This window comes from Trachypithecus francoisi, unplaced genomic scaffold (assembly GCF_009764315.1).
Source record: "Trachypithecus francoisi isolate TF-2019V2 unplaced genomic scaffold, Tfra_2.0 Lachesis_group14, whole genome shotgun sequence".
NCBI lineage: Eukaryota > Metazoa > Chordata > Mammalia > Primates > Cercopithecidae > Trachypithecus > Trachypithecus francoisi.
The window spans coordinates 37,834,365-37,974,911 of record NW_022681459.1 but is presented as its reverse complement, the minus strand read 5'-3'; the positions used below and the strand labels follow the sequence as shown (position 1 = coordinate 37,974,911).

Here is a 140,547-nt window from a genome sequence, read left to right as displayed (position 1 = left end):
TCTGTATTTTTAGTAGAGACAGGGTTTCACCCTGTTGGCCAGGATGGTCTTGATCTCCTGGCCAACACTGAGGTGTGATCTGACCACCTCAGCCTCTCAAAGTGCTGGGATTACAGCTGTGAGCAACTGTGCCCAGCCTTTTATTACTTATTATGTTGTAAATAATGTATTATATTTAAATTTAAATTTAATATCTCGCCGGGTGCGGTGGCTCAAGCCTGTAATCCCAGCACTTTGGGAGGCCGAGACGGGCGGATCACGAGGTCAGGAGATCGAGACCATCTTGGCTAACACCGTGAAACCCCGTCTCTACTAAAAAATACAAAAAACTAGCCAGGCGACGTGGCGGGCGCCTATAGTCCCAGCTACTCAGGAGGCTGAGGCAGGAGAATGGCGTCAACCCGGGAGGCGGAGCTTGCAGTGAGCTGAGATCTGGCCACTGCACTCCAGCCTGGGCGGCAGAGCGAGACTCCGTCTCAAAAAAATAAAATAAAATAAAATAAAAAATAAATAAATAAATAAATTTAATATCTCTAAAAAGAATATATATGTATGTATATATGTGATGTGTGTGTGTATACATATATATGTATTTTGAGACAAGGTCTCACTCTCACTCAGACTGGTGTGCAGGGGTGTGATTATAGCTCACTGCAGCCTCCAACTCCCGGGCTCAAGTGATCCTCCCACCTCAGCCTCCCGAGTACCTGGGAGTACAGGTGCATGTCACCATGCCCAGCTAATTTTTAAAAAATTTTTTGGTAGAGACAAAGTCTTGCTTTGTTGCTCAGGCTAGGTAAAAAAGAATATATTCTCATGATAAAAATTCAGCAGGTGAAATCATCCGTCCAAGGTCACACAGTAAATAAAAGGCCCAGCCAGGGCCAAGCTCATGCTTTTTCCAGTGTGCTGGCTGCCTCACCATACCACTAACTAACATTGGTATAATATTTTTCTGTTTATAAACGTGTCATAAGTCATTTACGACTCATGACAATCCTATGTGGCAGGCAGGGCAAACATTATCGTATCCAGAAGACAGCTGATGAGATTAAACCAGGTTCCAGGAGGTGCCACGGTTCTGCCACCACCCGTGGCCTGGCTCTGTGCCAAGTGCCTTGAAACTCGGGCTGGGCACAGTGACTCACACTTGTAATCCCAGTACTTTGTGGGGCTCAGGTGGGAGGATTGCTTCAACCCAGGAGTTCAAGACCAGTCTGGGCAACACAGTAAGACCCCATTTCTACAAAAATAAGAAAAAAATTAACCAGGTGTGGTGGTGCATGCCTGTAGTTCCAGCTTCTTGGGAGGCTGAGGCAGGAGGATCGCTTGAGCTTGGGAGGTTGGGGCTGCAGTGAACTGTGTTTGTGCCACTGCACTCCAGCCTGGGTGACAGAGATCGTATCTCAATCAATAAACCTTAACTCATTTAATCCTAACAACAGCCCATGGAATTCTTTACAGTTGAAGAAAGTGAGAATCAGAGGATAAAGTCAGTGATTTGCCTAAGGTTGGAACACATGTAACTGGGAAAAGCAGGATTTGAATTCAAATCTGTCTAACCCAAGTGATACTCTTAACCACCAAGCACAACGGCTGGCAAAGACCGTCTTGCTTTCCATTTGACTAGCCATATAGTAGCTGGGAGGCAGTGTTATTATTCCCATTTTCCAGATAAGGAAAATGAGGCTTAGAAAGGTGACGCGGATTGCCCAAAGTCGCATAGCTAACAAGTGGTGGAGACAGAACTTGAATTTGCCTGTTGTTCTCTGAGAGGCTCTGACCCCCAGCAGCGAAGCCTTGGCTCTCCTGCGGACGCCGCGTCCTTAACTCAGAGTAGCGTGGCTACATCTGCAGTGATTTCCGTGTTCACGGAGACTATGTGGGCACCGGGCACCTGGCGCTTGGCAGGAATTACGCGGAGGGAGGGAAGGGGTCAGCCGGGGATCAGGCGACATGGCCTCCAGTTTCCGTGAAGCCTAAGCCTGTGTGACTACAGGGCCTCAGGCCTCGCTTCAGCAGTCTTGATGGCTGCTTGTTTCTAGGGCTCCTGCAATTTCGGTTCTTCCTGCCGCATTAGAAACGTAGCAGACCACCCCGAGCATCTTGAGAACTGGAACCTGGGCGACCTGCGGCGCCTCCGCAACCATTGGTTGTCGTGAGTTGCGTGAACGTGTGTCAATTTGCATAACGTATTCGATAGGCTAATGAGACGGAAGTGGGCGTGCCCTGGCGAACCCACCTGTCCTTGGGTGGAGCGAGCAGGACTTCCGGGCAGGAAGGGTGGAGGGGCTACTTGGCTGCCGCGAGTGGGGCTGGGCAGGGTCCTGAAACTACTTCGCCGCTGCGCTCTCCGCCGCACGGCCCGTGTAACCTGAAACGGCGGATGTGAGGGACTCGCTGTAAACATGAATCGGCTGGAGCAGGACACAAAACATAACGACGTTGGTTACTTCTCTGGGTGGGCAAATTTCCCTGGCGGGGGCCGTGGGAATACAAGTGAAAAGGAGATTTTCATTGTAAAACCTTTTATGCCCAAACTGAGTCTTGGGAGCCTATTAAAAGGGTATTATACATTAAAAGGCCGGGCGCAGGCTGGGCGCGGTGGCTCAAGCCTGTAATCCCAGCACTTTGGGAGGCCGAGATGGGCGGATCACGAGGTCAGGAGATCGAGACCATCCTGGCTAACACGGTGAAACCCCGTCTCCACTAAAAAATCCAAAAAAAAAAATTGCCGCGCGAAGTAGCGGGGAGTAGCCTCCCAGCTACTTGGGAGGCTGAGGCAGGAGAATGGCGTAAACCCAGGAGGCGGAGCTTGCAGTGAGCCGAAATCCGGCCACTGCACACCAGCCTGGGCGACAGCACGACATTCCCTCTCAAAATAAATAAATAAATAAATAAATAAATAAATAAATAAATAAAAAAGGCCGGGCGCGGTGGCTCACGCCTGTAATCCCAGCACTCTGGGAGGCCGAGGCTGGCGGATCACTTGAGGCCAGGAGTTCGAGACCAGCCTGGCCAACATGGCGAACCCCCGTCTCTACTAAAAAAAATTAGCCAGGTGTGGTGGCGCGCGCCTCTGATCCCAGCTGCTTGGGCGGCTGAGGCAAGAGAATCGCTTGAACTTGGGAGGCAGAGGTTGCACTGAGCTGAGATTGCACCACTGCACTCCAGCCTGGGCAATAGAGTGAGACCCTATCTCAAATAAATAGATAAATAAACACACGTGTGCATATATTCATATGTGTCTATGGATAGCTAGAGATATTAATGATATAGATACAGATTGCTCTTCTTAGGACACTATCAGAGACTTGTAAACTCCCAACAGCCTAGCATTCAAAGCCCTCTGCAACCTGCCCTAGCCTCCTTCTCACCTGCTCATCAACCCTAAACCCAAAGCCACATGGATTTGTCTCCCTAACCCGGTTTCCTGCCCCTGGAAACAGCTTTGCCCTTGACTGCCCCTGCATTCCTTCCACATGAGATTCTCTCTCTCATTACAGTGCCACCTTTGAAGTTTCACCCAGCCTAAAGGGATCACTCAGAGGCCTCCTCATCCCTGCCTGGAGGTCAGAAGTGATCTCTGCCTTCCCTGTACTTCCACAGGACAATTAATTTGTTCTTGTGTAAGAGTACTTCTTAGAATGTCACCAACACAGTCCCCTATGGTCCCAGATGGTTCATCAGCACAACTTCATAGCCTTGGCTCAGTGTCATTTATTGATTCAACAAACATTTTTAAATTCAAAAAAAATTTTTTTTTTTTTTAATTTTTAGTAGAGATGGGGTTTCACTATGTTAGCCAAGATGGTCTCGATCTCCTGACTTCGTGATCCACCCGCCTCGGCCTCCCAAAGTGCTGGGATTACAGGCATGAGCCACCACGCCCAGCCCATTAACAAACATTTATTAAATGCAGGGCTGTTCTAGGCACTGGAGATAGGGCAGGGGACTAACCCTAAAAGTTCCTGCCCTCCTGGAGTTTATGTTTTAGTGAAGACAAAGAGTAAATGGATAAAGCAACACAGTGTGCAATTTGTCAGGCCGTGGCAAGGACATGAAGAAAACTAAAGCAGGGGAAGGGGCTGGGTGCATTGGCTCACACATGTAATCCCAGCACTTTGGGACACTGAGGAGGCAGATCACCTGAGGTCAGGAATTTGAGACCAGCCTGGCCAACATGGTGAAACTTTGTCTTTACTAAAAATACAAAAATTAGCCAGGCCTGGTGGCAGGCGCCTGTAATCCCAGCTACTCAGGTTGAGGCAGGAGAATTGCCTGGACCCGGGAGGCAGAGGTTGTAGTGAGCCAAGATCTCGCCACTGCACTCTAGCCTGGGCAACAAGAGTGAGACTCCAACTGAAAAAAACAAAACAAAACAAACAACAACAACCAAAAAAAAAAAAAAGAAGAAGAAGAAGAAAAACAGTGGAAGGGGACAGCTCTAGAGAGTGACATTGGTTTTCGTTTGGAATAGGGCTTTAGCGATGGCGTCTTTGTGGAGGTGGCTTTTTTTTTTTTGAGACGGAGTCTCGCTCTGTCGCCCGGGCTGGAGTGCAGTGGCCGGATCTCAGCTCACTGCAAGCTCCGCCTCCCAGGTTTACGCCATTCTCCTGCCTCAGCCTCCTGAGTAGCTGGGACCACAGGCGCCCGCCACCAGGCTAGTTTTTTGTATTTTTTAATAGAGACGGGGTTTCACCGTGTTAGCCAGGATGGTCTTGATCTCCTGACCTCGTGATCCGCCTGTCTCGGCCTCCCAAAGTGCTGGGATTACAGGCTTGAGCCACCGCGCCCAGCCGGAGGTGGCATTTTAAGAGTGTCCTCAGTGAAATAAGGGAGGGTGCCATGTAGTATCTGGGACAACTGTGCTCCTGCTTGAGGGAGAGCAGAAGGAATAGCCATGTGCCTACTCAGTGTCCAGAAAATGGACATGAAATTAAATTGGACAGTGGAGGAGGGGAGAGGAGATGGACACTGGTCCAGACGTCTTAGATTCTCTTAGAGTGGCCAGCCTGGCCTCTACCCAGGTGACTGAACTGTAACCAGTTAGCAAAAGGTTTACAAGCCACATCCAGTGAGCTAGAGTTCTCTAGGGAGGCAGCGGGGGATTGCAGGGAAGAGAACCTGGCTGTGGGTTCTGATCCCAGTTTTGGTCCCTGTCATTGTGACTTTAGGAACCACTTCATTTCTGTGAATCTCAGTTTCTACCCTTTTAGTAGGGTTATAAAGCCCAGCTTGCTGGTGTGTTGTAGGGACAATGATATTAAGAGCCACCCTTTCTTTCTCTTCCCTCCTTCCTTCCTTCCTTCCTTCCTTCCTTCCTTCCCTCCCTTTCTCTCTCTCTCTTTTTCTTTCTTTTTTGAGACAGAGTTTCACTCTTGTTGCCCAGGCTAGAGTACAGTGGCACGATCCCAGCTCACTGCAACCTCCACCTCTCAGGTTCAAGCAATTTTCCTGCCTCAGCCTCCCAAGTAACTGCAATTACAGGCATGCGCCACCATGCCTGGCTAATTTTTGTATTTTTAGTAGAGATGGGGTTTCACCATGTTTGTCAGGCTGGTCGTCTCGAACTCCTGACCTCAGATGATCTGCCCGCCTCTGCCTCCCGAACTGCTGGGATTATAGGCATGAGCCACTATGCCCAGCCCATTATTATTATTATTATTATTATTATTATTATTATTTGAGGCAGAGTCTCACTCTGTCACCCAGGCTGGAGTGCAGTGGCATGATCTTGGCTCACTGCAGCCTCTGCCTCCTCTAGGTTCAAGTGATTCTTGTGCCTCAACCTCCTGAGTAGCTGGGATTAGAGGCACAGACTACCATGCCCAGCTAATTTTTGTACTTTTAGTAAAGACAGGGTTTCACCATGTTGGCCAGGCTGGTCTCAAATTCCTGACCTCAGGTGATCTGACTGCCTCAGCCTCTCAAAGTGTTGGGATTACAGGTGTGCACCACCACGCCCGGCTAATTTTTGTACTTTTGGTAGAGATGGGTTTTACCACATTTGCCAGGCTGGTCTTGAACTCCTGACCTCAAGTAATCTGCCAGCCTCAGCCTCCTAAAGTGCTGGGATCACAGGCATGAGCTACCATGCCCAGCCAAAATGCTGTTTTTGACACTGCTATGGGTAAAGCACCCACTACAGAGTCTGGCATGAGTGGTTTGCCCTCAGGGTTGCTATTGGAATGTAACTAATTAGTCTGCACACAGGGAATAGCTGGTGGCCCTGAGCCCTCAGACCTCCAGTGCCCATGCTGGACTGATGCCATCAACAAGGACAGCTGGATTAGTAGTTCTTATGTCTATGACTATTATTATTATTATTAAGGTCCTAAAAACCACACCTAGCCCTAATCCCTTTGCTACTTGGCTGTCAGGCCAGTCATCCCCATCTCAAGGCTAAAAAGCAGAGGAGTTGCTAAGAAAGTGGGCCCTGGGAACTGGGTGCAGTGGCTCAGGCCTATAATTCCAGCACTTTGGGAAGCCGAGGTGGGTAGATTACCGCAGGTCAGGAGTTCAGAACCAGCCTGGCCAACATAGTGAAACCTTGTCTCTACTAAAAAAACAAAAATTGGCCGGGCGTGGTGGCTCATGCCTGTAATCCCAGCACTTCGGGAGGCCGAGGCGGGTGGATCGTGAGGTCAGGAGATCGAGACCATCCTGGTTAGCACGGTGAAACCCCGTCTCTACTAAAAATACAAAAAAATTAGCCGGGCGTGGTGGCAGGCGCCTGTAGTCCCAGCTACTTGGGAGGCTGAGGCAGGAGAATGGCCTGAACCCAGGAGGCGGCGCTTGCAGTGAGCCGAGTTCGCGCCACTGCACTCCAGCCTGGGCGATAGAGCAAGACTCTGTCTCAAAAAAACAAAAAACAAAAAAACAAAAATTAGCCAGGTGTGGCAGTGGGCGCTTGTAATCTCAACTACTTGGGAGGCTGAGGTGGGAGAATTGCTGGAGCCCAGGAGGTGGAGGTTGCAGTGAGCTGAGATCATGCACTGCAGCCTGGGCAACAGAATGAGATTCTATCTCAAAAAATAAAAAAGTGCATCCTGGAGCCAGATGGCCTTGGCTTGAAGCCTGGGTCTACCACTTACAAGCTCTGTGATCTTGTGCAAGTCACTCAGCCTCTCTGTGTGTCAGTGACCTCATTTGTAGCGTGGAGAATCTAAGTCCTACCTCATAGGGTTGTTGCAAGGATTACAGGAGTGAATAGATGGAATTGTTTTCAGAAAGTGCCTGGGACATCCTAGGTGCTATATAAATGTTAGCTGCTATTGTCCTTGAAGACCATGGGAAGCCACTGAAGGAGGAAGGGACTGTAAGCACAGTAGGAACCCCCAGCCCCCTGGGAGCCACCTTAAACCTGGGCATCATCAATGACAGTAGGGTTACCTCTATCCCCTGCATCTTACCTCCAGCAGCATGACCCCTTTGCAGCCTGTTTACCAGGAGGCACTCAGCTGTGAGCCTCTTGCCCCACTTGCTGGCACCTCCCTGTCTTGCCCAACGGTGCTTTGCGGTTTTGTCTCCATTTCCTTTGGTTGAATGACTTCGAGGTGGAGGGGTTTCTCTTGGGCAAGAGCAGTGCTTCCTCAATCACTCTGCCTCTGGGGTCTTCGCCCCTCTGTCGGGAACCTCAGCATTGCTCAGAGCCTTCTCTCATCTCCAGAATCTTGCAAGTCACTCTCTTTCCACGTTGCCCAACATAACCGTGTAGGCCTCTTGAGTTTCTCTAGTGTTTTCCCCACACATTTTGCCAGATAAGCCTCATCAAACCAACCTTGTTAGTTAGATGGCGCCTATCACATTATTGTCTTTTGACTGATAAGGAAACAGGCCCAGAGATGAGAAATGACTAGTTTAAGATCACACAGCAAGGAAACAGCAAAGCTGTGACCCCAGTCCAGCCCTCTTTTCTACCCAACAATAAAACACGACCCAGCCTGAGCAACACAGGGAGACCCTGTCACTATAACAATAAAATAAAGTAAGCTGGGCGTGGTGACATGCACCTGTTGTCCCAGCTACTCAAGAAGATGAGGTGGGAAGATTGCTTGAGCCCAGGAGGTTGAGGCTGCAGGGAGCTGTGATCACACCACTGCACTCCAGCCTGGGTGACAGAGGGAGACCCCGTTGCAAAACCAAAAAAACCAACCAAACAACGCCCCCCCACCCCACCCCAATAATATCTGTATGTATGGCCCTGATTTTGTGCTAGGGGTTTTGTTTTGTTTTGTTTTTTTGAGATGGAGTTTTGCCTTTGTAGCCCAGGCTAGAGTGCAGTGGTGCAACCTTGGCTCACTGCAACCTCTGCCTCCCAGGTTCACGCCATTCTCCTGCCTCAACCTCCCGAGTAGCTGGGACTACAGGTGCATGCCACTACACCCGACTAATTTTTGTATTTTTAGTACAGATGAGGTTTCATCATGTTGGCCAAGATGTTCTTGATCTCCTGACCTTATGATCCACGCACCTCAGCCTCCCAAAGTGCTGGGATTACAGGCGTGAGCCACTGTGCCCGGCCACTGTGCTAAGTTTTAAAAGATGTAATCTTTAATTTTCACTCAGCTAGTAGGTAGTGGAACTAAGATTCAAACCCAGGTATTTGGGTACCAGACCCAGGATGCATACCCTTCTATACCAACTGCTTTGTACTGGGGGGTCAAATTGCATTTGCTCTAAATTGCTGAAATCCTGTGATGTCACCCTGATTCCATTAGCACCCAGCTGGGCTGGGCTGCTGAAACAGCTTTGGATGTTGGCTTCCCTATCTTGGAATGAATTTAACACCACATGGCCTGACCTCCCAGCAAGGGCTATATTATGATCGTAAAATCCTTTGCCACACAGAAGTAATATGAGGCCAAATGTTAAAAGTGCCACCTTGAAGAAAAGAGTCTGAGAGACACTCCCACACCAAGTCAAACATGCCAAGCTTGGCTGTGGGTGCTGTGCTGGGCCACACTGAGATGAGGCTGTGCTCAGGCCGGGCACGGTGGCTCACGCCTGTAGTCCCAGCGCTTTGGGAGGCTGAGGCAGATGGATCACCTGAAGTCAGGAGTTTGAGACTAGCCTGGCCAACAACCCTGTCTCTACTAAAATTACAAAAATTAGCTGTACATGGTGGTGAGTGCCTGTAATCCCAGCTACTCATGAGGCTGAAGCAGGAGAATGGCTTGGACCCGGGAGGTGGAGGTTGCAGTGAGCTGAGATTGCACCATTGCACTCCAGCCTGGGCAACAGAGGGAGACTCCTCCATCTCAAAAATAAATAAGTAAATAAATAAATAAATAAATAGAATTATACAATACATGGCGTTTTGCGGCTGACTTCTTCCACTTTTTTTTTTTTTTTTTTTTGAGGCAGTGTCTCACTGTGTTGCCCAGGCTGGAGTGCAGTGGTACAATCTCAGCTCACTGCAATCTCTGCCTCCCCAGTTCAAGCACTGCTCGTACCTCAGCCTCCCGAGTAGTTGGAACTACAGGCACGCACCACCACGCCTGGCTAATTTTTGTATTTATGGTAGAGATGGATTTCACCATGTTGGCCAGGGTGGTCTTGAACTCCTGACCTCAGGTGATCTGCCCGCCTCAGCTTCCCAAAGTGCTAGAATTACAGGCCTGAGCCATCGCACCCAGCCTGACTTCTTCCCCTTACTATGATGTTTTCAAGGTTCATGTATGTATTACCATGTATAATCACTTCATTCTTTTTTTTTTTTTTTTTTTTTGAGACAGAGTCTTGCTCTGTCGCCCAGGCTGGAGTGCAGTGGTGCGATCTCCGCTCACTGCAAGCTCCGCCTCCCGGGTTCCCGCCATTCTCCTGCCTCAGCCTCCTGAGTAGCTGGGACTACAGGCGCCCGCCACCATGCCTGGCTAATTTTTTTTCTTGTTTTTAGTAGAGACGGGGTTTCACTGTGTTAGCCAGGATGGTCTTGATCTCCTGACCTCGTGATCCGCCCGCCTCGGCCTCCCAAAGTGCTGGGATTACAGGCATGAGCCACTGCGCCCGGCCCACTTCATTCTTTTTTATTGTCAAATAATACTCCATTGTATGGATATGACACATTTTGTTTATCCATTCTTCAGTTCATGAACATTGTTTTACTTGTTTTCACTATTATGAAGAACACTGCTGTGAACATTCATTCATATACATTTATATACAAGTTTTTGTGGGCATATGGTTTCATCTCTCTTTGGTAGATTCTTCTACCTAGGAGTAGGAATTTCTAGGTGATAAGGCCAAGTGCGGGTGGTTCACACCTGTACTCCCAGCACTTTGGGAGGGCGAAGAGTTTGAGACCAGCCTGGCTAACATGGAGAAACCTCGTCTCTATGAAAAACTCAGAAAAAGTTAGGTAGGCACTGCCGGGTGTGGTGGCTCACGCCTGTAATCCCACCACTTTGGGAGGCCATGGTGGGAGGATCACAAGGTCAGGAGTTTGAGACCAGCCTGGCCAATATGGGGAAACCCCATCTCTACTAAAAATACAAAAATTAGCCAGGCATGAACAGACGTGGTGGCGGGCACCTGTAGTCCCAACTACTCCGGAGGCTGAGGCAGGAGAATGGCGTGAACCTTGGAGGCGGAGGTTGCAGTGAACCAAGATTGCACCACTGCACTCCAGCCTGAGCGACAGAGCCCACTCTGTCTCAAAAAAAGAAGTCAGCAGGGCACGGTGGCTCACACCTGTAATCCCAGCCTTTTGAGGCCAAGGTGGGTGGATCACCCGAGATTAGTAGTTCGAGACCAGTCTGGCCAACATAGTGAAACCTTATCTCCACTAAAAATATAAAAAATTAGCTGGGCATGATGGCGGGCGCCTGTAATCCCAGCTACTCGGGAGGCTGAGGCAAGAGAATCGCTTGAACTCAGGAGGCAGCAGTTGCAGTGAGCCGAGATCAGGCCATTGCACTGCAGCCTGGGCAACAAGAGCAAAACTCCGTCTCAAAAAAAAAAAAAAAAAGAACTTCTAGGTGATAAGGTAACTCTATGTTAAGTTTTTGTTGTTGTTGTTGTTGTTGTTTCTAGAGAGAGTCTCGCTCTGTTGCCCAGGCTGGAGTGAAGCAGCAGGATCGCAGCTCACTGCAACCTCCACATCCGGCGTTCAGGTGATCCTCCCACCTCAGCCTCTCGAGTAGCACCACCAAGGTTGCACCACCAAGCCTGGCTAATTTTTCTATTTTTAGTAGCGACAGCATTTCACAATGTTGGCCAGGCTAGTCTTGAACTCCTGACCTCAAGTGATCCACCCACCTCGGCCTCCCCAAGTGCTGGGATTACAGGCATGAGCCACCACGCCCAACTGACCTCTATGTTTAATATTTTCAGGAACTGCCACAGTGTTTTCCAAAGTGGCTGCACTTTTTTACAATCCCACCAGCAATATATGACTGTTCCAATATCTCCACCATTTTGATTTACCCATTTCCTGTTAAAGCTTCCCAGTGGAAACTGAAACTCCCACTTGAGCAATGCAAGGTGAACAAAATATGCAATGATTGGCCAGGTGTGGTGGCTTATGCCTGTAATCCCAGCAGTTTGGGAGGCCAAGGCGGGAGGATCATGAGGTCAGGAGTTTGAGACCAGCCTGACCAACATGGTGAAACCCCGTCTCTACTAAACATATAAAAATTGGCTGGGTGTGGCTGGGCGCCGTGGCTCATGCCTGTAATCCCAGCACTTTGGGAGGCTGAGGTGGGCAGATCATGAGGTCAGGAGATCGAGACCATCCTGGTTAACACGGTGAAACCCCGTCTCTACTAAAAATACAAAAAATTAGCCAGGCGTGGTGGCGGGCACCTGTAGTCCCAGCTACTCAGGAGGCTGAGGCAGAAGAATGGCGTGAACCCAGGAGGTGGATCTTGCAGTGAGCCAAGATGGTACCACTGCACTCCAACCTGGGTGACAGAGCCAGACTCCGTCTCAAAAAAAAAAAATAGCAGGGTGTGGTGGCATGCGTCTGTAATCCCAGCTACTCAGGAGGCTGAGGCAGGAGAATCACTTGAACCCGGCAGGCAGAGGTTGCAGTGAGCCAAGAACATGCCATTGCACTCCAGCCTGGGCAACAGAGTGAGACTCCATCTCAAAAAAAAAAAAAAAATGCGATGATGGTGATGTGTTCAAGCAAGTCTCTCCTTGGACCCTTGGAAACAGAGGCTGGCCCATCCCAAGTGTCCTTGGGAATCACTTAACCTCTCTGAGCCAGTTTTCTCTCGAGACCTAAAGTGAGATCTAATAATAGAGATCACAGGACAGTAAAGTTTGAAAAGTTTTGGGCTCTTGGCCTTCTTTTCCGTTTTCTTCTTGTTTTCACTTCTAATGATACTTTGGGCATTCCCTTTTTTTTTTTTTTGAGACGGAGTCTCACTCTGTTGCCCAGGCTGGAGTGCAGTGGCGTGATCTTGGTTCACTGCAACCTCCGCCTCCCGGGTTCAAGTGATTCTCCTGCCTCAGCCTCCTCAGTAGCTGGGATTGCAGGTGTGCATCACCACGCCCGGCTAATTTTTGTATTTTTTGTAGAGATGAGGTTTCACCATGTTGGCCAGGCTAGTCCCAAACTCCTGACCTCAGGTGATCCAGCCGCCTCAGCCACCCAACTTTCTGGGATCACAGGTGTGAGCCACAGCACCCGGCTCTATTTATTTATTTTTTTTAGTCATCTACTCCATCTCTTATTGTCTGATATGGCTTAGGCTTGTAAACTTTGCCTTTCTGTGTCTTTGATTCTTCTTCTATATGAAGGAGATTAGACATCACATCACGGGGTTATTGTCACCATAGGATGGCAAACATGCAATAAATGGTAGATGTTATTATTGTGTATTTATTTATTTATTTTTGAGGCAGAGTCTTGCTCTGTCGCCCAGGCTGGAATGCAGTGGCGCGATCTCGCCTCACTGCAAGCTCTGCCTCCCGGGTTCACACCATTCTCCTGCCTCAGCCTCCCATGTAGCTGGGACTACAGGTGCCCGCCACCATGCCTGGCTCATTTTTGGTATTTTTTTTTTAGTAGAGACGGGGTTTCACGGTGTTGGCCAGGATGGTCTCAATCTCCTGACCTCGTGATCTGCCCCCTCGGCCTTTCAAAGTGCTGAGATTACAGGCGTGAGCCACTGCGCCTGGCCTATTTTTTTTTTTTTTTTGAGACGGAGTCTCGCTGTATTGCCCAGGCTGGAGTTCAGTGGCATGATTCAGCTCACTGCAACCTCTGCCTCCCAGGCTCAAGCAATTCTCTTCATCAGCCTCCCGAGTAGCTGGGATTACAGGCACCTGCCAGCACACCTGGCTAATTTTTGTATTTTTAGTAGAGACGGGGTTCCACCATCTTGGCCAGGCTGCTCCTGAACTCCTGACCTCGTAATCCACCTGCCTTGGACTACCAAAGTGCTGGTATTACAGGCGTGAGTCACCGCGCCTGGCCGTTATTATTATTATTATTATTTTATTTATTTATTTATTTCGAGATGGAGTCTCACTCTGTCACCCAGACTGGAGTACAATGGCGTGATCTGGGCTCACTGCAACCTCCTCCTGGGTTCAAGTGATTCTCTTGCCTCAACCTCCCGAGTAGCCGGGATTACAGGCACCTGCCGCTACGCCCAGCTAATTTTTGTATTTTTAGTAGAGATGGGGTTTCACCAGGTTGACCGGGCTGGTCTCGAACTCCTGACCTCAGGTGATCCACCCGCCTCGGCCTCCCGCAGTGCTGGGATTACAGGTGTGAGCCACTGTGCCTGGCCAGTAGATGTGATTATTAAAATACAGGAAGATCTATTCATTCCACCACTACTGACCAAGTTCCTATTACGTGCCAGTTCCTGTGATACAAAGATGATTGGGACTCCTGAGGTTTGCAGCTCACAGGTTGGGGGATCAGATATACAAAAAAAAAATTGTGCCCCAGTGTGGCAAGTGCCATAAAAGAAGTGTGTTTAAAGTTCTTTGTGGTTGGAGAGGAAAGGGTGTGGCAAGAAGGGTCAAGCAGAAGGAAGTGGCGATGGGAAGAGGTGGGTGGCGCTCGGGCAGGTGGGAGAGGTCCCTTTTCTGCAGAGTAGATGGTGAGGTCTGATGGATTCATGAGCTGTGGGGTTCCTCTTGGCTATACCCCACCTACCCATATCTGGGACCCAGAAGTGGCCTGTACGCACTCAGGCTGGAAGGAAGGCTGACCTTTGGCCTAGAAATCCAGATCCGATAAGGGATTGGCACCCTCCCAGAGCACACACCCAAACCTCTGTGTATCCAAGTCTAGGTGGCCAGAGGGCACTGTGGACACTGTAAAGAGTGGGTGTATGTGGGGAATAGAGACATGTGGCATGAGTTGGATTGGGGAGGGAAGCAGAACGGCACAGAGAAAAGGGCTTCGAGTTATGACTCTGCCATTTAATAGCCTGTGATCTCTGTGGCAAGTCACAACGGCTCACTCTGGCCTCGGTTCACTCATCGGCAAAATGGGGCTAAACACAAGCCTCCACAAACAGTAAACATCAGGATGAAGCAAGGTGGCATGAAAATGCTATTGCAAAAGCCAAATGCTGTCCACCTGTGGGAATTTTAGTTATTATCTGATGAATGAATCAATGAAATGTGGTTCATTCATACAGTGAAATAGCATTCAGCAATAGAAAGGAATGAAATACTGATAGATGCCAGGACATGGACGAACCCTGAAATCATCATGCTAAGTCAAAGAAGCCAGACACAAAAGACAACATATTGTATGATTCCATTTATATGGAATGTCCACAATAGGCAAATCTATAGAGTCAGAAGGTAGATTAGTGGTTGCCTAGGGCTGGGGGAGGATGTTGGGGGAAAACAGGAAGTGACTGTTCATGGAGTTTCTTTAGGGTGATGAAAATGTTCAGGAATTACTGGTCATGGTTGCACAGCTCTGTAAATATACTAAAACAACTGAGTTGCAAGGTATGCGAATTTTATCCTGACAATGCTGTTTAAAAAACAGAAGCAGGGGCCGGGCGTGGTGGCTCCCGCCTGTAATCCCGGCACTTTGGGAGGCCGAGGCAAGCGGATCATGAGGTCAGGAGATCGAGACCATCCTGGCTAACATGGTGAAAGCCCGTCTCTACTAAAAAATACAAAAAACTAGGCCCTGGTGGCGGGCGCCTGTAGTCCCAGCTACTCGGGAGCAAGTGATCCGCCTGCCTCGGCCTCCCAAAGTGCTGGGATTACAGGCGTGAGCCACTGCACCTGGGCCACATATATTCTTTTTTTTTTTTTGAGGCTGAGTCTTGCTCTGTCGCCCAGGCTGGAGTGCAGTGGCCAGATCTCAGCTCACGGCAAGCTCCGCCTCCGGGTTCCCGCCATTCTCCTGCCTCAGCCTCCCGAGTAGCTGGGACTACAGGCGCCCGCCACCTCGCCCGGCTAGTTTTTTGTATTTTTAGTAGAGACGGGGTTTCACTGTGTTCGCCAGGATGGTCTCGATCTCCTGACCTTGTGATCCGCCCGTCTCGGCCTCCCAAAGTGCTGGGATTACAGGCTTGAGCCACCGCGCCCGGCCCTTACCACATATATTCTTATTTCAATTCATTAGCCTATTTGTTTATTCACGCTATGGACATTTATTGAGGGTCTTGCAGAGTGCTAGATTCCATGCCATGTACTTGGGAAATAGCATAAAGTACTCGTCTGTCTTTAGGAAGCTCATGGCCGGGTGCGGTGGCTCAAGCCTGTAATCCCAGCACTTTGGGAGGCCGAGATGGGCGAATCACGAGGTCAGGAGATCGAGACCATCCTGGCTAATACGGTGAAACCCTGTCTCTACTTAAAAATACAAAAAACTAGCCGGGCGACGAGGCGGGCGCCTGTAGTCCCAGCTACTCGGGAGGCTGAGGCAGGAGAATGGCATAAGCCCGGGAGGCGGAGCTTGCAGTGAGCTGAGATCCGGCCACTGCACTCCAGCCTGGGTGGCAGAGCAAGACTCCGTCTCAAAAAAAAAAAAAAAAAAGGAAGCTCATGACCTCCTTGTCCAGAGGTAGGCAAGCTGACAGCACGAGAATGCTATAACAGAAGCAACCTAAGGCCAGGTGGGGTGGCTCTTGACTCTAATCCAGGCACTTTAGGAGGCTGAGGTGGGAAGATTGTTTGAGGCTAAGAGTTTGAGATCAGCCTGGGCAATATAGAAAGACTCCATCTCTACGAAAAATAAATTAGCTGGGTGTAGTAGCACATAGTCCCGGCTACCTGGGAAGCTGAGGCAAGAGGATCACTTGAACCTGGGAGATTAAGGCTGACCCAAGATCACGTCACTACACTCCAGCTTGGGCAAGAGAGTGAGACCCTGTCTCAAAAAAAAAACATAAGGCCGGGCGCGGTGGCTCAAGCCTGTAATCCCAGCACTTTGGGAGGCCGAGACGGGCGGATCACGAGGTCAGGAGATTGAGACCATCCTGGCTAACACGGTGAAACCCCGTCTCTACTAAAAAATACAAAAAACTAGCCGGGCGAGGTGGCGGGCGCCTGTAGTCCCAGCTACTTGGGAGGCTGAGGCAGGAGAATGGCGTGAACCCGGGAGGCGGAGCTTGCAGTGAGCTGAGATCCGGCCACTGCACTCCAGCCTGGGGGACGGAGCGAGACTCTGTCTCAAAAAAAAAAAAAAAACATAAAACAGAAGCAACCCCAAATACAATGGGAGCAGAGAGGAGAACATCCATGCCAGGCAGGAGGATTCAGAGAGGCCTCTGGAAGGAGTTACCACACTCAAAGACTCAAGGGGCAGTGGGGAAGTGTTAATGGTATGCAGACCAGGGTGAGCCCTAGATGGACAGTGTTGCGAATCTGACACAGGAACCATTGCATCAGATTCCCGGAATGTTTGTTGAGTGCACGCTAGAGAGGGGGCCCTGAGCGCGGATCCAGGGAAGGAGGAGGTGTGGTCCTTCAGATGGAGGTCCCAGAGCTGGTGCTCAGTGATCATTTGCTGAATGAATGGTATAAAATGTGAGTGTTCAGGACTCACCACCTGAGATACTGGTTTAATTAAAATCTCCTTAGGTGGTTGGGCACGGTGGCTCGTGTGTAATCCCAGCAATTTAGGAGGTTGAGGGAGAGGGATTGCTTGAGCCCAGGGGTTTGAGACCAGACCAGGCCACAAAGAAAGACTCATTCTCTACAAAAAAGATAAAACAATGAGCTGGGTATGATGGCATGTGCCTGTAGTCCTAGCTTCCTGGGAGGCTGAGGTGGGAGGCCCCCTTGAGCTCAGGAATTTAAGCTTGCAGTGCACTATGATTGTGTCACTGCATTCCAACCTGGGCGATGGAGTGGGACCCTGTCTCTTAAAATAAAACCAAAACCAAAAAAACAAAAAACAAAAAACTCCCTAGAGATTCTGATGTCTGATGGATTCAAAACTCCCCAGCACAACCACAAGACACTTCCTGATTAAGCCAGTGCTTTGCGCACTTTAATATGATGCCAGCCCCTTGGGGGCTTGTTAACATGCAGATTCGGCCGGGCGCGGTGGCTCAAGCCTGTAATCCCAGCACTTTGGGAGGCCGAGACGGGCGGATCACGAGGTCAGGAGATCGAGACCATCCTGGCTAACACAGTGAAACCCCGTCTCTACTAAAAATACAAAAAAAAAAAAAAAAAAACTAGCCGGGCGAGGTGGCGGGCGCCTGTAGTCCCAGCTACTCGGGAGGCTGAGGCAGGAGAATGGCGTAAACCCGGGAGGCGGAGCTTGCAGTGAGCTGAGATCCGCCACTGCACTCCAGTCCGGGCGACAGAGCGAGACTCCGCCTCAAAAAAAAAAAAAAAAAAAAAACATGCAGATTCAGATTCAGGGGTCTGGGCTGGATCCTCAGACTCTGCATTTGTTTTCTGTTCTTTTACTCTTTCTCTCTGTCTCTCTTTCTTCTTCTTCTTTTTTTTTTTTTTGACAGTGCAATGGCCTGATCTGGCTTACTGCAGCCTCAATCTCTCAGGCTCAGGTGATCCTTCCACCTCAGCTTTCTGAGTAGCTGGGACTATAGGCATGTGCCACCACCATGCCTGGATAATTTTTATTTTTATTTTTTTTGAGACAGAGTCTTGCTCTGTCGCCCAGGCTGGAGTGCAGTGGCGCGATCTCAGCTCACTGCAAGCTCCGCCTCCCTGGTTCACGCCATTCTCCTGCCTCAGCCTCCTCAGTAGCTGGGACTACAGGCGCCTGCCACACATCCCTCTATTTTTTTTTTTTTGTATTTTTAGTAGAGACAGGGTTTCACCATGTTAGCCAGGATGGTCTTGATTTCCTGACCTGGTGATCCGCCTGCCTTGGCCTCCCAAAGAGCTGGGATTACAGTCGTGAGCCACCGCGCCCTGCCTTTTTTTTTTTTTCTTTTTTCTTGAGACAGAGTTTTGCTCTTGTTGCCCAGGCTGGAATGCAATGGCGCAATCTCGGCTCACCGCAACCTCCACCTCCCAGGTTCAAGCGATTCTCCTACCGCAGCCTCCCAAGTAGCTGGGATTACAGGCATGCACCACCACGCCTGGCTAATTTTGTATTTTTAGTAGAGACAGGGTTTCTCCAAGTTGGTCAGGCTGGTCTCAAACTTCTGACCTCAAGTGATCTGCCAACCTCAGCCTCCCAAAGTGCTGGGATTACAGGTGTGAACCATTGTTCCTGGCCTAAAACTCTGCATTTCTTCTCTCTTTCTTTCTTTCTTTTTTTTTTTTTTTCTGAGACGGAGTCTCGCTGTGTCGCCCAGGCTGGAGTGCAGTGGCCAGATCTCAGCTCACTGCAAGCTCCGCCTCCTGGGTTCGCACCATTCTCCTGCCTCAGCCTCCCGAGTAGCTGGGACTACAGGCGCCTGCCACCTCGCCCGGCTAATTTTTTGTATTTTTAGTAGAGATGGGGTTTCACCGTGTTAGCCAGGATGGTCTCGATCTCCTGACCTCGTGATCCGCCCGTCTCGGCCTCCCAAAGTGCTGGGATTACAGGCTTGAGCCACCGCACCCGGCCTCTCTTTCTTTCTCTCTCTCTCTCTTTCTCTATTTCTCTCTTTCTCTCTTCCTCTCTTTCTTTCTCTCTTTCTTTCTTTCTTTCTCTCTCTCTCTTTCTTTCCTTCTTTCTTTCTTTCCTTCCTTTTTCTTTCTCTCTCTCTCTTTCTTTCCTTTCCCTCTTTCTTTCTCTTTCTTTCTTTTCTCTCTCTCTCTCTCTCTCTCTTTCTTTTGAGATGGAGTCTCCCTCTAACGCCTAGGCTGGAGTGCAGTGGCACAATCTCGGCTCACTGCAACCTCTGCCTCCTGGGTTCAAGCAATTTGCCTACCTCAGCCTCCTGAGTAGCTGGGACTACAAGTGCACGCCACCACACCCAGCTAATTTTTTTGTATTTTTAGTAGAGTCAGGGTTTCACCATATTGGCCAGGCTGGTCTTGAGCTCCTGACTTCGTGATCCACCCGCCTTGGCCTCCCAAAGTGCTGGAATTATAGGCGTGAGCCACCACACCCAGCTGAGACTGCATTTCTAAAGGCTCCAGGTGAGGTTGATGCTGTTATGCTGAGGGTCCCAAGACTGCATACCTGCTGCAGGGCCTTGCTCTTCCAACCCCTGCTGCCTTCTTGACATTCCCTCCCTTTACACTGAGCTTGGCACAGACTGTCTTCTCCCCTCTGGGCTACGCACCCAGTTTTTCCTGTCTAGAATGAGCTGCTATTTCCCTTTACCCTACACACCCCACCTCCTCTTTCCCCAACAGCACCCTGTGTTGAAGCCTTCGCAGGACTTACCAGGCTGACCTGTTACTAATAGGTACCCGCGTGGATGTCTTGAGAGCAGAGACTGTGGATTGTCTGATACCGAGTTCCAGCACCTGGTACAGGATCTGGCAAATCACAAGCCCTCAGGAAATATTTGGAGAATGAAAAATGAACCTCTGAGAGGAGATAAGATATGAAGATGCATTGAAGATGCATAATCATCATGACATCATCATAGCAAATACCACTTGGCACTTACTCTGTGCTGGCCCTGTTGTTGGTGCTTGATATTTAGTTAAGTCATTTAATTTTCACAACAACCCAGTTTTGTAGGGATTATCATCAACCTTATTCTATTTTAATTAATTAATTAATTGTTTGAGATGGAGTCTCACTCTGTTGCCCAGGCTCGAGTGCAGTGGCATGATCTTGGCTCATTGCAACCCCCGACTCCTGAGGTCAGGAGTTCAAGACCAGCCTGGCCAACATGGCAAAACTCTGTCTGTACTAAAAATACAAAAATTAGCCAGGTGTGGTGGCACGTGCTTGTAATCCCAGCTGCTAGGTAGGAGAATCCCAGCTGAGGTAGAAGAATCGCTTGAACCCAGGAGGCAGAGGTTGCAGTGAGTTGAGATTGCGTCACCGCACTCCAGCCTGGGCCACAGATCAAGACTCCGTCTCAAATAATAATAATAATAATACAAATTTAAAAACTTCTGATTATGGTTAAAAAAATGCCAAAACATTTTAATAACTACCTAGCATTTACATTCTACAGCGTATTAGGGATTATAAGTAATCTAGAGATGATTTAAAGTATATGGAAGGATAGTTACGTAGGTTATTTAGCAAATACTGTCATTTTATACAAGGAACTTGAGCATCTGTGAATTCTGGTATCCTCAGTGGGGGGCAGGGGCATCATGAAACCAACACCTTGTGGATATTGAGGAAGGGCTTTAATAAACTAATGTGTATGCCAAACCCTTAGCACCATGCCTGGGATATAAGAACTCCGAGGTAGGGCGTGGTGGCTCACACCTGTAATCCCAGCACTTTGGGAAGCCGAGGTGGGTGGATCACCTGAGGGCAGGAGTTGGAGACCAGCATCACCAACATGGAGAAATCCCATCTCTACTAAATATACAAAAATTAGCCGGATGTGGTGGCTCATGCCCGTAATCCCAGCTACTTGGGAGGCTGAGACAGGAGAATTCTTTGAATTCAGGAGGCAGACGTTGCAGTGAGCTGAGATCACACCACTGGACTCCAGCCTGGGAGACAAAAGCGAAACTCTGTCTCAAAAAATAAAAATAAAAAAAGAAAAGAACTCCGTAAGTCTGTGCCGAGCTGATGCTTACAGCTGGACTTCAGGACCATTAACTGAGGATGCAGAAGATACAGGTGGCAGTTGGAAGAGACAATGGGGGAGGGCCATGTTGGGAAGCTAAGGTCATGGTGTGGAGGGGAGGAAAGGAGGGCCATTATCAGAGTGGGACAAGAGTGCTGGGGAGGAGAGGACGGCTGGGTAAGATGGTCGGGAGGAATGATGGGTCTTGGGAGCCAGGGGAGGGGGAGGAGAAGGACTGCGCATGAGTGTGGTTGACAGAGAGAGGCTGGAAACCTGAGCAGAGCAGGAAGTCAGGCATGCAGACAGGTTTGGCAAGAACCAGGATGGTGGGAGCCCGGCTAGACACTGTGTGCTGGATTTAAGGAGAAAGCAGTTAAACAATAGGGAAACACGCCAAGAATCTTGGACTTGAGAGTAGAACTACAGGTAACAAAGGTGTTTTCTTATTCTTTTTTATGTTTTCTAACTTTTAAAATGAGCCTGTATTCTTTTGTATCTATATTTGAATTTATAGCATAGTTTATCACATTAAAAATGGATTTACTTTAATAGGCAATCCAGCCAGGTGTAGTGGCTTATGCCTGTAATCCCCAGCACTTTGGAGGGCTGAGGTGGACGGATGGCTTAAGCCCAGGAGTTCAAGATCAGCCTGGGCAAAAAAGTGAGACCTCCCATCTCTACAATAAAATACAAAAATTGGCCAGGTGCTACTCTGGGCACACTGCCTATAGGGTAGCCTGCTCTGCAAGGCCAGTAGTGGGGGGGGGGGGGGGGAAGAAAAAGAAAACAAAAGAACAAACAAAACAAGAAAAAAAAATTAGTCGGGCATGGTGGTGAGTGCCTGTAGTCCCAGCTACTCGAGATGCTGAGGTGGGAGATTGCTAGAGTCCAGGAGGTTGAGGCTACAGTAAGAGTGAGCCATGATCAGGCCACTGCAACTCCAGCCTGGACAACACAGAGCTCACTGCAGCCTTGACCTCCTGGGCTCAAGTGATCCTTCCACCTCAGCCTCCGGAGTAGCTGGAACTACAGTTGTGCCCCACTCTGCCTGGATAATTTTTGTATTTTTTTGTAGAGACAGGATTTCGCCATGTTGCCTGGGCTGGTCTCCTGGACTCAAGTGATACCCCCACCCCTGGCCTCCCAAAATGCTGGGATTACAGGCATGAGCCACTGCACTCTGTCCTTTTTTCTTTTTCTTTTTCTTTTTTTTTTTTGAGACGGAGTCTCACTCTGTGGCCCCGGCTGGAGTGCAATGGTGAGATCGTGGCTCACTGCAGCCTCTGTCTCCTGGATTTAAGTGATTTTCCTGCCTCAGCCTCCTGAGTAGCTGGGATTACAGGCGCCTGCCGCCACCCCGGCTAATTTTTTGTATTGTAGTAGAGACGGGGTTTCACCATGTTGCTCAGACTGGTCTCAAACTCCTGAGCTCAGGCAATCTGCCCGCCTCGGCCTCCCAAAGTGCTGGGATTACAGGCATGAGCCACCGAGACCGGCCCCTTTTTTCTTAACGTAGATGTTCTTCGTAACTTCTGGGTACATATTCTTTGTTAGAGATACGTATTATAAATATTTTCTACCAGTCTATGATTTTTCACTCTTTTAAATATGTCTTTTGATGAACAGAAGTTATTAATAACAATGAGGTTCAATGTAATAATCATCCATCTCTTATGGCTTATACTTTTTTGTGTGTCTTAAGAAAGTTTGGTCTACTGGAAGGTCATGAAGATATTCTCCTATGCTTTTTTTTTTGAGTGGAATTTTGCTCTTGTTGCCTAGGCTGGAGTGCAATGGCATGATCTCGTCTCACTGCAAGCTCTGCCTCCTAGGTTCAAGCAATTCTCCTGCCTCAGCCTCCAGAGTAGCTGGGATTACAGGCGCCTGCCACCACACCCGGCTAATTTTTGTGTTTTGGTAGAGACGCGGTTTCATCATATTGGTCAGGCTGGTCTCGAATTCCTGACCTCAGGTGATCTGCCCGCCTCTGCCTCTCAAAGTGCTGGCATTACAGGCGTCAGCCACTGCGTCCGGCCTAGGAGACTTGTTAATAGTAGTTGTGTTGGGGTTTTAAGGTTGTGGGTGATTTTTCTTTTCTTTTTTTTTTTTGTATTTTCCACACCGAATGTAATATTAATACTCAGACAAAATGAAGAAATATTTTTCAAAATCTACAGGAGTAGAAACTATTAAGGGTGCAGGTCCTTACAGGATGGAAAAGGGGTTAGGCTTTATGCAAGTGAGAGAGCTACTTTAGCTAAAGGACCCATGTAGCCTAGGGGATGGGAGGAAAGAATTCAGGGCCTGCCTGATGGAGGCCTTTTGTCTTCTTAGTGACCTTAAGATTTCCCTGGAGAGGGTGATGCTAGGAGGCCGGGGCATGAGGAAAATGGAAATAGTCATTACCAATAATGCTCTTTTGTAAGTGCGCATTGCTTAGTGGTTTATAAAACACTTTCAGGTCCATAGTCTCCTGTGTTCCTCCCAACAGTCCTGTGGGCTGGGCCAGGCACAGTGATCACACTCATTTTGCAGATAAGGAAACAGGCTAAGTCCTGCTCAAGCATTCACTAAAGGTCATTTTATGTCCAGCCTTGTGCTAGTTCTGGGCCCAGAGAGACAGATAGGGCTCAGTCCCTGACTGTCCATAGGCAGCTTCCAGCCTGGGCAGGAAAAGCAGAAAGTAAATGAACAGTTAAACTCAGTGTGTATGTACAATGAGAGAATGGATACAAGAGAATGGGGCACAGAGGAGGAGCTCCTAACAGGTCTTGACAGTTAGGAAAGATGTTTTAGAAGTGGTGACATTGAAATGAGTCTTTTTATTTTTTAATTTTTTTAGAATAAGTCTCACTCTGTTGCCTAGGCTGGAATACAGAGACACAATCTCAGCTCACTGCAATCTCCGCTTCCTGGGTTCAAGCTATTCTCCTGCCTCAGCCTCCTGAGTAGCTGGGATAACTGGTGCACATCACCACATCCAGCTAATTTTTGTATTTTTAGTAGAGATGGGGATTCACCATGTTGGCCAGGCTGGTCTCAAACTTCTTATGTCAGGTGATCCGCCCACCTCAGCCTCCCAAAGTGCTGGGATAATAGGCGTGAGCTACCGGGCCTGGCATGAAATGAACCAGTAGAGATGAGGTCTTGCTATGTTGCCTAGGCTGGTCTCCAACTCCTGAGCTCAAGCAATCCAGCTGCCTTGGCATCCCAAAGTGCTGGGATTACAGGTGTGAACGACCGCACCAGGACAAAATCATGTTGCAACAGTATTCTATAAATTTGCTCTTAGTAGATTTTCTTTTTCTTTCTCTCTTTCTTTTTTTTTTTTTTTGAGACAGTCTCTGTCTGTCACCCAGGCTGGAGTGTGGTAGCACGATCTCGGCTCACTGCAACCCCCACCTCCCAGGTTCATGCCATTCTCCTGCCTCAGCCTCCCGAGTAGCTGGGACTACAGGCGCCCACCACCACACCCGGCTTATTTTTTTGTATTTTTAGTAGAAACAGGGTTTCACCGTTTAGCCAGGATGGTCTCGATCTCCTGACCTGTGATCCACCTGTCTCGGCCTCGCAAAGTGCTAGGATTATAGGCATGAGCCACCACGCCCGCCAGATTTTCTTTTTCTTTTCTGTTTTGAGACAGGGTCTTACTCTGTTGCCCAGGCTGGATTGCAGTGGACGATCAAGGCTCACTGCAGTCTTAACCTCCCAGGCTCAAGCAATCCTCCACCTAAGCCTCCTGGGTAGCTGGGAATGCAGATGTGCGCCACCATGCCTGTCTAGTATTTGTATTTTTTTGTAGAGATGGGATTTTGCCATGTTACCCAGGCTGGTCTTGAACTCCTGGGCTCAAGAAATCCTCCCACCTCGACCTCCCAAAGTGCTGTGACTACAGGCATGAGCCACTGCGTCTGGCCACTTAGTATATTTTCTGTCGGCAAATACAAATCTACATAAAAATTTTAATGACTTTTTTGTACTTTTTGACATATGAATATATCACAATGTATTCAATCTTGTAATATATTGTACATTTATTTCTAACATTGTGTGACTATAAACAATGTTGCAAAGAACTTTAAAGTTCATATCTGTGTACTTTTCTTTTTTTTTTTTTTGAGACGGAGTTTCGCTCTTGTTGCCCAGGCTGGAGTGCAATGGCACGATCTCGGCTCACTGCAACCTCCACCTCCTGGGTTCAAGTGATTCTCCTGCCTCAGCCTCCCCAGAAGCCGGATTACAGGCATGCGCCACCATCCAGGCTAATTTTGTATTTTTAGTAGAGATGGGGTTTCTCCATGTTGGTCAGGCTGGTTTTGAACTCCCGACCTCAGATGATCCGCCCCCTTCGGCCTCCTAAAGTGCTGGGATTACAGGAGTGAGCCACTGCGCCCGGCCTCTGTGTACTTTTCTAATGTCTTTTAGGATGAATTCTCAGATACAATTGATCAATTTACTTTCTCATCTGTATCTATAAACCTGACTGATATCGAGCATTTTTATTTGTTTTTTTTTTTTTTTTTTTGAGACGGAGTCTCGCTCTAGCCCGGGCTGGAGTGCAGTGGCCGGATCTCAGCTCACTGCAAGCTCCACCTCCCGGGTTTACGCCATTCTCCTGCCTCAGCCTCCGAGTAGCTGGGACTACAGGCGCCCACCACCACACCCGGCTTATTTTTTTGTATTTTTAGTAGAAACAGGGTTTCACCGTTTAGCCAGGATGGTCTCGATCTCCTGACCTTGTGATCCACCTGTCTCGGCCTCGCAAAGTGCTAGGATTATAGGCATGAGCCACCACGCCCGGCCAGATTTTCTTTTTCTTTTCTGTTTTGAGACAGGGTCTTACTCTGTTGCCCAGGCTGGATTGCAGTGGACGATCAAGGCTCACTGCAGTCTTAACCTCCCAGGCTCAAGCAATCCTCCCACCTAAGCCTCCTGGGTAGCTGGGAATGCAGATGTGCGCCACCATGCCTGTCTAGTATTTGTATTTTTTTGTAGAGATGGGATTTTGCCATGTTACCCAGGCTGGTCTTGAACTCCTGGGCTCAAGAAATCCTCCCACCTCGACCTCCCAAAGTGCTGTGACTACAGGCATGAGCCACTGCGTCTGGCCACTTAGTATATTTTCTGTCGGCAAATACAAATCTACATAAAAATTTTAATGACTTTTTGTACTTTTTGACATATGAATATATCACAATGTATTCAATCTTGTAATATATTGTACATTTATTTCTAACATTGTGTGACTATAAACAATGTTGCAAAGAACTTTAAAGTTCATATCTGTGTACTTTTCTTTTTTTTTTTTTTTTTGAGACGGAGTTTCGCTCTTGTTGCCCAGGCTGGAGTGCAATGGCACGATCTCGGCTCACTGCAACCTCCACCTCCTGGGTTCAAGTGATTCTCCTGCCTCAGCCTCCCCAGAAGCCGGATTACAGGCATGCGCCACCATCCAGGCTAATTTTGTATTTTTAGTAGAGATGGGGTTTCTCCATGTTGGTCAGGCTGGTTTTGAACTCCCGACCTCAGATGATCCGCCCCCTTCGGCCTCCTAAAGTGCTGGGATTACAGGAGTGAGCCACTGCGCCCGGCCTCTGTGTACTTTTCTAATGTCTTTTAGGATGAATTCTCAGATACAATTGATCAATTTACTTTCTCATCTGTATCTATAAACCTGACTGATATCGAGCATTTTTATTGTTTTTTTTTTTTTTTTTTTGAGACGGAGTCTCGCTCTAGCCCGGGCTGGAGTGCAGTGGCGCGATCTCGGTTCACTGCAAGCTCCGCCTCCCGGGTTCACGCCATTCTCCTGCCTCAGCCTCCGAGTAGCTGGGACTACAGGCGCCCGCCACCTCGCCCAGCTAGTTTTTTGTATTTTTTAGTAGAGACGGGGTTTCACCGTGTTAGCCAGGATGGTCTCGTTCTCCTGACCTCGTGATCCGCCCGTCTCGGCCTCCCAAAGTGCTGGGATTACAGGCTTGAGCCACCGCGCCCGGCCGTTGTATTTTTTTGAATTAGGTGAAAATGGCATGCTATGTTGTTTTGTTTGCATTTCTGATGACTTTTTTTTGTTTTTTTGAGATGGAGTCTCACTCTGTCGCCCAGGCTGGAGTGCAGTGGCGCGATCTCGGTTCACTGCAAGCTCCGCCTCCCGGGTTCACGCCATTCTCCTGCCTCAGCCTCCCGAATAGCTGGGACTACAGGCGTGTGCCACCACGTCCAGCTAATTTCTTGTATTTTTAGTAGAGACGGGGTTTCACCCTGTTAGCAAGGATGGTCTTGATCTGCTGACCTCGTGATCCGCCCACCTCGGCCTCCCAAAGTGCTGGGATTACAGGCGTGAACCACCGCGCCTGGTCTCTGATGGCTTTTAAAAAATAATTAGGCCGGGCGCGGTGGCTCAAGCCTGTAATCCCAGCACTTTGGGAGGCCGAGACGGGCGGATCACGAGGTCAGGAGATCGAGACCATCCTGGCTAACACGGTGAAACCCCGTCTCTACTAAAAAATACAAAAAACTAGCCGGGCCAGGTGGCGGGCGCCTGTAGTCCCAGCTACTCGGGAGGCTGAGGCAGGAGAATGGCGTAAACCCGGGAAGCGGAGCTTGCAGTGAGCTGAGATCCGGCCACTGCACTCCAGCCTGGGCGATAGAGCGAAACTCCGTCTCAAAAAAAAAAAAATAAATAATAATAATAATAATAATAATAATAACTTGTCATTTATAATTCTTCTTTAAAATCACCTGTTCCTGTTTTTGGCCATTTTTATTTTGGAGTCTTTGAGGTTTTTCTTTTTCTTTCTTTCTTTTTTCATGTTTTTTGAGACGCAGTTTCGCTCTTGTTGTCCAGGCTGGAGTGCAATGGCCTGATCTCTGCTCACTGAAACCTCCGCCTCCTGGGTTCAAGCAATTCTCCTGTCTCAGCCTGCTGAGTGAGTAGCTGGGATTACAAGCATGGGCCACCATGCCTAGCTAATTTTTTTGTATTTTTAGTAGAGACGGGGTTTCTCCATGTTGGTCAGGCTGGTCTTGAACTCCCAACCTCAAGTGATCTGCCTGCCTCAGCCTCCCAAAGTGTTGTGATTACAGGCGTGAGCCACCGCGCCCGGCCGAGGTTTTTCTTATCAACTGGGAAGAGATCTTTATATACTGCTGATAGTAATTCTTTGTCACAGAGTTGCAAAATCTTTTTTTCCCAGCTTTTTTTTTTGCCTTTAGAACATAGTTTTTTTTTCTGAAGTTAATTTGGAAGAACAGTTTAGTCATGATAGGAAGAACATTCCAGTAAGAAAGAGTAAGGATGAGAAATTTGCCCTCATAGATATAGAATGTATTATAAAGGTATCATCATTAAAGGATTGTGGAATTGGCACAGGTGTACACAGAAAGATCAATGTATACAAGTCAGAAACAGCTTAAAGTATAAAATAGTTGAATAGGCGATGAAGATGCCAACTAAAATCAGGGGAGAAAATAGTGTCTGGACAAGTGGCTCTTACAAAAATTATGTTAGGTTTCTTCCTCACCCCAAAAATAAATTCCAAATGGATCAAAAGATTTTTCATTTAAAAATGAAAACATTTTTTATCCTCTTGTAGTGGACAGTAACAACAAAAAAAGTGCAATTTGTAACAAGCACCTGAAAGGATGTATGCGAGTTAATGACATGGAGGTGAAGAGAGGCTCCGAAGGGTATTCCAGGCTGAAAGAACTTCCAGAGCAAAGGTTTGGAGGCTGAAAGGCTGCAACGTGCGAACTCTAAAGAGGCAGGGTCAGGAATCGAACTCAAGACGCCCACAATGGAATCCAGGGTTGAGTCCATGCCCGCCCCCATAGGGATCATAATTATGTAAAATAGCATTTTTCCCATATATGGTACTTAATATCTGTCCTTCTGGTGGGATGACATGAGACTGAGTGCACAGCTCGCGGGGCGGGGTGTCCAGACCTTCCCAGTCAGCTTGCGGGGCGGGGAGTTCCAGACCTTCCCTGTCGGCTCCCGCCGGGCCTCGCCCCGGCCCAGGCAAGGCACCAAAACCCCGGCCCGGAGCCCTCCGCGCCCCGAGTTGCCGCCTCCTGATTGGATTCCCTCTGTGTCAATCCTTGTCCTAGAACCTGGCTGTCCGTTGGACCCGCCCTAGAGGGCGGTGCTCCCGCCTAGGAAGCGGGGGAAGGTGGAGCGGGTGGGGAGGTGGGGGCGAAAGAGGAGGAGGAATCCCCACCCATCTGGCCGCAGAGGCTCCGCCCACTCCCCTTTCCAGAGGCCAACATGTCTGCCCATCAAGGCCAGGCGCGGCCTGCAGTGGGTGAAGCAGGAAGGGGGGCGGGATTGTGCCTCCAGGCTCCGCCCCGGAGCCGGCTCCGGGCTGGGAATGGGCCCGCGACTCCGAGGGCGGGGCGGGAAGGCGGCGAGGAGCCGAGCTGGGTGCGGTGAGGCGCGCAGATCACCGCGGTTCCTGGGCAGGGCACGGAAGGCTGAGCAAGGCTGACCTGCTGCAGCTCCCGCCTCGTGCGCTCGCCCCACCCGGCCGCCGCCCGAGCGCTCGAGAAAGTCCTCTCGGGAGACCAGCGCCTGTTCCCGGGGCAGATCCAGGTTCAGGTGAGCGAGCCCCACCGCGGTCCCGCCCCGGGCAGGCGGCGGCGGGCGGGCGGGGGCGAGACGCGCGGCCGCCGGGCCGACTTGTGGTTCTTGGGCTCGGTGCGGCCCGCCACCCGCGCGGGCTGGCGCGGACGCCGGCGGCCCGGTGCCCGGCACCGCATCCTTCCCAGGGGGACCGGGACCCCCGCGCGGGAACTCGGGGAGGGCGCCGGCGGCAGCGAGGCCTCGGGGTGCAGGGGCGGCCTCGGGACCCGCGCTCCCCGGCGACCCTCGTGTCCCCCGGTGCGGTCCCAGGACTGGGCACCGGAGCTGACCTCCCCCTGCCGCTGGGGCACGCGCCCCGCCCTCGCCTCGCCTCGCCCAGGCCCGACTCTGGCAAACTTTTTAACCCCTTCCGGGAGCCGCGGCCCCTGGGACGCAGGCTCACGGGTTGGGAGCCCGGGGCAGCCGCTCCCGTGGAAGTTCCTGGCGTCTGAGGCACGGAGGTAACGGGCAGCGGGCACCGTTTGGCAGCTGTCAGGGCGTCCTCCTGAGTCAGAGTCGGACAGTCCCGCTGCAGACCTTGCACCCGGCCCGGTTTCCGCCTCCGCGGCCGACTTCCTCATTAGCCCGTTGCCGTCAGGCTGGCCGAGGAGGGCCAGGGGGAGGTGCGGCGGCCGTCCGGACAAGGAGGACCCGACGGGGACCTGGGCGCGAGGCAGGAAGGGCCACCCCCAGCCCCTGCTCCAGCCCTCGATCTCCGACTTCTGTTCCCCGGGGGAGGGAGGCCCGGAATGCAGCAGCCGTCGGGGCCGCCCAGGCGTGCACCTGATTCCACCGCACCCAGGGACCATCCTGCCCAGGCGGGGCGCGGGGGCAGCTGGCTCTGCCGTTACGACCAGGCCTGGGCGATTGCATCTTTCCTGTTTGAGCCAGATCGGAGTTTTCTATTCTCCACTCCCCGCACCCGCTTCCCTGTGCTGGGGTCCCCCCCACCCCATCCTGTTCTGGGGCTACGCGCAGGAGACAGGACGGCGGCATCCTCATTTCCCCAGGGAAGTCTCGCTGTTTCAAACTGAGAGGCAGCACCCCCAGCACTAGCTTGCCGGCTGTCCTGAGGTGGGGGGCAGGGTGAACGTTCGGCCCCACCCAGCCGGTGTGGAGAGAAGACTCCTTGGGAAGTCCCAGGTCGTGGAGGCAGGCGCTCTCTCCACCGGGCAGTTGAGAGGCCCAGCCACTTTTCGGTTCACTGCGCCCGTTTCTGGGTTTAACAGGATTTCAAAGTAACTGTTGAGTAACGGTGGAAAGGGAAGAGAACCTTGGCTCCTTCTCCATGCAGCGCAACACTGTGGCCATTCTAACTCCACTGTCTGGGCCAGTGTTTGGCTCACCTGATAGCTTAGGAGTCCCTTTTTGGTAACGAGGGAGGCCTTTTGAGGCAATCACTCAATTAATAATAGTCAGTTTATATACAAGGCTGCTATGTGGGGGGAAGGGGACACAGATGTGTAATTGAGCAAATATTTAACTGCCCTCTCTGTGCCAGGGACTCTGGCAGGTGGGGGGGGATAGGAGGTTGAGTAAGACCTGGCCCGTGCCCATGGGCACTTAGGGGAGAACTGAGACAAATCCGTAGATGAGTCTAGCGTGAGGTGGAGATGACAGGGACCCCGGAAAGGTACTGTGTCATGGAGATTGGGAGAAGGGAGCCAGACTGCCCTGTGAAATCCCGGGCCCTGCCTCTGCCCTTGGGGAGTTTACAGTCCTCAAGGGGAAAGTGGCAGAACGAGTGAAATACAAAGGCAGCCTGTGATGTGTGGCCCAAGTATGCCATAGACAAAGGACTCGAGGAATTTCAAGGCTGAAAGGGGCCACTTCTCTGGGACAAGGAGGGAGCTGCTACGAGGGAGAAGCACATTGCAGGTTTGGCAAACTGAGGCAAGCATGCGGTGTTGGAAAGTGAGGAGCCTCTTTGTGGGTAATTGGAGGGTAATTAAAAACATGGAGAGATTGCTTAGTGTAATTTGAGAGCCACTGCGCCCTAGATGACTGTGGGGTGACACCAAAGAACTTCAGTCTTCATACTCAGCAAGCCCTGGCAGCACAGGTGGGCAGATCCAGGTGTCTGGAGAGCCGGCATTGGCAGGCTCGGTTTGGGGAGCTCTCCAGTCCGGGAGAAAAGAGCAGCATTCTGTAAGGCTGCTCATCTGAAAGGTTCAGCAGGGTAGAGGAGAGAGAAGATCAGGGCCCTGGCTTTCTTGCTTTTATTTTTAAACTTTTTAACCTAAGGGGTTGGAGATGGGACAACTTCTCTCTTGTAGGATGAAGGACGCATGTTAATCACAGCCTGCCTTTTGCCCGCTCTTCCTCCAGAAAAAACAAAACAAGGATCTGTTAGCTCTTTAAAAGAAGAAAAACACTCTTAAAAAATGCAGCATTGTTGTGTAGCCTGGTAGGGTATTGCTAGAAATCAGCCTGGCTGTTCTTCCTTTACTTCCTCTTCTAGCTAATTCTTCAATAAAGTACTTAAGACAGCCCTTACCAGCTTGACATCTTTATTTCAAAAGGAGAGGAGGGGTTGGCTGTCGTTTTCCTCCGAGCCTGGCCGGAGCCTGGCCGTACCCTTCTCTTGGAGGGGGAGAAAGAGAAACCCAAAGCAAAGGAAGAAGACAAAAAAAAAAAAAAAAAAAAAAAAAAAAAACCAAAAAAACGCATGCCTTGACAGCTTCCTCCCAAGCATTATGTTCCAAAAATATTTAGAATAACAAAATCTGTGTGTCCTCTTAATTAAACAAACGTCCTAATTTACTGAGCATAAAACAGCATCTCTGCCTGCTGGGGCAGGAAGTGCATTTCCCTTTGTGCAGCCCTAGAGAGTCACTGCCTCTCAGCCTTAACCCTTGGTGTGCTGAGACCCTGGGCTGGAGTCCTCTGCTGACAAAAGAATAGAGCCCTGGCAGTGCTGCTCCTGTGTCTTACTGAATCCCACTTTTAGAGCTGAGAAGAGTGGGATAGTGGAAAGAACGTGAGCTATGGAAACAGGCCGAGTTCAAATCTTAACCCTGCCGCTTACTAGCTTTGTGACCTTAGGCAAGTCACTTAGCCTCACAGCCTGAATGTGCTCATGTGTAATACGGGAATCAAGATCCTACCCTGTGGGGTAAGATGCGTGAACTGAAAGAAATAAAGTATGTACATGGCCTGTTATGTAGTGGCTGTATATGTGTGTGTGTGTATATATATATATATATATATTTTTTTTAAGACAGAGTCGTGCTCTGTCGCCCAGGCTAGAGTGCAATGGTGTGACGTTGGCTCACTGCAGCCTCCTCCTGGGTTCAAGCAATTATCCTGCCTCAGCCTCCTGAGTAGCTGGGATTACAGGTGCCCACCACCACACCCCGCTAGTTTTTGTATTTGTAGTTGAGACGAGGTTTCACCATGTTGGCCAGGCTGGTCTCGAACTCCTGACCTCAGGTGATCTGCCCATCTTGGCCTCTGCCACAGTGCTGGGATTACAGGTGTGAGCCACTGTACTCGGCTTGTATGTGATTTTTTTTTTTTTTGAGATGAGTCTCACTCTCGTTGCCCAGGCTGGAGCGCAGTGGCATAATCTCAGCTCACGGCAACGTCTGCCCACAGGTTTAAGCGATTCTTCTGCCTCAGCCTCCCAAGTAGCTGGGATTACAGGTGCCTGCCACCACACCTGGCTAATTTTTGTATTTTTAGTAGAGATGGGATTTTGCCATTTTGACTAGGCTGGTCTGGAACTTCTGACCTTAAGTGATCCACCTGCCTCAGCCTCCCAGAGTGCTAGGATTATAGGCATGAGCCACTATGCCCAGCACCCCCTCTCCCACTTTTTTTTTTTTTTTGAGACAAGGTCTCTGTCACCCAGGCTGGAGTGCAGTGGCACGATCTTGGCTTACTGCAACCTCCGCCTCCTGGGTTCAAGCAATTCTCTTGCCTCAACCTCCCGAATAGCTGGGATTACAGGTGCCCGCCACCACACCTGGCTAATTTTTTTGTATTTTTAGTAGAGACAGGGTTTCACCATGTTGGCCAGGCTGGTCTTGAGCTCTTGACCTCAGGTGATCTACCCGCCTCGGCCTCCCGAAGTGTTAGGATTACAGACGTGAGCGACTGCACCCGGCCCCCCTCCCACCTTTTTTTTTTTAGTATAAATGATCAGTCTTAACTCCCTGGGTTATCAGGTTGAGGGGGCGGGGATGAGGGTAGAGGATAGATTGTTTTCCTGGCTTCTAGCTCCATGTTCTTTCTGCCTCTATGCACAATAAGGTATGCGTATATTGCGGCTGTGGACTGTGACGCCCGAATGGTGAATAGGCAAGTGGCTATGAGGCCCATCTGCTGATGCTTTTGGATGCACTTGGTGATGAGTTTGTGCTGAGTAATCTCTTCACAGGGTCCCGGCTGGGACAGAAGGTGTGCAGACTGTGGTTTTAGTTCAAACACGTGGTTTCCCGTGGTCTGGGAGACAGCCAAAGGGTGATACAGGAAGAGCACTGGACTTAGGTGACTGGAGACCTTGCTTCCAACCCTGGCTCTGGGCAAGGGGAGGTTTGATTTCCTTTGTGTTTTTTGATTTTGTTTTGAAGCAGCGTCTTGCTCTGTTGCCCAGGCTGTAGTGCAGTAGCATCATCATAGCTCACTGCAGCCTCAAATTCCTGGGCTCAAGGAATTCTCTGCCTCAGCCTCCTGAGTAGCCAGGATTACAAGTGCATATCACTACACCCGGCTAATTTTTGTGTTTTTTGTAGGGATGAGATCTTGCTGTGTTACCCAGGCTAGTCTCAAACTCCTGGGCTCAAGCAACCCTCCTGCCTCAGCCTCCCAGAGTGCTGGGGTTACAGGTGTGAAATATTGTGCCTGGTCAGGTTTGATTTCCTAGGAGGTACCATATCTCCCTACAAAGACATCATACCAGTTTATGTGCCCACAAATTATGCATGGGAGTGCCTGAGAAACTGAAAAATTAGGTAATTTTATTTATGTATTTATGTATTTATTTATGTATTTGAGATGGGTTCTCACTCTGTTGCCCAGGCTGGAGTGCAATGGCGTGATCTTGGCTCACTGCAGCCTCCACCTCCTGGGTTCAAGCAATTTTCTCACCTCAGCCTCCCGAGTAGCTGGGATTACAGGGGTGTACCACCACACCCAGCTAGTTTTTGCATTTTTAGTAGAGATGGGGTTTCACCATGTTGACCAGGCTGTTCTCGAACTCCTGACCTCAGGTGATCCACCCGCCTTAGCCTCCCAAAGTGCTGGGATTATAGGTATGAGCCACCATGCCCAGCAAAATCAAGTAATTTTAATTTCCTAGGCACTCTTTTTTTTGTTTGTTTTTTTGAGACAGAGTCTCGCTGTTGCCCAGGCTGGAGTGCAGTGGCATGATCTCGGCTCACTGCAACTTCCGCCTCCCAGGTTCACGCCATTCTCCTGCCTCAGCTTCCTGAGTAGCTGGGATTATAGGCACCTGCCACCACGCCCAGCTAATTTTTGGATTTCTAATAGAGACAGGGTTTCACCATGTTAGCCAGGCTGCTCTCGAACTCCTGACCTCAGGTGATCCATCCGCCTTGGCGTCCCAGAGTGCTGGGATTACAGGTGTGAGCCACCACGCCTGGCTAGCACTCTGATACCTTATTGATGGGAGCGTATATTGTACAACCCTCTTTTTAGAAGGTCGTTTGGGGCTGGGCATGTTGGCTCACATCTGTAATCCCAGCACTTGGGGAAGCCAAGAGGGGAGGATTGCTTGAGCCCAGGAGTTCGAGACCAGCCTGGGCAACATAGGGAAACTCTGTCTCTATTACATTAAACAACAACAATAAAAAAAGAAAGTTGTTTGGCAGTATCTGTCAAAGCATACTTCTGAGTGCATTCTAGGAATTTATCTCACAGATAAACTCAGATGTGCTAAAGGGAATATCTGAGAATCTTCATCTCCACATTGACATAGAAAATGACAGGAAACAAGCTCTCTATTAAAAAGGTCAACTAGGGCCGGGCGCGGTGGCTCAAGCCTGTAATCCCAGCACTTTGGGAGGCCGAGACGGGCGGATCACGACGTCAGGAGATCGAGACCATCCTGGCTAACACGGTGAAACCCCGTCTCTACTAAAAACTACAAAAAACTAGCCGGGCGTGGTGGCGGGCGCCTGTAGTCCCAGCTACCCGGGAGGCTGAGGCGGGAGAATGGCGTGAACCTGGGAGGCGGAGCTTGCAGTGAGTTGAGATCCGGCCACAGCACTCCAGCCTGGGTGACAGAGCGAGACTCCATCTCAAAAAAAATAAAAATAAAAATAAAAAAAAAAATAAAAAGGTCAACTAAATCATGGTACAGCTGTACAGTGGAAATCCTTGCAGCCCTTTGAAAAATGAGGTCAATCCATATGTACTGATAGGGCGTGCTCTGCAAAGCTGTGTTGTAAGTGAAAAACACCAGATGCAATGTAGTGTAAATGGTGCTTCGTTTTGTGTAAAACATGGTATGTAAACTCCACTCTGTGCATGCAGTATTTCTGGAAAGATATTGAGACTCTGGTAATGGTGGTTGCATAGGCAACAGGGAGTGAGCAGTACATTTCACTGAATACTTTTTTTTTTTTTCCTTTGAGATGGAGTCTCGCTCTATTGCCCAGGCTGGAGTGGCATGATTGATCTCTGCTCACTGCAGCCTCCACCTCGCGGGTTCATGCGATTCTCCTGCCTCAGCCTTCTGAGTAGCTGGGATTAGAGGCGTGCGCCACTACGCCCAGCTAATTTTTTTGTATTTTTATTAGAGATGGGGTTTCACCATGTTGCCCAGGTTAGTCCCAAACTCCTGACTTCAGGTGATCCATCCGCTTCTTCTCCCCAAAGTGCTGGGATTACAGGCATGAGCCACTGCGCCGGGCCATATTGTCCTTAAAGAATCAAAAATTCAGCTATTTCTCATTTTTCTTAACTATAAAAATAAGAGATCCAGCTGGCCAATCTGTAGGTTTCAACTTTAAAGTGCATTGCTTTAGGTTCCATATTGCATACGGAATGCCTACCTTGTACAAGGAAGGAGGGAAGGGTCTTTGTGCTTGAAACCTTGGGGTCCTTTTTTCTTCCCATGATATCACATCACTAGAGTAACCCCTTAAACAGAAGTCCCTTCTGATCCACTTCCTCATATTCTGGGAAATGGTAGATGATTGATTTTTCTTTGCTGTATGAGAAGAGAAAGCCTGCGTGTGTGTGTGGAAAGCGTTTTGGGATCCCTCTTGCAAGGTTTCCATAATTCGCTTGACTCCAAATCATAAGCTTCCTGCCCTAGGGAACCCACCCCAACCTGAAGCCCAACCCAGGCCCTCACATACCTGGCTTGTTTTTTTTTTTTTTTTTGAGACGGAGTCTCACTCTGTTGCCCAGGCTGGAGTGCAATGGTGTGATCTCTGCTCACTGCAACCTCCGCCTCCCAGGTTCAAGTGATTCTACTGCCTCAGCCTCCCAAGTAGCTGGGATTACAGGTACCCGTCACCACACCTGGCTAATTTTTGTATTTTTAGTAGAGACATGGTTTCACCATGTTGGCCAGGCTGGTCTCGAGCTCCTGACCTCAGGTGATCCACCCCGCTCGGCCTCCCAAAGTGCTGGGATTACAGGCATGAGCCACTGCAGCCGGCCACCCAGCGTTCTTTTTTAACTTGGGGTCGTTGCATCCACTATTATGTCCCTTCTCACTCTGTCCCCAGTTTCCCCTGAGACATCTGGCCTGTGGTTTTTATGTATTACAACACTGGAAAAGCCCAAATTCTTGAGAAGATGTGATCAGAGGGGTGTTTTGAATCGGAGGGCACTGCCCCTCTTCTCAAGGACGGCTGTCTTTCACCTTGGATGGTGTGGGCCCTGGGAGGAGCTGCCGGCGCTGCTGTTCTGCCCGGTTGACTCCTTTCCTGAGCGAGGTCTGGAAGACCCTGTCAGGGTCCTGAGGTCCTGCAAGGCAGCCTCCGGGCCTCCTTGGAGAAGGGTGTGAGTCACACATGAGTACACACTATGAGCCCGGCTCTAAAATGGGACTGTCACTGCACGGGCAGGTGGCCTGTATCTGTACCCAGTCCCCATCCCTTGTGCTTAGATGGCACCAAATATTTGGGAGGCAGGAGGGGAGCTGCCTACTCGGTCTGATGCATGTCTCTTTAAAAAGTAACCTAGGCAGGCTTCTGTTGGAATTACTCAGGTTCCCATTCCCACGATTAGCTTCTTGAGCCTGAGATGATTCAGCAACCGGGCAGGTGTCCCCAGAGAAAGCCCTTGGCTGGACTTCTGCCGAGCACTGGAGCAGCTGGGAGTCCCTCAGTGGCTGTCTGCATCTCTAGCCCGGGACCCTCCTGCTGTGGCTGGAGGGAGCCTTGCATGGCCTTCCCGAAAGGTGTGGCTTCCTGCCACGCAGGTTGGGCTGAGGCCTGTAGTGGGGTTACAGGTAGCTGATCTCCCCCACCCTCGAGTCTCTTCCTTGGTACCAGTCAGAGGCCCTTATCATCCTTGTGATATGTCCCCGAGGAGAAAGGGGGCTTCTCAGGGAGGTCCCTGTCTCCCCTTCTTGGACCAAGCATGATGTCTCTCTGTACACATTTTTTTTTTTTTCTAAGACAGAGTCTTGCTCTGTTGCCCAGGCTGGAGTGCAGTGGTGCTATCTCGGCTCACTGCAAGCTCTGCCTCCCAGGTTCACGCCATTCTCCTGCCTCAGCCTCCTGAGTAGCTGGGACTACAGGCACCTGCCACCACACCCAGCTAATTTTTTTTTTTTTTTTTTTTGTTGAGACGGAGTCTCGCTGTGTCGCCAGGCTGGAGTGCAGTGGCCGGATCTCAGCTCACTGCAAGCTCCGCCTCCCGGGTTTACGCCATTCTCTCGCCTCAGCCTCCCGAGTAGCTGGGACTACAGGCGCCCGCCATCTCGCCCGGCTAATTTTTTGTATTTTTTTAGTAGAGACGGGGTTTCACCGTGTTAGCCAGGATGGTCTCGATCTCCTGACCTCGTGATCCGCCCGTCTCGGCCTCCCAAAGTGCTGGGATTACAGGCTTGAGCCACCGCGCCCGGCCATTTTTTTTGTATTTTTAGTAGAGATGGGGTTTCACCATGTTAGCCAGGATGGTCTCCATCTCCTGACCTTGTGATCCGCCCATCTCGGCCTCCCAAAGTGCTGGAATTACAGGCGTGAGCCACTGCGCCTGGCCTCTCTGTACAATTTTTAATGTGTTGGGGAGCTCGAAGCTAATCTCCTTGAGTAGGTTGGCACTCATCAAAAGGACGTTTACATTTTGGGAACGTGGAACTTAGAAAGAAGAGCCTTTCTTCTTTCATTTTACCTCTAATTTGAAATGATCCCCTGCTTAAAAGAAAAATCAGCAACAACAATGAAAACCCTCCCTACTGGGTTTAGAATTATAGAATGCCTGGCTGGAAGAGATGTTGGGAATCATTAAAATAACATTTCTTTTTTTTTCCTAATTAGAGAAAAAATGATTTCCTCAAGCTCATTCTGTGAGTCAGTAGAAAACCTTGGCCCCTGGTTTCACTCATCCCAGTGCCTTCCCAAATCAGGAGGCTTCATTTAAATGTGTTTTCTAAATGGTGACTCTCCCTTTTTTTTTTTTTGATGTTTATTCCCCGTTTAGCAAAGCAACACATACTTAGCTCCTTTAATCTTTCCTTAAGAGTCTATTCTTCTACTCCCTTCGTCTTTTTTGTTGTTTTTTGGCGGGGGGCACTAGGGTTAAGGAATGGGGTGGGAAGTGTTTTGGGTTTCTCTGAACTTCTTCCAACTGGACGTGGCCACTTGAGCTGAAAGTTCCCACAGCTCGAAAAATCAATATTTCACATGGGGTGGTGCCAGGCAGCAGGGTGGGCCATTCAGAAAGCCACACCGCTGCCCACTGTCCTTAGCCAGCCCTGATTTCTAGTAACTTTAGGTCGCTTAATGTCTTGGGTGATAATTTGTTGTATTTTCAACACAAAATGCATGGGAGAAGGAACAAAACAAAGCTTTGGGATCAGGCAGAGCTAGGACCAGACCCCCCGCCTTTTGTCCTGCTGCTCGCCTTAGTTTTCTCATCTGCACCATGGAGAAGCCTCTTTCTTAGCATTATAAATAGACGTGAAGTGGTCTGGTCCTCCTCTTCCTCCCCTTCATCTCTCTCCTTTTTTTTTTGAGACAGCGTCTTGCTGTGTTGCCCACGCTGGAATGTGGTGGTGCGATAAAAACTCACTACAGTCTCAGCCTCGGTCTCAAGTATTCCTCCCACCTCAGCCTCCTAAGTAGCTGGGACCACAGGCGTGCACCACCACGCCTGGTTAATTTTTTTTTTTTGGTAGAGATGGGGTTTTGCCATATTGCCCAAGCTTATCTCAAACTCCTGAGCTCAAGCAATCTACCTGCCTTGGCCTCCCAAAGTGTTGGGATTACAGGCGTGAGCCACCTCGTCCAGCTTCTCCTTTTCTTCATATTAACAATAACATCATCTCTCCTTGGGTAGTAGGAAATACATGTTCAAGTTTTTTTTTGTTTGTTTGTTTGTTTGTTTTTGGGATGGAGTCTTGCTCTGTCCTCCAGGCCGGAGTGCAGTGGCACCATCTCGGCTCACTGCAAGCTCCGCCTCTCGGGTTCACACCATTCTTCTGCCTCAGTCTCCCAAGTAGCTGAGACTACAGGGTGCCCGCCATCACGCCTGGCTAATTTTTTTGTATTTTTCGTAGAGACGGGGTTTCACCATGTTAGCCATAATGGTCTCCATCTCCTGACCTCATGATCCGCCCGCCTTGGCCTCCCAAAGTGCTGGGATTACAGGCGTGAGCCACCGTGCCCAGCCAGGTTCAAGTTTTAAAGATTTCATATTTATCCAACAAGCCTGTCCCTTGATAACAAGGTGTGATGATTAAGATGACTGAGGAACGTGCTGGAACCCACCCCCGGCATTGATGCTGGGGTTTCTGATGCCTGCAACTTTTGCATCCTTTTCCCATGCAGTACAGTTCATCTCGTTATACTGATCTGAGCTGGTTTAAGTATATATATATATATATATTTTAGAAAGGCTGTTACAAAGCAATAGAGGCACCTTTATTTAGAATTGTCTATGTTCAAAAGCCACTGCGTTTCCTGTGTTTCACATTAAGTCACTGAGCTAGAGGAGGCAGCTTCCTGTCTGATAAACACAAAGAACGAGGCATTTGGGACAGTTTGGGTGACTTAATCTAACTGGGCCAGAATGGGGGAGAAGATTTGAGAACTCACTGTCCTACGTGGACGAGGAGGTCAAAGGCAGGGTCTTCTTTCATTTTTGTCCCCAGGCTGTAACTCTATGTTTGGGACAGTTAGAATCAGCTCCTAGTCCTTGTTGCACAAGTGGGGTTCAGGTCTCATTGGTGTCTTCACTTTTTTTTTTTTTTTTTGAGGTAGAGTCTCGCTCTTTCGCTTAGGCTGGAGTGTAGTGGCACAATCTTGGCTCACTGCAACCTCCGCAACCTCTGCCTCCCGGGTTCAAGCGATTCTCCTGCCTCAGCCTCCCGAGTAGCTGGGATTACAGGCGTGCACCACCACGCCCAGCTAATTTTTGTATTTTTAGTAGAGACGGGTTTCACCATGCTATCTAGGCTGGTCTCAAACTGTAGACCTCAGGTGATCCACCTGCCTCGGCCTCCCAAAATGCCAGGATTACAGGCGTGAGCCACTGTGCCTGGCTGGTGTCTTCACTTCTAAGCCTGTGACAGGGAGGCCTAGACAACCAAAAGCTTTTGAATGCAGGTTAGTGACCTCTTCATTTTACAGAACACTGAGGGGGGAATCCCTGGGAGGAGAAAGGTGGTAGGGAGGCATTTTTGAGTTTTTATTTTTATTTATTTATTTATTTTTTGAGACGGAGTCTCGCTGTGTCACCCAGGCTGGAGTGCAGTGGCTAGATCTCGGCTCACTGCAAGCTCCGCCTCCCAGGTTTACACCATTCTCCTGCCTCAGCCTCCTGAGTAGCTGGGACTACAGGCACCCGCCACCTCGCCCAGTTAGTTTTTTGCATTTTTTTAGTAGAGACGGGGTTTCACTGCATTAGCCAGGATGGTCTCGATCTCCTGACCTCGTGATCCGCCTGTCTCGGCCTCCCAAAGTGCTGGGATTACAGGCTTGAGCCACCGCGCCCGGCGAGTTTTTATTTTTTATATTTAAGAACCAAGTATTGGGTATAAGGGAGTTGCCCTTTGCCAAATCAGTCCACAGAGACTCCCTAAGCTCCAGTTATGTAGTCTGCACTGTGCTGTCTTGGTGGAGCTCAGCAGGGATGGAGGACTGACAGACGGTCACTGTCACCAAGCAGCCTTATCCTCCAACAGGGAGTTGGGATACTGAGGGAAGCCCATGCTACCCTGAGTCACTGGAGACATCTGAGTATCTTGAGCCAAGTTCCTGGAGGCTAGGATTGCCTGAGAGGAGGAGGGAGGATGGGAAGGTGGGCATGGAAGGGAGGAAGAGCTGCTGTCTGGGTCACATCACAGCCTTACTATTAATTATAATTATTAAACTTTATTGGCCGGGTGTGGTGGCTCATGCCTGTAATACCAGCACTTTGGGAGGCCGAGGTGGGTGGATCACCTGAGGTCAGGAGTTCGAGACCAGCCTGGCCAACATGGTGAAACCCCATCTCTACTAAAATTACAACATTAGCCAGGTGTGGTGGTGCATGCCTGTAATCCCTGCTACTGGAGTGGCTGAGGCAGGAGAATTGCTCGAACCTGGGAGGCGGAGGTTGCAGTGAGCTGAGATTGCATCATTGCACTGTAGCCTGGGCAACAAGAGCAAAACTCTATCTCAAAAAAAATAAATAAATTATTGAGCACTTGTATGGACTAGGTACCATGCTGATACTTTTAAAAATTTATTATCTTTTATTTAAAAAATTTTAACTTACATTTTGAAAAATAGAAATGGGGTCTCACTGTGTCGTCCAGATTGGTCTCAAGTTTCTGGCCTCAAGTGATCCTCCTGCCTTGGCCTCTCAATGTGCTGGGATTATAGGCATGAGCCACCACCGCACCTACACTTGGCCATTGCTAGGGCTTTTACATGGATTATCTCATTTAATTCTTCCCTTGTTTCCATAAGGTAGGGACTTATCCTCATTTTGCAGATGGGGATACTGTGCAGGGATTCAAACTTGGGTGCTCCAGCTCCTGACTCTCTGTGGCCTTGGAGACGCCCTGCACTCCTGGACTTGTGTTTCCTCACTTGGCGGTGAGCAGTTGGGCTGGTCCTTGAGGCCTCCACCCTCGCCAGTGGCTGAGCATTCATTCAGTGTGCAGAGAGAACGTTGGGCTGCAGCAGAATGGGATCTCTCATACAGCAGTTGGCAACCCACAGCGGGGGTTGCCAGGTCAGCAGTGATGCCTTGGCTACTGACTTCACCTTTAACCCCACTGGCCATTTTTCAAATGAATATGGTTGGACCTAAGGGAGAGCAGGTGGGAAGACCCTGGTCCTAGCAAGAATCCAGGCACTGCTGTGCCTGTCTGAGTAGTGCCCTCTGGGGAACCAGCTAGCCAGACGACCTGCCATCATATTGCGTCGTGGGCTCTTGACATCAGCCCACTTGAAACCACTGGGTTCTGTTCGTCCCTAATCTATCCACCCGTCAGATCCATAGTCATTCAGTAGTAACTCCTTGGAACTGATTCTAGGTACAAGGCACTGGTTGGGTGCTGGGAACACGGAGGGAAAGGAAACATGGGCCCTTCTCTCCGGTTGCTGATGGTCTCCCACCAGATACAGATGCTGGGAACCCAGGGAGAAGGCATGGGGGAGTCTGAGAAGGCTTCCTGAAGGAGGCAGGCTTTGAGAGTATAAAGTAGAGACATGGTGTGGCAAGTCCAGGGAGCAGGGGTGGGACCTCGTTCAGTTGCCCAGACTCAGGCAGATCTTTGTTCAGAGGTGATTCAGGTTGGCAAAGGCCCTGTGAGTCACCTGGGGCTGGTGAAACGCTTCCTCTCCTCCTTCGGCTAAGACCCAGCCTCTTCATAAGCCAAGGCGGCCCGTGAAGGCTTGCTTCCTTGCCCCATTTCCCAGGAAATGTGGGAGGGCAGGATTCCACACCCGGGTCACTCACCTTGGGATGGATGCTGGGAACGCTGCCTGCGCCCTCTGGTTGTGTGGCCAGCATGTTTTTCCAGCCAAAGGTCTTGGAATGAGATTTTTCATGGCATATTGAGAGATACTTAATTGTTATTAGAATCAGTTCTTCTGTTTTTATTTACTGCTATTTTTTGAAACAGAGTCTCAGTCTGTCGCCCAGGCTGGAGTGTACTGGCGCAATCTTGGCTCACTGCAACGTCCACCTCCCGGGTTCGAGCAATCCTCCTGCTTCAGCCTCCCGAGTAGCTGGGATTACAAGTGCATGCCACCATGCCCGGCTAATTTTTGTATTTTTAGTAGAGATGGGGTTTTGTCACGTTGGCCGGGCTGGTCTCAAAAACTCCTGACCTCAGGTGGTTCACCTATCTTGGCCTCCCAAAGTGCTGGGGTTACAGGCGTGAACTACCCACACCTGGCTAATTTTTCTATTTTTAGTAGAGATAGGGTTTTGCCATGTTGACCGGGCTGGTCTTCAACTCCTGACTTCAGGTGATCCACTTGCCTCGGCCTCCCAAAGCGCTAGGATTACAGGTGTGAGCCACCACACCCAGCCAGTTCTTCTCTTGTTAAAGTAAAAAAGAAATAAGGGGGGCGTGTGGTGTTTATTGCACAAGCATTGTTGCAACAAAGCTGGCAACAAGCAGATTTGCCCCGCACCTCATCCACTGTTTTGCATTTTTCTGGGTTTCCTGTTCATAGACACATGTATTTTACAAAATTGTAAGCAGAACAGAGACTGTGTGTTCTGAGTTACTTAGTACTATAATGTGAAGTTCCTGTGTTGCACTGGTCTCCACGATTCATAATTTAGTGACCCACTTATGTCCACTGAGGGGAGGGGCCATGTTTCATGTTGCCAGAAAGTTCCATGGGTTTTATTGACTCTTGGAAATTCATTCAGCAAACGTATCCAGTACATCTGTTCTAGATCTAGGCCAGAAACGGCCCGCTGGTCAGGATGCAGATGAATGTGAGGTTCCAGGCCCTGTCCTGGAGGGGCTCTCAGTGTAGACCTAGGAGCATGCCACTTCACTCTGGTGTGATTGTGATTGAGGGGGCTGAGGAGGTGGCGGCTGCTTGGATGCCCAATTCCAGTCGATTCCGGCTGATGGAAAACAGGTAAAACCACTTTGTCATTAGTGGTGAGAAAGCTTAGGAACAAGGGAGCTGGGAGATCTTTCTGGGCTTTTGGAGGAAGCTCTTCAACCTGTTCACCCCGCCTCCACTGTGCCTGCCACTTCCAAGGCTCCTGGCCAGAAAACCCACTGGGAGGAAGTGAGGGAGAGAAAAAGTCTCCAAGAGACCTTGACAACAGGGAGGCTTGGGAAATAGCCCCTGGCCCTACTGAGAGAGACCCTACCGAGGGTGGCAGTGGAGCAGGGGCAGCTGAGGGCAGGGGCAGGGGGAGGATAGTGGGGTGGAGTGGTCTTCCAAAGTCGGAAGGCCATTGGCAGGCGACTTGGGCTCTGCTGAGGCCCCCCCCACCCCCCCCGGCGTTTTCCAGGATGGTGTGCCCCCCGGCGTTTTCCAGGATGGTGTGCCCCCCCCCGGCGTTTTCCAGGATGGTGTGCCCCCCCCCCCCCGGCGTTTTCCAGGATGGTGTGAGAATGGTAGCAACAAGTTGCAACAGTTTAGTTTTGTTGTAAAGAGGAAGTTTCAGAATCCTAGTGGCTACTTTTGAGCAGACAGATGCTTGTAGAAATAGAGTATTTGGGGGTGGGCCTAAGGGGAGAAGGTGGGTGGTCAAGGGGCTAGAAATTGGAATGCAAGAGTTGCCTTTGCTCTGGTATTTCCTTTCATTCCAGAGAAAGGCTTCCTCTGCCAGGTGTTGTGGTTGCCTCTTTCGGCGTCCAAGACCCATGTTTCCTAACCCCGGCTCCCCACTCAAATCCAGCTGACCTGAATTCTGCTCTCTTCCTAGACAGCAGGAGAGAAGTCATTTGCTCATGGGAAAGGTTCCAAAGTCTTGTTGCTCCCCACCCGGCTAAGGGCACAAACAGGGCTGGGGGCCCAGGTGGTCACGGTGGCCACCGCTGCCCTTGTGTGTTTGCAGATTTTCGGAGCTCCTTTCGTCCCCCCTCCAGCCTGCTCTTGGGACCTGGATCAGCACCAGGCCTGAGGTTTCACTGGGACAGCTCTGTCAGTCCTTAATACTCTCCCATGGTTAAATACGAACTCAAAAACACAACCTAAATCTTAACCTAACTTTTTTTAAATTACCTGTCAATTTTTTTTTTTTTTTTTAAGAGACAGGGTCTCACTCTTTTGCCCAGGCTGGAGTGCAGTGGCACAGTCATAGCTTATTGCAACCTCAACCTCCTGGGCTCAAGTGATCCTCCCACCTCAGCCTCCCAAGTAACTGGGACTATAGGTACACGCCACTACACCTGGCTGATTTTAAAATTTTTTGGTAGAGATGGGGTCTTGCTGTGTTACCCAGGCTGGTCTCGAATACCTGGGTTCAAGTGATCCTCTTACCTCGACCTCCCAAAGTGCTAGGATTACAGACGCGAGCCACTGCGCGCAGTCTGAATTTATGCTATTTAAAATTATTTAGTAGCTGTTATATTGGAGGAAGGAGAGGTGGATGCAAGGAATAGAGAAAGCAGCAGGAAGTGGGGTGTGGGACAGGGAGTGGGTGACTTCAGAAGCAGCAGGTGGGTTTACATCCCATTTTCATTCAATTTATTTATTCATTAAATATGTATCAATTGCTAGAGACTGTTCTAGGTTCCGGGGACGTGTCATTGAGTAAGGCAACTGAAGTCCCTGCAGTTTCCTATCTAGTGGCGGAAACAGACAATAATCAAACATGCTTACTAGGTAGGTCAAGACAGTAAGAGCTGTAGAGAGCCCAAGTCAGGTGAGGGGTATGTTGAGAAGTAATAAATTGCCCAGGCAGCCCGGCATGGTGGCTTACACCTGTAATCCCAGCACTTTGGGAGGCCAAGGCATGTGGATCACCTGAGGTCAGGAGTTCGAGACCAGCCTGACCAACATGGTGAAACCCTGTCTCTACTAAAAATACAAAAATTAGCCAGGCGTGGTGGCGGGCACCTGTAATCCCAGCTACTCAGGAGGCTGAGGCCGCAAGAATCGCGTGAACCTGGGAGGCGGAGGTTGTGGTGAGCCGAGATGGCGCCATTGTACTCCAGCCTGGGCAACAAGAGTGAAACCCTGTCTCAAAATAAAAATATAAATAATTAAAAAAAAAAAATTGCTCAGGCTGCTATGATGAAGTGCCAGACTGTGTGGTTAAGCAGCAGACATTTATTCTCTCAGTTCTGGAGACTGGAAGTCCACGATGGTGTGGACAGGCTTGGTTTCCTTTGAGCCCTCTCTCCTTGGCTTGTAGGTGGCCGTCCTCTCATTGTGTCCTCACGTGGTCTTCTCTCTGTGCACGCACACGCCTGGTGTCTCTTCCTTGTATTATAAGGACACCAGCCATGGGATTAGGGCCTACCCGAAGGACCTCATTTTAACTTAATTACCTCTTCCAAGGCCCTGTCCTCAAATACCACAGTCACATTCTGCGGTACTGGGAGTTAGGGCTCCAACATGATGGATATTTTTGGTAGGGACACAATTCAATCCATAACAGGGAAGAAGGGAGTAGAGGAGTGGGTTTGTGTCACCAGAGGGTTCTCTGATCCAGGGACATTCTGTTGATGCCTTCAGGTCCAGGGGACGAGCCCTCCAGGACGGTACTCTACCAGTTGTTTAATTGCTTTGAGCTCCAGTTTCTGCATCTGTAAACTCTGGTTCACAGAACTATCTGTCCATGTTCTCTGGGTAGCTGAAGTGTGAAATGCTCTCAGCAGTGTCTAGTTCATGATGGACTCCCGATAAGTATCAATGCCCCTCCTGCCCTGCTTCCCGCCCCCCACTCCCCACCCCTGGTTCACCAGTGCTTTTTCCTTTTGTCCCACTTTACTCTCTGCTCCGGGGTTCTACTTCTGATCAAAACACTTGAGTACCCGGGGCTGCCCCCTGCCTTCTGCCCGGTGCCTGTGGGCCAATTGTTCTTGGAGGTGGCTCCTCCCCTCTGTTAAGTCATAAGCCCTTTTGACAGCGGTAAAGAGGAACAGTTGTAGAAAGCTGGTGCAGGGCTCTAACCTAAACTCCCAGTTGCTGGCCCGAGTGTTGGATGGCTACTGTTCAAGTGTGCATTGCTGAATACTTCGCTTATGCCACCGTTCCCAGCAGACTGCTTCATGTCTTAGCAATTCTCTGTGCTGGCTTATGTGCTGGCCTCGCTTCCCCTTTTAGAGGCCTTCCGCCAGGACCCTAGCATGGTGCCTTGCCCATGGTGAGTACTTGATACATGCTTGAGAGACAGGTGAGGATATTCATACCAGAATGCAGGGGGCACAGACCCTGATGTGCTCTGGGTAGGTGGCTTTATTTCTTTGGCTTCTGAGCCTCGCCAGCATGATGGGCGTGTGTCTGGTGCTTAGGTAAATAGGCAGGCGCTCTGGACTCAGACCATCTGCCCTAATCCTGGTTCTTGCACTTGCAGGCCCTTTGACCTTGAGTGAGTCATGCCGTCTTTCTGTACCTCAGTTTTCCTTATCTGTGGAATGAGGAAAATAAGAAATGCCACAGAGGATTTTGACGCTCAATAAAGTTTAACTTTATTGTTTATGTGTCTTATCTGTCCACAGTTTATCCGGCACCGTGCCAGGTTATATATTTTTATCTGTTTACAATTTTCAGTCTAATTTTTCTATCACGTTATAAAGGTTAAAGTCACTTTCAGGTTACTGCAACAAGAGTCTCTCAATCCCATGAACGTGGCAGTATTAGTGTTCCTATTTTGTAGCTGGGAATGTTGAGACTCCAAGAAAACCTACGTGACTAGCCCCAGGTAGCAAAGTGAGTGATCTAAGATCCTCTCCCAGCGCCTAATTTTCAGGCCAGTTATTTTCCATATCTACTTCCATCGCCTCTCCTGCCTTCTCATCCCACTTCAACCACTTTATGGGCAATAGTTGTGAGACTGGGTTTTTGTAGACTTCCATGCATAGCCACACAGCAGTGGTTGCATTACCTAGTTGGCTTTATGGCACCAGGTGTAAATTACAGCCTTCCCTGTTCCATCCTAAGAGACCTCTCGGGTAGACAGCAGGTGAGGGCTGACAGGCTGGTGTGAGGTCTGGTCAGCCTGGTCCTTGTGGGGAACCTGGATTTTTGCTGTTCTCCCTCTGAAGAATGGATACCACCCCCTCGTACCTTCCTAGCCCACCAGCATGCCATTCTCAGCCCGCCTTCTGCCCAGAGCCGGCCTGCCACCCACTGTTTCCTGCCTTTGCCAGGGCGAGGGGGAGGTGGGTATATAATGCCAAGTGCTCATGAAAAACGCCTCTTCATGAGATTAATTACTTGCTGCTGAGCACTGTGGAATTCACAAGTCTCCATCAGCACCTCGACGTCTCCCCTGAACTCTACCTGGGGTTAGTTCTGTGGACTCTCTGGCTAGAACTTTAAACCTACGTTAGACAGAAAGACAGTGGCCACCAGTATGATGCTGGAGATCAGTCTGGCAGAATCCCTCCTGCCATTGACCAGCTGTGTGTCCTGGAGCCTTGATGTCCTCAAAGGGGGGACACTAGGCTGAGGGCGCTTCTGGGTTGTGAGGTCCGGGCGTGCAGACCTGTGCAGTATCATACACCTTGGAGGACCAGCATAGTACAGAGGGATGGGTCTCTTCCCTTTTAATATAAGTCACAGGCTTTAATGGCCCTCAGGTTGAAATTAGAGCCCCCCCCCCACCCCCTTGCCTTACTTCTGGCTTTTACACAAGAATCTGAAGAATGTGATGCTCTATTGCGGACCGGGCAGAGTTCGCAGGCTCTTCCGGGGCTTTGCAGGGCAGCCTTTGTTGTGCTGCAGGACCTGGGGCATTCCGAATTGGTTGTGGTTGGGAGTCAGAGACAACTCCAGGCTCATTAAATTCCTGGCTTTTCCGGGCGATCTAGACAGCTGGGAGGGGTAAGGGTTTGGAGATAACACTCCAAACTCCACCTCCCGTCACTGTTATCTTAGAGAAGTTGGGTTAAAAGTGAGTCTGCTGAAGGGAGTTGGTAGCAGCCAGGAGGGCAGACACTGCTGCTTTGGCCCTGGGCGACTGGAAAGCTTACGGGTCCACCTCTGCGCTTCCCTTTCCTGATCATGGAGCAACTGCCGTTGACCAGGTCCTACGTGGAGGCTTGCCAGATGCTCTGTGTGCATTCGCTGTCTTATTGCACCCCTAGAGGCAGTGGAGCAGAGTGGTTAGGCATGGAAGACCCGGAGCCCCAAGTGAGACCTGCAGGGTACAGACAGCAGCAGCTACTACCTGTGTGTCCTTCAGCAAGTAAGCCTTCTGGCCTTCAGTTTCCCCATCTGCAAAACAGGATACCAGTAGAACCTACCTCACAAGGATGTTGTGTAGCAAAGTGAGATTCCTGGTGAAAAGCACTCAGAAGAAAGTGCAAGTGACCATTATTTAATTGCCAGCAGGGTCCTGGGAGGTGGGCTTTTTCATTCCCATTGTACAGATGAAGAAAGGGAGGTTCAGGACATTTAAATAATTTGCCAGATTTCCTGAACCAGTGAGGGGAATCCAGTGCTTACCTCCAGGTTGGCCTGACTCTGGAGTATCACATTCGGCCATATCCCAGCATCCTCTGGGGTGCCTGTGTGCAGGCATCTGTGGGTGTGTGTTTGTATATGTGCCTGTCTGTGTGCACAGGTCTCTGTGTGCATGTCTCTGCACCTCTGTGTGCACAAATCTTTGCACGTGTCTTTGTGCATGCGTATCTGTGTGTGTGCAAGTCTCTATGCACACATCTTGGAGGGGGAAGGAGGGGAGGGAGCCTGGGGCTCTGTCCAGGGCAGGATGGCATGGCCCAAATCTGGCAGCTCTCTAGGGCAGGGGCTACTGCTGCTTCCTTCTCTCATGTGTAGCTAACAGCTTTGGCCACTTTCAAACCAGACTGTGGCCTGGGCAAAGGAGCGCTGCTTGGTGGGTGGTAAGGTAAGCAGTAGTCACGTTTCTGGGGAAGGACGTGGTAAGGTCGTCCTGCCAGCCAGGCTCCCAGCTCAAGGGCACTGGGGTTGGCCAGCCTTTCAGACAAGGGTGCTGCCATAACCCAGTCTAGGAGTGGTAAGTTAATTTTTCTGTAAAGTGTGAAATAAGTGGATTTCATCCTCACTTGTATTTGATCATTTCCCCCGGGGAATGCAGGAGGCTCTGGGATGCTTCTCTGGAAAGCTTGGCACTGCCTGCCATGCCTTCTATGTGCCCAGGGCTGGCTGAGTGCTGGCTCAGTTGAGAATTGGACCAAGGGATGGAAATGTAGGGAGGAGAGACTGTTCACCCTTCAGTTTTGGGCTTCTTGTTCCTGGAGTCCAGGACACCCCAGAGCAGCGCAGAAGAGTCAGCCTCCCTCCCGTGCCATGTGGACTCTCACTGTTGGGCTATTCTGCCCACAGCTTTGCTTCCTCAGTGAGATTCTGCTTAACCCTCCGGAGGGTGACAAAGGAAGAGATCTCGCCTCAAGTCTTTGTTCATGTTGCCTTGGTAGAAAAGGAGGCCACTCTAGTGCCCCATTACCTTTGAGCTTGTGACCAGGGGACTCCTAAAAGTCCATGCACCGCACTGCAGAGTCTCTGCGAGCCCCCTACCGTGGTATGCATTCACCGCCTCTCACAAGTTCTCAAAGGGGTCCTTGACCACTGACCTAGACAAATAGAAGCTTTGGGTTTTCCATTTGTAGAGTGTGCACACGTGTGAGTGTCGCGTACCAGATGCAGCCCGGGGGCCGTTAGGATCAGGACGAGAGTTTGTTCTAGTCTAGGCTGTGTGCCACCCCAGGGGTAGAAGTATGTGGGGATCACCTTCCTGGGGCTCATCACTGTAGCTCCAGCACAGTGGCCTTCCCCTCCCTGATGATCCGTCTTGCATTTAGAACACCGTCACTTCTGGGTATTTCTTCAGTGTGGGGCTGGGCGGGGCGATGTTTCTGATGCCAGACTTGATCTCTTGTTGTCTTGGATGCTGAGGACGGTGGGCTCTTCTTTCGTTCTTGTGCTCTTGCACCTGCACGTTGGCAAGGATGTTCCCGGGAAGCCCTGTACCTAGGCAAGTCCCTTAGCCTCCCTGAGCCTCTGAGGCTCTCTCCTTTTTTAGAGGGAGGGGCAGCATGACCCTTCACTTTGCCAAGGATGGCGGGATCAAATGATGTCAGTGTCATGAGATGAATGTGTCAGGTGATCGGGTAGCTACAGCTGCCTCTCACCTGCCTGGAGTAGGATGCTCACCCTGACCCCCCACCCCTCACTGAGTTTCCCTTTGGCTTTGGACTTCAGTTTCTGCTTGGCCCGACTGTGTGATCTTGGGCAGATTGTTTGAGCCTCTCCTTCCTACCGTAGATAAGTCAGGGTGGTGTTTTTCAAAAACTTTCAAGTGAGATTCATTGGTGGGTTGTGAAGTGAGTGGCAACCAGTTTGTCTGTTTATTTATTTTTGAGATGGAGTCTCGTTCTGTCACCCAGGCTGGAGTGCAGTGGAGGATCTTGGCTCGTTGCGAATTCCACCTCCTGGGTTCAAGTGATTCTTTTGCCTCAGCCGCCAAAATAGCTGGGATTACAGGTGCCCACCACCACGCCTGGCTAATTTTTGTATTTTTAGTAGAAACGGGATTTTGCCATGTTGGCCAGGCTGTCTTGAACTCCTGACCTCAGGTAATCCACCCGCCTCGGCCTCCCAAAGTGCTGGGATTACAGGCGTGAGCCACCATTCCCGGCCGGCAACCAGTATGTTTAGAAATGAAAGAAAATAGATTTAAATGGAAAAGAGTCAGAGTGAATAGCATGTGTATGTCACATTGTGACAGTTTTGTTAGACATGTTTGTATGTGTGACAAAAAGTTTTTAAATTAAAGTTTAAAAAAAGGCCGGGTGCAGTGGCTCATTTTGGAAGGCCGAGGCGGGCAAATCACTTGAGGTCAGGGGTTTGAGACTATCCTGGCCAACATGGTGAAACTCCGTCTCTACTAAAAATACAAAAATTAGCTGGGTGCGGTGGCACATGCCTGTAATCCCAGCTACTTGGGAGGCTGAGGCAGGAGAAATGCTTGAACCCAGGAGGTGGAGGTTGCAGTGAGCCAAGGTCGTGCCACTGCACTCCAGCCTGGGCGACAGTGAGACTCTGTCTCAAAAAAAATAAAAGAAAAAAAAATGGCCGGCCACGGTGGCACAAGCCTGTAATCCCAGCACTTTGGGAGGCCGAGACGGGTGGATCACGAGGTCAGGAGATCGAGACCATCCTGGCTAACACCGTGAAACCCCGTCTCTACTAAAAAATACAAAAAACTAGCCGGGCGAGGTGGCAGGTGCCTGTAGTCCCAGCTACTTGGGAGGCTGAGGCAGGAGAATGGCGTAAAACCCGGGAGGCGGAGCTTGCATTGAGCTGAGATCCGGCCACTGCACTCCAGCCTGGGCGATAGAGCGAGACTCCATCTCAAAAAAAAATAAAAATAAAAAAAAATAAAAATTATAGCTTGAGATGAATGTTGGGGCCCCAAGCATGAGATGCCCGGGCACCTCTGGCAGCCCTGACTTAGGGTGGTTCCTACCTCCAGGCCCGAGCTGAGCTGCGTGTTCAGCCAGGGCTGTAAAGGGAGCCCCTTGCCAGATCAGACTCTTTAACTAAAGGGCTTAACAAAATTCTGGGAAGTGAGCTACATTCCTGGGGTGGAATAAATCATGTCGAGTTGGGTTAGGCAGGATGTGACTTCAAACCCTCGAAGTGGGCTGTGTGAGGGCAGCGTCTGTGACTGACTCATTATGAGCTCAGTGGCGACACAGGCTGTCTTGAGAGGAGGCAAAGATCACGGGGGAGGGGCTGGTGTGCAGGGCTGCCCCGAGCCCAGCTCTGGGAGCTTATTTTGTCCTCACAGTGGTTCTGTGAGTTAGAGGGTACTCCGATCCAATGCAGAAGGGGCTAATGGGGTGGGGGTGGGCGTGGGGGCTGTCAGCTAGACCCACTGGGGCTCCCTGTAGCTGTCCATGGGGGTAGCTGGGATCAGCTCCATTTTACAGGTGGAGAAACTGAGGCTTGGGGCCCAAGTCAAGCTGGCAAAGTTTGTTAGTTAAGTGGTGGCTCTTGCCTTGCACATGCAGCCTGTCTACCTCCTGGCTGCGGCTTGTCCTCAGATGTCTTCTGCGAAGGTTGTAAGTGAATAATCACCATTAGCAGGTCCCTCTCCTTTTGAAGTCCATGATCAGAGTCCACTGCAATGACCGCTTGATCAATTCAGGAAGATTGTTGCTGACCCCTGGCCAATGATGTGTCTCTTGGAAACAAAATCAAGATTAGTGTACGGCAGATATAGTTATCAGTGAGGCAGAGGATGGGGCGGAGGGTGAGGGCCCTGGATGGCCACAGAGAAGCTATGGCCTGTTGTGGGTGGCCCTTGTTGTCTGTCCTACTAAGGGGAGAGCTGAGCCACACGATAGTCATGCCTCTATTTGGACAATAAGATGGAAGACGATTGGACTTAACATCAGGCACTTAAGAATGGGTGACACAGGTTTGACTGGGCTTGTTCCCTGGAGTCCGGACCTTTGGGAAGATGGGAACCTCTCCCATGACTTTAGTTCAGTACCTCCCATATGTGGGGCACTGGGGATGCAGTCGTGACCCAATCTCTGCCTTGGAGCCCTCAGCCCTGCCGGACTAGAGGTGAAATGGCTACTGGAGGGAAGTGGCTTCTCATTCGCTTCTTTTGTGTTATTTAAATATCCCTCAGAGGATAACAAGCTGCTGAAGGTCTGATGGGTTCTAGGCTGGGCGACCTTCAAAAGTGGTCTTCTGTTTCTGGTCTCCGGTTGCACTTCTCAGCAGTCGTGATGTGGACTCAGAAAGCCCTCATGCTGCACTTTCCCACTGAGACGGGGGCCATATAATTACATCTTCTGAGTATGGTTATTTTTCTGCATTGGGTTTCGGCAAACTGTGCTCACATGCTTGAGGAAAGAAAAACCATTCTATCAGCAGAAGCTAAGGGAAGGAATAACTTTGCTGCAGGAATCTGAAGGCTTCAAGTTGCCCCTCCTGGGGGTGTGGGAAGCCTCCAGCCAGCTGGGGAGATACCATCTGCAGGGAGACACGCTTGGTGTGCTCGGTGAACTCAACCAAACCCTTCCCCTGTCAGCCATGTCCAACCTGGGGGCGAGTCAGAGGGGATCGTCTGCCCCTCACTGTTTAGGAGGGGACGCCCCCACCGTACCTGAAACAACTTGCTTTTCTTTGCAGTTTCTCCTGGGTGGCTGAGAGAGAGCTCCTTATTGAGTAGGTAAGGCACAGGCGTGATGTCACTGTGCAAATATTGAACCAATTAAAAGCAAAGCCAAGGGCCCAGTGTAGATGACTTATCTGTAAATCCAGCCCTAGGTCTGTCTGCCTGACCTCTTAACGTGGGGCAAAAGCTGCTTAACCTGTTTCCTCCTCTCTTTCCTTCCTTCCCTCCTTTCCTCCTTCTTCCCTCCCTCCCTCCCTCCGTCTCTCCCTCCAGCTACCCTTGGAGTAGTCATTCTCTTGGACTGCCAGGTTCCCAGAAAATACTTGTAAGCATTTTCAACAATTCAGTTATTTTCAGCAAGCACTGATGCTCTCTCTGCAGCACCCTGGGCAAGAGCAAGAGGGGTGGGGAGACAGTCCCTGCCTCTAGAGAGTTCTTTTTTTTTTTTTTGAGATGGAGGAATGCAGTGGTGCGATTTCGGCTCACTGCAACCTCCGCCTCCTGGGTTTAAGCAATTCGGCTGCCTCAGTCTCCTGAGTAGCTGGGATTACAGGTGCCCGCCACCACGCCCAGCTAATTTTTGTATTTTTAGTAGAGATGGGGTTTCACCACGTTGGTCAGGCTGGTCTCGAACCCCTGACCTTGTGATCCACCTGCCTTGGCCTCCCAAAGTGCTGGGATTACAGGCCTGAGCCACCACACCCGGCCACCTCTAGAGAGTTCTAAGAGACATTGGAGGACACGGGCAGTGAAGCCATGGTTCTGGTATAAGGCAGATTGTGCTGGGCCTGTCGGGGAGGAGGGAGAAGGACGAGTAATTCATACTAGGGTAATTCATACTGTGAGAAATTCATACTAGGAGAGGCTACCTGGGGGAGATGGCATGTCCATTTGGTTTTGGGGACTCTCAGTCTGTGGAGAATTAGGGAGATGGGCCCTCCAGCTTGTCTCTGGGTGACAGCTGAAGCAAAGGCTGCTCTGGGGAGTGTGCTCTGGTGACTGGAACGGAGAGTTCTAGCAGGGGACAAGAGAGGTGTGGCTGGAAAGATGGTTGAGAGGCACTGGTAGAAGGAGTTGGGGTGGGGTTATAAAGGCTGTGGGAGGCATGCTTCTATCCATGCTGGGTGGGCTGTCACTCTGGGGTGATGGTAGGGCTGGCCTCAAGCTTTTGCTGCTTTCTGCCCTGGCTCACTGGTTGATTGACTTATTCGTTAAGAAATGGTTTCAGGCTGGGCGTGGTGGCCCACGCCTGTAATTCCAGCACTTTGGGAGGCTGAGGCAGCTGGATCACTTGAGGTCAGGAGTTCAAGACCATCCTGGCCAACATGGTGAAACCCTGTCTCTACTAAAAATACAGAAATGAGCCGAGCGTGCTGGCACACGCCTGTAGTCCCAGCTGAGGCGGGAAAATCACTTGAATCCAGGAGGCAGAGGTTGCAGTGAGCCAAGATCGTGCCACTGCACTCTGACTCAGAAATGGTTTCTGTGCCGAGGACCCAAAGCTATGTCTCTGTGGTCCTCAGGTTGGTGTCTGAGTGGAGGACACCCAGTTGGACACTTTATTGTGTAGTCCATGTGACACATCCTACATGAGATCTGTGCCCAAGATGCTTTGGAAACACTGGCCCTGGAGCTCCTGGGATTCCTGGGCTACTTCTCACTGTTGTAGGACGGTGATTTCAGGACTCTCCTCGAGCCAGGCTCTTTGGAGTAGGAGATCAGAGGGTGAAATCTGTGTCTGCACTTGTCCCTCTCGTGCCATTCAATCACTCTCCACCTAGCCTGGTCAGAGAACTGTCTTTTCTTCTCTTAGATTGGAAGCTCCCTCATTGCAAGTCCCCAGTACTTTCTAACCACTGACTTCTCACTGCCCCCTCCGTGCAGGTAAGGGAGCATGATTTCTTTTTTCTTATTTTTGAGGCGGAGTCTTGCTCTGTCACCCAGGCTGGAGTGCAGTGGCGCGATCTTGGCTCACTGCAACCTCCGCCTACTGGGTTCAAGCAGTTCTCAGCCTCAGCCTCCCGAGTAGCTGAGATTACAGGCGCCCACCACCATGCCCGGCTAATTTTTGTATTTTTAGTAGAGATAGGGTTTCACCATCTTGGCCAGGCTGGTCTTAAACTCCTGACCTCGTGATCCATCTGCCTTGCCCTCCCAAAGTGCTGGGATTACAGGTGTGAGCCACTGTGCACCCCCAGCCAATTACTTTATTTATTTATTTATTTTGAGACAGAGTCTCGCTCTGTCGCCCAGGCTGGAGTGCAGTGGCACAATCTCGGCTCACTGCAAGCTCCACCTGGGTTCACGCCATTCTCCTGCCTCAGCCTCACGAGTAGCTGGGACTACAGGCGCCCTCCACCACGCCTGGCTAATTTTTTGTATTTTGTTTAGTAGAGATAGGGTTTCGCCTTGTTAGCCAGGATGGTCTCTATCTCCTGACCTCGTGATCCACCCGCCTCGGCCTCCCAAAGTGCTGGGATTACAGGCATGAGCCACCGCGCCGGACCAATTACTTGAAAATACAAATCTGATGATGTCACCTCTGCTCTTCCCCCACTCTCCCTAGAATAAAGTCCACATTCCTAAATGGCTGATAAGATCCTGGGTTAGCTGCCCCAGTTTATCCCCTCCAGCCTGTCCCAAGCTACTGCCCCCACCCCTTCCCATGCAGGAAGAGGGAATCTATGTACTACCTTCTGGTGTCTGGTGTCATTTTTTTTTAAAAGAAATTGTTCATTTAATTTTTAAGGTGACAAAAATCATTTATATCCATCGTGTACAACATGATTTGAAATACATACTGGTGGTGTTTTTGGTAACCTGGGTTTCCTTGGGTACCAGGCAAAGTGAAAGTGACCACAGGCCCTCTCTTGGACAGGCAAATGCCGTCATCTTTCAGTGTTCCCTGGACTTTCAGCAATCACCTGAGCCCCCCTCCATGCCCGCTTCGAGGAGGCAAAGGCAGAGCCTGCAAACAGGGCAGGCTCTGAGGCCCCGGCAGTAAGTCCCTCTCTGGTTTTCTTATCTGCTAAGCATCAGCACGGGCTTGGGTTGGAATACTGCTAATGCAAACAAGTTCCAGCTTCTTCTGTAAGCAGACAACATTCCTGAGGTGGGAAGGGAAGGGGGGCCCACCCGCAGTCCTCAGCTCCTACCTCCTGGGCCCTGGGCAGCTGGGAGGAGCCCCTCACCCCTTGTTAGCCTAGGGAGAGTGAAGGCCTAGGTCCAGGCTGCTGTAGGTTAGCCCTGAGTGACAGAGGAGCCACTTTGCTGACCCACCCTGTAGATAACTGCTCTGAGAGCCCTGGTGTGTATTGTGGAAAGGGGGCTTGTGCATACCTGTGAGCAGACAGGACATCTTGCAGGTGGGAAAGCGAGGCCTGGGTGGCGCCTGAAGGATTGCACAGCTGGTCAGTGCCTCGCCAGACTCAGATCCAGCTCTTCTGCCACAGGCTTTGTGCCCATCTCACCAGACCAGCATTTCCCAGACCAGCATGGAGAGAGATTTTTCCTGCAGGATATTCCTGGGATGGAGTTAAGCAGATTTCTTTTTTTTCTTTTTTTTTTTTGAGACAGAGTCTCATACTGCCACCCTGGCTGAAGTACACCACTGCAAGCTTCGCCTCCCAGGTTCACACCATTCTCCTGCCTCAGCCTCCTGAGTAGCTGGGACTACAGGCGCTCGCCACCACGTCTGGCTAATTTTTTTGTATTTTTTAGTAGAGACGGGGTTTCACCACGTTAGCCAGGACGGTCTCTGTCTCCTGACCTCGTGATCTGCCTACCTCAGCCTCCCAAAGTGCTGGGATTATAGGCGTGAGCTACCACGCCCGGCCGAAGTTAAGCAGATTTCTTTTTGCAGGCTGCTTTCTACAACCTTTTGTGCATATTGTGATTGCAAGAGGGCTATAGGGAGGCAGCATTCCATCTGTACTCGGCCATGAAACTGTCTTCCCTCTGCAGATTGCTGTCTTTATAGTCACCGTCCCTGAGAGCTGTCCTGTATGGATGGACATAACCTGCAGAAAGAGTCACTAGACTCCTGGAAACTGATTTGCCGAGGGCCCAGGTGTCATTCCTAGGAAGAGTGGGGATTAAATAGCTCAGGATCACAAGATAGAGGAATTGGGAGGGGAATTCCTATCATGCCATTCTCTGCTGGGAACTCGAGCTACGACTCTTCTGATGTTAGGTTTTTTTTTTTTTCCCCTTCATTCTAAAGCTAGGAAATTGAGGTGCTAACAGCTTCAACGTCACAGGAATTGTGAGTAGGGGACCTGGGATTCCAACCCAGGTCTGTCTGGCCCCAAAGCCATAAACTCCATCATGGTGCATTACAAGCATTTATCTTGGGATTTGCAGAACCGGGACCTCACATGGCTGTGGTTTTCCCACCCTTCCGTCTCTCAGTTCTGAGTTGATACCAAAGGTCGATGTTGCCAGCACCTACTTGATAGATGGAGGTGTAGCCTTCCAGGAGGGCACACGACCTTTTCATGGCATCCTAGCAAGAGCAGGGGCCATGCCAGCCAAGATTCTTTCTGGTTTGTTGGACTGGTAGTAGGCGGTAGGTGCCTCTACATTTAATCAGGGGGTGCTAGAAGGTTCTAGAAAACAGAGATGGTTGAACTGTATGCAAAACCAATAAATTATCTTCAGTCCTATTTCTCTTTGTAGATTGAAAGCCCCAATATGCATTCTTTCCCTTTTTGTTTTGAGGATATAAAAATTAGTCCATAAATGGTTTGGTGTTTGTAACAAATTAGGTGGCTGTAACCCTCACGCGTATGTGGTTTCAACTTGGCTCTCCTGTTACCTTCAGCTCTCCAGCCCTGGCCCTCTTTGCACAGCCACAGCCCAAGGGGATTTTCCAGCCTCTTGGGACCTTCCCCGTTAAGTCTTTCTTGCTCATTTTGGCCTTGTTCCTCATCCATTCATTCAGGACACTTTAACTGAGCACCTGCTCTGGGCCCCGCATGGTGCTAGACATTTGGAATTGATGAATGAGACCCATTTCTTGTCCTCAAATAAAACTACAAATAGTGAGTATTTAGCTGTTTGGTTACGGTGGAACAAGTACAGAGCACAGATGAGAGGGACATATATGAGACGTCTTTCTGCTGCAAAAAGTCTTTATAGAGAAGGGAGCGTTTGAGCTGAGATCTCCGAGAGGGTTCCTAGTACAAAGGACACTTCTCTGGCTTCTTTGAAGGCCTGGAGGCCTGAGCAGAGTGTAATGTGAATGGAATTGATTATATGCCGCTGGGGACAACTGTGACAGAAAGGAAGGGCAGGGGTAAGATGAACGGGTGGGGTCCTAGAGGGCTTGCTTACCATGCAGAGAAGATTAGACTTTATTCTGGAGAAGGTGTGGAGCTGTTGAACCATTTTGAACTGACCAAGTAATATCAATAAAATAGGAAGTAACATAAATAGGAATTTGACGTTGTGAGTCATCAGAAAGGAGTTCTGTAGAAGTGGCAGGGGAGGCCAGGAGGGAGGCACTTGGAGCAGCCCAGAAGGGAGGGCTTGTGGGCCTGGACTGGAATAGGGCACGGGCAGTGGTGTTGGCGGAGGGCTGGGGAGGAGTTTACGATGACTGTCTTGGGTGGCCAGATGGGCAGTGTCTCCCAGAGATGGACACCCAGAAGAGGGTATGGGTCTGGGAGAGAAGGTGGGGGAGTTCAGGTATGATGGTGTGTCCTCCAGGTGGAGATGGCTCGTTGGTAGGTGTTTAAATATATTTATTAATATACGAAGGGGAGTGGGAGAGACCTCTGGGTGGGAAATAATCTGGGTATCCCAGTGGTGGAAGCCATGGAGTTCCTGGGTCTAATCCAGATTGATTTGCCAAAACTATTCAACAAATAGCATTTGGGCTTGGTGCGGGGGTTCACACCTATAATCCCACCACTTTGGGAGGTCAAGGTGAGTGGATTGCCTGAGCTCAGGAGTTCGAGGCCAGCCTGGCCAATATGGCGAAACCCCATCTCTACTGAAATACAAAAAATGAGCCGGGCGCAGCGGTGTGCACCTGTCATCCCAGCTACTCGGGAGGCTGAGGCAGGAGAATTGCTTGAACCTGGGAGGTGGAGGTTGCAGTGAACCGAGATCACGCCACTGCACTCCAGCCTGGGCAACAGAGAGAGACTCTGTCTCAAAAAAAAATAAAAATAAAAAAGCGTTTGATGGGATTCCCAGGGTGGGGTGAGCTGGCACAGCCATGTCAACAACTCCTACCCCCGACCTCCAAAATGTGGCTCCCGCTTGTCTTCCGTTAATCATCTGGATCCTTTGATGCTGGTGACTTTGCTTATGAGTCGCAGGCTGAGATGCCGTGTTGGGGGTTCTGAAGGTTCTTCTTGCCTGCCTGGGGAGGCACATCAGTCTCTTCCGCCTGGTTGATGGGTTTACTTTTAAATTGGCTATTCAGGATCTTTAAAGCACAGTCCTGCAGGTGAATCTAGGTCAGATCTCTTAGAGTACAGTATGTTGCAAGGGCTGTCATTCCTTGGTGACAATGCCATCCGTAATGGCCATTTTTATGGGGTCCTGGGAATCATTTTGCCCTGAGGACGTCTGTTTTGTTAAGGAGATTTGGCCCATGCACTTCAGAGATGGGGGAGGATGATGACTGAGAGGTCTGGCTTCATAGTGCAGCGTTTGCTTATAAAAACCCCTTCAATCAGTGGGCTCAACTGGGGGCAATTTGTCTTCCCCCCCAACCCTCAACTTCCACCTTTGGTGATGTCTGGAGACATATTTGGTTGTCACAACTGGGGACAGGGTGCGACTGGCATCTAGTGCGTAGAGGCCGGGGTGCTGCTCTGCTGCTAAATACCCCACAAGGCACAGGACAGCCCCACCACAAAGGATTCTCTGGCCCCAGATAGCCATAGTGCTGTGGCATCGTTTTGTATGTGGTTAGTGAGCGACCGTACCTTCTTTCTGTACGTTGGCCCTTTTTTTTGTTTTTTTTTTTGAGACAGAGTCTCGCTCTGTCGCCCAGGCTGGAGTGCAGTGGCCGAATCTCTGCTCACTGCAAGCTCCGCCTCCCGGGTTTACGCCATTCTCCTGCCTCAGCCTCCTGAGTAGCTGGGACTACAGGCACCCGCCACCTCGCCCGCCTCATTTTTTGAATTTTTTTAGTAGAGACGGGGTTTCACCGTGTTAGCCAGGATGGTCTCAATCTCCTGACCTCGTGATCCACCCGTCTCGGCCTCCCAAAGTGCTGGGATTGCAGGCATGTGCCACCGCGCCCGGCCCATTGGCTCTTGCTTTTCTCCCTCGGCCTGGAGTACTTTTCCACCATCTCTTCCCTTCCCCGTCAATATTTTACTCATCCTCCAGGACACAGTTTAAATGTCACATCCTCCACGATACTCTCGCTTGAGTGTCCAAGGAATCGTCCTTTTCGCTTTGTTCCCACAGCAAATTGCGTGTTCCTCTCCTCTTCTTCACTGAGTCTGTGGTGGAGCTGCTTGTTGACGTGGGTCTTCCTCTCTGCATGAATGTTCCACAGTGGTAGGCGTCCTGTCTTGTCGTTATGTCCGTTTAAGGAATACATGCTGCATTAAGCAGCCCTGTGAGGCAGGGAAGGCAGCAGAAAATATTATCTGCATTTACAGTTGAGGCCAGAGGGGTGGCACCGGCCCAAGGCCACACAGCAAGGAGTTTCTGCTTTCATCCACATGGCAGATCTGTCTAGCGGGTGCTTACTGCCTTTGGGTGTTGGATTCAGCAGTGAACAGGACAGAAGGAAGCCAAGGAGCTTGCTTTCTGTCTACTCTACCACACTGCCCAGGTGGACACTCCATCTAGTTACGTAGACGTGTGCATGTCCGTCCTGCTGCGTGACCTCATTAGAAACCCCCTGGGATCTTTATGCCTTTGTCATGATCTTTTTGCATGTGGCTCTCTATATATTAGTTGATTGAATAAGTGAATCAAATGAGCTTGAAAAATTCTACATTATTATAGCAGCTGCTTTCAAAGAATCTCTCTCTCTTTTTTTTTTTTTTTTTTGAGATGGAGTCTCACTCTGTTGCCCAGGCTGGAGTGCAGTGGCATAATCTCGGCTCACTGCAACCTCTGCCTCCTGGGTTCAAGCGATTCTCGTGCCTCAGCCTCCCTGGTAGCTGGGATTACAGGCACGTGCCACCATGCCTGGCTAAGTTTTGTATCTTTAGTAGAGACAGGGTTTCACTATTTTGACCAGGCTGGTCTCAAACTCCTGACCTCAGGTGATCCACTTGCCTCAGCCTCCCAAAGTGCAGGGATTACAGGCATGAGCCACCACGCCTGGCCCGAAGAATCTTTCTTAACAATGGAAGCCAGCTACTTTGACAGTTTTATTTAACTCAAAACCAGCGGCTGCAAGGAGAAAGAGAAAGGACATGTTCACCTGTGTTCTCCAGGATGGGAGTGGGGAGGGAAACAAACAGGGCTGCTTGCATATGTCAGTGGCGAGACTGGAATAGGGCTTTCAGTGTCTGGGCTGAGGCCGCTGGGGTGTTTGAACTGAAACTTTGGCGTGCCCAGGGCCATTGGAGATTGGTTAGGTTAACTCCCGGCAGACTGGGCAGAGAACTCAAATGGCTCATCCAAGGTCACACCCCCACCTTCTTAGCCCCCAGCAATTGAGGTTGGAAGGGTGGAGTCCCTTGTGCAAGCCAGCATGGGTATATGGGGTTTACAACTTTGAGGTGGCATTATTAAAGTCTGCTTAGTTAATAAGGGGGGTTCTCTGTTTGTTTGCTTCTTGTAGCCCCCTTGACCTCACCAGGAAGGCAGCTAAAGGGGAAACGGAGCAGGGAATTGACGCCACACAGGGCTGAGTCTGACCCTAGGTTTTGTGCCTTGTCTGAGCCCCATTTCCCCCACCTGTAAAATGAGTATATATGTGCCTCATGACATTATTGCAAGGATTGAGTGAGAACACGCAGCGCTTACTAGCAGGCCCTCGGTCTATGCAGCTTTATGATGAAGGTGATGACTTGGATGCTCCCAGCCTAGAACTTGGCCCATGGAAAGGTTTACATCAGCCCTCGTTGTCTGGGAGTGGAAATGCTCTCAACGTTTCGACCAAAGATCTGAGAGTAGAATAAATTCTGTCTTTAAGGTGCTAGCTGTTCATTTTCCAGACAAACCCACAAATAAGTAAAGAGAGAAACGGAGGGAGAGAGGGAGGGAGAGAATTCTCTGGGAAAACAGGGAGAAATAAAAGATCCATATGGATGTTTGCGGGGAAGGGGAGAAGGCAAATAATTGAGGCATTACATTTTGGGTTGAAAGAAGATGTTTTTGGTCAACCTATTTACTTTCAGTTTCATCATTTCCTGAGAGTCCTAATTTAGCCTCTGGTTGTGTCCTGCTCGATTATGGCCTAAAAAGGCAACTGCTTGGGTTTCTTGGAGTTGGACTGGCACCCGCAGGAAGCCGGCGGGAAGAAAAGCGCTGGGGGATGGCCTCAGCCAGATCCAGTCTCATCTCCAGGGGCGAGAGCTGCTTGCTTCCTTCTGAACCTCTTGCTGGCCTGCCCATTCCCACAGGAGCTCAGGACTTTCTGAGCCCTGGAGATCTTTCCTCTGTGTGTGTGTGTGTGTGTGTGTGTGTGTGTGTGTTTGTGTGTGTGTGTGTTTTAGTGGTTGACGATGCTGGTTGGTTGGTTTCACATGTACATCCTGCTCAAATGGCAGTGCACGCCGATTCAGCCCTTTTGGAAAACAATTGCATGGGACGTCCCAGGACTGTAGAAATGTTTGTATGTTCTTTGCTCCTATAACTCCACTTCTGGGAATGTATCTGAAGGTGATGGTACACTAAGGCTGGCCGTGGTGGCTCACGCCTGTAAGCCCAGTACTTTGGGAGGCCAAGGCAGGCGGATCACCTGAGGTCAGGAGTTCGAGACTGGCCTGGCCAACATGGTGAAACCCCATTTCTACTAAAACTACAAAAATGAGCTGGGTGTGGTGGCGGATGCCTGTAATCCCAGCTACTCGGGAGGCTGAGGTGGAGAATCGCTTGAACCTGTAAGGTGGAGGTTGCAGTGAGCTGAGTTCACGCCACTGCACTCCAGCCTGGGCGATAAAGCAGGACTCTGTCTCAAAAAAAAAAAAAAAAAAAAATGGTATACTAGATAAGAGGGTGAAAAAACCTTGTAAGTGGTCCTTAAAAAAAAAAAAAAACACTTCAGAATACGATACAGCTGTTAAATGATGGACATTGAGGCCTTGGAGTCAGGAATTCTGGGTTCGGGTTCTCATTCCCCCCCCAGCTTGTGTGACTGAATAGAGTTGCTTTCTCTCAGGGCCACCGCTGCATCATCACCTATAAAATGGGTTGGCTAAAACTGATTAATAAGCAAATCTGAGGCTGGGTGTGATGGCTCACACCTGTAATCCCAGCACTTTGGGAGGCCAAGGTGGGCGGATCACCTGAGGTCAGGGGTTCGAGACCAGCCTGGCCAACATGGTGAAACCCCGTCTCTACTAAAAATACAAAAAAATTAGCCTGGCGTGGTGGCACAAGCCTATAGTCCCAGCTACTCGGGAGGCTGAGGTGGGAGAATCACTTGAACCCGGGAGGCGGAGGTTGCAGTGAGCCAAGATTGTGCCATTGCATTCCAGCCTGGGTGACAGAGCAAGACTTCATCTCAAAAAAACAAAAACCAAGCAAATCCTCACCCTACAGGAAAACAGTCATAGTAAGTAAGGAAAATACAAAATCTGAAACTCTGTCCTCTGCCTGATAGTTAAAAACCAAGTGTTTCCATGAACCAGGTCCAGAAAGGACCACGCAAAGAAAGAGAAAACTGAGTTTGCAAGGAGGGGAGGGGTGGTGGGGGGAGTTCAGGAATTTAGGGGAATATTTTTCTTTTATTTTCAAAAACCTTTATATTATGGGCAGTTTTTAAAAGTTTCGGCCGGGCGCAGTGGCTCATGCCTGTAATCCCAGCACTTTGGGAGTCCAAGGTGGGCGGATCACCTGAGATCAAGAGTTCAAGACCAGCCTGACCTAAAACCCCGCATCTACTAAAAATACAAAAATCAGCCGGCTATGGTGGTGAGCGCCTGTAGTCCCAGCTACTCGGGAGGCTGAGATAGGAGAATTGCTTGAACCTGGGAGGTGGAGGTTGCAGTGAGCTGAGATCTCGCCACTGCACTACAGCCTGGGCGACAGAGCGAGACTCTGTCTCAAAAAAAGTTTCAAAGAGGCCATTTAGCACAGCCCCAGGACAGAGTAGGGAGGAGTGGCTGCATGCTGGCTGCTGTGTTTGATAGACTGCCTCCTGGGTATCCTGCTGTCGTGCCTCTTACTGAATTTTTAGCAGCTCTTTACTATCCCCCATTCATAAATGAGGCATATGGATTATAGATAAGACGGTTTAACTCACATGCATCCTGGAGAGGTCTGAGTATTAACCTGACTGAACACACTTAACACACACACACACACACACACACACACACACACCACGCCCCCAGGGGCACGGGAGCCTCCTCACTGGATACAGATGGAAATAGCAGCTCTGCTGCAGCCCTGTGGCTCCCAATCATTGAATGCGGCTAATCCTGCCCAGGTGGGCGAGGGGACTTTCATAGAAACTCCACTATTTATCCTGACCTTTGCGGCTCTCCCTGCTGGTCTAACCCGTGTATTGATCTTGGCGCTGCTGCTAACCCACGTCATTCTAGCAGAGTTGCTGAAACCAAATAGCCCTGTCCTTGGCCAGGCTGAGCAGAGCCCAGCCTTGCTTAATGAAAAGTTCTGGGAGGGAGGTGCCCAGGCAAGCAGGGGCTGTGACCTTCAGCTGGAGCCTTGGTCTTTGGAGGTGGGGGGTGTCCCTGGCAGGATGCATTCTCTCTTCCTCTTGCAAGAACTATGGCTTGGTGGCCAGGCCTCTGCTAGCCTTCGCGTGGACACCACTTACCTGTGACTGTCCCGTGCCCTCCCACCAAGGCCCGAAAGTCGGGCAGGGTGAGGTTCTGAGGGCAGTTGGTTGGGTGGAATTCCTCCCCGCCAGCTGGTGTGATGTTTGTGACCCTCCAGGGCAGATTTCAAGGGCAGTCTGAGTGCCTGGGCCCTGCAGCCCGAGGGAGGCCATGGGCTGCCGAGAAGCCAGACTACCAGAGGGGTTGTTTGCTGTTAGGTTTGGCATTGCTGGGGTGAAGCAGAGTTTGAGGCGGGTCAGAGCTCATTCTGCCATTGCTGATGGGCTGCAAGCTTGCTGCCGACAGTAGCGGGCCGAAGGAGTAAATCTTGAGTTGTAACGTGCCTGCTTTTTGATGGGCCATGTGGTCCACACTGGGAAGGCTCACTCAGCCTTCCTGCCTGCCCGATAACATCCAGTAAATATTTGTTGAACACTCTTGAATGCATTCCTCTCCACCCCCCACATCACACTCAGCTCATGGGGACAGTTAGGGCCCAGCTCCAGTGCCGGCCTGGCTTCCGAGGGACCCCAGGCACAAGTGTTCTGGGAGGAGGCCAGGCACAGGGGTCAGGTGTCCCTGGGTTAGCATCCCACTCCATGCCTGGGCTGGGCAACTCTGGGCAAGTGACTTGCCCTTTCTGAGTCTGTTTCCTAGTTTATGAATTGGGGAATCTGTTTCCTAGTTTATGAATTATGAATCTTGAGACAGCTCTTTCCCAGGATGATTACCAGTTAGGTGAGGTGGTGAATAAACTGAGCTTGGTGCTGGGAGGTACTTTAGTAACTGTTCCCTGCCCCTTCTGCTCTCAGTGGGAGTCTCATGAGGGGCACTGACGTCCTCAGATGCCTTCATTGGTGGGGTCAGCAGCATTCTTAGGATTTTGGGGCATGGGGTTCAAGTGAGTCTCTCTCTGCTATTCATGGAGTTGTCCTTCGTGGGTTTGGGGTCTATGAAAAGGCTGAGAACCAGCAGCCCCTGAGACCTGTGTTCTGTGATTGCTGCAAGGTCTTGAGCAGGCAGGGATGCGATGGGGAGACTTTGGGGAGCCTGGGTGCTGGGACGCTGGGGGTGTGCCTATTGACTACTTAGTGGTTAGACACGTGGTAGGGAGGCAAAGAACAACTAGGATTTACCTGGCAGGGAGAAACCTTGAATTTGCTTGAATGGACTGGCCAGGGTGGAAGTGCAGACAGTAGAAAATAAGCTGGTGGTGCCCTGGGGACTGCTCCTGGCGTAGACCCTAGACCTCAGACCCGCAGCAAAGACGAGGGGTGGCCAGGGAGTTCACAGCCACCATTCCTGTCTTGTTTGCTCTGACTCATTCTGAGCCCGGCCTGCTCTCAGGGTGATCCTTGCAGAGTGGATGTACCCCCTGGTCCCCACAAGGGTCTGTGGGGTTTGCCTGTCTTGGGAATGTCAACAGAGCCACCGGCCGGGGCAGCTGGTGACGCTGCCAAGCTCTGTTCCTGGGACTTGTGTCCCTCCTGGCAAAAGGGAGCCAGCAAACAGGTTTTTTTCCTGGAAAACAGCCCCTCCTGGAGTGAGTCCAGGGGAGCCCCTCGGCCTTGACTGAAAACAGCTAATGAGCCCAGATGAAAAGTTCTGGGCAGCCTAGACTTTTCCTTTTGTTCTTTCCCTCCCGTGCCCCTAGCCTCCTTGGGATCCAAGACCCTCTTGGAATCTGGAAGCACGAAAGCCCATGGTGTTCCGTATTTGGATCTGGGGACTTTCTGAATTGCAAGGGCCTGAGGGGAGGGGGCTTGATCTCAGAGGGAAAAAAAACACCTTCCTGATCTTTCTTGATTTCCCAGCGGGAGCTGGGCAGTGAGCTTCTGGGCTGCCTCCTCTGGTGGCCACGAGCTGAGTCTGTTTTACACCAGGGTAGTCACCTCAGGTGATCCCAGCCTGCACCTCTGAGCAGGAATAACGACTGTGTTAGCCGTGGAAAGGCCACAGGACTCCTCATCTGTAAATTGGTGATAATAATATATACCTTACCTGGTTTACAGAGTTGTTATGACAAAGACCTTTCGAGATAGCAAAATATGTGTGAAAGCATTTCATAAAGTATAAAACCACACAGATATATACGGCATTATTATTTTATGTCTTTTTTTTGAGACGGAGTTTCGCTCTTGTTGCCCAGGCTGGAGTGCCATGGCACAATCTCAGCTCACGACAACCCTCGCCTCCCGGGTTCAAGTGATTCTCCCGCCTCAGCCTCCCGAGCAGCTAGGATTACAGGCATGCGCCACCATGCCTGGCTAATTTTGTATTTTTAGTAGCGATGGGGTTCCTCCATGTTGATCAGGCTGGTCTAGAACTCCCGACCTCCGTTGATCCGCCCGCCTTGGCCTCCCAAAGTGCTGGGATTACAGGCCTGAGCCAGCGTCCCTGGCCTATTTTATATCTTCATTTTGCAGATGAGTTTTGAAAAAAGCAAACACACGTGAACTTAAGTTCTCTTGGCCCATGAATTATGAGGGTCACTTTTGACCTTAGTCTCCCCAAAGGGAAGCACTCTTAGCATTCTCCATGTTTCTTGGAACCTGGCATCTTTTCTCTTTGCTTTTTTTTGGGCTGTCTTATCAAGATGGAATTCAAATCTGGTGGCAACGTATATTGGTGTTTTATTTCCTTCTCTTGTCTTAGTTGACTTCATGAAATAAGAACAAGTTTTTTAAACTGGAAACTCCCGCCATGTGGGGTTGTAGTCAGTTGCGTTTTTTGACTGATTAGAAACCTGTTTTTGTTGGAAATCCTCCTAAACTGTGTGGCTACTTTGCTACCTTTCTATGTGTAGCATAGTGACTTGAATTGCATCTGTCCTGGAGACTCTTGTTACGTTCATTTGGCACGATTGTTTTCTTGATAGATTTGTTTGATTGTGTATTGACCCTGGGGCGATACACCTTACCTTTAATTGCTAACAAAATCCTGCTATCAGCCTGTTTCTCTGTTGCCCAGGCTGGAGTGCAGTGGTGTGAGCCAGCTTATTGCAACCTCCGCCTCCTGGGTTCAAGCGATTCTCCTGCCTCAGCCTCCCGAGTAGCTAGGATGACAGGTGTGCACCACCACGCCTGGTTAATTTTTGTATTTTTAGTTGAGATGGGGTTTCGCCATGTTGGCCAGGCTTGTCTTGAACTCCTGACCTCAGGTGATCTGCCTGCCTTGGCCTCCCAAAGTGCTGGGATTAAAGACATGAGTCACTGTCCTGGACCCAACTTATTTTTTCAGTGATGCACATCTTTATCCCAAAAGTGTGGCGCAAGAAAAGTGTGTAGCCTGATTATGCAGAGTTTTACTGCGTCTTAATCCCATACAGTTTGCAAAGAGAAGATGTGTGAGTATGAGTGATCTTGTGTGGCTGATGTAGTTGTATGTAATGTGTTGTCTTTTTCCTCCCCCTTAGGTCCTGGCTATAAGTCACCATGGCACAGCAAGCTGCCGATAAGTATCTCTATGTGGATAAAAACTTCATCAATAACCCGCTGGCCCAGGCCGACTGGGCTGCCAAGAAGCTGGTATGGGTGCCTTCCGACAAGAGTGGCTTCGAGCCAGCCAGCCTCAAGGAGGAGGTGGGTGAAGAGGCCATTGTGGAGCTGGTGGAGAACGGGAAGAAGGTGAAGGTGAACAAGGATGACATCCAGAAGATGAACCCGCCCAAGTTCTCCAAGGTGGAGGATATGGCGGAGCTCACGTGCCTCAACGAAGCCTCGGTGCTGCACAACCTCAAGGAGCGTTACTACTCAGGGCTTATCTATGTAAGTGGCTGCCCTGGCACCCTGCAGGATGGGTCTGAGGACTACAAGTGGGGGCGGGCCAGGTCTTCCCATCACCCTCACATGCCTGGGCCCTGGCTCTCTGGTTGAGAAGGGGTCTGGAAGGAGTGCTGGGGTGACATCCTTGGACTTTTGACATCTGAACATCCTAGTGGGATGTTCTCATAACATTATTCTTTTCCCTTTGCAGCCAAAAACAAAACAGGAAGCATGTTTTAGAACATATGTAGGGAGAAGAATATGGCCCTCTCTGAGGGATGCCCACCCACTGGCCTTCATCCTCAAGTTTTGGTGGAGATATGAAGGTTCAGGTCAATGTTGTAGATTCCTTCTTTTTTTAAATTTTTAATTTTTTAATTTTTTATTTTTGAGACAGGGTCTTGCTCTCTTGCCCAGACTGGAGTGCAGTGGCATGATCACAGCTCACTGCAGCCTCAAACTCTTAGGCTCAAGCAATCCTGCCACCTCAGCCTCTCTGGTAGCTGGAACTACAGGCCTGTGCCACCACACCTGGCTGATTTTTTATATTTTTATTAGAGACAGGGTCTCATTATGTTGCCTAGGGCTGGTCTTGAACTCCTGAGCGCAAGTGATTCTTCTGCTTGGGCCTCCCAAAGTGCTGGGATTACAGGCGCGAGCCACTGCGCCTGGCCCATCTTGTTCTTTATGGATGCATGTTGATGTGATTTACTTCCCTAGGGAGTATACTTTGAGCAGAGGTGAGCCACCAAGAGTAAGACTTGCTCCAGAACTCTGTCCAGCACTTGAGTGCTGGTCCCTTGCCAGGCTTGACCAAGGGGAAGTGTATTGAGAGTCCAGCATGTGCAAAGGGCCAGCACATGCAGCAGATCAGGGGCGTATTGAGAGTCCAGCATGTGCAAAGGGCCAGCACATGCAGCAGATCAGAAAGACAGCCCATCACCAAGTTAGGAGACGGGGAGATGAGCATTTATGCATCCTGGAGGCAACAGGCTCTGGGGTCACAAAGTCCTGTCCAATATCAACCCCAAATTCCTCTGTTCAACTCAAAGATATTTCCTTCTGGTTTTGTCCCCAGTGGGAAAGAAATATCTGCTTGTTATTATTCCTAAAATAGCTCTTTATTTCTTTATGCTGCTCTAGCCACCTTGAACTTTGGGCTGAATCAAACAGTCCTCAAAATGTTTTTGACCTAGAGGAAAAAAACCATCAAGAGGTTATTATAGGCCGGGCATGGTGGTGCACACCTGCAATCCCAGGACCTTGGGAGGCCAAGACGAGAGGATTGCTTGGGCTCAGGAGTTTGAGACCAGCCTGAGCAACATGGCGAAACCCCATCTCTACAAAAAATAGAAAAATTAGCCGGGCAAAATGTGGCGTGCCTATAGTCCCAGCTACTTGCTGGAGGCTGTGGGAGGATTGCTTGAGCCTGGGAGGTCAAGGGTGCAGTCAGCTGAGATTGCACCACTGCACTCCAGCCTGGGCAACAGAGTCTCAAACGAAAAAAAGGAAAAGGACTATTATGGCCTTCCCACTTTACAGATGGGAAGACCAACTTTCAGACTGAGGGATTTTGCTCATGATCACACGTGTAATGAAAGGAGGTGTTGGCAGGCTCATTCCATTACAGAGACAGCAGTTCTCGAAGGGTCAGCTGTTTAATTTTCTGTGTGATTTCAGAAAGACTTAAGCACCTTTCTACGAGGTAGACTCATGCTTCTGAGTGCGCTGCAATGTGCTAAAGCCTTCAGTGGAGCCATGGGGCATTTTATTTGCCCGGAATTCCTGACAAGGACTGCATTTCCTTGTTGATTGCTAAATCAGTCTATGACAATGAGGTCCTTGTTTTCTGCCATTGATGCCCACCCTTTGGGGATGAGCCTGGCTCATCAAGGACCTATCAACAAGTAGATATGTGAAACAGTCTCCTTTAAAGCCCAGTTTTCTTTTTTTTTTTTGAGACGGAGTCTCGCTCTGTCGCCCAGGCTGGAGTGCAGTGGCCGGATCTCGGCTCACTGCAAGCTCTGCCTCCCGGGTTTACGCCATTCTCCTGCCTCAGCCTCCAGAGTAGCTGGGACTACAGGCGCCCGCCAACACGCCCGGCGAGTTTTTTTTTTTTTTGTATTTTTTTTTAGTAGAGACGGGGTTTCACCGTGTTAGCCAGGATGGTCTTGATCTCCTGACCTCGTGATCCGCCCATCTCAGCCTCCCAGAGTGCTGGGATTACAGGCTTGAGCCACTCTTTTTGTTTTTTTTTTTTTTTGAGACAGAGTCTCACTTTGTCACCTAGGCTGGAGTGCAGTGGTGCCATCTTGGCTCATTGCAACCTCTGCCTCCCAGGTTCAGGCGATTCTCCTGCTTCAGCCTCCTGAGTAGCTGCAGCTACAGGTGCCCACCAGCATGCCCGGCTAATTTTTGTATTTTTAGTAGAGACGGGGTTTCACCATATTGGCCTGGCTGGTCTCGAGCTCCTGACCTTGTGATCCACCCACCTCGGCCTCCCAAAGTGCTGGGATTACAGCCATGAGCCACCACGCCTGGCCCCAGCCCAGGCTTCTAACATGACAGGTGGGAAGAATTGAGGCCCATAGATAGCAAGGAACTTTTTTTTTTTTTTTTGAGACGGAGTCTCACTCTGTCGCCCAGGCTGGAGTGCAGTGGCTGGATCTCAGCTCACTGCAAGCTCCGCCTCCCGGGTTTACGCCATTCTCCTGCCTCAGCCTCCCGAGTAGCTGGGACTACAGGCGCCCACCACCTCGCCCGGCTAGTTTTTTGTATTTTTTAGTAGAGACGGGGTTTCACTGTGTTAGCCAGATGGTCTCGATCTCCTGACCTCGTGATCTGCCCGTCTCGGCCTCCCAAAGTGCTGGGATTACAGGCTTGAGTCACCGCACCCGGCCGATAGCAAGGAACTTAAGCAGGGTCACACAGCCAGGTGTTGGCCAGGCTGAGACTGGAACTTGGATTCCTGATTTTCAGCCCAATTATGTCTCATCTGTTTCTTGATGAAATTATCATGTGGACCAAATTAAAAGCCCCTGTCCCTAAGGAGTATTAACCATGGAAATTCAGACTTAGTGACTTGCAAATAAATGAACGACAGACTGTGCTTTAAGGAAGCACAGTGTCTGTGGTGGTGACATGGGAACCGCAGCCTCATTGTCTGGGATTGAGAGGTGCTCCTCTTGGCAGGCTTTATAGCTTATGTCACACCCACTCTGCTGTGCCACTAAGCTGAGATGGCCTCTGCTCAGTAAAGCAGAGCCCTTAAGTGCTACAGTTGGAGCCTCCAGGACCTGTTCAAATCCCAGCTCTGCCCCTTACTGACCATGAGACATAGCTACGTGGAGTCTCACTTTCTTTCTCATCTGCAAGGATTGCACGGGAACTTTCTAAAGCGCCCAGCCAGCACCTGGCTCGGAGCAGGGCCTGGGGGCCTGGACTCAGGCTGCTGATGTGTGTTACAAGTGAAAGTAACTCCTGTTCCTCTGCTTAGCTCTTTATTGGTGCCTTTTAAACTTGAGTCTCTTTTGGGATCCGCTGGATATGAATTAAAACAAGCGGAGCACCTGAGCCTGCCTGAGCCTGCACAGAGCCTTTCCCTCCCACAAAAGGGAACAGTCATTATTCAGATATATTCAGTGTTAGTGGCTGCGTCTTTCCTCTGCAAGCCACACGCGGAGATTTTACTGTGGGTGGGCGTGGTGGGTAGTGCCTACGCCTTTTCTCCAGAACTCTTTGGCTGGAGGCATTAACTCTCATTTTCGTTTCCTTGCTGTCACCTCTGGTGTGCAGTTCCTCCTGCCTCTTACCAGCCTTCTTCTAAGCATCATCACTAAGAGGCCCATGGATGGCCTCTGCAGTCATTCTAGTGGAGACCCCAGCAGGTGCAGAGCTATTAAGATGTCAGTGCCCCTGAGCGGGGCTGCCTGGATAGGAGGTGCTGCCTCATTCACGGTCTATCTCTCCATCAAGCTTCCAAATCATGACCTCAGGAGCCTTCGTGCAGCCTGTTTGCCCAGCATTGTGGGCGGCGTGGCTAATTCTGAGCCACAGCTGCTCTGTCTTTTTCTTCAGGGGGTGAGGCCCTGGGATGGGGGTGGATGGGCACAAAGAGCCTCTGTGGCCTGTGAATGGAGCAGCACCATGGCATGGCCGCGCTGCGTGGGAGCAAAGCCGCTTGCTCGATGTCTTGCCTCCACGAGCATCCAGTGAATCTCCTTCCTCCCACCTGAGCCTCAGTGCTCATTCCACAGGGCTTAGCTCCATCATCACTGATTTGATGGGGTTAGCCCAGAGAACTTGGAGCTCCCGTAGACCACTCCACAGGACCGTCTGCCCCCCCAGCTGTCAGAAAGACTTGTCCTAATGACCCGCAGTCCCCTTCTGCTGTCAGCACCAGCTGTTTCCAAACATCTGGCTCCATGGCACTCCCTTAGCGTCCAACCATGTGTCCTTGGTTTTCCTAGAGTGTGGGTTTTCTCAAAGTCCAGGAACAAAGCTTGATTGTTTCGGAGCTCCTGGGGTGACCTTGCTGCTCCCTGGCCTTCTATCTTGTCCCCATTCAACATTCACACAGAGGGAAAACCAGAATAGGCTCCCACTTCTCTTCCTCCTGAAATGCCTGGTCTCGCAGGTTGCCAATCCCGTGTTTGCACTTCTTTGCCTCAGAGCTTTCCTGGTCTCTTGTGAAAAGAATAGTTGGAGGGAAAACAAGTGACTAATTATCCCAGGAAGAAAGGAAATTAAAGGCCCTGCATCCCTTTTTCCAAGCAGCCAAACATGTTTGTCCATTTCTAAGCTCAGCTGCTCTTTTTTTTTTTTTTTTTTTTTTTTTGAGGCTGAGTCTTGCTCTGTCGCCCAGGCTGGAGTGCAGTGGCCAGATCTCAGCTCACGGCAAGCTCCGCCTCCCGGGTTCCCGCCATTCTCCTGCCTCAGCCTCCCGAGTAGCTGGGACTACAGGCGCCCGCCACCTCGCCCGGCTAGTTTTTTTTTTGTATTTTTAGTAGAGACGGGGTTTCACTGTGTTCGCCAGGATGGTCTCGATCTCCTGACCTTGTGATCCGCCCGTCTCGGCCTCCCAAAGTGCTGGGATTACAGGCTTGAGCCACCGCGCCCGGCCGCTCTTTTCTTTTTAAGAGACAGGGTCTCCCTCTGTCACCCAGGCTGGAGCACAGCATTGCCATCATGGCTTTTTTTTTTTTTTTTTTGAGACGGAGTCTCGCTCTGTCGCCCAGGCTGGAGTGCAGTGGCCGGATCTCGGCTCACTGCAAGCTCCGTCTCCCGGGTTAACGCCATTCTCCTGCCTCAGCCTCCCCAGTAGCTGGGACTACAGGCGCCCGCCACCTCGCCCGGCTAGTTTTTTTGTATTTTTTAGTAGAGACGGGGTTTCACCGGGTTAGCCAGGATGGTCTCGATCTCCTGACCTCGTGATCTGCCCGTCTCGGCCTCCCAAAGTGCTGGGATTACAGGCTTGAGCCACCGCGCCCGGCCTCATCATGGCTTATTGCAACCTCGAACTCCTGGCCTCAGTGATCCTCTCATCTCAGCCTCTTGAGTAGCTGGGACTGCAGGTGCATGCCACCACACGCACCTAATTAGTTTTTAATTTTTTGTAGCGATAGAGACTTGCTTTGTTGCCCAGGCTGGTCTTGAACTCCTTTCCTCAAATGATCCTCTCACCCTGGCCTCCCCAAGTGCTGGAATTCCAGGTGTGAGCCCCTGTATCTGGCCTCAGCTGTTTTGAATACATACCATTGTGTGGTTGGTGGGGCCCTCTGCATTCTGCCTTTAGTCTAATTGCTGCCTGGAAATTCCCTGTGCCATAGCCTTTGGCCAGTGCCTGAGAAGAGCCTTCTCTTCATGACTGGTTCCTGTGTGGACCCTGTCTTTGGGTTCAGCCACAAGATCCATCCCCAGTTTTGGAGTGACTGGAAAGGGCACAGGTCGAGGGGGCTGGGTTGACCCCATAGTGCATGGACTGGTGGCTGCTTCATGAACAATCAAGGTGCAGGCCACTTGTGATGGAGAAAACAGAAGGTTGGAAGGAGCTTGGAGAACTGGCCTCCATGACCAAGGAGGTTGGCATTGGAGACCCGAGTCTGCTCCCAGCTCTGCCCAATGCCTTGTGACCTTCCATCGTCACTTCACAGAGGTAGGGCTGCAGTTGATGTGGTGCGAGGAGCCCTGGCCTCACTTCGCTGGGTCCCTCAGGCCCATTTTCTTAGGAAGAGGGTGCTTGGGTTGCTCCAGCTTCTTAAAGAGAGTTGCGTCCCCCAACTGAGCACCTACCACCTGGGTGGTCTTGGGAGTCTTGTGCAGCTATTAGGAGTCTCTGTCTTTTTTTTTTTTTGATGGGGGAGAGGGATCTTGGGATAAAAAAATAATAGGAAGTTTATTAGAAAAAGAATTAGTAGTCACAAGGTAAAGTATATTTACCTGAAGACACGGAGGTAGTCACGAGGTAAGGTGTGTTTACCTGAAGATGAGGAAGGACAGATGTGTGTAAACTGTTGCTGTTGGAAATGGTTCTCCTGACCTACCCAGAGCTACTCTCCAAGGCTGCGCTGCCTGCTGTGTAAGCGTCATTTAATCCTCACAACCACCCAATGAAGTCTAGAGCTCTGCCTGTCCCCGTTTTTCACATCAAGAAATGGAGGGAGAGAAAGGTTAAGAACCTTACCCTTGCTGAGATTTGAACTCAGGATATCTGACTCTGGGGGTCTTATTTGAACTTGATCAAGTCACATTTGGAGTATTGGGTGTATTTTAGATACCTCACATTAAGGATGTTGATTAATTGTGTTCCCCTCCAGAGAAGAAGTCTTGGAGAAAGTTCACAGGGGACGTGCAATAGTCTTAAAGTTTTTGAGGGATTTGCATGTGAATGTCTCCAGAAGATTCCAGAGAAAGAGGTGTCTGTCTGGGACCCGGTATCCCACAAAAGATCTAATTGGTTTAGGACACAGTGCGTTTTTCCAGTGCTAGAAAGATGTAAGCTTCACTGTCTCTCAGCGTCCTTCAGTGTGGAATGATTTGGGTTTCTACAGTTTGCTGCACTGCAGCTGAGCGCTCTTCTGTTTATGCCTCTCTCACGATGACAAATACATCTCTCATTGTCCTCGGATCCGAGTTTTGTAACTGGACTTCTGCTGTCCGTTTGGCCACTTTGCCTGGTGCATACACACACTCACTGACCTACGAGGCTGGAGCACTCCTGCAGTGGAGAGGGAGGATCTTCACTTACAGGGCAGAAGGAGGATGCCAGTGCTCCACACCTGCAACAGGGCTGTGGGAGCTGGGCCACTGGGAGCAAGGACCATCAGGGACTGCCTTCACGTCAGGCTGACTCAGGTCCTTTGAAGCTGCAGATACTTTGCTGCAAAGTTTGTACACTAGTGAGAATCAGACTTCCTAACCCATTCCTATCTGCCGCTCTTTTCCTTAGACCTATTCAGGCCTGTTCTGTGTGGTCATCAATCCTTACAAGAACCTGCCCATCTACTCTGAAGAGATTGTGGAAATGTACAAGGGCAAGAAGAGGCATGAGATGCCCCCTCACATCTATGCCATCACAGACACCGCCTACAGGAGTATGATGCAAGGTGGGTGACGTAGTGTGAGCCCACCTGGGGCTGAGTCTTCTTCACATGGGGCCTCATCGACACCTCCGCAGGTGCTAAGTCACGTTTGGTGCCACATCGATCTAGTGGCTGGTGATGGGCAGTGCATCATGGAGGTCTGTAGACCTCTGTATGAGAGCCAGGGCCAATGGCTATCCAGAGGACATGTTTATATGTTGATAGAATGTTCTAGAAGCTTTAAAATACACATTTCCTAATTTTTCTCCCAATTTCTCATACTTTTCAAGAGCTCTTGTGCCTGTCCGCTCTGCTTTCTTTTAGGCCCCTTCTTCTTCCTGTTCTTCCCTTCCCTATTGTGTTTTTCCCTCTTCCTCTCTTGCTCCTTCCCCACAGTCTAGAAACACATTTGAGTTATTCCCATCTCTACACAAACAGATGCAGAGCCTCGGGTGGCTTCTGCCCCGCTGTCACTCTGGCTTCTGTGCCCCTTCTGTTCCATCGCAGTGAAGCTTTGTGGAGGAAATGTCTGTGCTTACTGCCTCCATCCCCACCTCATGGTCATTCCCCTTGCCCTGGCTGTCTCTCTCCACCCCTTCTCCAGGCTGGCCGATAGAGGTCACCTATGACCTGTATGTTGCTAAGTCCATGGCTCTCGGGAGTTCCTACCTCACCTCTCCCCAGCATCATACAGTCTCTACCACTCCCTTTCTTTCTTTTTTTTTCTTTTTTCTTTTTTTGAGACAGAATCTCGCTCTGTCACCCAGGCTGGAGTGTGCAGTGGCATGATCTCAGCTCACTGCAACCTCCGCCTCCCAGGTTCAAGCGATTCTCCTGCCTCAGCCCCCCTAGTAGCTGGGATTACAGGCATGTGCCACTATGCCCGGCTAATTTTTGTATTTTCAGTAGAGACAGTGTTTTGCCATGTTGGCCAGGCTGGTCTTGAACTCCTGGCCTCAGGTGATCCACCCGCCTCGGCCTCCCAAAGTGCTGGGATTACAGGCGTGAGCCACCGTGCCCGGCCAGCTTCACTCTTAATAGAGTCCCCCACCCTGTGCTTCCACTAGCTGGTCATCTTTCTGGGATGTAAATGTGATCAAATCACTTGATTTGAAATCTTGACAAATCATAGAAAGGCTCCTCATTCCCTCAGGGCAATTAGGTTGCTGCAAAAGTAATCGCGGTTTTTTGCCGTTAAAAGTAATGGCAAAGACTGTGATGACTTTTGCACCAGCTAATAACACTGAGACTCTGTGGTAGTGTACAATGCCCTTCAAAACTGGCCCCTTGCCTGCCTCTCCACCTTCCCAGCTATGTGGAACTCCTTACATTTCCCTAAAAGCTCTTTCTGCATCAAAACACCCTACCTGCTCCATCTGCCTGCAATGCCTGGCAAATCCCTACTCTTTTTTGTAAAAACATAACTGAAGCATTAGGGCCTCCAAAGAGAATATCTGGGCTAGATTTGCATCAGAGCCCTGTGATGCTTTATTTGACTACGGTGTTTAGACATTTCTTTTTCTCCCCTTTAGACAGGGCCCATGTTGCCTTTATATTCTCAGAGCTTAGCCAAGTACGTGGCATATGTAATCCTGACTGAAACCCAATTTCAGGCAGGACTGTGTTCTCCTATCTTGTATGGATAGTGGTTTGTTATGTCCCTTTACATAAGGATCCTTTTTTCTTTAAACTTTGCAGTCTTGTTGGGCTAATGCATCTTGTTGGGTTAACCACTTTGTCCCTGGTGTAGTGGTTTAGAGTGGCAGCCCACGGCCTGTCCCCCACCACCCGCGTTGTGCTGTGAAGGAGGCATTTCACTGTTGAGCTTGATGCATTATGTAGGATGCTCAAGTTTGGCTGAGTCTTTGGCTTATGTTCACGTCTATCAAAATTCCTTGAGGAAGTCAGCCCTTCAGTTCTAAAGCAGAATGTCTGTTTCAAAATGTTAACTAGAACAGCCTAGTGGAAAAACATTCTGTGGGATTCCAGAAACGTCTGAGTCTTTGTCTCTAGAGGTTATGAGTCAGTTTGCTCCCAGCTCTCTTAATTGGCCTAGTGCAAGAAGTGAATTCCGGAGTCATCTTGAGATCTGAGCTACTGAGTAAGGGTCTGTTGTCACATTTGGATCCTGGATTGGGATGGTTATCTAGCAACTGGGCATTTTTGCTTTTAGGCAAGACATTAAGACTGAGTAATGTGTACTGCGGAGGCAGGAGAGAGAGTCTTCAGGTCTGGACTTCAGACTGTCTTCAGTTAACCTGTGGGACTCCTTCTCCAAGAGATTCATTCAGTGTTTATTTGTTCAACAACAACAAAAATTTGGTGGGAATGGCCTGAAAGCTCCACACATTGAAAATAATTGGGGAACAAAAAAATGAATGCAGAGAACTAGAGCTTTCCTTTGTCTTGGCCATAACCAAATGGCCTTAATAGGAACTTAGGGACTGCCCTCATACATCTGTGCAATGAAGAGTCTCTTCATGATTTGTCAAGATTCTGAATCAAGTGGTTTGATCAGATTTGCAAATTATGAGGGCAGGTAGGTGGGTGATTTTTTTTTTTTTTTTTTTTTGAGATGGAGTCTCGCTCTGTCGCCCAGGCTGGAGTGCAGTAGCGTGATCTCGGCTTACTGTAGCCTCAGCCTCCTGGGTTCAAGCGATTCTCCTGCCTCAGCCTCCCAAGTAGCTGGGATTACAGGCGCATGCCACCACGCCCGACTAATTTTTTTTGTATTTTTAGTAGAGATAGGCTTTCACCATCTTGGTCAGACTGGGCTTGAACTCCTGACCTCACGATCCACCCACCTCAGACTCCCTAAGTGCTGGGATTACGGGTGTGAGCCACCGCACCCAGCCAGGTGGGCGATTTCATCTTTTGGAGACCAGGGATAGGAAATACATTTGTGAGCATGGGAAACCTGCATTGTTGGTGCCTCCTTTAAAGCAGTCTGTGTAGGAATTGGGTCCGTGTGTTTTCTTTTTTTTTTTTTGAGACGGAGTCTCGCTCTGTCGCCCGGGCTGGAGTGCAGTGGCCGGATCTCAGCTCACTGCAAGCTCCGCCTCCCAGGTTTACGCCATTCTCCTGCCTCAGCCTCCGAGTAGCTGGGACTACAGGCGCCCGCTACCTCGCCCGGCTAGTTTTTTGTATTTTTTAGTAGAGACGGGGTTTCACCATGTTAGCCAGGATGGTCTCGATCTCCTGACCTCGTGATCCGCCCGTCTGGGCCTCCCAAAGTGCTGGGATTACAGGCTTGAGCCACCGCGCCCGGCCGGGTCCATGTGTTTTCTAACCCTCAGTCTGAGAGGTTTTCACTTTGCCTTCTGCCTAGCGTTGGACTTGCTGCAGCTCTTGAGCTCCCACGTTGACTGACAGAGGACATTTCTAGGCTATTTTCCTTCTTCTTCGGCTGGGCGTGGTGGCTCACGCCTGTAATCCCAGCACTTTGGGAGGCCGAGGCAGGTGGATCATCTGAGGTCAGGAGTTCGAGACCAGCCTGGCCAACATGGCGAAACCCTGTCTTTACTAAAAATACAAAAAAATTAGCCAGGCATTGTGGCACACGCCTGTAGTCCCAACTACTCAGGAGGCTGAGGCACGAGAATTGCTTGAACCCGGGTGGCAGAGGTTGCAGTGAGCCGAGATTGCGTCATTGGACTCCAGCCTGGGCAACAGAACGAGACTCCATCTCAATTAAAAAAGAAAAAAAGGCCGGGCGCGTTGGCTCAAGCTGTAATCCCAGCACTTTGGGAGGCCGAGACGGGCGGATGACGAGGTCAGGAGATCGAGACCATCCTGACTAATACGGTGAAACCCCATCTCTACTAAAAAATACAAAAAAACTAGCCGGGCGAGGTGGCGGGCACCTGTAGTCCCAGCTACTCGGGAGGCTGAGGCAGGAGAATGGTGTAAACCCGGGAGGCAGAGCTTGCAGTGAGCTGAGATAAAAAAAAAAAAAGAAAAGGAAGTTCCTTCTTCTTGTATATAGCTGACCTGCAGAGCAATTAGTAATAGGTTTCTTGTTCTTGCAGCAGGGAGGAAGTTAGTAACAGAAGTTGTCCATGTTATGACAGGCTGGTTCACTAGTAAAAGAAAAATGTCCAGAGGAACCTTTGGTTCTTGCCCTGGGTCAGGTGTCACCCGTGGAGCCTCGGGGTCTGCAGGCTGTTAAAATCTGCCCCTGTCTTTTGGAGTGAAGGCTTAGTGCATGCTGCCTACCTGGCTTTGGGGGAAACAGGTTTGTTCTCTGCCACTTACATCTTAAAAGGCACAGCCGGAAAGTTCCTTTTCTGCTTTTCCTTTAAACAAGAACTAGACAAAGATTTCCTTCCTGAGCCGACTGTGGCTTATGACATACTAGCATTTATTCTGCCAAATAGGGCAGTTGGTGGCTCTGTCTGGGGACTTGTAGGAGAGGAGCTCTTTGACCCTTCCTGGGGACCTGCATCTGCCTTTATCTGTTCAGTGTGCTGGTTTGCCTGTACAGTCCTGATTTATGCCTGTTGTTCCACAGTTATTATTAATAGCACTCTCTTTCACTTTCAGAAGCACCCCAGTTTGGAGGACAAATTATATGTCACTCACTTATTGTCAGACTAAGCCAGGGTTTCTCACACTTGGCACTAGTGATATTTGAGGTTGGATGATTCTCTGTTGGGGGTGGGGGATTTTCCTGATCACTGTAGGATTTTTAGCAGCATCCTGGCCTCTGTTCACTTGATGCCAGCCGCACCTTCCCTCTCCAGTTGTGACAACCAAAAATATTCTCAGACATTGCCATCAGATGTTCCATGGGGGTCAAGATTATTCCCAGTTAAGAACTACTGGACTAAGCATTGCAGATTAGTTTTACTTTGAGTGTCATCTCTGATCGATCAGTAGTGGCTGCCTGGAGCCCTGTGCTGGCAAGGATTTGAGACTCGAGGCAGGAATTCTGAGATGGATTAGTGCTGTCTGCCATGGGCATGGGTGGGGCATGACAGCATGTAGTGCCTTGGGTTAGGCCTTGGAGGTAGGTGACAGAAGGTGCCAGAATGCCAGGAGGTTTTGACATTATCCTGTTACTGGATGCCCTGGCGGTCCAGGTGGAGAGACAAGGCATGTTTATAGACAGAGATTTGTGGCCCTAGCTACGAAACAAGACGTTTGCTGCCTACACCTGCGCCAGCACGACTGAGCCAGTGTCAGGTGTCCTGGGAGTTTTGTCAGGTGTGGCTGTGAGGCCTGGGGTGGTCGGATCTTGCAGAAAGGCGGTGGTGTGTGTCAGTCAGTAAATAGTTACAGGGCATCCCAGACGTGCCCAGCATGGCCTTGGATGACATGGTCGGCTCACCCTCCTGCCCCTGGCTTTCCCATGTTGTTAATTCATTGTCATGGCCGTTCCTGGGTCTTCCTGCCTTGGGGATTGGACTGTTCCTCGGAACTCTGTGATGGCACTGAAGCCTTTGAACTGGCCAAGGCCAGGAGAGTGAGAAAGCATAAACGTTGTGTTGCTGGCCCTTGCCAGGCGGAGGTGGGTGGGGCTGTGTCCCAGGGCAGGCACAATGGTCTGCTGTAGAGTTCAGGCGGAAGCAGCTGTGGTCTGCAAAAGGTCTGTCTCGCCTAGGAAATGGTGCTTCTGCATCCCGGGCCAGACTCTCTGGGATCTCCCCTGTGGGGAAAGATCTGTATGTCTCTACAGGAGAACTCGCTAGTTGAGGAATTTGACATGAACCCAGTTATCTCCCCAGTGGGTAGAAAAAGCCCTTTCTATGTGAATTAGGTAGAATGCCAGATTTGGTTCACTTTTGGTGACTTTATGGTATTAATATTTTAATGAGTTCCCAGCATTTTGGGGGAAGCAGATCTGCTTTCATTCTAGGCCTAAACTTGTCTGAGAGCATTTAACCCTTTGCTCTGTGCCCATCTCCCTCCCACCCAATCTCTGGTTCCCAGTGGAAGCTGCACCAGAAGTGGTCGGTCACCCAGCAGCCACTGAGAGTGCCAGTGAGTGTGCACATGCCCCTCGGTTGTCTGACCTTTTTCTGTAAACTATGAGGGGTAGAATTTTTGTGTATCTTCACGTCTGCGCACGGCTCTTCAAATTCATACGTAAAGAGGCAGGCACAGATGTGTTCACTGGCTTGTCGAAAGCCCAAAGAGAGCCAACGCCAGAAAGCAGCCTCCTGATTTCCTGTCCTGGTGCCTGTTACCCCGGGGACAGGCCCGCGGGGCATTGGTGTCCCTCATTTTCTCTGGCTGGTCTCGAAATAATTCTTATCTCCGGCTCAGTGGTTGGGGGGCACTCGGGGAGGAGGGGCCCTCTCTTTCCTTCTCTCCACAGTCTCCCTGCCCCACTGGTTGTGTCTCCTGTGGCACCGTCTGCTTTCCAAGGTCTTTCTGAGGAAAAGTGCCATGTTCGGCAGAGGCTCAGGAAAATGCTTCACGCGGGCAGAAAAGCGCTGTTTGAATTGACTCACCGGGACAGGCAGCTGAAGGAGGAGCGCCGTGGAAGCCACAGATGGGATGACCCTGCTGAAGCAGGAATGCACCCAGCCGGGAGGCCGCCAGCCCTGCCAGCCGTCAGCACACAAAGGCCCCGCTGTCTGCTGGGGAGGTCGGGAGCAGGCCCTGTGCACCCAAATGTGCCCGTGGAGGCAGCGTGGGCTCACCAAGATGGGGTGTTCTGTGTCTGCACCCGCTGGTCTTCCTGTGCTGGCTGAACATCTACTGTGTGTGTGCCAGGCACGCTACAGAGAGTGTACAGACAGCAGACTGGGGCCTGCCTGGAGAAGGTGACTGACTTGTGCCCAGAGACAGGCAAATCAGCCTCAAGAGGACAGCGAGAGACCAGCACAGAGGAGGGGCGCCCCACTGAGCCTCCAGAGCTGCTGGGGTGGGTGTGGGCCTTTGGTAGATAACACAGCACTTCTATAGGGCACCAAAAAGGGGCGGCTGGGCCTGTCTCAGCCTTAGATTTGGGAAAAGTGCCATGTATTGCCTTTGAGCAAGAGGAAGTGTGTTGTGGAGGAGAGACTGTGGTCTTTGGACTAGACAGAGCAGAAATCTGCCTCTTTCACTTCCTAACAGCAACCTGGCTGGAACAAGTCAACTCACTCTAATTGAGCCTTCGTTCTCTTGTCCTCCTCTTGGGCTTCACACCATTCCCTGGCAGGGCTATGGTAAGAAGTAAGACGCCGTGTGTGTGATGCCTGCGATAAGTACCTGTTAGAGCTGGCAGTAAGAGTCGAAACACTTCTCGACTGAACTGCCCCGCTTTCCATGGAGACTTCAAATCGCTCATTCCTTCCGTCCACACTCCTGCTCGCTTGATGAAGGTGATGGTCAAATGCATCTTGCAGGCGGCTAGCCACTTGAATCTCCCCAAAAAGACTCCCCCGAGAGTCCAGGTGCAGGAAGTAAGTTGTCACAGCTGCTTTCCCTGCAGCGACCGTGCCACACACTGGAACGCGATAGCAGACGCGGTCTCTGGCTTGTCTGGTCTGGTCCACGCAGAGCTGAGCTGAGGCCTGGGGCTGATGTAGCCTCAGCGGAGCTTTAGGAGATGTGCTTGATCCAGAATTGGTTCTTCTGCAGCCCTGAAATGCTTTTCTGTTCCCTGGGCTGCTGGTGGACCAGAGAGGTGCTGTGGGAAGCAGGCCCTGGGCCACCACCCAACACCATGGCTGCAGCCGGGAGGCGCTGTCCTCGAGCTGGTGTGAGCTGGCTGCTTTGTGGTCCTCCCCCAGGAAGGAAAGCCTGGCCCCAGCATGAGGCTGCTGAACTACCCATGGTCTTGCCTGTCAGTCTCATTTCTAGAACGTCTTCTCTCTAGAAGAGGAATCTGTGGTTAACAGGCCCTTTTCAAGGATTCAGCGTTAGGCTTACTTTTTTTTTTTGTAAATACAGCTGAACAGGCCCACCATGCTTTGCTCTGGGCCCACTGAGCGGGAGATAAGAAGCAAGTGCCCTCTTAGAACCTGAAACTTTGGGTGGCGGTGTTTGGAAGCGTTGCCCAGTGTTTTTGTTTCTGCTCCCCATCCCCCGAAACAAACTAAACAACAACTCACATCAAATCCCTAATCAGTAAGCCACTTTGTGCTTTTGGCCTCCCGTGATGAGTTCTCTTGCTGCCTGGTGAGTGTCACCTACCAGCCCGTTTTTCCTGTTCTCTCCAGCTCCGGCTCTGAGACTTCAGTTGAACTGTGTCCCAGTTTGTCAGGGCTGAACAACAGTGTGTTCAGAGAAAGGAGTTGCTTTCCTTTACCTACCTGATTTCTGGAATGAAGGTATCAGTTGAGAACCAAAGTAATTCCCTACGTACTAAAGAAAGATAAATGAGCTGAAAGTCTGCAGGTATAAAAGTTGAGATTCTGCAAATGGCTTCTGTCAAATTTGTTTAGTCTTGACCAAGGCTGTCAGCCCCGTGTGGACCTTGACGATAAATTCTCCAGGACCCAAGCTATTCTTTTGGCAAACAGACAGTGCTGATGGGGGCTCAGGCTGTCATTCCCACCTGGTATCAGGATTCTTCCCGAAGATCTTGTCTGTTCCACATGAGCTAGTCCACAGATACAACGGCACAGGTCTAAGCTGAAAGGAGAGGAAGTGTGAGCCGTGCTCCAGGAGCAAATCCTGGCCTAACAGTCACCGACACGCCTTTCCTTCTACTGACCTCTCCTCCAAGGCGGCATGTTCACGCGCTGTTACTGTTCACCTCCTACCATTGATGTCCCTGGTGCTCTGAAGCACGTTTGACTCATCCAAGGGAGTTTCACAAAGCCGGTCGCTGTCTTTGCAGGCCTGTTTGTGCCCCAACAGGGAGCCGAGTTTGTCATGAGCAGTGCCTGGCTGTGTCTGCCATGCTCCCTGTGTGTGTCCTGGCTCCTTCCCTCTTGTTCCCTGTTGCTCCAGCGCTCTGCAGAACTCAACAGGGGCCCCTCCTGCCTTGTCTTTCCTTTTCCCAAGGGGAATGTTAGGTAGGAGCAAGGCAGAACTGGACTGGGAGTGTCCTGGTGGCATGTGCTGTGGGTGGTCAGCACTCATTTTGAATTTCCCTCCAGTCTGACAAACCTGTTGGAGCTGCCTTGGCAACAACCCCAGAAGGAGAAGGTTCCCCCTCCTGGCCCCGCCCATGGGAAGGGCAGAGAAACGCCCAGCAGTGCTGTTTCTGGCAGATTTGCCTGTGTGCTGGGAACTTACCTGTGTTTTCCTAATGCATTTTGGCCAAGAGAAGGCTTGTCTGGGGCCTCGCTTGGTCTCTGACATAATGAAAGTTAAGAGCAATCCCTTGAGGTTTTTTTCATTATCCAGGGTGCCTGGAGGGGGAGGGCTACCCATTCTCTGCCTCCAGTGACTGGGGACTTGGGTCTCAGCAGGTTCAAACCAAGGTTCCACCTGGGGGAACACAGGGGCTGTGGGCAGAGGCACTGGGCCAGGTCGAACTGGCTTCTGGCGTGGATGCTGCTGAGCAGGCATGTCCCTTGGTCTGGGCCTACCGTGGGGGCCTGGAGGGCACACTTGCCCATGACCACATTGTGTGCCTGGGAGCCATGGCAGGGGCTTCCTCCTTTGCTGGCGGATTGCTGGGCAGGCAGGCTGCCAGGAAGCTCCACCCTACTCGGCACAGATCTACAGCCTCTGCTAATATGAAGCATCATTTTGCACTTGCTTTTCTTCACCTCTCTGTTTGCCTCCCAAAGACTTGTAACCCAAGCTTGTGAACCGAGCTGGCTGTGGAGAAGCAGCGCTTCCCGTCCTGAGAGTGTCACGGCCCTTTCTTTGCACCACTGAGGCAGGCCTGCGGGCCCATAGGGTCATTCGATGGAGGGGAGTCCGGGGATGGGTGAGGCCTCCAGAGGCCTGAGTTCTCAGCCCCATTCGTGCAACTCTGATCAAGTCATTGGGTTTCTGAGGAAAGAAGAATGATGCCCTGATCTTGGGGTCAAGTTGAATTAGGTCCTCTACAAGGCCTTCCCAAGCCCGTAAGTTCCAAGCTTCAGCCCCACAGGTGCTTTGTGCTTTGACCAACTGAGACCCAGATGCTGTCCACATGAGGGTCTTGGGGAGAAGTGACTCTGAGTCTAGGACTCTGCCCAGGACAGCCTGAGACGCCCATCCTGGCGACACAGGGCAGGGCTCACAGTGCCAACACATATCGCAAGCCACCCCCAGGGGCCACTCTGGAGTTTCCCTGAAAGCAGAAGGCTCCCTGGTGGGAGAAAGTTTTGTTCCCATTTGTCTCAGATTATCCTATCAGTCTCACCCAGCGTGGGCATATTGTCCAACCTGAAGCTGCCCTTTTTCCTGTCTTTCTTTCTTGGCCCATACCCATTTCTCAAGAAGCCCAGCGGAGCGGAAGATGGGGTCTCCCCCAGGTGGAACCCAAAAGAGCTGCTCCATGCTGGAACCTTGGGAGGTGTGATCTTGGGAGCGGGGTGATGAGTCAGTCCCAGCAGTGGCTGCTGGTGAAGCAGGCCCCTTCCTCTGTACTTCCTGTCAGGCTGATGTCACCGCTCTGCGAGCCTCGTGGCCTTTTATGGACAAGAGTGAGCTGCAACTCCTCTCACAGAGGAAGTGAGCCTTAAGCCCCCAGCAGGAGTCTGCACCTGGGATGAAATACCTGCGGTCAGGTTCCCCCTTCCTCCCCCCTGGGCCCAGGGTGCTAAGCTGGCTGGAAACACTTGTCCACAGGTAGATGGCCACATCAGCTCAGGTGCCCTCACTGCATGGGCTTGGCCTCAGGACGTTTCAGGTTTAAAATGAAATCCAGGGAGAAAATGGCCTGGTTTCTGAATTTGTAACTTTTATAAAAGACTTAATTATGGCGGTGCCAAGGAATTGCTCAGTTGGAAGCTCCAAGACAGCAGGCGGGTGAGGACAGCATGTCTGGGCGCCTGCCTCACACCGTGTATGACAGGAACACCATTTCCTTCCATCCTCAGAGCAGTCCCTTCATTCCCAGAGAGGTCAAGGGGCCAGGCACCGCGTGGGGAAGAGCAGAACCCAGGGCCGTAGCGCTGGCCGCTGTGGCTTCCCCCCTTTGCAGAGCTGCTCCAGACACCTGGACCAGTGGTTGTCAAACTGTGCTCTGAGGAACACAGTCTCCACCATCACTGTCCCTTGCTCAGGGATTTGGGAAGATTTCATCTGAGGAAGGACTGCCACTGCTTTTTGAAAAGTCTGAAAACTACTGCAGAGTGACTCATGACCCAGTCTCTACCCCACCCTTACCAAGAGAGGGGCTGGGGCAGGGGATTCAGGCGCCTACCACGGCTAGACTTTCATCTGGCAGGGGGCTCGTGTCCCAGAAGAGGCTTGTCCCTGGCGGCCTCCTCCCGTGTAGAGGAAGGAAGGGCGTTTTCAAATAAGCCTTCAGTCCTTACAGGCCAAATAAGGACTTGAGCCAAAACAAGCGGGTTGGGCCGGACTCTGAATGTGCTCATCCTGTGAGATGACAGTGTGGGGAAGGGTTGATCGGGTGGGCGCCACTGACGGTCTCCACCAGAATGCATAGGGTGGGGAGGTGGGCTGCAGAGTAAACTGAGTCAGGCCAGGAGCCCACTGGTTGCTAAGAATTCTAACCACCCCACTGCCCAGAGGAGATGCCTCTGAGATCAGGAACAAATCCAGAAGAACCACTGTGTGGAAAGATTGCAAAACAACGACGATAATACCTGCTTTGTACATTACGATACAATACTTTGTAAGGTTATTGGAGGCCACACACGATTACAGACCAAAACCCTTCCTGAGCATTGGAAAGACCTTTCCGGTTGCATGGGGCCATGGTAGGATTCATGGTGCATAGGGCAGGTGGATTTGGGATACTAAGCAGTGCGGCAAGAGGTGAAGCAATGAGGAGGCCTCCCAGTCGTTTGCCTTGCAGAAAGCATTTGTCCAAATGAATGTTCCCGGCAGAACAAATCCAGATTTCTTTAAGGGATAGTTAGGCTGTGTTGACAGTGGTAAACTGGCTTCAGGAATTGGAAGAGGAAGGCTGGAGAAGTGGGAAAGCTGGGGATGCTTGGGTGGATGGAGAGGAGACGCTGAGTTTGGCACTGGGGTTTCGGGATTTGAAGTGCGTGTGCCTGTGGATACATCCGTGTGTGTGCATGGCTATGTACATATATGTATGTTCACATTCACCTGTGAATACATGTGCCTTGGGTGCCTGTGTTTGCACTTGTGCTTATGGATATGCGTCTGTGAATGCGTGGGCAGCTGTGTGCCTTGTGTGCGCCCATGTGTGAATCTGTGTATATGGCTTTGCACACATGTGCATGCATGTGTGTCTGTGCACACGTACCTCTGTGCACCTGCCTCCATATGTGACTGTGTATGCACAGATGCTTGTGTGTCTGTGTGTGCGTCCATGTCCTTGTGTGTGCATGTGCCTGTGTGTGCATGCCCTCGAGTGTGCTTCGGGGCTCTGCTTCCTGTTGTTCAGCAGCGGAGCCTCTGACTCCTCCTCACACAATTAGAGGAATTCCAGCCATCCTAGGGACAGCCCTGGGAAAACGGTTCCTCTGGAAGGGTTGGGGAATGTTTCCTTTTATGGTAGCATTGGGCCGTTGCTGCTCACAACTTGCCAGCACTCGCAGGTACATTCTTGCCTGCTAGCAGAGCCGGTGACTAAACATGCCCACAGCTGGGGCAGACCGCAGGGAGACTCAGTGGGGGAGGGCAAGGGCCTGGGACGGCAAAAATGTTTGTTCCAAACCCTTATCGGTTGCCACACTGTTGTTAGGGGCCAGCGATGAAATTGCTCTGTCTTCCCCAGGCTGTCGTTCCTGCCGCCTCCCTCCCTTCTGTCTTCCCGTCTGTCTTGTCAAGGATGCAGGTCTCTAATCTCTGTCCTTGCTGTGCAGGCTTGAAGGACTCTGTGTTTTTTGAGACAGGCGAGGGGGAGTAAGGGCCCTCTCGAGCTTGCCTCCTGAGCAGTTTCCACATCAGAGAGCAGAGTGTGGGGTGTGTTTGTGAACGGGAGTGACCCAGCCCCTCTGCGCCCCCACCCTGTTGATGCTTAGGGGGCTGGGAGGAAGCTGCCGCCCAGGGGTAGCTGCCTTTGGTGTTGGGTGTGAGGTTTGTTTTTTCTTCTTTCTGTCTGGGCTTCCTTTGCCCTCCTGAATGACCAGTGGGCAGAAGAAGAGATTGGAGGCAGTGCCCAGCCCAACCAGCTGCTGAGGTCAGGCACCCTAGAAAGCTCACCTCGGAAGAGGCAGCCAGCCTAGCTGGTCGGTGTCGACTGGTGTTGAACGGTTAAATGTGTCTCCTGAGGCCATGCGTGGAAGGCCATGAGTCATTCTCCCAGTGCCTGGTCATGCAGGGCCCTGACCAGGCGATGCGAGCCACTCAGTGTGTCCTTCACACGTCGCTGAATCCGTATTTCCACTCAGTGCTGACACTGTACCAACAGCCACGGATGCTCCCACTGCCCTGACAACACCACTGCCATCCATCGTGGCAGCGTCGCCATGGGGAAGTCAGTATAGACAGCAACCATTTGTGGAGCTTACTCTCTTTACAGGGACTGTGGCAGCTCCTTTTTATGCGTTATTTCTATTTTTCAAACTAATTCTGCAAGGGAGTTAGTAGCAGATCTACTTTATGGATATAGAAACTGAGACTCAGAATTAAATACCTTACTGCAGCTCAAATATTTGTAAGTAACCTGATGCTGGATTCAAGCCAATTTGACTTCAAGGACGGTGAGGCTATTAGATGGGGTGGGATAAAACAGAAAAAAGTGAGTTTGTATTTTCAGCTGTTGCTTAAGATTGAATACGCGGTGCTGAACAGCCAGGATGCCTTAGTGTTTCTGGCAAACTTAGCTTTCAGAGTGTGGGCATTACTGCCCCTCCTGCACCGGGGGAGGGTGGGTATTTATAACCTTCCTTGCTGAGCAGTTCATAGAGCTGTTGATAGTTGCTGAAAGTTCCTGACACCCGGCTAGAAAATAGGTTGTCACAGAAACCCATCAGAAGCTGTCATTCTTTACAAGCTACCTCTAAAGTGACATCATTGCACGCCTTCCACTTGCCAGACACCAAGCTGGTACGTTCACATGTCTTGTGGACACAAGTACTGTTATCCCACGCTGCGGAGGAGGGAGCTGGGGCTCAGAGAAGCCTGCGCACCTGTCCCGGGTCTCAGGCTGTGAGGCAGCGTCTTATCCCAGGGCTGTCCCGTTGCAAAGCCAGGCCTCATCGCCCCTTCTCCAGCCTCTTAAACGGTGCTCCTTCCTTCAATGGGGATGGTATTTAGAGCACCTGCAGTGGGCTTATTTCTACCAATCTTGGCCCCCAGTTATAAACACACCGGGCAGGTCCCACTCAGCTCCCAGGAGAGTCGACTCCTGGAGAGCTTTCCACACACTAGTTCCTCTAGGGTGGGAGACACAGAACTATTTCTGGTTTTCTGGTGGGGGCTGGACAGTGTGGGCGGACAGTCTGAGCTCCTGGGTGGCAGGAGCAGCTGCCCAATGGTACTCTCCCCCGCAAATGCTCCTCCCAGCCAGGTGTGAGGGTGGGCTGCGCAAAGACAGCATCTGTGGCACTGTACTCCGTCTGGGAAATGGGCAGCTCTTCGGGAGCAAGCGGGGGAGGCTTTTGTATCTGGTAGGAGTTAATCTGATGTTTCCTTTGTTTCAGACCGAGAAGATCAATCCATCTTGTGCACGTAAGTATTTCTCCATCTGGGTAGTGGTTCGTTTCACCCCAATCTGTTCTCATTCTTGAGGACTCCTACCGAAACCACAGCTGGGGGTGGTGGAGTCCCCGATTCCCAGTTCAAGGCCCCCTCCTCTGCTTCTCCATGGGACAGGACTTCAGTTTGTATGTTTGCTACTCAGCGATCCCACTGCATGGATGAGTTCAGTTTGAATCATCCTTCCTCAAGGAGCCAGTGGGAAGGAGGGTGGCGCTTATGGCAGAAAGGAAAAGCAAGATTTCCCCACAATCCGGCTGGGAACCAGCTCCTCCATAACTTCTGGGCGGAAGGCATTCCTTCGTGCTCTGGATGGTGGCTTTTCTTTACCTGGATTGAAGTAGACACTGGGGCCTCTCACCCTCCGAACTTAACAAGGAGATCCATAAACCCCATTGCCGAGAGAGTTAATGGCACAGAACATTCCTTCAAGTGACGTTTCAAAGGAACATGTACAAGTGCCTTTGACCCCTAAGTCCACAGCTGCCTAAAACTGATTTTTAAAACACTTGGATGTGAAGGCTGCCAAGTGACCAGGGCAGGCAGTGGATTTCAGTTGACTTCTCTCCGGCCCCTGGAGAGCCATGGGAAGTGGACTGCCTGAGGATTCTAGAGCATTTATGTGGCAGTTCCTTTTTCTGCCACACATTGGGTCCTTCACGGGCACCTGACAGAATGCGAGGCAGTGGAGTGTGCAGTGGGAAGGGACAGAGGTCAAGGACTTGGCCATGTCTAAGCCCGAGACTTCCTTGCCTCTCTTGGTAGGGGTGAATCTGGAGCTGGCAAGACAGAGAACACCAAGAAGGTCATCCAGTATCTGGCGTATGTGGCGTCCTCGCACAAGAGCAAGAAGGACCAGGTGAGTGCTGTGGTCCTCGTCCCCGCGGCCGCTTGCTGGGCCTTGGTGGGATGATGGAGGAAGAGCACTTAGTGGTCATGGCTTCAGCTTTACTTGAGGATGCTTTGGGGAATGAAGCAGAGGCTGGGCCCATTCCCACTGAGGCGACGGCGTGGCCTGTCCTGGGAGTGGTCCGGCGATAGCAAGCCCGTTCTGTCCTTGGCCTCCTAGCCTTCTGAGTTGCTGTGGAAACTGATGGGGTCCTGGCGTTTGCGTAGGAGCCTTCTTGGCGTTTGCAGCTCATTGCTGTGTGTCCTCCCCTTCTGAGGCTGGAAGGCAGATTCCAAGACTTGGTCCTCAAGTTGATGGAGGCTTGAAGGGCCTCAGGCAGACCTGTGTTTGAATCCATTTCTTTTCCCTGATGTTGAAATGCCTCTGGGTGGGCCGGGCGCGGTGGCTCACACCTGTAATCCCAGCACTTTGGGAGGCCGAGGCGGGTGGATCACGAGGTCAGGAGATCGAGACCATCCTGGCCAACATGGTGAAACCCCGTCTCTACTAAAAATACAAAAAATTAGCCGGGCGTGGTGGCGGGCACCCGTAGTCCCAGCTACTCGGGAGGCTGAGGCAGGAGAATGGCATGAACCTGGGAGGCGGAGCTTGCAGTGAGCCCAGATCACGCCACTGCACTCCAGCCTGGGTTACAGAGTGAGACCCCGTCTCAAAAAAAAAAAAAAAAAAAAAAGAAATGCCTCTGGGCGGACAGCCACCCACCCCCACCACCCCAGCGAATAGAGAAAGGGCAATTGGAAAGTCATCTCACCTCCATTTTTTTCCTCTCCCTTTTGATGGATTATGGTTGAACCAGCAGCGTCCTCGCTAGGTGAGCTGCACGTTTACTGCACGTTCTGCACTGGGAATGCGTGTTCTGCCCATCGTGTGCCCTTGAATTCTGTATTTTGTTCTAAGCAGCTTTTCACCCCACACTTGTCACTTTCTGCAGCTAGAACTCTTCTTTTAGGCTCAGCTCACTGACTGTCTTGGGAGGAGGGGCTGGGTGTGGCACACAGTGACCTCCTGTGCACTCTGAAGTGACAGTTCCTGCAGAATGGAGATGGGCCTCATACCTAGTTGTTCTCAGAAACTCCAGTCATGCCCAGATTTCCCCACAGCGCACCATAGCTGTCATGTCCCATGCAGAACCTGACCCCGGCACGGTGGACGGGAACTCCGCTCTCATGGAGCCCTCCACGCTCTGTGGTCCAGACCAGATGCAGATGGCTGGCTGCCCTCGCCTGCCACCGCCGTGCCAGTCAGAAGCAGTGCTGGGGAGTTCTCACGTTGGAGTTTTTCAGAGGTTGGGGTGATCAGACAAGCATGGCTGTGGGATGCTGTCTCTCAAGCACACTCTTAAACTCCCCTGTGAAACCTCAGTGCCAGTGCTGTTCCTTGAAGCCGTCAGGGGAGCTTGGTCGCTCCCAGCGGCGGCTCCACCTTACTGGCGTGCCGTGTGCGGCATTCGTAAGTAAGGAGGGGTGTGAGTCTGCATGCAGGTCTGGGGTGTGGCCTGCAGAATGGCCTAATGAGTACAGTCTTCTGGAACCCAACCAAAAGTAACTTTTCATGTGCCAAGCTTCTCAAGGCATTTGGAATCTTTTTCCATGGAGTGTCAGGAGTTATATTTAGAAACTAATAAAGTTTCTTTTCTTCTCTCTCTCTCTCTCTCTCCCTCTACCCCTGTCTCCGTATCTCCCTCTCTCCCTGTCTCCCTCCTCTACCCCCCATTTTGCATTCTTTTTAGGAGACCTATTTTAAAAACAAAGCTGTGAGGTTAGGAGTTCTCTAGCCGTGGTTTTCCATCTCTGAATTTGCAGTAAAATCCTTTTCCCAAGTATTTATTGACTGCCTAGTATGTGACTGGTTCTTGGGAGGGTGACATTGGAGTCCCTGTCCTGGAAGACAGGAGACAGGACACAGAGAGCAGTGAAATAGCTCATATGCCTTACGTCGGGGGTTCCTGTTGTAGAGGGGAAGGCAGCACTCAGCAAAGACAGCATGCTGGGGTTGGGGGTGACAGTGGGAGCCACGTTGTCAAAATGCAGACTTTGCTAGGCACCCTGTCCCTGCCCTGAGCCCACTAGAGTGAGGGAATAGGTTGCCCCAGGGTTCCAGTCACAGCTCAGGCTGTTAGTGTGAAAGGCCATTGGCCGGTTTGGTTGATTTCCTTGCCTGAAGCTGTGCTGTGATTTTCCACAGGCAGCCGGGGCATGAACACCCTTGAACGTGGTTTGGGAGCTAGCAGTCTCTCACTTGCAGTGGCCAAGTTGAGCCTCCCAACACCAGCAGAGGGGTTGTTCCAGACCTCACCTTGCTGTGGAGAGGCCAGGTTTGGCCTGGGCTGCGGGTTGGCAAAGCAGAGCTTGGTCCAAGGAGCTTTCTGGGCAGATGCCCGGAGCCTAAATCGTGACCTTTGCCTCTCCCTGGTCTGTTATTTGTGTACTTGTTGGGGCTCCCTGGCAGAAACACCACCCAGTGAAGACCTTCAGAAACCAATGGGTAACCCCTAACCTTAGACAGTACCGCGTCACTTCGTGTTACGCAGATTTCATTGAAAAATTAAAATCTCTTCTGTGCCCCATTAGATGTCAGTAGAGGAAAAGCCATAGGTTAGTCATCACTGTTGTCAGCAGGGAACACGGCTCTGGAATCTGAAGTGGCTGCTCCCGACTTGGCCCCGCGGCCCCACTTTCCACAGCAACAGCGTGTGGTCCCAAACAGAGGCCTCAGTTCGCCTCCAAGCCAGGGCAAGCACAGGCCCTGGAGGGGGCCGCGCTCCCTTCTGTCTGCGGGAACGGGAGCGGTTCAGCCAGCCTGGCAGCCTGGCAGCCTGGCCTGTGCTGTGAGAGGAACGCGTAGTGGGTGGGGGAGCCATTCTTATCCAAATCTGGCTCCGTGGGCTGCCTCAGCCGACTTCTCAGGCCCGCCCCAGGCCTGTGGGTGGAAACCCGGTGTCCAGTTACCACTGGTGCCCAGCGCACATGTAGAGCCTGCTCTGTGGGCTTGAGCCCTGCCCTCTGACCTGGCCCCGCTGACCCTCCTTCAGGGGCGGGCACCAGAGCAATGCTCTCACTTGTCTGGATGGTTCACAAGCGTAAGGCTTCCTAGCCCTGGGTTGGGGGGTTCTGGCCTAGGAGGACTGCCAGAGGAGGAGGCTCTGCTCTGTCCCTTGTGGTCTCGGGTGGGCTTCCAGTCTGGCTTGGCTAGACTCCAGAGTGTCCCCGGTGCTCTGCAGATGAGTCTCGTCTATGGCAGGTGTGCTTGTAAGGCCAGGGTCCATGGCTGTCCTGGGAGTTCCTACTCCCAGTTTTCCTTGTCATCACTCACAGGTGGCTGCTGTTCCCAGAAAACCCTGGCTTGACTCCAGTCTTTAATAAATACAAAGCCTGGCCTGGCCCTTGTGTGATGTTCTTTCCCCCAGAGGGCACTCAGGCATTAAGGGGAACCAGCTCCCTAGTTTCCTCAGTCAGCGTTAGTTATTCCCTGGTTTCATGGGCCTGCTGCACAGGTGCGAAGACAAGGCAGTGGCTGACGGGTTAGGTAGGGGACTGGAGTTCTGCCACCCCGCTCTGCTGATTGACAGCTGGATGACCTTGAGCACGTCATTCCTTTCCCTTGGCCTCAGCTTCCTCTTCTGTGAAATGGGGCCACTCTGTCCTGCCTCCTGAGTATGGTGAGGGTGTAGGGATAAGAAGGCTCAAGGGTGCATTTTGTCTACCACAAAGCATCCCTGGAGTTCACAGCAGGATTTATTGACATTCTCAGTAAACAGCTTGCAGCCCAAAGTGGGCCTCATGGATCCCGTGCTCACTGCCTGCCAGGGTGGGTTTTGGGTGCAGCAGTGGAGGGGCTGATACAGAAAGTGAAGCATTTATCAGGACACAGATGAGATGAGCGTGTATATTTTCCTGATCCAATCCCCTCATTTTCTTTTCCTATGAAAAGGAATAAAAATGTGAGGGTTAGAGGCAAGGAGGTAGAGGGAAGCTGGTGTATACAGGGTGGAGACACTGTCCCAGGGTGTCTGTGCCGCCAGCTCGCTAGTTAAGGTGCTGCTTTCACATAGGTCCGCCAGGGCCAGGTTCCTAGAGTTTTCACATAGGTCCTCCAGGGCCAGGTTCCTGGAGCTGCGGGAGCTTCCTGCCTGCCGTTTCCAGGGCCACGGAAGTAAGTGCAAACTGACCAAGGTTTCCAAAGCCTGACGGGAAGGCCGCACTTGGGTGATACCGGGGCCTGGCTTTGGCTGGAGTGGCACTCTGGCGCCCACCCGGAACCTCTGTTCCTGGCACGTTGGACATGCTGACACGGCTCTGCCGTCGTACCCCTTCCAGGCAGGGCAGGCTCGGTAGCCCAGGTCGCTGCCCGGCCTTCACTGCACTCCTGGGTTCCTTGCAGGGTGAGCTGGAGCGGCAGCTGCTGCAGGCCAACCCCATCCTGGAGGCCTTCGGGAACGCCAAGACAGTGAAGAATGACAACTCTTCCCGCTTCGTGAGTAGCGCGGTGGCACCCGGCTCTGGGGACAGAGGGCCCTGCCCGGAGCTTTGGCTCATGCTGCCTTCTCCTGGGTGCCCTCCCCTCAAAACTGAGGACGGTTCAGACTCGGTGCTATTTGGCCTGTTTTGTGGACTAGGGCAGACCGAATGCCAGTTGGTGTGGACCTGCCCTGCCCCTCTTAAGGAAGAAGGCCACGAGTAGCTTCTTCAGCCTCCCCCATGAGAGGTGGAAAGGCCAGTGAGGGCACTGCCTACTCTGCCCCAGAGTGCTTTGCTGTCACCAATAGCCAGTTAGTTCCTGGGTCATTCAGAGAGGAACACTTCCAGATAACTGGTCTCTTTCCCCCTCTGCGAGGAACCTGGGTGTGGGATCGGCTTGTCTTAGGCTCATGGCCTCAGGCAGTGTGGCGCCTGAGTCCTGAGGGCCCGTGCGGTGCGGGCATAGGGAGCCCCTGGCCTGGCATATGGGTCCTGTCTCTGGGTTTTTTTCCTCCAAGCTGTGCCCACCGGAGGGGGGAGCGGGGGCCTCTGGTCTCCCCCTTGATCTCTAGCTCCCCATGTCAGGGGCACCCCTGATCTCTTGCTATCCTTTTTGACTTAGGGTAAATTCATTCGCATCAACTTTGATGTCAACGGCTACATTGTTGGAGCCAACATTGAGACTTGTATCCTTGTGGTTCATGGGGATAAGAGTTCTGGATCTGGAGGGGAGGCATGACCTCTGTAGAGAAGAAGCTGCCTCCTGATTCCAGCACTTTCCCCCTGTGGGCCTGTCATGACACCTTGTCTGTGGAGCTGGGGGGACACTCAGGATCGGCTCAGTGCAAACTCAACACAGAGCTTAGGGCTTGCTTTCTTTACGGGCAGGATAACCACCTGCTTGAATGGGATGGAGCTGTTGAAAGCCGTCTAGTGTGGCTCCCAGAGATGGGCGTTTGGGGGATGCTGCTTTATCTCTCCCGCGTGCCAGCGTTTAACCTTTGCGTGTGGGAATGTTCTCGTTCCCATTACCTGTAAGAATGAGACAAGGCTCCCGAGGATGTGAGCTCCTCTTGGACACGCCGTGCCCCTTGAAGGTGAGAACCCAGGTAGTTTGCTTTTGCTGTGTTTTGCCGTTTTGTACCATTCTTCCTTCCTTGTGAAGTTCAGTTCCTTTGGACGAGAATAAGAGAACAATGGAAGGCTGGCCAGGCACAGTGGCTCACGCCTGTAATCCCAACACTTTGGGAGGCTAAGGCGGGTGGATCACCTGAGGTCGGGAGTTCAAGACCAGCCTGGCCAACATGGCCCTGTCTCTACTAAAAATACAAAACTTAGCCAGGTGTGGTGGCATGCGCCTGTAATCCCAGCAACTTGGGAGGCTGAGGCAGGAGGATCATTTGAATCCAGGAGGCGGAGTGATCCTCCGCCGAGACCGTGCTACTGCACTCCAGCCTGGGCAACAGAGTCAGATTCTGTCTCCAAAAAAAAAGTGGACAGTGGAGGACTTGCCTTCCCCGCAGCTTGTGTTGCTTCCTTAACGTTTACAAAGATCTTTTGGAGAAATCTCGTGCTATCCGCCAAGCCAAGGAAGAACGGACCTTCCACATCTTCTATTATCTCCTGTCTGGGGCTGGAGAGCACCTGAAGAGTGAGTAGTCGGCCTGCAGCCTGACACCGGGACTGCCGGGCTCTGGGCCTCTTGCCAGAATTGGACCATAGACATCATTTGGGAAATGAAAACTTTTGGCCTTGGGTTTCGCGGGGAGAAGTGAGAGTGACTCCTGTTCTCTGCGCCATCCTAAGGATTTGATCTTCTGTTTCTGACCATGCCAGAGAAAAGCTAGGGTGGGTTGCACATGTAGCTGCCAATCACAGGGCCCTGGCGCTCTTCTGGGCCAGGAGATGTGAGTGTCAGAGTCTCAGACACTGAGGAAAGCTGAACGTCGCTGGCTACTCTGCGGTTTCCAGGGCGCGTCAGGGCTCAGGGTCTGTCCCAGTCTCTCCAACCTTCGAGGTCACAGCGCTGATGGAGCCTCTGCTTTCAGCACCTCGCTGAGGCGCCCTTGCCCTCCACCCCTTACAGCCGATCTCCTGCTGGAACCGTACAACAAATACCGCTTCCTGTCCAATGGGCACGTCACCATCCCCGGGCAGCAGGACAAGGACATGTTCCAGGAGACCATGGAGGCCATGAGGATTATGGGCATCCCAGAAGAGGAGCAAATGGGTACAGGGCTGGCCTTCCTGTGGGGGAGGGGAGAGTGGGGGAAGGCTGGTACCCATGCTCTCAGGGGCATCAGGGCAGACGATGGGCCGGGGGAGCCTGCTAGAGGCCAGGGGGAGGGGGAGGCCTGCAGTGTGTGGGAAAATGGTTCCTCAGATTTGAGGTTCAGGGTTATTTGTTCCTGGTGGTACCACAGGCATTTACACAGAAAAGGTGCAAAGGACGTGTCCTTAGCTACCCAGGGCCCAGGTCCACTGCACAGCCCTTGCCATTGGCTGAAAGTAGAATATTCATGTCCTGTCTCGGGGAGTGTGGAAGAAGCTGGGGATGGATGGGTGCTGTGTGCCGGGGAAGCCCGGCATGAATGGGAGTGTGGACAGGCCATGCTGGCCGGGAGCGGGTGAGCCCTCTAGGATGGCTGGGCCCACCACACACTGTTAGACTCAGACCTGGCATCCCTGTGGCCCCAGGGAGTTGGGGGGTGTCCCTGCTTGGCTTGTTTGGCTTGAGGATCCCTGGGTGAGTGACCCCCACCTCCGGGAATCACCATGACCCATGTGTGCTTCTGAGCCGCCTCTGATTGCACCCAAAGGCCTGCTACGGGTTATCTCAGGGGTTCTTCAGCTCGGCAACATCGTCTTCAAGAAGGAGCGGAACACTGACCAGGCGTCCATGCCCGATAACACAGGTAACACCCGGGGCCTCTCGCCGGAAATAATGGGGCAGGTGCTTGGCCATGGATTTGCTCAGGAGGGAAGGTATTGCGGAAATTCCGGACACCGTTCGTTTTAGTGTTAGATGTGTTTATGGCCATATATCTGTCGGTATTTTCTGTACAGATGTAAAACACACATCAACACGACCCTGCTTTTTTTCTTACCAAGTAAGCGTTTCAGAATAACTTCAACTTGTGATCACGTGGACCAGGGCTTCCCTCATTCATTCCTGAGACCACACCATTTGTCAGGACACTAGTGATTTCTGCTGTAGCTCCACTTTAATGGGAGCCTTGCCTGTGACTATGTCGGGATCTTGAAATTATGTGCTTGCCGCACCTGACTCATCCCCTTTGTTAGGGTTGCAGCAAACGACCCCATACAAGTTATTCAGTCTTAATGTGCCTTCCTTAGGGTCTCTCTAAAGATGTAACGCGTGGGTGTGTGGATTGTAAAAGACACTCCTGGCTGGGCACGGCGGCTCACGCCTGTAATCCCAGCACTTTGGGAGGCTGAGGCAGGCAGATCACAAGGTCAGGAGTTAGAGACCAGCCTGGCCAAGATGGTGAAACCCCATCTCTGTTAAAAATACAAAAATTAGTTGGGCATGGTGGCGTGCGCCTGTAATCCCAGCTACTCAGGAGGCCGAGGCAGGGGAATTGCTTAAAGCCGGGAGGTGGGGGTTGCAGGGAGCCGAGATCGAGCCACTGCACTCCAGCCTGGGCAACAAGAGCAAGACTCCGTCTCAAAAAACAAACAAAAAAAGACACTCCTATGGAATCCTGTGCTGTTCTGTGCCCCAACACCAGGCTGGCCTGCTCCTCTCAGTCCTGTTGGTGGGTAGGGACCTGCTTTTACACTCCAAGGTGTGTGGCTGAGAGTGGACAGAGGAGCCACTGTCGCCACTGGGCCTCCAGTCAGGATGCCTTCCTCCCTGCCCCGTGGAGGAAGTACAGCTGCCCTGCCCACTGACCTGCATGCGGCTGCCGAGTCGGGGGCTGTTGGGTGTCGGTGGCCCTGCTAAAGAAGGGCCGAGATTCGGTTGTCCTGGTAACAATTGCTCATTCACCCCGTGGCTTTCTTCCTCTCTGCTCCCAGGTCAAGCAGAGGGACTTGTTCTCTTGGGTCTAATTAGGACTTTTTGTCCCTCCCTTCTCTGAAAAATCTTAGCTGCCCAAAAGGTGTCCCATCTCTTGGGTATCAATGTGACCGATTTCACCAGAGGAATCCTCACCCCGCGCATCAAGGTGGGACGGGATTACGTCCAGAAGGCGCAGACTAAAGAGCAGGTATGTCCTCTGGGGCCAGGGCAGCTGCTGCCTCCCAGGTGAATGTCCCTGCAGCAGCACAGTTGAGGCTGTTCTGGGCCGTCCTGGCACTTTCTCATGACTCCCTGATGCAGTCCTCACAGCAACCCTGAGAGAGGTGGCGTCACCCCATCTAGAGCACTGGAGAAGCTTCATGGCGCGCCCAGGCTTCACGCCTAGGAGGTGCCATCCTGAGGCTGCATTGTGCCTCTTTACATTGAGACCGTATTTTGGCTGATTGGTCATCAAGGATATAGGCATGTCCTCTCTGGTGTAAAGCAGGAACTTGATGCCACTGTAGCTCAACTCCTTCTGGTGCCAGGGTGGCGGCTCCTGCCATCCTCAAGCCTGTGCCAAGTGGCTGTTTCTCTACCACCTGCTGCCTTGGGCTTGCCACATGTGCTGAGAGATGAGCAGCAGTGCTTGCTCCTTCCTGCCAGACTGATGTGCCTGCCTGCCCCCAGAGCGGACATCCCTCCCCGTGCGGACCGCTTTCTGCCTCTCTCAGGGGTTTCTAGTTTCTTTGATGGTGCTGGCCAAGGGTGTTTTTAGGGTGCCAAATCCATCTCTCAAAGACACTTGGAAGCTCATTTTGTTAGTCCTTCTCCCATTCTCCGTACACTGACAGCTCACGGCTGTTTCTGTGCAGAAGCATTGCGTGAAAGACAAGACCGTTGTTTTCAAAAGACATTGCGTGTTATTATTGCTACCTGTTCGTTTCCCTGACCATTAAGGAGAAACCTCTATTTTCTATTACAGAAATACTACATGACTCTTAATATAGAAAAATCGAGAGAAGGAAAACAATTCCCCGTGATGAATATCGTTGGGCAGCTATTTCCTACAAGACTTAAAAAAAAAAGAATTAAACTTAGTTCTCGTTCTGGCTTTTAATTACAGAGCTTTTCAAACATGTGCAAAACAGAGAAGAGGGGAGAGTGTAAAGAGCCCCACGTGCCCATCACGTGGGCGACTTCAGCAGTTACTAACTCACGGCGAGTCTCGGCTCATCCTTTGTCTTATCTCCCTCTGCCCCCTCTGCCCACTGCTTTATTTTGATGAGATCGGGCGTGTTTAGGGTGGTATGACCATAGACCGCTGCCTTATTTTGAAGCATCGCTTCTTCTATAAATCCTTTAGTGTGTCCCCATTTTATTTGGAAAGATCTAAGTTTATTGTCCCCATATCGTTAGATATTAGGTTTTTTCTCCTTTTCATCATTTTGAATAACACCGCAGCGAACGTATTTGTACATGAAAGACTTTTTTTTTTCCCCCCACATACTTAGGGCTGTTCCTCTAGGGGGAGGACTCGAAAAGTCCTCAGGGGGAGGACTCTAAAATTACTGGGGCAAAGGGTATGAGGGTTTTCAGATCCTTTGTATCTGACGCCACGCTCCCCCGGTGTGCCCCGCAGGCTGACTTTGCCATCGAGGCCTTGGCCAAGGCGACCTATGAGCGGATGTTCCGCTGGCTGGTGCTGCGCATCAACAAGGCTCTGGACAAGACCAAGAGGCAGGGCGCCTCCTTCATCGGGATCCTGGACATCGCCGGTTTCGAGATCTTTGATGTGAGCCTCACCCTTCATTACCCACCCCGCTGCCTTCTTGGCCTCTTGGTTGCCTTCTCCTTGGCTAAGAACCCTGCTTCTCATGGTCCCGCACCAATCTGAGTTGGCCATCTTGTTTGCATGGAGACTTTGGTTGGGTGTGGGTTTTTTTTTTTAAAGACAGGGTCTCGGCTGGGCATGGTTGCTCATAATCCCAGCACTTTGGGAGACTGGGGCCGGCAGATCACCTGAGGTCGGGAGTTCGAGACCAGTCTGACCAACATGGAGAAACCTTGTGTCTACTAAAAATACGTTAGCCGTGCGTGGTGGTGCATGCCTGTAATGCCAGCTACTCAGGAGGCTGAGGCAGGAGAATTGCTTGAACCTGGGAGGTGGAGGTTGCAGTGAGCTGAGATTGCACCGTTGCACTCCAGCCTGGGCAATAAGAGTGAAACTCTCTATCTCAAAAAAAAACAAAACAAAACAAACAAAAAAAAGGCAGGGTCTCGTTTTGTCACTCAGGCTGGAGTACAGAGGTACAGTCATAGCTCACTGCAGCCTTTACCTCCTGGGCTTAACCGATCCTCCCACCTCAGCCCCCTAGTAGCTGGAACTATAGGCACACACCACCACTCCCAGCTAATTTTAAAATTTTTTGTAGAGATACGGCCTCACCGTGTGGCCCAGGCTCAGTTAGATGTGTTCTAAGCTAAACAGAAGTGCTCATTTTCAATCAGAAATACTGGAGAAATGAGACTTTTGGTTTCTTTATTTTTTTTTGAGGAAGGGTCTTGCTCTGTCACCCAGGCAGGAGTGCAGTGGCGTGAACATGGCTCACTGCAGCTCCGACCTCCCAGGCATAAGCCATTCTCCCACCTCAGCTTCCCGAGTAGCTGGTACTACAGGCATGTGCCATGACAACTGGCTAATTTTTGTATTTTTTGTAGGGATGGGGTTTCGTCATGTTGCCCAGGCTGGGAGGATGGGACCTGTTAGGTCACATTCTTGGAGGCTTCCTGGGCAGGTGCTTCCTGTTTATTCTTCCAGCAAATATTCCCTGAGCATCGGGATTAGGCATTTTCCTGGCGTGTGACGACTTTGAGGTCTAGTAGGGAAACCGATACTTACAGTAGATTAGAGGTTCTTAACCTGGAGTCCATGGGAGGTTTGAGAGGAGCCATGGAGCTGAGATGAGAAAATTACATCTTTATTTTTTACTAACGTCTCATTGAAATCATGTATTTTTTTCCAGTTGTGAATTGAACAAACTATACAAACCACAGTTGTATTAGCAGTGCTTGTGATCTGTCACCAATAGAAATCAGATGTTTTCATGTCACATTCCAGTTGTTGCAGAGATCTGGTAGTGTCATTTATGCATCACTACCTCAAACTTTTGGAAGTTATTAAGCCCACGGCTAGTTCTTGTTAATAAGGAAGCACAGAGGCTGTGTGCGGTGGCTTACGCCTGTAATCCCAGCACTTTGGAAGACTGAAGCGAGAGAATCGTTTGAAGTCAGGAGTTCGAGGCCAGCCTGGGCAACAAAGCAAGGCCCCATCTCTTCAATGAAAACATAGAAGGGCCTGGTGCAGTGGCTCACGCCTGTAATCCCAGCACTTCGAGAGGCTGAGGCAGAATTACTTGAGCTCAGGGGTTCAAGACCACCCCGAGCAACATGGTGAAACCCCATTTCTACAAAAAATACGAATATTAGCCATGCACGGTAGTGTGTGCCTGGGCCCCAGCTACTAGGGAGGCTAAGCTGGGAGGATCACTTGAGTCCAGGAAGCGGAGGCTGCAGTGAGCTGAGATTGCACCATTGTATTCCAGCCTGGGTGACAGAATGAGACTCTGTCTCAAAAAATAAAAAATAAAAATAAAAAACAAGGAAGCACAATGTATTATGCGATCAGAATATTTTGATGATTATACTTCAACCTAACTACTTTGTAATCTATGGGATGCAATTTAAAGCACTATTCTGAAAAGGCTTTACCCGACTGCCCGCGGTTCCCGGCTCCAAAGAATAAATGTCGCCCACTGCTGGGTGGATAAAGGGAAGGCCAGGAGCATCCAGTCTCTAAAGGCAGCAGCATGGAGGTGCCCAAGGAGGCCCTTCCTGTATCCCTACCCCGCCCTCCTTCTCAAGGGGTGTCTGGGCCTCTTAGTGCAGGACTGGCATCTCTCTGACATTGTTTTCTCTCCCTGCAGTTGAACTCCTTTGAGCAGCTGTGCATCAATTACACCAACGAGAAGCTGCAGCAGCTCTTCAACCACACCATGTTCATCCTGGAGCAGGAGGAGTACCAGCGCGAGGGCATCGAGTGGAACTTCATCGACTTTGGCCTCGACCTGCAACCCTGCATCGACCTCATTGAGAAGCCAGTGAGTGCCAGGCGTGCTTTGACCTCACACCTGCCTCTGGCTTTTCCCTTCCGGGGCACCCGCTCCTCACCTCAGCTCTGTGTTGGTTGTGGAGGTGTCTTAACGCCCCTTCCTTTTGGTGCCATCTGGAGGACGAAGCCCGAGGCTGAGATCCGGTGCCTTGGAGGCCTGGGTGGGTGCCTCCATTAGAGGAGATGCTCTGTGCTGCAGCTGTGGGCTGGGCTTCTCCCAGCTGCTGGACCAGGTGCGGATGTGGCTGGGGCCTTAGCATCCTGTTTTCAGTCCCAGAAGACCACCCAGTATCCTCCTAAAGGCTGGGCTCCGTAAGCATTTCTTTGTCTTAAAGAAACAGCCATGCATGGATGTAGCAAGGCCCTATCACGGGCTGCTTTCACTGTAGCATGGAACTGTGCAGACTCTGGGCACTGAGTGCTCTGCCCAGGGTACACATACCAAAGCTCAGCTCATCCCTCCATAAAACCAGCACAGCAGCAGTGCATTTATCACCAGTATTAGCTGTGGGAAGATGGAAAAGAGGAACCTTTTCCAGCGAGTTCATACTTAAACCTCTTGCCAGGTGGAGGTTGGGTCGCCTGTTTGTATTTTAGGCTTGTTGGGGGTGTGATCTGTAATGAAACCTGAGCTGTTTCAGTCTCTGGTTTTTCTTTTAATGATGGTTAATTAATCAGAAGGCCTAGGACAAAGTTTTTTCAGTTTGAAAAAAATTTCCTTTTTTTTTTTTTGAGATGGAGTTTTGCTCTTGTCATCCAGGCTGGAGTGCAATGGCGTGATCTCGGCTCACTGCAACCTCTACCTCACTGCTTCAAGCGATTCTCCTGCCTCAGCCTCCTGAGTGGCTGGGATTACAGGCTTATTTTTGTATTATTAGTAGAGACAGGGTTTCACCATGTTGGCCAGGCTGGTCTTGAGCTCCTGACCTTAGGTGATCCGCCCGCCTCGGCCTCCCAAAGTGCTGGGCTTACAGGCATGAGCCACTGCGCCTGGCGAACAATTTACTTTTGTAATGAGCTTTTTTCTTTAATCAATTGAATTTTCCAACTAATAAGAACCCACCAGGCTTCAAGTTTTGTCAGACAGCCTCTCTGCAGCGTCCAAATCTGCTTTCTTGTCTTGTAAACTCAGTGTGCAGAAGGCTGTTGGGTCCTTGGGACTCTCTTCCTCAAGGGGCTCCTCCTACGTATCCCATCTCATCATAGATGTGCAGACACAAAGCATGTGCAGTGGTATCCCCTGTGGCAGGATCACAGGGTACTTGTTGAGGGCAGCCTCCTGGGCAGACCCAGTACACGGTGAAGTCAGACTCTGGCCCCGCGGGTCAGTGGATCTGCACTTTTCCTGAAACCCACTGGGGGTTTCACAAACGCTGGAGAACCACCGTGATGGATCCTTGGGTAAAGGTCACTGCTGCAGCCTGGGCCTCAGAGGTTTCTTTATAAACGAGAACTATTCATGGTCCTCTGGGGAGTGCATTGCCCACCCTCTGTGGGATTCAGCGGATTCTGATGTCCGGGCTTTGGCTTCTTGAAGGGAGGGGTGCCCCTTCCAGGGTGTGCTCACCTGTGCTGATGCTGTGCTCCCTCCAGGCAGGCCCCCCGGGCATCCTGGCCCTGCTGGACGAGGAGTGCTGGTTCCCCAAAGCCACTGACAAGAGCTTCGTGGAGAAGGTGATGCAGGAGCAGGGCACCCACCCCAAGTTCCAGAAGCCCAAGCAGCTGAAGGACAAAGCTGATTTCTGCATTATCCACTACGCCGGCAAGGTGAGGAGCACTCATGGGGAGGTGCCGGCCAGACCTTCACAGGAGAGGTAGAGTCAAGGCTCTTTAGGACCAGGAGCCGAGCAGCTCCTGAGGATGCGGGGGTGTGGCCTGAGTACAGTTCTTGCACAGTGACTCACCCAGTAATGTGGCCGGTGACAGCATCAGCATTGCATTTACACAGCCTGCAGAGCCCCTTCACCTGGTCCGTGCTGTTAGAAGCCTGCAGCACTCCACCGCGGGGCCCAGGCTGGTTGTCGTCACGCTGTCATGCATTACTGTTGGGCCTGTCTGCCAGGTGCAGAGATTTGGCTAAAGGCATGGGCTCAGAGTTTGAATAGCGCTCTGCCACTCTTAAGCTGTTTGACTTCAGGTCAGTTACTTAACCTCTCTGATCCTTGGTTTCCTCATCTGGAAAATGAGAATGACCACCCACCATACAGGATTATGTGGATTAAATGAGCTCTTGAGGCCCAACACGTGGCATGGATCAGTGCTCCGGGGCAGAGCTCCTCAACCTTGGCATTTCTGGTATTGTGGGCTGGGTCATTCTTTACTGTGGGACCCTCCTGTGTATGCTAGGATATTTAGCAGCTACCCACTAATATTAGGAGCACCGTCCTTAGTTGTGACAACCCAAAATGTCTCCAGACATCGCCAAACATGTCCTAATTTGGGGGGGGCGGGGCGGGGAATTGCCACTGCTGTGGGTGACAGCTGCTATTGCCAAGTCTGCCACAGTCAGTCAGTGGTGGACCTGCCTTCAACACTTACCTAGCACACATCTTCCCAGTCTGCATGTGACTGGGGCTTAGACCCAGCTTAGTCCATACAGGTGCATGCTTAGACAAAAGCTGGTTTTGCTCAGCACAAAGACCCTATCAGTTAATTGCTGTGATTAGGCAGGAGCTTTGCCATGTCCTAGTTGGTGGTGGCTAGTGGGTGGTGACTGGTGAGATCTGGGAGCTTTCACAGGTCTGCTCCCAAGCCACAAGGAGCCCAGGCCCGGTTCTAGGACATGGCTCCCCACTGCCCGCCTCTTCTACTTAGCTTGGCTGGTTCCTGGGGCTGCGGAAGCAACTGTCTTAAACTACCCATGAAAAAAATATTAAGGCCAAAAAAGCGATTTACACCATTAACCAAGGAATGTTTCCCGAGCCTCCTTTCCACACTCACCTTTGGGAAATGCACATGCTCATCAGTGCAGAAGCTTCCAGGAGGGCTTTTGCTGTGGGGTTGTTTGTAATGCTGAACAATGAGGAACACCCTAGAGCCCACCAAGGGGCCTGCACGACGGCATCAGCTGTGGTGCGTCTTTCTTTGTGCTGTGCTGTGGCAGCTAAAAGGACAAGGATGTTGGCCTGGGTGGGCGGGTCTGAGCCTGGGGAAAGGAAACTGGCATCACCTACCTCATGATAAACAGCAGCGCGCATTCGCCTGCATGCTTGGGGGAGCACCCCTGGGCTGCAGCAGCGCGCATTCGCCTGCATGCTGGGGGCAGCACCCCTGGGCTGCAGCAGCGCGCATTCGCCTGCATGCTTGGGGGAGCACCCCTGGGCTGCAGCAGCGCGCATTCGCCTGCATGCTGGGGGCAGCACCCCTGGGCTGCAGCAGCGCGCATTCGCCTACATGCTTGGGGGAGCACCCCTGGGCTGCAGCAGCGCGCATTCGCCTGCATGCTGGGGGCAGCACCCCTGGGCTGCAGCAGCGCGCATTCGCCTGCATGCTGGGGGAGCACCCCTGGGCTGCAGCAGCGCGCATTCGCCTGCATGCTGGGGGCAGCACCCCTGGGCTGCAGCAGCGCGCATTCGCCTGCATGCTTGGGGGAGCACCCCTGGGCTGCAGCAGCGCGCATTCGCCTGCATGCTTGGGGGAGCACCCCTGGGCTGCAGCAATGTGCATTCGCCTGCATGCTGGAGGGAGCACCCCTGGGCTGCAGCAGTGCGCATTCGCCTACATGCTAGGGGGAGCATCCCTGGGCTGCAGCGGTGCGCATTCGCCTACATACTGAGGGCAGCACCTCTGGGCTGCAGTTTGTGTTGGGAAGAGGGAGGCCCAGGTCCCTGCTGCTCTCTGGGTATTGTTCTGGGACCTTTTGCAATGACAATGTCATGGTGTATTACTTGTTTTGTTAAGTACCTATTTTAGCGGAGCACAGGGGCTCATGCCTGTAATCCCAATGTTTTGGGAGGCCAAGGCAAGAAGACAGTTTGAGCCCAGAAGTTTGAGACCAGACTGGGCAACATAGACCCTATCTCTGTTTTGTTTTTGTTTTTGTTTTTTTTTGAGATGGAGTCTCGTTCTGTTCCCCAGGCTGGAGTGCAGTGGCACGCTCTTGGCTCACTGCAACCTCCGTCTCCCAGGTTTAAGCGATCCTCCTGCCTCAGCCCCCCTAGTAGCTGGGATTACAGGCATGTGCCACCATGCCTGGCTAATTTTTCTATTTTTTAGTAGAGATGGGGTTTCGCCATGTTGGTCAGGCTGGTCTCGAACTCCTGACCTCAGGTGATCCACCCGCCTCGGCCTCCCAAAGTGCTGGGATTACAGGCGTGAGCCCCCGCGCCCAGCCCCTAACTCTATTTAAAAATGAGAAAAAATGAATCTATTTCTGGGAGTCTCTCTGAACCCTCTGGTTTAGGAGGCTGCCCAATTAAAAAAATATATTTAAAAACAGAATATATTTCCAAAAAGAGAAAACTGACACATACTCAGAGAAAATGTGAACATTCTAAAAAGACAAAGAAAAAACGAAAATGTCTTATGACTAAAAAGAAATAGTAACATTTTGTCGTCCTTCCAGGATTGTTTTTCTTTGTTCATATTACCTAAAACTTTAAAACAAACTGAAACCCAGCACGGTACTGTGTGGCCACAGTAGCACTGTGAGGCTCCCGTTGTTGTCGGGCCAGGCTCCTGTTGTTGTAGGGCCAGGCTCCCGTTGTTGTAGCGCCAGGCTCCCGTTGTTGTCGGGCCAGGCTCCCGTTGTAGCGCCAGGCTCCCATTGTTGTCGGGCCAGGCTCCCGTTGTAGCGCCAGGCTCCCGTTGTTGTAGGGCCAGGCTCCCGTTGTTGTAGGGCCAGGCTCCCGTTGTTGTAGCGCCAGGCTCCCGTTGTTGTAGGGCCAGGCTCCCGTTGTTGTAGCGCCAGGCTCCCGTTGTTGTAGCGCCAGGCTCCCGTTGTTGTCGGGCCAGGCTCCCGTTGTTGTAGCGCCAGGCTCCCGTTGTTGTAGGGCCAGGCTCCCGTTGTTGTAGGGCCAGGCTCCCGTTGTTGTAGGGCCAGGCTCCCGTTGTTGTAGGGCCAGGCTCCCGTTGTTGGCCATGCCTTGCTTTGAGGCTTTGGCTCTGCACAAGATGCTGCAGGGAATGTTTGGACGCCTCGTGCCCCTTATCCTCATCACTTCCTTCTTAGGGGTGGAAATGCTGGGTCAAAGGGTTTCCACGTTTTCGGACATTTCCACGCTTGAGGTCAGCCTGTGCTCTGGAGAGCCTGTGAGCACGCGTGTGCCCAGCACAGCTTGTGACTCCTGCATCTCTGACCCTGCCAGGTGGATTACAAAGCTGACGAGTGGCTGATGAAGAACATGGACCCCCTGAATGACAACATCGCCACGCTGCTCCACCAGTCCTCGGACAAATTTGTCTCGGAGCTGTGGAAGGATGGTACGCCCTTTGCCCTTCGCCCCCTGCCTCCTCTTGGCTGCGGCTGGTCGTCTTCCCACCTCCACAGTGGGCCGAGCCGCCACACAAGGGGTACACACGTCCCCCTGACACAGGCCAGGTGGTCTCCGCCCTCTGTAGCTCCCATGAGAGAGGGCTCCTCGGACTGAAACAGGAGGCCGCCGCCCTCGAGCCCACACCGTGGCCAGGTCCTCTTGGGCGGAGCGCTTTCTGCGTGTGGGAAAGTCCAGGGCGGCCCCGAGCCTTGCAGCCTAGGCTCCCAGCCCCGCGCCATGTCGCATTCCCGCCTCTACTCCTTGGTAGGCTGGTTGCTTTGAGTGGTTCTTTTTAATTCTTTCTGTTGGTTTCTCCTTTTCCTTTGCCTGGGTTTTGCTTTAACCTCTCTGTTGCAGAGATGCAGAGCACTCAGAGAGCCTATTTCTATCATCGCTTTCCTATTCTCCACCTAGAACCAGGTGACTGGCTGCCCGAGTGGTGTCTCTTGTGTGTGTGGTGCGTCCAGAGCTGTGCAAGAAACGCTTCTGCCTAGGTTTTCTCGCCCCCGCTGCCCCTTGGCTTTTCCTGCCTGCTTACACCCCAGTTCCCTGATCTGGCCCTGGGCTCCTGGGCAGGCTCCCCGCACTGTGCCTATTGCTGGCCTGTAGTAGCAAACTGGGCAAATGGGGGGCTATGTCTGGAATTTGGAGATATCACATTCAAGTCGTAAAACACTGTAATCCCAGTACTTTGGGAGGCTGAGGCGGGAGGATCGCTTGAGTACAGGAGTTTGAGACCATTCTGGGCAACATAGGGATACCCCCATGTCTACAAAAAAATTAAAAGAAAAAATCAGCCAGGTGTGATGGTGCATGCCTGTAGTCCCAGTTCCTCGGGCGGCTGAGGCGGGAGGATCACTTGAGCACAGGAGGTCAAGGCTGCAGTGAGCTGTGATCACACCACTGTACTCCAGCCTGGGTGACAGAGTGAGACCCTGCCTCAAAAAAAGAAAAAAAAAATCCTAAAACAGCAAAAATTGTTTAAAAATTTGTATCCTCCTTAGAGCTTCATCCCTAAAAGACAGTGTCTTAAACTGCTTGGATGGCTGCGAGTGTCTTAGCATGAGGCTCAGGTATGCACACTGCGTGTGTCTGTGCACCTGAAAGCTGACGTGGCAGCTGTGTGTTCATTCAGCAGTTGCTTGGCAAGGTCTGCTCCGTGTGGGTGGGGCCTGCGTGGGGCAGGACACACTCAGCTAAAAGGGCCAGTTATGGTGAGTCCGTATTACCTTTCTCTGGACAACTTGAGTGGCTTTTGCAAGTTGCCACACCCAGGAAAACTGTGGTAGCCAGGAATATTGGCCCTGTGGTGGGTACATAAGATCAAAGATGACTCCCGCTTTTTCGGGGTTTTTTTTTTTTTTTTGAGACAGAGTTTTGTTCTTGTCACCCAGGCTGGAGTGCAGTGGTACAATCTTGGCTCACTGCAACCCTCCACCTCCCAGGTTCGAGCAATTCTCCTGCCTCAGCCTCCCAAGTAGCTGGGATTATAGGCGCCTGCCACCACGCCCAGCTAATTTTTGTATTTTTAGTAGAGATGGGGTTTCACCATGTTGGCCTGGCTGGTCTCGAACTCCTTACTTCAGGTGATCCACCTGCCTCAGCTTCCCAAAGTGCTGGGATTACAGGCACGAGCCACCACGCCCAGCCACCTCCCATTTTAATTGACTGGTCTGTAGGCTCCATCCACAGTCCTGGCTTCTGTCTTAAGCAAGCATCCTTTTTGCTGTCTTCAAGTAAATAATAGTAATCTGGCCGTGAAGGAATACGAAACGGGCTTCGTCAGTATTCTTCACTTTTACATCCAGTAATGGAAGACTTCACATTTAACATTAGCTCTTGCTTAAACTGATCGCAAATCACTGGCCACTTTGGTTTGGCTTGTTTGTTTTTGACCTTGGAGGATGCAGTTGGTTTAATTGCTGCTGGGCATGAGTTCCAGTGCTAGGGGCTGCTTCCCTTGAGGGTGGGTTAACATGAGAAAGACCCGTGCACCAGGAGACAAAATGAAATACAAGGATGCGAAGAGATCCCTAAACTTTGGAGTATTTATGATCAAGAGCGGTTCTTTGGAGCTCTCTCTTCCTGAGATGTCTGTGTAGACATAGAGGGGGACCCTGCCGAGTTCTGCAGACAGTGACAGGGTGGCTCCAATCTCCGCCTCCTGACTCCTAGCCTGGTGCTTTTACGACAGGGTCAGTGAGAATTCAGAGAGAAAAAAAAAAAGATACTGATTTTTTTTTTTTTTTTTTCTAACTGTGACCATAGGACAGCAGGATTCCGTAAGCCAGGTTTTCACACCCCTCCTTAGAGACAGGCTAGTAGAATTCTCACTATTCCAAAATACTTGACTAGTTTCATTGAGTCTTTTTGGAAATAAGAGCTTCGAGAGTGGCAGAAGGTAGGTGATGGGAAGGTGAGGTGGCCGTGGCAGACGCATGGCTCCCTGAGAGACAAGCCCAGTGCCTTTGCAGCTCTCTTGGCCTGCTGCTGTGTTTGGGGATGACCTTAGCACCCTGTGTAGGCTCCAAGTGGAAAGGGTCCTGTCGTCTCATTCTGTCTCCTCTTTTCCTGTCAATGTGTGCCTGTTTCTCTCTCCTACGTGCTCCCCCTCCTCTGGGTGCATCTGCGGGGGCACTCACTTGTTCTCTGTGGGTTCCACAGTGGACCGCATCATTGGCCTGGACCAGGTGGCCGGCATGTCGGAGACGGCGCTGCCCGGGGCCTTCAAGACGCGGAAGGGCATGTTCCGCACCGTGGGGCAGCTTTACAAGGAGCAGCTGGCCAAGCTGATGGCCACGCTGAGGAACACCAACCCCAACTTCGTCCGCTGCATCATCCCCAACCACGAGAAGAAGGTGCAGCCGCCTGGTGGGATGGCCCGGGCGGGGCACCGTGGTGTGGGGCGCTCAGCCTGTCTGTCTCCCCAACAAAAGCACCCCTCCAGCCCCCCCAGCATGCACAAAGCCCTCAGTTGTCTCTCTGCAGGGAGGGCCTTGGTTCGATTAGGAGATACTCTCCATTCACAGCCCACACTTCCTCTTGGTGACACTGGCCCCTCCCAGACCTGGATCCTTTGACTTCACTGTCAAAACCTGTGGGCTGCAGCGACCCCCTCCCTTAGGCTCTTGCCCTGTCAGGTTCATAGGGGTTCCCCGACCTTTCTCTGACTGTTTCAAGCACAGAAGTGAGACCACATGCGTGTGTTTTCTTCCCCAGGCTGGCAAGCTGGACCCGCATCTTGTGCTGGACCAGCTGCGCTGCAATGGTGTCCTCGAGGGCATCCGCATCTGCCGCCAGGGCTTCCCCAACAGGGTGGTCTTCCAGGAGTTTCGGCAGAGGTGAGCCAGGGCCCGGAGCCCGCTTCTCCTGGACCCGGCTGTGCGCGCAGTGAGTCCCAGAGGTGGGCTGCTGCTCCCTGGCTGGGTCCTATTGTGAAGAAGCGACGTCCTCCATCCATGTAGAACTGAGTCTGGCCAGCTTTTCCCCACCGCCTTCTCTTTTCCACCCTTTGCAGGAAAGGAGACTTCCCCATTTTAATACCGAAATGCAGGTCATCGTCATCCTGTTGACTTTTGCTCCCAGTAACTGCCGGCCCTGGTGCTCTCTGCTACAGTTAGAGGAGCTATGAAAAGAAATGTGAAAGAATCAGCCAGAGACCTGGGATATTACAGGAACTTTGTAGAAATGAAAGTCATAAAACACGGCCGTGCGTTGCTATGTACAAAGATGGCGACATCTTCCTATTTCTCTAATGACTGTGCTGAGTGTCAGTTGCTGTCGGGATGCAGCCCTTTATTTCTTGGGCCACCTCTGTTTATTATCAGCTCTCTGCAGCATCCCAGGGAAGCTATGTGAGCATGGCTGTCCGTGGGTGACAGATGAGGATCCCAGGCAATTAGCAGTTAGTGAGCCCAACCTGAAGCACACCCTCGAGTGATTGAAATGGTCCTACACGAGTTTCCATTCACTTTCCGGAAACCATTAAGCCTTCCTTGTGTCATTCAGCCAAAGAGAAGAGCGGGGTGGGATTTGCCTGTGTCTTCTTTCCTTAGGAGAGTTTGTGTAAAGAATTCTGTATCTGTTGCACTGTAAAAATGATCTTAATCTCTTGCCTATATTCCAGGCACGTGGAATCGAGGCAATGGGTAAAATGACCAGGCTTCTCTTTCCTTCCTCAGATATGAGATCCTGACTCCAAACTCCATTCCCAAGGGCTTCATGGATGGGAAACAGGCGTGTGTGCTCATGGTGAGTTGAGCTGCCGTCCCTGCCTCTCTGGATGGGCAGCCCCTTGTCTGGGGAGTGCCCACGTGGCCAGGGCCCGCCTTGCTGTGTCAGTGGTCGGTGGGTCCCCAGGCTGTGTCCCTTCTGATGCTCGGCGTCTGACTCTGCCGGGCGCCCTTTGCAGCAAACCCTTGGCTTCAGATAGCCAGGGATGGTGTTTGTGGTGTTTGGCACCAGGGTGGTGTGGAGGAGACGAGAACTGTAGCCATGGCCAGGCTCTGATGTAAGAGGATGGCCTCTTTCATTTGGGGGACATTCTCCTGCTTTCTTGCTCACGGGCCTGACTCCACTCCCATTGTGGTGAGCAGGGCAGCTCATAGCCAGGGCAGCTGGCCTGGTGCGCCATGATCTGGACTTCTCCTCCCTCCCTCCCCACTCCCAGCCCTAGCACAGTGCTGGATGTGCCGTGCGCATGCTTTGAGTTCCGGTTGAATGAAGGCCCTGCAGTGACTCAGTGCCAAGCCAGGGCTAAATCCCACCCTGCTCCTTTTTTCCCTTTCCCAGGATCCTGGCGTGTCCAGGTTAACAGCCACTACCTTTAGCCTCCTTTTACTTCACATTGTTTCTAAAGAATCAGAAAGCGTTGGCTGCAGAGTGGGGAGTTGGTGGGAGGAAAAGAGAAGGAAAAATTCAACACCTACTGTATGCAAAACCTGCCTTTTGGTGACGGGGAGATGGGGAACAGGAAGAAGGAGGGAGAGGAGATGGCTTTCTGCTCTTCAGATGCTCGTCAGCCAGTAGGAAGAAGGGTGAAGGGCACGCCTCCAGCTGTGCCTGGGCCACCCTTTCATGGAGCCGTGGCCAGTTGTTGGCCAGGTAAACAGCCTACTCCTCCCACCTAGATAAAAGCCTTGGAGCTCGACAGCAACCTGTACCGCATTGGCCAGAGCAAAGTCTTCTTCCGCGCCGGCGTGCTGGCCCACCTGGAGGAGGAGCGGGACCTGAAGATCACTGACGTCATCATAGGGTTCCAGGCCTGCTGCAGGGGCTACCTGGCAAGGAAGTGAGTCCCGGGAGATACTCCTGCCCCACACGCCAGGCCTTGCCACGCCCTTTGTTGCTGAAGAGCACTTAGCAGGCCGTGGTCTAGGACACCCCACTGCAGCTGGTCACATGCCTGTCAGGGAGGCCCATGTGGTTCTTTCTACCCCCGTTCCGGGATTTCTACCTTTGAGGAGTAGAATCGGGCAGTTTTTTTTTTTCTTTTTTTTTGAGATGGAGCCTCACCCTGCCGCCCAGGCTGGAGTGCTGTGGCACGTTCTCGGCCCACTGCAACTTCCACCTCCCAGGTTCAAGTGATTCTCCTGCCTCAGCCTCACTAGTAGCTGAGGTTACAGGTGCACGCCACCACACCCAGCTAATTTTTGTGTTTTTAGTAGAGACAGGGTTTCGCCATGTTGGCCAGGTTGGTCTCAAATTCCTGACCTCAAGTGATCCACCCACCTCAGCCTCCCAAAGTGCTGGGATGACAGGCGTGAGCCACTGCGCCTGGCTGAATCGGGCATTTCTGATTGAGGTTTAGAGTGATGGGTGGGAAGAGACTGACTCTGCTTGGATTTGCCTGCCTGAAAGATCCTGCTTACCAGGACTCCTCACCGTGTGACCCTTGTGGGGACAGCACCCAGAGCCTGCCTGTCCCTAAAGAACCCTGTGATTCCAGGGGAGCAGACCATCCTTGAGTCCAGACTTATCCTTGACTCCCTGGGGAGTGAGGGCTCCCCTGCTGCAGGACAGCGGGTGTGGGCACTGCACACTTGTCCCCTTGTGCTCGGGGCTGAGGGTCCTAGCAGGAGCGCTGAGCTCTGGGAGATGAAGCCCGGGCGTGTGGCATTTGCACCGATGGAGGCTTGTTTATCCAAAAGCCCTCCCGCTGACACCCGCAGCCCACCTTCACAGAACATCATCTCCTGACGTTCTCCCACCAAACAAAAGCTCAGATAAGGAACAGCACGAAGGGTGGGACGCTGAAGTCCAGAGTCACCCAGGGCCAGTCGGCTTAATGACCAAGGGTCATGCTCAGTCCCCACGCTGAGTGAGATCTGTGGTTACTTCACAGGAGCCTTCATCCCGTGGCCTCCTCCGTGGAGGGGTAGTCTGGTGACTTAGGTCCTTCACCCACTGTAAGATTAGAGCCTCGTGGGGTCACACAGCCTGTAAGTGGGAGAAACATATCTCAACCCCAAGGCCAGGCCCCTTCCCTGAATTTCTTTCTGGAGGTGCCCCAGGCAAGGGTGGACCCCCAGAAAAGCCTTGAGGACAAGGCCAGGACTGTTAGGTCGGGTCTGCTGTCCCCTGCCCCGCACTGACCATGTTCCTCACCCCACAGAGCGTTTGCCAAGCGGCAGCAGCAGCTGACCGCCATGAAGGTCCTCCAGCGGAACTGCGCTGCCTACCTCAAGCTGCGGAACTGGCAGTGGTGGCGGCTCTTCACCAAGGTGCGTGCTAGAAAGGCCTCGTCAGTAGCTGGGACTACAGGTGCACAGCACCGTATATACCTGGCTAATGTTTTGTATTGTTTGTAGAGGTGTGGTCTCACTATGTTGCCCAGGTTGGTCACAAACTCTTGGGCTCCAGCCGTCCTCCCACCTCGGCCACCCAAAGTGCTGGAATTACAGGCATGAGCCACTGCCCTTTTTGATTTTTAGTAGAGACAAGGTCTCACTATCTTGCCCAGGCTGGCCTTCCTGGCCTTTAAAAAAACAAAAAACTCGTTATTTTTAAACTTGTCCGGGCTGCTTTTGTGTGTAATACATAATTTATGGTAATGGCAAAAAGCCAACTAACAAAAAAGTCTAAAGTATTAAATAAAAATTCACACATAAACCCTTACCCTAAACCAGCAGCAGCAGCTATTTTAGTGTTTATTCTCTTGCTCTTTTTCTCACTGCCTATAAAACCTCAGCTATGTAAACAGTATGCATTCTTCCATAGCTGAGTTTGACTCGCATAAATAGTATTGTAGTGTGTACGTTCCATTTACGACTCCGTCATAAGCATTGTTTTTTAGAGGTAGTGTACTGTTCCCTAGCGGACACATCACTATCTGGGTACTTCAGAGATGGGTCCTTCCTCATTTTCTGGCTGTTATAAACAATGCCGAGGTGAACATCTTCACACACACGCAGGGATAGTTTCCCTGGAATGTAGTTAGCGGGTCAGAGGCCCATGGTACAGAGCGCCAGATGGATTTCCAGGAAGGCTGTGCCTGCTTGCAGCCCCCACCACAGCATATCTTCTTGCCCCTCACTTTCATGTTTCCAGAGGTAAAGGAGAGGCCTCATACCTGTTGGCAGAGGTGAGCATCTTCCAGCCAAGCATGTCTCTACTTCCATCTCCTCTCCCAGGTCAAGCCGCTGCTGCAGGTGAGCCGGCAGGAGGAGGAGATGATGGCCAAGGAGGAGGAGCTAGTGAAGGTCCGAGAGAAGCAGCTGGCTGCGGAGAACAGGCTCACGGAGATGGAGACGCTGCAGTCTCAGGTGGGTGTTAGCGCAGGCTCCGTCCAGGTTGCGTGACCTGCGTGGTGCTGCCACCTGCTGGCCATCGGTAGGCACGGCATGCTGGCCTCTTCTATGACTAGAGGGGTTTCCTACGACTGAGTTTCCCATTACTGTAGGAACAGTGACCAGCCTCTCTGCAGACCGGATTTAGGGTTATGTGATGTAGGGAGGCCACCTAATAGAATGGAACGTTCACCAGTGTTGGGTTCAAACCTCAGCTCTACCACGTGACCTGAGCCCGTTTCCCGGGACCTTGCTGTGGAGCTCATGGGGTGGTGAAAAATCAAGGACGCAATGTCTGGAAGGTGCTTGGAAGCTTCAGAGGTCTCCAGATGAAAGCTACTCTTGTCCGCATGTTCCTTTCCCACTGGGATCCTGAGCCACGGCGTCCATCTGTTGAGGATGGAGTGACTTGCGGGTGTTGCGAGGAGCTTGTGTTTTCCACTTGCTGTTTGCAGCTCGTGGCAGAGAAATTACAGCTGCAGGAGCAGCTCCAGGCAGAAACCGAGCTGTGTGCCGAGGCTGAGGAGCTCCGGGCCCGCCTGACCGCCAAGAAGCAGGAACTAGAAGAGATCTGCCATGACCTGGAGGCCAGGGTGGAGGAGGAGGAGGAGCGCTGCCAGCACCTGCAGGCAGAGAAGAAGAAGATGCAGCAGAATATCCAGGTTCCTGCCTGCTGCACCCGGGGAGGAGTGGGACTGGAGGGGCAGGGCAGGGCAGAGAAGCAGGGACCAGGAGCTGGGAGAACATGGAATTAGGGTCCGAGGAGGCCAGTCCTCATGGTGCCTGCTTGGGGCACTCAGTGAGAGGTGTTCCCTTTGGGCTGGTAGTTTGTGACATGTGCATCTGAGGTCTCTCCATGAGTACTGCCTGGGCCAGCATCGAGGCCAATTTGATTTCCCTGCCATTAGCCCTGGCCCTGGCTAGCCAGAGGGGCACAGGGCCAGCAGCTCTGCATCCTGCCTGTTTCATGGGTGGGAGCCTGCTGCAGGAAACCCTTCAGAACATTGCAGCGGTGTTCTGGCCCTGTGTCCCTGTTTGAAATTTGGAATCCTACAGATAGGGCTTGGGCCCTGCCTCGGCTGTGGCCCTGGGCTTGCAGACCTTGCTGTCTCCACCTCAGCCATGACCCTGGGCTCATAGACCTTCGTATTCTCTCCTTGGTGTTCGGACCTGGCCTTCGGACTTTGCTGTCTTCACCTTGGCCATGACGCTGGGCCTGCTGTCCTCACCGTATCTCTGGCCCCCGGCAGGAGCTTGAGGAGCAGCTGGAGGAGGAGGAGAGCGCCCGGCAGAAGCTGCAGCTGGAGAAGGTGACCACTGAGGCGAAGCTGAAGAAGCTGGAGGAGGAGCAGATCATCCTGGAGGACCAGAACTGCAAGCTGGCCAAGGTGAGGCCCGCGGCTGCCGCCTGCAGCTGCTCCAGGGGAGCCATGGATGGGAGAGTGTGGTCACCCTTGCAGGGCCGGGCTCCAGCCCTGCCGCTGCTGCTTCCTGTCTCTTCCGCCTGCAGCATGAGGGCTTCTGCTTCACTGCAGGGGCTCCCTGGAGGTCCCATGGGCCTTCGTTGAGGGATTTCCTCATAAACGAAGGGTCTCTGGGGAAGGGTTTGTCCTTTCCCCTCTGGAAAGCTCTTCTTTGCCACCCGTGAGACCCAAGCCTTTGTAAAGGTGGCCATCTGTGCAGCATTGCAGGCGTTGGTCACCGTGGGGTTGGGGACACTTTGGTGGCTCTATGTTGAGATGCGGGGTACTCCTCCTCCACTGTCCCTGGGCGGCAGCTGTTCCTCCTGAGAATGTGTTGGTCCCTGTCAGTGTCTGCCCAGGAGCAGATAGCAGCCGGGGAACCAGTTAGAGGAGAAGGCAGCCTCCCCACCTTTTGGGGCTCCTCAGACCACGGGAGCCCCAAAGGCTGGGGAGGCTGAGGTGGCAGGACGTCCACCCGGGACTGGGATGAGAGGACTGAGGCGCTTGTGCCAAGCTGTGGCCCCTGGGCAGGGGTGTTGTGGGAGCCACACAGAACAGAAAGCAAGGAGAGCAGCCCGGGGCACTGCGGGGCTAAAGCGGGGGAGGGGCCATGGCCCACCTGGCAGGTGAGAGAGGGGCACGGAGAAGGTGGCCTGGTGGCGCAGGTGAGCGCCGTATGGCAGCCTCCTGAAGGGGTGGAGCCATCTGTCCCTGCTGACACTAGCTGTCACCTGGAAGCCTTTCTCACCCAAGCCCACAGGGGAAGGGGAAGGGCTTGGGCACCCACATTTTTCGATCCTGAGGAAGCATATACCTCGCTGTTTCAGGGAAGCTGGTGACTTTTCAGAATTATCCTTTGATCCAGGAAAATCCTCATGAACTTGATCAAGTGTCTAAAGCCCTCTCCATTCAGCTCCAGATTTCCGGGCGAGTCATGCTTTGAGGCTAGCTAGTGTTCTGTGCTCAACCGACACTAAATGCCGGCCTACTCCCCTCTCCCCAGGAAAAGAAACTGCTGGAAGACAGAATAGCTGAGTTCACCACCAACCTCACGGAAGAGGAGGAGAAATCTAAGAGCCTCGCCAAGCTCAAGAACAAGCATGAAGCAATGATCACCGACTTGGAAGGTGAGAGAGTGACGGGCAGGAGGTGATGGGCAGGGGCTGGCGGGCAGGGGCTGGCCTGTCTGACCGGAACACGGAGGCCTCCTCAGCTCACGGGTAAGCCTGGGCCACACTACAGCACTGGCTGCTGCCCTTCAGACCTGAGGTCACAGGTCGAGGGGAGCCATGTCTGGTGCCTGCGGGAGCCTGAGCCTCCAGGTCCCTGTTGTTCTGTGGCTAGATTCCCCCCTGCATGAAGTGTGTTTAAAGGAGAGCTTTGGCGCTGCTCTGGTGTCGTGTGCTGTGGGTTTTGGAAGCTTCTGAGACTGCCTAGGAGGCTCTGGGTTTGGCCCACAGGACTCACTCGCTCTGTCACTGACTAGCTGGCTCATCTTACACCTATGACTTCCGTTCCATGAGCTTTAAGTTTTACCTAAAACGGGGACACGGTGCTAGGGTACTGTGAAAATTTCATTAAATACATGTGAACACGTATGTACCGTAAAGTCCTCGACAGTTATTGCGGAAGCTCATTGCTTGACTTGGGGCAGGGTGACAAATCCTGCCTTGTCTCTGTGTGCCCTGGGGATCTGTGGCAGGGAGGGGGCGCTGGGGTAGAAGCACAGGTCCGTGGTTGTCTGAGGACCCCCAGCCCTGCCCCTTGAGAGGAGTGGACAACTAGGGGAACAGGAGAACCCTGACTACTGTGGGAGCTCTGAGCTCATACCCAGGGGCGGGAGGCCAAAACCTGACCGCCGGGAGGATTTTCCCTAGCTTGGTGTCACAGCCTTGTCCAGCCCCCTCACATCTGCAGGGGATGAGGTGAGTCAGGTCCAGCGGAAGAGAGGTCCGGACACAGAGAGATCTCTTACCCCACAGATACCCTCCCTCACCTGGGAGGAGCCCGGAAGACTTGGTCATCCAGGAGGTCTAGGGGTGGCGCCTACCAGATGGACAGACATGAAAGGTTGACAACACTAATAAGCGCTAACACAGACACGGAGCCGTCAGAGCACACACGCGCTGCTGCTGGGACTGCAGACTGGTAGACGGCCTTAGAGAATGATCCAGCAGTCCTAGTGAGGTTGAAGCTTGTCATGCTGGTGACCCGGCCGTTCCATCCATCACTCAGCCGTGTGCACTGAGAGTGAGCAGGATGCTTGCAGCAGCGTTGTTGATCAGAGTGTGCCATGAACACAGCCCCATGCCTGCCAGCTGCGGGACGGGTACATAAATAAGTTGTGGTGTATTCACATCATGGAATGCTAGATAAATGTCCATACACATCTATTCCAGTGAAACTTGGCGGCTTACATCTCAAGATCATGGGATGGGGCAGCAAAGGCATGGCAGGGAATAAACATCACCAGCCAGCCACTGTTCTAGGTGCTTTTTAAGATAGTAACTCATTGGCGCCTCACACCATCCTCGTGAAGTACACCGTCTCCTTTTGTTTATTATTCAGACGAGGTACAGAAAGTAGCTTTCCTGAGTGACATCACAGAGTTATAAAGCTAGACACCGAGCCCTGACTGGGTGATTCCAACTGTGGAATTCACACAAGTCAGTTCCATTTTATAAGTTGATTTTCGCACAAAATTGAACATTTTTTTTAGAGATACAGACATGGTACAGCCTTCATGGGAACCAAGGGGATTACGAACACCAGCTTTAGGAGAGTACTTAACTCCTGGCAGGGAAGGACAAGGGGTGAGTTGGAGAGAGACATGCCAGGGGTTGGCAGTTGCGGTGATGTCCTCTTCCTGCATCCAGGAGTTGGGTGCGAGTGTCTGTGTATTTGTGATGCTTTCAGCCTGACACACGTTTCATAACGAGTGCTCAGTATTTTGTATAAGAAATTGACACGGAGACAGAACCCACGGCACTGAGGGGTATGTGGGCTCCCCGCTCCTTGCAGAGCGCCTCCGCAGGGAGGAGAAGCAGCGACAGGAGCTGGAGAAGACCCGCCGGAAGCTGGAGGGAGACTCCACGGACCTCAGCGACCAGATCGCCGAGCTCCAGGCGCAGATCGCGGAGCTCAAGATGCAGCTGGCCAAGAAAGAGGAGGAACTCCAGGCCGCCCTGGCCAGGTGAGGACCCCGCCTGAGGCCAGGTGGCCTGGGCCAGCCCTTCCTGCTTGCAGCTGGGCCTGGTTCTCTGCACCAGAGAGCTGTGAGCATTCTTTCCACTGTTGTCTTAGAAGAGCCGCTTATTTCATAGCAAAGCAGTTCTTGTGTACTCAGGGCACCGGGAGGGGCCTCATTTGTCTTTTGTTTATTTGTTTATAATTTGACAAAAAGTCATCTACAACTCTATCACTCACCTACTATAGTCCTTTCCTAATTTCTTTTTTTTTTTTTTGAGACGGAGTCTTGCTCTGTCGCCCGGGCTGGAGTGCAGTGGCCAGATCTCAGCTCACTGCAAGCTCCGCCCCCCGGGTTTACGCCATTCTACTGCCTCAGCCTCCCAAGTAGCTGGGACTACAGGCGCCCGCCACCTCGCCCGGCTAGTTTTTTGTATTTTTTAGTAGAGATGGGGTTTCACCATGTTAGCCAGGATGGTCTCGATCTCCTGACCTTGTGATCTGCCCGTCTGGGCCTCCCAAAGTGCTGGGATTATAGGCTTGAGCCACCGTGCCCGGCCGTCCTTTCCTAATTTCTTGCTGTAGGCACACTTAAAAAAAAAAAAAAAAAAAAACACTTGGCCAGGCATCTTGGTTCACATCTGTGATCCCAGCACTTTGGGAGGCCAAGCCGGATGGATCACTTGAGGTCAGGAGTTCGAAACCAGCCTGGCCAACATGGTGAAGCCCCTATCCCTACCAAAAATATAAAAAATTCGCCAGTGTGGTGGCACACGACTGTAATCTCAGCTACTCAGGAGACTGAGGCAGGAGAATCGCTTGAACCCAGGAGGCAGAGGTTGCAGTCAGCCGAGATCGCGCCATGGCACCCCAGCCTAGGTGACAGAGCAAGACTCTGTTTAAAAAAAAAAAAAAAAAGCGACTATTTTTTAGAGTAGTTTTAGATTCACAGCAAGAGTCACAGAAGTTTCTCCATCTTCCGCTGCCCCACTCACGCACCGCCTCCCCAGCTGCCAACACCCCCAAGCGCAGTGGTGTGTTTGTTCTAATTGGTGAACCTACATTGACTCGTCACAACCATCTAAACTCCACAGCACGTTCGTGTTTTTACTGAGCTGCAGTCATCCTGTGGTGTAATATTTTATTTCCTTTTCTTTCCATGTAACAAATCATTTGACTTTTTTTTTTTTTTTTTTTTGAGACAGAGTCTCGCTCTATCGCCCAGGCTGGAGTGTAGTGGCGCAATCTCGGCTCACTACAAGCTCCGCCTCCCGGGTTCACGCCATTCTCCTGCCTCAGCCTCCCAAGTAGCTGGGACTACAGGCGCCCGCCACCTCGCCCGGCTAGTTTTTTGTATTTTTTAGTAGAGATGGGGTTTCACCATGTTAGCCAGGATGGTCTCGATCTCCTGACCTTGTGATCTGCCCGTCTGGGCCTCCCAAAGTGCTGGGATTATAGGCTTGAGCCACCGTGCCCGGCCGTCCTTTCCTAATTTCTTGCTGTAGGCACACTTAAAAAAAAAAAAAAAAAAAAACACTTGGCCAGGCATCTTGGTTCACATCTGTGATCCCAGCACTTTGGGAGGCCAAGCCGGATGGATCACTTGAGGTCAGGAGTTCGAAACCAGCCTGGCCAACATGGTGAAGCCCCTATCCCTACCAAAAATATAAAAAATTCGCCAGTGTGGTGGCACACGACTGTAATCTCAGCTACTCAGGAGACTGAGGCAGGAGAATCGCTTGAACCCAGGAGGCAGAGGTTGCAGTCAGCCGAGATCGCGCCATGGCACCCCAGCCTAGGTGACAGAGCAAGACTCTGTTTAAAAAAAAAAAAAAAGCGACTATTTTTTAGAGTAGTTTTAGATTCACAGCAAGAGTCACAGAAGTTTCTCCATCTTCCGCTGCCCCACTCACGCACCGCCTCCCCAGCTGCCAACACCCCCAAGCGCAGTGGTGTGTTTGTTCTAATTGGTGAACCTACATTGACTCGTCACAACCATCTAAACTCCACAGCACGTTCGTGTTTTTACTGAGCTGCAGTCATCCTGTGGTGTAATATTTTATTTCCTTTTCTTTCCATGTAACAAATCATTTGACTTTTTTTTTTTTTTTTTTTTGAGACAGAGTCTCGCTCTATCGCCCAGGCTGGAGTGTAGTGGCGCAATCTCGGCTCACTACAAGCTCCGCCTCCCGGGTTCACGCCATTCTCCTGCCTCAGCCTCCCAAGTAGCTGGGACTACAGGCGCCCGCCACCACGCCCGGCTAATTTTTTTGTGTTTTTAGTAGAGACGGGGTTTCACCGTGTTCGCCAGGATGGTCTCGATCTCCTGACCTCGTGATCTGCCCGCCTCGGCCTCCCAAAGTGCTGGGATTACAGGCGTGAGCCACCGCGCCCGGCCACAAATCATTTGACTTTTAAAAATATTTGAAGCAGTGAATCTTACTTTGGAAATTGAAAGGATTCCTCTATGAGGTTTTCTAGTTCTCAGAGGGATGTTGCCCTTCAGTCTGGTTGCCTCAGATGTTTCTGCTGAGAGCCACCCTAAGTGCCATGACTGTGACCACCAGAGGCAGCTTTGGCTGCTGCACCTCTCTCAGGCCTGTCCCACAAACTCTGCGCCTTGGAGGTGAAACTGACCTTATACTGATGTTGCTGGTCGCTTTGGCAGAGTGGAAGAAGAAGCTGCCCAGAAGAACATGGCCCTCAAGAAGATCCGGGAGCTGGAATCTCAGATCTCTGAACTCCAGGAAGACCTGGAGTCTGAGCGTGCTTCCAGAAATAAAGCTGAGAAGCAGAAACGGGACCTTGGGGAAGAGCTAGAGGCGCTGAAAACCGAGTTGGAGGACACGCTGGATACCACAGCTGCCCAGCAGGAGCTCAGGTGTGCCCTGGGACCAAGTCCCTGGGGATGGGGAGGGCAGCCAGGGGGGCCTTGGCTTGGAGACATGGACCCGGGCCTCTGTGCGCACGTGCATGTGCGCACACACACACACACACACACACACACACACACACGCCCCGTGGCCCTGTTATGCGCCAGCAGGCATGGAAGCTGCTGGTTCCTCAGTGGTTTCTCTCTACAGAGTAGAAAGCCTGTTGAAGAACCTGACTCAAAGTTGGGGGTGAGGCAAGGGTGGGCTTTAAAGCTGAAAGGCTACAGAAGCCCCTCATAGTGCGGCTTTCAGGCTGGCCCATGGGATAGATGGTCAGGAGGGGCCGATGGGTAGAAAAGCTGCCTGGAGTGCCTGTGCCCTGGCCAGGCCTCTCTTTGGTCAGGGAGGAGCCCCAGGGACAGCCGCGCTCCAGCACTCCCAGCCTCCACGCTGAGGGGATTTCTCTGTCCAGGTCGAAACGTGAGCAGGAGGTGAACATCCTAAAGAAGACCTTGGAAGAGGAGGCCAAGACCCACGAGGCCCAGATCCAGGAGATGAGGCAGAAGCACTCACAGGCCGTGGAGGAGCTGGCGGAGCAGCTGGAGCAGACGAAGCGGGTGCGGAGCCTCCCTGAGACCGCAGCGGGAAGGCAGGGTTCCCTGTGCCGGGCCCACAGAATCCGAATCAGTCCTGCAGAGCAGCTGCAGGATCCAACTCAACTGCCTGGTTCTGAGGCCAGGCTCCCCGTCTTAGGGATTTTGTGACTTGTGCCTCAGTTTCCCTGTTCACAAGGGAAGACTATGATAGGTCTGTCTCATGTGGTTATATGAGGGTGAAAACATTACGTCGTTACTTTGAACATCAGACTTCAGATAGGCTTTATTGGAAGTCTAACTGCAAACAATTATAGTTCCCCTCATTGCATTATAAATATTGCTAACATCTGCAACACCAGTGCCGTGCCCTAGAACCTGGCCTCTACCCAGGGCAGAAGGCTGGGCAGGTATTATTTTAGAGATGGGGAAGCTGAGGTCCTAAGAGTGAAGACAGGAGCCAAGTGTCACCCACCAGCCAAGAGAGAAGAGGACAAGAGAGATGAGGCCTGAGCCTTCTGAGTCCAGGACTCAGGCGCACTGTCGTCAGGGCTGCAGCAGCAGCGATGTCTGGATCTAGAGTCCAGTGATGATAGACCAGCCAGCCTTGTGTCAGGAGGCCGCCACTCACGTCTTTGCTTTCTTCCCCGCCAGGTGAAAGCAAACCTCGAAAAGGCAAAGCAGACCCTGGAGAATGAGCGGGGGGAGCTGGCCAACGAGGTGAAGGTGCTGCTGCAGGGCAAAGGGGACTCGGAACACAAGCGCAAGAAAGTGGAGGCGCAGCTGCAGGAGCTGCAGGTCAAGTTCAACGAGGGAGAGCGCGTGCGCACGGAGCTGGCCGACAAGGTCACCAAGCTGCAGGTGAGGCCTCCGCCGGGACCCCGGCGCGGGCAGTGGGCGCCAGCAGCAGTTGTGGCCCAGACCCCCAGGTGCATGTGTGCTCTGTGTCTCTCTCTCTTCTCAAACTGGCTCCTCAGACCCTCACGCTTCAGCTTGTGACTCAGGTCCAGCTTTACATAAAGGAGCTGAGGTGGGGCAGGAGCGGTGGGGCTGGGTCCATGGTCCTTTGCGTCTCCCTGCCCGGTGCAGGTGGAGCTGGACAACGTGACCGGGCTTCTCAGCCAGTCCGACAGCAAGTCCAGCAAGCTCACCAAGGACTTCTCCGCGCTGGAGTCCCAGCTGCAGGACACTCAGGTAAGGGTAGTGCCAGGTTCCCAGAAGGTGAACTCCTCCAGGAAGGCCCCCGTGTCCACGCGACATTAGCTCTAGAACCCATCGGATTGCCCATCCTCTCCTTCATCTCCTTCATCCTGTGGGTGGGTCTCTGCGTCCTCCTAGCTCCCATCAGGTCTTTACGTGGCCATCCCCTAAATCAGCAGGACCAGCTCCTCTCTCTCCTCAAGGGTGTGGAGTACCTGGGTTTCAGACACCGCTCTCCTGAGCGCCCACACCCCTCTCAACCTGCGAGTAGGAGCTGCTGCAGGAGGAGAACCGGCAGAAGCTGAGCCTGAGCACCAAGCTCAAGCAGGTGGAGGATGAGAAGAATTCCTTCCGGGAGCAGCTGGAGGAGGAGGAGGAGGCCAAGCACAACCTGGAGAAGCAGATCGCCACTCTCCATGCCCAGGTTTGGAGGCCTGGGGAACCGGCCCGACTCTGCAGGCTGGGGAGCTGCTGGCCGGGCACTGGCCTGGGCACTGCAGGACAGCCCTGCCCACTGGGCCAGCCCATTGCTGCTCTCCCCCAGGGAAGCCCACCCTGCTCTCCCACATCAGAGCTCTCAGCCTGAGTCCCTAGGAGAGGAATCCAGGGATCTGTGGACTTAGATGGGGGACACCACTATTTTCACTATTTTACACCTTTATCGTCACCAGTCTTTAGCTGAAATTCAGCATTGCTTCCATTGTGGATGTAGGCAGCAAGCCATGGTGGTGACAGTCCCTGCACCCTCGTCACCTGTAGAAATGGCCAGTGACCCTGTCAGGGTTGCGGCCGAGCTCCTTGGCCTTGTGGTTCCCAGGCCTGCGCCGAGTTTGCCGTCTGATGTGCTACCTAGCAGCGCGTGGCGTCCCGAGCCACAGTTTTTTAGAATGTGTGAACACTGCATTTTTCTGTACTGGTTGCCTTGGTGGTCCCATGTGTTTATTTAATGCCTGTTAAAACATTGTCATGAGAAGGAGTCCCTTGGCCTCTCTAGACTGCCAAGGGGTCTGTAGCCTAATATGTATTCAGAGCTCCTGCTCTAGATCCTATCTTGGGCCTCCATGTGCCAGGCCAGAAGGCCTGAGCCAGCTCGGGATGGTCTGGGAGTCCATTCCACAGTCAGGGTGGGAGCAGCCCGTGAGGGTGCGGGATTGCAGGTTTATCTCCAAGTGCAAGGATGGGGCTGGGTGATGGGGACCCCGCAGACATCGCTACAGGGCACTGGCCCTGCTATCTGGGAGCGGTCTCCGTAGAGTGAGAGGCTTGGTGTGGATGAGGGCTGGGAGCCCCGACAGCGGGCCTGGGGTCAGCCTCCCCCGGGCTTCACATGGTAGACGGATGCCCCTTTGCAGAAGCTCCATTTGTCTCACCCCCGTGGAGAGGGAAGTGACTGGGGGAGGCGGTTTCATAACTGGGCGGATCCCTGGTGCCCCTTCCGTGGTGTGGCAGGCAGGCTCCCGGCTGTCCCAGGGACAGGTGTGCCATCCGAGCAGGTGCCATCTCGGGCGTCTGCTTACTCCTGGCTCCTGCCCAGGTGGCCGACATGAAGAAGAAGATGGAGGACAGTGTGGGGTGCCTGGAAACTGCTGAGGAGGTGAAGAGAAAGCTCCAGAAGGACCTGGAGGGCCTGAGCCAGCGGCACGAGGAGAAGGTGGCCGCCTACGACAAGCTGGAGAAGACCAAGACGCGGCTGCAGCAGGAGCTGGATGACCTGCTGGTGGACCTGGACCATCAACGCCAGAGTGCATGCAACCTGGAGAAGAAGCAGAAGAAGTTTGACCAGGTGTGTGGCCACTGGCTCCATCCTTCGTATTTCTTCTTCAAGCACCGAGTCCAAAGCGAAGGGTCCGTCAGAGAAAGCCTGGGCTCCCTCAAGGTCTTGCCCGGGAGGGCCGTGCGGGGCAGTGCTTAGAGGGCCCCCCCAAGTCTGTGGCTTGTCGAGGGGCCCAGGGAGAAGGTCAGTGGAAGAGGGTGTCTTCATGCGATGGGTTGAGGAGTGACTTTTCCTTTCTGTTTTTTTACATTTTTCAGATTTTCTGTAATTAAGTGGTTTGACTGTCTTTTAAACGAGTTATTTATGCATGCATATCGCTTCCTTTTCCAAAATATCAGAGGGCAGCTGAGGGGGATGCGGACTCGGGGGCGGGATAGAACAGTAGAAGACACCGGGCAGCCAACTGCGGCAGCCGGGTCCAGCCCACTGCGTTTCGTGGGGAAAGATGGAGTGAACACAGCCACACTCCGTCGTTCTCGTGTTGTCTTTGGTTGCTTTGTGCTGTGGTAGTGGGGTTGAGCCATTGCTGCAGAGACCGTAGGGCCTGCATACTCTAAAGAATGCACTCTCTGGCCCTTTAGGAAATGGTCAGCCACCCATGGAATCATTAAGGTTTGGGCCAAAAGGAAAGGAAGGTGGGGAAATAGGATAGAGCCAGGTGGGTGCACACAGAGAACAGAGGCCAGGGCACAGAAGCTTTCGTTAGAGGAGACCACAAATGGGGTTCAGGCTTCCTGGCAGCCAGCTTGGCATTCACTCCGTGAAAAATGCCAACCAAATGCCAACTTTGGTTCAGGAGAACCAAAGCTCTTACAGGTTTGGAGGGCTCTCATGGAAGGGGCAGCATTCCATAAAGGGGTACGATTAGTAAGTGATGCAAATTAAACAGATGTTACGACATGGCGTTCGCAGTAGTGCCGGCCCCAGTCGGCAGTCGTCCCGTCATGAGGATGCACAGGACTGTGTGTGTTGTCCCGGGCACAGCCCCGGGCCTGTGCTTCCTAGACCTGCTCCTCTCCGCCGTGGCCTCTGGGCTCCTCGTTCCCCAGGGAACTTAGGCCCAGCTGCTCTGCCCTGCCGGGGGCCATAGCTCTGAGCCTGTGGTGCTGAGCCTCATGGTGCCCACTTCTTTCCCAGCTCCTGGCAGAGGAGAAGACCATCTCTGCCAAGTACGCAGAGGAGCGCGACCGGGCTGAGGCGGAGGCCCGAGAGAAGGAGACCAAGGCGCTGTCGCTGGCCCGGGCCCTGGAGGAAGCCATGGAGCAGAAGGCGGAGCTGGAGCGGCTCAACAAGCAGTTCCGCACGGAGATGGAGGACCTCATGAGCTCCAAGGATGACGTGGGCAAGAGCGTGAGTGCTGGACCTGGCAGCCAGGTCTTGGGAGGGGCCCGAGTGGGGTCATCACAGAGGGTTGGTGTGTGCACAGACTCCGGGTCTCGCAGACCCAGGTATCTGCCAGTCCCTTTGCTCCTGACTTGGGCTCTCTGGGGCTCAGGTCCATGAGCTGGAGAAGTCCAAGCGGGCCCTGGAGCAGCAGGTGGAGGAGATGAAGACGCAGCTGGAAGAGCTGGAGGACGAGCTGCAGGCCACTGAAGACGCCAAACTGCGGCTGGAGGTCAACCTGCAGGCCATGAAGGCCCAGTTCGAGCGGGATCTGCAGGGCCGGGACGAGCAGAGCGAGGAGAAGAAGAAGCAGCTGGTCAGACAGGTGTGCATGGCCTCCTGCTACCCCATGGGTGCCCAAGGCTGCCCTGGCTTCACGCAGGCTTCTGTTCTCTCCTTCCACTTGGATTATGTCAGGGCCCCTTGACCACGCCTCCCCTCCCATATCCCTTCTTTCCAGCCCCCTATCTCGGGGTTCAGTGACTCACCTTCTTAGAGTTCTTATGGTCAATAATCCCCACTGGCCCCCCAAGGCCCCATGGATCCTGCAGAACTGGCCTGAGGCTCCTGAGTTCAGAGCTAAGGCAGGGTCTCTGAGTGGGTCCAGCTTCCCAAGCTGTTGATTTTCCTTTCCCCAGGTGCGGGAGATGGAGGCAGAGCTGGAGGATGAGAGGAAGCAGCGCTCGATGGCAGTGGCTGCCCGGAAGAAGCTGGAGATGGACCTGAAGGACCTGGAGGCTCACATCGACTCAGCCAACAAGAACCGGGAGGAAGCCATCAAACAGCTGCGGAAGCTGCAGGTGAGGGCAGGCGGGGCCCAGGTGAAGGCGGGCGGGGCCTGACCCAGCCAACTACATGTGAAGGCCCAGGGCCTGGGGCGGGAACCTGGCAGGGTGGTGCCTCCTCCAGCCCCATCTCACTGACAGAGACTCGGAGGCTCGGAGGTGAGTGGAAACATGATAGTCCAACAGCAAACTTGCAAAATGGTGAATGACTGAGTACATAAAACACGGAAGCAAACAAGTACAAGCCTAGACATGGGTGGAGTTCGAGAAGGTCTCACTTAATGCAGATTTCCAGAATCAGCCGGGTCCTGACACCCTCCAGCCTTCTGGGCTCTGGGGTGATGGTTCTGAGCAGCAGCCCAGAGTGTGAGATGCATACTTGGAAATATTTACCTCACCAATAATTAAAGAATAATTAACACATAAAAACAGCTCTGATACACCATATCATGTAACAAGAATAACCTTAGTTTAAAAAAAAATTTTTTTTTTTTTTTTTGAGACGGAGTCTTGCTCTGTCGCCCAGGCTGGAGTGCAGTGGCCGGATCTCAGCTCACTGCAAGCTCCGCCTCCCGAGTTCACGCCATTCTCCTGCCTCAGCCTCCCGAGTAGCTGGGACTACAGGCGCCCGCCACCTCGCCCGGCTAGTTTTTTGTATTTTTTAGTAGAGACGGGGTTTCACCGTGTTAGCCAGGATGGTCTCGATCTCCTGACCTCGTGATCCACCCGTCTCGGCCTCCCAAAGTGCTGGGATTACAGGCTTGAGCCACCGCGCCCGGCCAAAATATTTTTTTTAAGTGTTAAAAAAAAACCCACAAAAACTTTAAAACCTCTCTGTGGTCAAGGTTGTGGGCATAGATACTGTGATTGCTGGTGGCATTTTTTTGTTGGTGTGGTCGGGCTGTACACAACCAGTCATGCTCTTTGGTTTGGGGAATCTCAATTTAGGAAAAAAAGGCTATTTGACAAAGATCTTTAGTGTTAAAACAAATAACAGGAGAATAACAAAATGAAATATGTTTCCTGCCTGTGGTGGGGAACGGCCCGGCAGGCTGGGCACTGGTTTTGAGGGGCAGGTGCACATTAGGGGTGGCACCGTGGGCACTGGCTTCCGGCCCACAGGAGGGGACAGAAAGTAGAAAATGAAGCTCAGCTTGGGCTCACGTCCACGGTGACCAACACTGTCAAAGTGTGCATTATGGGGTGGGTCACAGAGATGTTTGTCTTTAGTTGCCTTTTCGCCCTGTCACCACGGTTAGTTAAAACAAATAACAGGAGAATAACAAAATGAAATATGTATTATAAGCATCGAGCGGAGCACCAGCCGTGAGCCCTGTTGGTGAGGTGACCCACGAGGGTGGGGGTGGAGGGCCAAGGAGCTGAATGAGGTGCCAAGCCTCCGTCCCCACCCCAGGCCCAGATGAAAGACTGCATGCGCGAGCTGGATGACACCCGCGCCTCCCGTGAGGAAATCCTGGCCCAGGCCAAAGAGAATGAGAAGAAGCTGAAGAGCATGGAGGCTGAGATGATCCAGTTGCAGGAGGTGGGTGGGGCTGCGGTGGAGAGTGGCACCACTGCTCTGCAGCCAGCAGGTGGCAGCATGGGGCCTTCAGTTGAGGACAGGGCTAGGGTCCGACTGGGCTCCAGGATTTGGCTGGGGATGGCTCTCATGTTACAAAAGGATTCCCTCCAGGGTTCCGTTACATAGCGGGGCTCCCTGGTACGATGAGAGTGTGTGTGTGTGAAACTGGCATCCCTCACATGAGATGAGGCTTTGTGGCTGCCACCACCTCCTGCTATGAATGGTGCCTGGTGAGAAGGGGTCTGGGCGTCCCCTCGGCCACCCTGCCCGTCGCACCTGAGCCCGTCCTGAAGTGTTTCCCGGGTCTGGAGGGTGCCCCGCAGTGTGATGTGCTGGCTGTGAGTGCCACCAGGGTGTAGCCATCTGCCTGTGGCCTCCGGAGCTGACTCTGGGCTCTGGCTCACCTAAACAGGGAGGGGCCGCACCGAGTGGCTCTGTCCACGTGGTCTCCTTGGTTAGGCCAGGACACTTCTTATTGCCACACCCTGGCACCTGGCTTGATTCCTAGCACTTAAATGTAAGAGTTTTAGAAACATATGGTGCTTAAGCTATGACTGCAGGGGGGGCACCAGCCTGTGAGCTAGAGGGTTTCTGGAGGAAGGGCTTCATGGGGGAGGTGGGCCTGGGGAAGGGCTTGAGAGGAGGGTGCCCGGGGCTGGGAAGGATGGTCTTGCAGGGCTGTGGCTGCCTTCAGGTTACACTCTGGGTCTTTGTGGCAGGAACTGGCAGCCGCGGAGCGTGCCAAGCGCCAGGCCCAGCAAGAGCGGGATGAGCTGGCTGATGAGATCGCCAACAGCAGTGGCAAAGGGTGAGTTGAGTGAGGGGACAGAATTGAGGAGGACCAGGTGTGCCCCCGGGGAAGGCCCCTCACTTCTCCCGCCCATCCTGCAGAGCCCTGGCATTGGAGGAGAAGCGGCGTCTGGAGGCCCGCATCGCCCAGCTGGAGGAGGAGCTGGAGGAGGAGCAGGGCAACACGGAGCTGATCAACGACCGGCTGAAGAAGGCCAACCTGCAGGTGGGTGCCAGGCCTTCTCCCACCCTGGGTTCGAGCCACCACAGCAGAGCTGGCCTCAGACCCAGCCGGCAGAAGCACAGGCCAAGTGCCAGCTGCTCCCCAGGCGCTTACGGGAACATGTCCAGGCACCCGGACATGAAAGATCCCCCTCTGGCTTCTGTGTTGGGTGTTCAGAAGTTTCTAATCCTCCCTTTTCTGGGAGACCCAAGACTCTGGACCCCAAGGGTTTGGTGCGATCCTGCTGCCACCTTCCTCCGGCCCTGCGCGTGCCATCCAGCCAGGGCCCCAGCCCTTCCCGAGGTCACTGGCCCTCCTCTTGCAGATCGACCAGATCAACACCGACCTGAACCTGGAGCGCAGCCACGCCCAGAAGAACGAGAATGCTCGGCAGCAACTGGAGCGCCAGAACAAGGAGCTCAAGGTCAAGCTGCAGGAGATGGAGGGCACTGTCAAGTCCAAGTACAAGGCCTCCATCACTGCCCTCGAGGCCAAGATCGCACAGCTGGAGGAGCAGCTGGACAACGAGACCAAGTACGTGCCCCTGACCCCGCCCAACCCCAGCCGTCCTGCCCAAAACTCCAGCCCCCCTGCAGTCCTGCCCAAATCTGGGCCACCACCAGCTCTCTGTCTCCTGAGTCCTGGGGGCTGTTTCCCTCCCTCCTGATGGGGCCCTCATCCCTGCCACAGGGTGGGTGGTTGGGGGAGCTTGTGGGGTTTGAACGGGATTCTCTGTTCCACCTCTAAAGCCAGGAGCTTTGGTGGCTGTCTCTGAGGGTGGATCAGAGCAGGAGGTAGAGGGGGGTCCTGCCCACCGGGGCAGTTGTTCTGTGGGCTCAGCAGGACTGAGGCTTCCTTGGAGGGAATGGGGGGTTACGCCAGGCCCCCAAACCTCTTCCAGTTACACAGATGCTCTGTGAGGTGTGTCACTTGCCTTACCTGCGCCCGTTTCCCCATCTGTAAATGGGGCTTTTTGCAGTGCCCGTCGTAAGAAGCCAGGCACACACAGGTGTCCAGCAGAGGCCTCCCTAGGTGATCCCTAGATGCCAGTGAGGCCCGGGGAACGGGTGGTCCGTGTTAGGGTTTGTTGGCTGGACCCTCTGAAGGAGGGTGCTCCCTCTGAGCCACCTTGTCTGTCATGCAGGGAGCGCCAGGCAGCCTGCAAACAGGTGCGTCGGACGGAGAAGAAGCTGAAGGATGTGCTGCTGCAGGTGGATGATGAGCGGAGGAACGCCGAGCAGTACAAGGACCAGGTGCGGGCGCTGGTGGGGCAGTGAGAAGGGCAGCCGGGCCGGGCAGCAGATGGGGCAACAGGCAGGGCAGTAGGGCTGGCTGGCTGCACACCCAGAGCCCCTAACCAGGGCCACGGGCCACACGTCCATCTCCACAGGCCGACAAGGCATCCACGCGCCTGAAGCAGCTCAAGCGGCAGCTGGAGGAGGCCGAAGAGGAGGCCCAGCGGGCTAACGCCTCCCGCCGGAAACTGCAGCGCGAGCTGGAGGACGCCACCGAGACGGCCGATGCCATGAACCGCGAGGTCAGCTCCCTCAAGAACAAGCTCAGGTGAGCCCCCACCGCCCACCCCACCCCTTTGCCTCGGCACTTCTCTCCAAAGGTAGCTTGTTCCTCAACCAGAGCCCACAAGCAAAGCACAAATGACACCAAGAAAGGACTGCACAAAGCAGTCTCTGCCCCCTTCTGGCTTCTTGCCTTTGAGGCTCCAGCTGAGTGTTTTGAACACACAGTAAATTCTAGGTAGTTTATTCCTAGCCTGTCCTAAAAGTCTGTTGTCTTTTGAATTGGAAGTTGCTTGAGGCCACCTGGCCCAGTCCTGGCACGTATTAGGTGCCTCATAAATATCTACAAAATGAACACAGGCCTCATAAACAATGTCTACAGAGATTAAAAAGGCTCCTTTGCATTTCCCAGGGAGTGTTAACACTCAACAAGTAGTGAATGTTTGAAGCAGAGGATCTTATTCTCTGAGATTCTCATTTCTTACCTCTTTTTCATGGGGATCTTGTTTTTTTGTTTTTGTTTTTTTTTTTTGAGATGGATTTTCGCTTTTGTCGCCCAGACTGGAGTGCAATGGTACAATCTCGGCTCACTGCATCCTCCACCTCCCAGGTTCAAGCAATTGTCCTCCCTTAGCCTCTGGAGTAGCGAGATTACAGGCATGCACCACTATGCCCGGCTGATTTTTGTATTTTTAGTAGAGATGGGGTTTCACCATGTTGGTCAGGCTGGTCTCGAACTCCTGACCTCAGATGATCCACTCGCTTCGGCCTCCCAAAGTGCTGAAATTATAAGCGTGAGCCACTGCGCCAGGCCTTCATGGCACTCTTTTTTTTAAGTATAAGTAGTCAGTATTGGATATGAATTTTCTGCCATGTGGTAGAAAGAGGGTGCCCGGCTTTGTACTCTGTGTGAACAAGCACACCTGTTTACCTGTGTGGGTTTCATCGGTTTTATAGGAGTTGCAACAGAGGGTGGCATTTTACACTTACTTTTGTGCCTTTCCTGCTGTAATTGGTCCTGTTTGCCTGAACTGTTTTTGTGCTACGGTTGTGTGTGAAGATGTCTGACACCTAAGCATTTTGCGGGAAGCTTTGCCTGCTTTCCTGAGAGCGGTCCTATCCAGCTCACCTGTGGCTCCCAAGGCTCCGCTTACTGCTTCCTGGTGGGAGCAGCCAGGCGCCTGGTTTCCCTCTGGAATTCGCTTTGAGATGTGTGTGCTGTGCTGCGGCCGCCCCTGGCCTGTCTGTGCCCACTGACCCTCTGCCTCTGCCTCTGCCTCTGCACCCAGGCGCGGGGACCTGCCGTTTGTCATACCCCGCCGAATGGCCCGGAAAGGCGCTGGCGATGGTTCCGACGAGGAGGTGGATGGCAAAGCGGATGGGGCTGAGGCCAAACCTGCCGAATAAGCCTCTTCTCCTGCAGCCTGAGATGGATGGACAGACGGACACCACAGCCTCCCCTTCCCAGACCCTGCAGCAGGCCTCTCCCCACCTTCTTGGGACTGCTGTGAACGCGCCTCCCCTGCCCTCAGCCCCGTGCCCCCATCCTGTTTCCCTCCAGGCGTTGTTGAGGGCATTTGGCTTCCTCTGCTGCATCCCCTTCCAGCTCCCTCCGCCGCTCAGAATCTGATACCAAAGAGACAGGGCCCGGGCCCAGGCAGAGAGCGACCAGCAGGCTCCTCAGCCCTCTCTTGCCAAAAAGCACAAGATGTTGAGGCGAGGAGGGCAGGCCCCCGGGGAGGGGCCAGAGTTTTCTATGAATCTATTTTTCTTCAGACTGAAGGCGTTTTGGTAGTCGGACCCCCCGCAGTTGTCAGCCTCCCTGACCTCTGCCACCAGCGTCCCCACTCCTCGTTTCTTTGCTGTTGGCAATCACACGTGGTGACCTCACACACCTCTGCCCCTTGGGCCTCCCACTCCCATGGCTCTGGGCGGCCCAGAAGGAGCAGGCCCTGGGGCTCCACCTCTGTGCAGGGCACAGAATGCTGGGGTAGGGGGAGGAGCGGATTCCTCCCCACCCTGTCCCGGGCAGCGCCACTGTCCACTGTCTCCCTCCTGATTCTAAAATGTCTCAAGTGCAATGCCCCCTCCCCTCCTTTACCGAGGACAGCCTGCCTCTGCCACAGCAAGGCTGTCGGGTCAAGCTGGAAAGGCCAGCAGCCTTCCAGTGGCTTCTCCCAACACTTTTGGGGACCAAATATATTTAATGGTTAAGGGACTTGTCCCAAGTATGACAGCCAGAGCGTTAGAGGGGCCAGCAGCCCTCCCAGGCGATCTTGTGTCTACTCTAGGACGGGGCCCGAGGGTAGTTTACCTGCACCGTTGACTCAGTATAGTTTAAAACTCTGCCACCTGCACAGATATTTTTGAAAGCAAAACAAGGTTTTCTTTTTTTCCCCTTTCTCGTAATAAATGATAAAATTCTGAGTCTTTCTCACTGCCTTTGTTTATAAGAGAGTTAGCTCGTCCTCACTGGTCTACACTGGTTGCCGAATTTACTTGTATTCCTAACTTTTGTATATGCTGCATTGAGACTTATGGCAAGAAGGCATTTTTTTTTTTTTTTTTAAAGGAACAAACTCAAATCATGAAGCGATATAAAAGCTGCGTAATGCCTACAAAGCTCTGAATTCAGGTCCCAGTTGCTGTCACAAAGGAGTGAGTGAAACTCTCACCCCACCCCTTTTTTATATAATAAAAGTGCCTTAGCATGTGTTGCAGCTGTCACCACTACAGTAAGCTGGTTTACAGATGTTTTCCACTGAGCATCACAATAAAGAGAACCATGTGCTACGAGCTGTGTCTGTAGCGTTTGTCTGCGTCCAGGGGGCCCTGGACAGGACTGGGCCTGGCTTCTGTAGCCAGTGCCGGCTCTGCATCGTCAGGGAGCCAGACTGGCTGAGGCGGAGGCTGGGCTAGCTGTGGGCGATTGTGCAGAAAAGATAAGATGGAAAGATGTGCTAGGCCAGATCCAAGGAGGCTAAGAGCATCTTAGAAACCTTGGTTCAAGGCCGGGTACGGTGGCTCACACCTGTAATCCCAGCACTTGGGAGGCCGAGGCTGAGGGATCACCTGAGATCAGGAATTCAAGACCAGCCTGGCCAACATGGCGAAATCCTATCTCTACTAAAAATACAAAAAAATTAGCTGGGCGTGGTGGTGCGTGCCTGTAATCCCAACTACTCTGGAGGCCGAGGCAGGAGAATCGCTTGAACCCGGGAGGCAGAGGTTGCAGTGAGCGGAGATTTGTGGCACTGCACTCCAACCTGGGTGACAGAGTGAGACTCTGTCTCAAAAAAATAAAT

At 51.9% G+C, this 140,547-nt stretch overlaps 1 protein-coding gene across 3 annotated transcripts; it reads left to right on the top strand.

Moving 5' to 3' along the window:
- The first annotated feature begins 29,498 nt into the window (after window positions 1-29,498).
- MYH9 (myosin heavy chain 9) lies at window positions 29,499-140,038 on the top strand. Of its 3 annotated transcripts, XM_033232827.1 has the most exons (42): window positions 64,564-64,574; window positions 67,592-67,598; window positions 70,441-70,792; window positions 78,237-78,393; window positions 92,997-93,024; window positions 93,817-93,910; window positions 98,342-98,434; window positions 99,041-99,104; window positions 99,971-100,069; window positions 100,505-100,648; window positions 101,238-101,333; window positions 102,532-102,650; window positions 104,085-104,237; window positions 106,429-106,602; window positions 108,207-108,380; window positions 111,920-112,034; window positions 114,752-114,945; window positions 115,307-115,428; window positions 116,269-116,338; window positions 117,217-117,377; window positions 118,701-118,809; window positions 119,719-119,850; window positions 120,330-120,536; window positions 121,125-121,262; window positions 122,341-122,464; window positions 124,359-124,530; window positions 127,192-127,404; window positions 127,869-128,013; window positions 128,644-128,850; window positions 129,079-129,183; window positions 129,461-129,613; window positions 130,724-130,972; window positions 132,101-132,313; window positions 132,459-132,671; window positions 132,985-133,146; window positions 134,546-134,674; window positions 135,433-135,521; window positions 135,605-135,728; window positions 136,051-136,259; window positions 136,870-136,978; window positions 137,116-137,288; window positions 138,532-139,814. In XM_033232827.1, exons 3-42 carry the CDS (start codon window positions 70,460-70,462, stop codon window positions 138,647-138,649), a joined length of 5,883 nt encoding a protein of 1,960 aa, XP_033088718.1. In that variant the 5' UTR covers window positions 64,564-64,574; window positions 67,592-67,598; window positions 70,441-70,459; the 3' UTR covers window positions 138,650-139,814. The 3 variants fall into 3 exon arrangements, with proteins under 3 accessions (XP_033088717.1, XP_033088718.1, XP_033088719.1); XM_033232826.1 differs by lacking the exons at window positions 64,564-64,574; window positions 67,592-67,598 and adding an exon at window positions 29,499-29,658 and having other exon boundaries at window positions 138,532-140,038; XM_033232828.1 differs by lacking the exons at window positions 64,564-64,574; window positions 67,592-67,598; window positions 70,441-70,792; ... (1 more) ...; window positions 92,997-93,024; window positions 93,817-93,910 and adding an exon at window positions 97,770-98,012 and having other exon boundaries at window positions 98,049-98,434.
- The last annotated feature ends 509 nt before the right edge of the window (window positions 140,039-140,547 follow it).

Excerpts from the sequence above, each read along its gene's own strand:
- MYH9 (XM_033232826.1), top strand. The coding sequence starts at position 70,460 with ATGGCACAGCAAGCTGCCGATAAGTATCTCTATGTGGATAAAAACTTC. Across the intron at positions 101,334-102,531 it reads GTCCATGCCCGATAACACAG|CTGCCCAAAAGGTGTCCCAT; the intron begins GTAACACCCGGG and ends GAAAAATCTTAG. Across the intron at positions 117,378-118,700 it reads AGGGGCTACCTGGCAAGGAA|AGCGTTTGCCAAGCGGCAGC; the intron begins GTGAGTCCCGGG and ends CTCACCCCACAG.